Here is a 142,511-nt window from a genome sequence, read left to right on the forward strand (position 1 = left end):
TTTCTGCTCAGGTTATGGCAGGTCACTTGCCCTCACTTTCCACCTTCCAGGTGAAGTTTTCTGACGATGTTCCTAGGAAGTCCTGAAGCACCACGGAGGCTGTACTGGGGCTCAAGGTAGTTGAACGGGGTGGGGTCCTGGCCAAGAGGTGAGGTCCTGACTCCACTTTGGATGGTTTACATATGGCGATTACATGTAAGAGTTCTTATGAAGAAAGATCCACGGCTACACATGAATGAGTGTAGAAGTGAGTAAAAGAATGAATACAAGGGCTTCCCTGGTGGCGCAGTGGTTGAGAATCTGCCTGCCAATGCAGGGGACACGGGTTCGAGCCCTGGTCTGGGAAGATCCCACATGCCGCGGAGCAACTAAGCCCATGAGCCACAACTACTGAGCCTGCGCATCTGGAGCCTGTGCTCCGCAACGGGAGAGGCCGTGACAGTGAGAGGCCCGCGCACCGCGATGAAGAGTGGCCCCCACTCGCCGCAACTGGAGAAAGCCCTCGCACAGAAACGAAGACCCAACACAGCCAAAAATAAATAAATAAATAAATTAAAAAAAAAAAAAAGAATGAATACACACAAAGCCCGACGATTACAAAGTCTCTATGGCCCCATCTCTCTCAAGTTCAACAGCCGGGTGTTTTACTGACCAATGGCAAGCTCTCCGCATGACTGTGGTGTCAAGAGTGGTAATGTCTCCACCCAAAGCCAACACCTCCCACGGATTTGTAGAGCCCAAATGTACCAACGTGCAAGTTACTATTACTCTGCTTAGTCATCTCATTGGTCATCCACAGGGTGCTTCACAGTTTGTAAAGCACATTCATACGCATGGTCGTATTGTGATGTGTTGTCAGTTTTACCAAGACTGTGGTTTCAGGGTTTGGGAAGCTCCATTTTAATGGCCCCACCTTCTCACTGACACCCTCACACCAGCCCCTCTGAGGCTCTGGAGACTTCCATTTGCCCTTAAAGGTCAGCTCCAGTGCCACCATCTCTGGGAAGCCTCACACCCTCCCTTTGCTGTTTGGCCCTTCTTCCTCTGGGGCCCATCTGACTCTGGCCCTGGTGAAGCATGTTCCAAGTTTTGTTGCTATTTAGCTGTTACGCAGCTCCCCTCCGATCACAAAAGCAAATGGTTCAATTAACACCTAAAGAGATAAAGAATGAAGGATGCATGAATGCATGAACGAATGAATGGACCAATGACTAAATGCATGAGAACCCAGTTTCTTATATTAGTCAACTTCCTCTACCTCCCTGATTCCCTAAGTAAAGTCGGTCCCGCCCTCATGCTCACCATACAGCAGGTTTATGAGAGCCTGCTATGTGCCTGGGACCACACCAGGTACAAGGGACACAGTGGTGAACAGGAAAGTCAAGGGCCTCTGCCCTCATGGAGTTTCTACTTTTCGTGTACACGGTCAGAGCACTTCTCACAGGGAATGGTCTGCCCCTGTATTGATGTGTGTCTTTCCAAATCTCCGTGGAGACCAGGACTATGTCTTGTTAATCTTCATACCCCAGCACCCGTCTCAACACCTAGTGAAGGTTAGGTGCTCAGTAAATGTTTGATGGATGAATGTTGACACCCATCACAAGCCAGGTTCTACGCTCTATCCTATTTCTGGGTCATATCCAGGACCTAGGACTAAACTGTAAACACATTTCCTAACATTCCAGGAATCTCAAGCAGCACCCTGAGCAATGAATATTTTTATTTTTCAATACTTACATTGTTTATCCTCAAGACAGGGGCATTAATAAATCCCATTCAGTGTGCCTGCATGAGTGTCTGTGTGTGTGTGAAGCTATAGTTTCTGTCACCTGGGACCGCTGTGGAGCCCTTGCGTCATGACATGTGTGATGTGTCTGGTGTGTGGCAGGGGCTCAGGAAATGCCAGCATCCTCCCCTTGGCCATTCTCAGTTATAACAGCAGCAGACAGCAACCCCTCAGTATCAGCCTCCTGGCTTGGGGCCTAGGGAGTAAGAGGTGATTTGGAGAAATTTAAAGCCAAGCTGGATCAACCTTATGGATTAAAATCACCACCCATGCATTGGAACTGATATTGCTTCTACAAGGCAGAGCAGAAGATGAAAAAAAAAAAAAAACAGGAAAGAAGATAGTCAAGAATATTAGAACCTCAATGTTCACAACAGCACTATTGACAATAGCCAAGACATGGAAGCAACCTAAGTGTCCACTGACAGAGGAATGGATAAAGAAGATGTGGTACATATATATAATGGAATATTACTCAGCCATAAAAAACAATGAAATAATACCATTTTCAGCAACACAGATGGACCTAGAGGTTATCGTCATACTAAGTGAAGTAAGTCAGACAAAGACAAATATCATGATATCACTTATATATGGAATCTTAAAAAAAAATGTTACAGGTGAACTTATTTATAAAACAGAAATAGACTCACAGACATAGAAAACAAACTTAAGGTTACCAAAGGGGAAAGTGGGGGAGGGATAAATTAGGAGTTTGAGATTAACAGATACATGCTGCTATATATAAAATAGATAACCAGCAAGGACCTACTGTATAGCACAGGGATCTCTACTCAATATCTTATAATAACCTACAATGGAAAAGATTCTGAAAAAGAATTTATATATATATATATATAATTCACATTTTATATATATTATATAATTATATAATTTATATTTATATATATAATATATATATATCTGAGTCACTTTGCTGTACACCTGAAACTAACACATTATAAATCAACTATACTTCAATAAACTATAGTTTTTGTTTTCTTCTTGCTTGGGTAGGATCGAGTCTGAATCTCCAGCCACTGCATAACCAACTCCACTTCTTCAGTTTAAAATGCTGATCTGATTCTGGAAAAGACTCTCTGCCATTCATCCTTTCATCCCTATTCCTTTATTTAAGTGAGTGTTGGTTGAACATTTACTATGTACTTGGGTAGGGTTGGCAAACTATTTTCACCAAGGGCCGGATAGTAAATATTTTAGGTTTTGCCGTTTACAGGGTCACTGTCACAATTACTCAGGTCTGCCACGGCAGCAGGGAAGGAGCTACACAGACAATCTGTAAATAAATAAGTGAGGCCGCTGTGTGCAATGAAACTTTACATATAAAAACAGGTGGAGGGCCAGATTTGGCCCACGGGTCACCCCTGCACTGGGACCAGTAGGTACTGGGGAAGCAGAGATGATCAGTTCCCCTGGAGAAGTTCACAGAGAATGAAATAGGCAAATGCAGCACGCTGTGCTCAGGCTTCTAACACAGAAGGTCCTTTGAATAAGATAAAGGAAGCGAGGTAGGCACTTCCTGGGAGGCACAGAGAAGGCCTGACAGAGGAGAGGACTTTGACTGGGTCTTGAGAGGTAAGTAGGAGTTCACCAGGCTAAGGGCAAAGAATATTACAGGTGGAAGGAACAGCATATGCAAAAGCATGGCGGCTGGAGAGAGTGCTGCGAACTCGGCTCGAGGTCACCATCTCAGCACCCTGCTCCTGCCCTGCTTGCCTTCTGGTGTATTCTCTGTACTTTTGGTGTATTCTCTGATCATTTTATTTAACCCACTTGTTTATGGGTGGCCCTACCTCTGGAGTGCGAGTTCTACGAGGGCAGGAATGACCTGCACCATGGGGTGAAGTGTCACCTTTATGTTTTCCCAGCGCCCATGCCTGCTCCCACCACAGCAGTCATCATGTTGGGGACAGTTGTCTGTTCACCACCCCCCCACCCTCCCTATACCACCCCTCTAGGTGGTCACAAAGCACCGAGCTGATCTCCCTGTGCTATGCGGCTGCTTCCCACTAGCTATCTATTTTACATTTGGTAGTGTATATATGTCCATGACACTCTCTCACTTTGTCACAGCTTACCCTTCCCCCTCCCCATATCCTCAAGTCCATTCTCTACTAGGTCTGTGTCTTTATTCCCATCTTGCCCCTAGGTTCTTCATGACCATTTTTTTTTTCTTAGTTTCCCTATATACGTGTTAGCAAGTACTTGTTTTTCTCTTTCTGACTTACTTCACTCTATGATGGTCCCTAGGTCCATCCACCTCACTACAAATAACTCAATTTCATTTCTTTTTATGGCTGAGTAATATTCCATTGTATATATGTTCCACATCTTCTTTATCCATTCATCTGTTGATGGACACTTAGGTTGCTTCCATGTCCTGGCTATTGTAAATAGAGCTGCAATGAACATTTTGGTACATGACTATTTTTGAATTATTTTGCACAGCAAAGAAACCATAAACAAGATCAAAAGACAACCTTCAGAATGGGAGAAAATATTTGCAAATGAAGCAACTGACAAAGGATTAATCTCCAAGATTTACAAGCAGCTCCTGCAGCTCAATATCAAAAAAACAAACAACCCAATCCAAAAATGGGCAGAAGACCTAAATAGACATTTCTCCAAAGAAGATATACAGATTGCCAACAAACACATGAAAGAATGCTCAACATCAAGAACGAGGCTTTAGGAAAACACAGAAGTGACACTTCGTCCCATGTCATAGGTCATTCTTGTCCCCAGAGAACTCGCATCCATGTCCGCCTAAACTACGGAGGCAGGCCTGCCCCTTGGGGACCGAGGACTTACAAGCTGTGACGTGCGGCAAGTCACACCACTACTTAGCCCCTCTGTTTCTCATCTGAAAAACAGAAATAACCATGACACCCCTGTCCTGGCTTGGGCTCCCTGGGAAGCAAACTCTGAGGAAGAGATTTAGGCGCCAGCAGGGCGTTAGGGAGTGGCCCCATCCATCCCGCGGGGAGGAAGAAAGTGGGAGGGGCCACGGGAGGAGCTGGACGGTGATGCGGTCACAGTGAAGGCTTCCGGGCTCTGGGCTGCATGGTCCTGAGGGGATGAGGACCTCATGGGAGTGGGGCCATTTCTCAGAGAGTGAAATGACTCTCTCTGGCTCCACCTTGGGACAAAAAAAAAAAGAAGATCTCCAAGAAAAATCAGGGAAGCTTGAAGTTCTCAGTCTTCAATAACGAGTCTGTCACAGGCACTCATAGCATTACAGCAACCGGAGGACCAATCCAGCCCTCCCATTGAACAGATGGGAAAACTGAGGCCCAGGGAGAAAAATGGCAGAGCTGGGTCAAGGGTACAAGTCTCTCGACTGTCAAATGGGTGTCTTTTCTTGTCAGCCTGCCATGTTAACACGCCTTCTTTTTCTGCCAAGTTTCACTCAAAGGTGGAAACAAGTCAAACTCAATCCAGCAAGGCATCTAAAAGTCCTTAGGATGCGGTCTAGGGACTGAGCTCTCTGGTGTGGATCGGAATAAATCTGCACACAGATTCCAGCTCTTATCACTCACGTTGTGTGATCTTGGAGAAGCCACTCACCTTCTGCACCTGTCCTCTCATCTGTAAAATGGGCATGGTGATACCAACCTACCTCAGAGAATTGTTGCAAGAATTTAATAAATACTCTGCAGATAAAGTGCTTGGCCTAGAACCCCGCTCACTGGAAGCACCCCAAAATAACAGCTGCTACCATTATTATATGTTTTTGGTGCTGGCCTGGCACTGAGAAGCTTGGGGCAGGTGAATGATCTCTCCCTTCATGGGACTTATGATAAAGAACTAAGATTTAGAGTTGGGGATGAATACTTAAAGGCAAAGGTCAGGGAGGGTGTAATTAAGTGACTTTGTATGAGGCAGTGAGTAACACAGAGCTTATAAGAGAGGAGGAAATGCATAGGGTTGACCTCAGACTGACATAAAATGTACATTTGACATCATTTCATTTCTTATTAGAAATATCTCTTGTAATCATCTGATATTAGATGCATTTTCATCAAAATGTCAAAGCAGTTCAGCAAGGCAGGCAGTCATTCCCATTTTACAGAATAGAGGACATGGGCTCGGAGAAACCAAGCGACTTGCCCAAAGTCACACAGTTAGACATACTCAGGACTGTTTTTAATGAAAAAAGAATGTTTATTGGTATTCTTTAGTTCTTCTGATACTTTTTTTCCCTTGAGGTGAAATTAATCATTTTATTTAAAGTGTACAATTCAGTGGCATTTGCTACATTCACTATGTTGTACAAATTCCATATCTAGGTAGTTCCAAAGCATCTTCATCACCTCAAAATAAAACCTCTTACCTATGAAGCATTTATTCCCTATTTCTTCCTCCTCTAGTCCCTGGCAACCACCATTCTGTGTTCTATTGGTCTGATTTACCAATTCGAGATATTTTATATAAATGTAATCATACAATATTTGTCCTTCTGTGACTGGCTCGTTTCAGTTAGCTAATTGTGCCCAGTTTCATCCAACTTGTAGCATGTATCAGAACTTCATCCCTCTTTATGACTGAATAATATATCTCATTGCATGTATAGACCACAATTTGTTGATCCATTCATCCATTGATGGACATTTAGGTTGTTTCCACATTTTGACTATTGTAAATAATACTGCTATAAACATTTGTGTACAAGAATTTGTTCAGTTCTTTTGGGTATGTATCTAGGAGTAGAATTTCTGGGTGACATGCTAATTCCATGTTTAACTTTTTGGGGAACCCCCAAACTGTTTTCCACAGTGGCAGAACCATCTTACATTCTCATCAGCAGTATATGAGGGTTCCAATTTTTCCACATTCATGACAACTCTTGCTATTTTCCTTTTTGACAATTTTTACATTCATCCTAGCAGGTGTAAAGTGGTAGCTCGTTGTGCTTTTGATTTGCATTTCCCTAATGCCTAACGACATGGAGCATCTTTTCCTGTGCTGGTTTGCCATGTGTCTACCTTCTTTGGAGAAATATCTATTCCAATCCCTTGCCCATTTTCTAATTGAGTGGTTTGTCTTTGTGTGTGTTACATCATAAAAGTCTTTTCTATATTTTGGATACTAGACCCTTATCAGATATATGCTTTGCAAATATTTTCCCCCATTCTGGAGGTTGTACTTTCACTCTGGTGATAATGTCCTTTGATGCACAATAGTTTTTCATTGTGATGAAGTCCAAGTTCTCTGTTTTCTTCCGTTGCTCATGCTTGTTGTGTCATCAGGGCTGATATTTAAACCTGGGTCCTCTTGCAAAAAATTGAGGTCCCTTCTGTACAACACAGCAGCCTTTGGAGGGGCGGTGAGAGGAACTCACATTGGACGTGAAATGAGCCTGGTCCTGAGGGAGTAAGGGGCTGCCCGTGGGAAAAGCTGTGTGAACAGAAAGACTGAGGTGAGTGGAGGGCTCCCTGAGCAGCTTCTGCCCTCTCTGTTGGGCTGAGGAGAGGTCCCAGTTGCAGATGCTGGAGGGAGCTGTGCAGCAGGAGGGCCTTGGAAGGGCCCTGCCCAGACAGGAGGGCAAATCTCTAAACAGAACCTTGGGGGCAGGGAACGAGGGGCAGCCATGAAACCACGCAGGGGAGGTGGCGACAGCAGAGGAGAGGGGAGAAAGGACAGGAGAGAGGAAGAAGAAAGGGAACATCCGGGCTGGGGAAGGGACAAGAACAGGTGTGGGAAAAGAAAGTGCTTTGCCAAACTCTCAAGCACCAGGTCCGCATTCCACCTGGGACAATTAGCGAAACAGGGGACCTCGGGCTCCAGCCTGTGGCCGCCAGGGGTGCCCCGAGGGGGCTTGGAGTGAGGGCTTGCCTTTGAGAATAATTTCAGACCCAGATACATGTACAAACGTGTCATGTCTTTACACACGTTAGCTCATTGAATCTTCCCGCTAGCTCTATGGAGTAAGTATTTATCTTCTCTACTTTACAAGTAAGGAAACTAAGATGCTGAGAGCCAAAATAACTTGCCAAACGTCACGTTACCGACAAGGGACAGACCAAGATTTGGAATCTGATATCCTGATCCCTAGCCTCCGGCTCTTTCTGCTATAACCCAGCTACAGTCAAATCCACAGTGATGCTAAGTAAATCCTAGAGGCCATTCGGATGCAGAGCGCTGTGCACACAGGTGTGGGGTGGAGATGCTTGCTATTCAAAGTGTGGTCCGTGGACCACCAGCTTCTGTATCCCCTGAGAGCTCGTTAGAAATGCAGAATCTCAGAACTGCTGAATCCAAATCTGCATTTTTAACAAGAGCCCTGAGAGGTTTGTATAACAGTTTGGGAAACATTTGTCAATGCTGTATCATTTCAGACTTTCAAGAAGAATTTTTACCATTAGAAATAAAGATAATAATAAAAGTAATCATCATATTTAAGCTTAGCATCCTGAGTCAACCGCAGACCTCCCAAACTTGGAAATATCATTTAACCGGAAAAGATCATAATCTATTTTGCTTATCAGCCAACAGCTGACCTCAAAGCCTTTGGCAAGACAAGATGTTCTGCTCTCCCAATGAGATCAATAGTACGCTTCTGGTGGTATATTTATCTAGCTAGCATTTCTGACAGATGTTATGTAAAACTGCCCCTCTTCTTTCAGCTATCTCTGCTTTATCTGAATTTCTGACTTAGCTTGGCCCTAGAGCACATTGATGCTTACGCAACAACCCAGTGTTTCTCTTTGGATGTCCCCTGTGTTCCCACAGTGGCCTTGCCTCCTGCCCTTGCCCTGCAGATAAGACAGCTGTGTCCCACCTGCAATTCTCTGGGCGAATTGGGATCCAACATTGGCTGAGTCCTTACTGCCTTCAATTCTTTGAGAATTTTCTGGACTTGACCGAGGTCCTTTTCAGACCTTCTTTGCCAGCTTTGCTGGGAGTAGAGACTGCTAGGTGAGTAGACCCACCTGTCTCAGCGTAAGTGTAGGTCATGCCAAGCAGACTTTTCCTCCGCTTTCCAGGATGGCAGGGGAGGAGTGTAGCTGGTGGGTTAGGACCCAGGATGGGACCCCAAGGGCCACATGATTTGTTAGCGGCACAATTCAGAGTAAAACTGACCCCTATGTTTGGCAGGTTTCCCTCTAAGCCCTGCAATCTCTGAGAGTGTCTCTCAAAATGCAGGAAAGAGGACAAGGAAAGTAGGGGGTCGGGGGTCTTTCCCCAGCTTCACAAACCGTGATTGGGCTGCAGGATGGTGCCATGTCTTCATGACTCTTGGAAACTCAAATTCCCTGTAGTCAGGAGTCTCTCAAATTCTTCATAAATGGCATCATATCATTGATAACTATAATGAGTACATGCCCAGTGAAAATAATAATAGCAGCAAAAGCAGCAATAAATTGGGGTAATTTTCTAGTCAACTTCTATTTTTCGAATATAGTGCTACATTTCAAAGGTCTTTTTTATAGAAGCCAGGGGTAACGTATACTGGGTGAAGAGGAATCAGAAGAGCGGTATTTCCATCAAGGATCCCTAGAATGGAGTGTGTTGGGATGCTGGGAATGTCATATAGTCTGATGGAGGCGGCATTTCTGTACATAGGTGCATACACATGTAAAATGCATTGAGCTTTACACTGAAGATTCACGCACTCTATATAAAGTGTACCACACAGAAAGGGCAAACGTCCCTTCGACGTGTCTTTCCACCATAGGCAGTTCACATGTCTTGTCTGATTTCATCTTCACTGCACAGCTGCGTAGAATTGTTGATGGGTTTACAGAGGGGGAAGCTCAGCTCTGCCACTCACCACTGCAAGCTCAGACACTCTCCCGGAAATGCCGCTTCTTTATCTGAAAGTGGTTCCTGCTAAATTAGATTATAGGGGGTTGTCTGTAAACCCTTGGTCACCACTCCAGCCCTGCTTTGTCTGCACATCACCCTAATCGAGGCGGATGCCACTGTGCGCTGATGCACTGAACCGCAGGTAGGCTGTTGGGACATTAGGGTGGATCCCATCTGGACAGCGCTCGTGTCCCACAGTTAGCAAGTCAAAGCTCGTACTGCTTGCCCCACAACAGGCCAGTTAGTCGAGAGACCAGGCATTAGGGCAAGGAACAGCGACTTTATTCGGAAGGCCAGCAGACAGAGAAGATGGTGTCCCAAACAACCATCTTACCCGAGGTAGAATGCAGGCTTCTTTCATACTGAAAGAGAAGGGGGTGTGGTTGGTTGTTGCAAACTTCTTGGTGCCAGAATCCTTTGTTCTTGAGGCTGTCCACCTAGGTCAGGTCACAATGTTCCTATAAACCTCCAACAGGACAAATGTTATTCTCTGTTCTGCAACTTTTTATCTCTATATGAATGGAAAAGTGGTATACCCTTAAAGGTCAGAGGCTTGAAAATGGGTGATCCTGTATATTTCAGGCTGTAGGCAACATTCTTAACTTGTAGCCAAGGCAAGAGAATACAAAGGTTAAAGGAAAAGAAACAGATCCCATATGGAGTCGGATTTGTTCTTCCCTATTACACTGTCTTCTCCCTGTGCGGCTGCGTTTCCCCGAAACAACTTGAGCACTTAGAAGGGTAAGCAGGGCATGTCCCTCCTGATTGTGTGAAGTGTTCCATGGCAAACCTCGATTAAGCAGTCATAAAACTATTTAAAAACCCCAGCTGGAAGGACAGGGCAGACCCACTATTTCCATGCTACTTGAAATGAGATTGCTTCCTCTTAATCCTGGAAAATATAGCGCGTATGTAAGTGAGTGTGTGAGGGAGAGAGAACAAGAACACGGTAGGCAAGCACCCCAAATTCCCTTTTATCTTGGAGCCTGTGCGCTTCCTTTTTCCGCTGAGCTGTTAGTCTGGGCAAAGGACATGGACAAACGTGTACTCATTAAAAATGCTTCTCACGTGGCTAATCTGTGCAGGGGTTTGGAAGAGCTGGCATGATGATCCCAGAAATTAGGACAAGGCTGGGCGTTCTCCAAGAGCATCAGGCTCTGCCTCTTCCCACTTCAGGCTCATGGTGGATGTAAATGAATTGTTCGTTGAATTGAACTGAGCAGAGAGAAGCTGAAAAATAATCCCTCTCGACTATGTTTCCCTGGAGATCAATCCAGGCACGCACAGGTACAACCAAGTCAAATCTCAAGTCACCGAGTCATTATTACTCTCCTATGATGGACCAGAAGAGGTTGTATTCAGTTATTCATTTGTTTATTCAACAGACATTTATCTGTTGAGCTCCTGCATGTGTCAGAAACTGTGCTGGGCGCTGGGGTAGTTACAAAGAGGTAAACCCTTCACCCTAAAATAACTCAGGAAGAGGGCACATTCTGTGATAAATGTAACACAGTGTGTTCACTCCCAAGGCTCCTGAAATCTGCAGGAGGGGCATTTTAGCTGGGGGCACGTGCAAGGCATGCAGATAAGTTGCAAACTTATCTCTGTTTAAGTCAGAAGAGCAAAGGGAAGAAAATGGGCATTGGGTAAATTCCATCGTGTTCCTGGCTTTGAACTAGGGGTTTTTACATAGTTTGTCTGGTTGCACTTCCTAAGACCCTTGCAAAGGAAAGGGTTTTCCCCTCATTTTGCAGCTAAGGACACAAGAGTTTTAGAGAGGTGAAGATGACCTGTTCAAGGTCAGAGAACTAGAATGTAGCCCATCAGAGTCTGAAGGGTAATTTTCCTGGCACCATTGAGGGGCGTAGAATGGAAAGGGTTGCTGGGTTGGGAAGCTGGCTGGGTAGCCCATCCCGCAGAGTCTGCACTTTATCCTACAGACAGCTCTGCTGCTTGGCAGCTCAGGGGCCAGATTTGGGTTGTGGTAATTGTCAAATAGCAGCGAGTGGAAGTGTAGAGCATGAAGTCTAGAGCCAGATGCCTGGTGGGTAATGTCAATTCCACCTCACACCAGCTGTGCCATGTGGGGCGGGTGACTCAGCTACTCTGAGCCTCATTTTCCTCATCTGCAAAATAGAGATAGTCACACCACTTCCTCTCTCCCAGGGCTGCTGAGAGGAGTGAATGAGTGTCACATTATCCTGTGAGAAGCAGTGCCCAGAACAGAGAAGTGCATAATGTATGTTAACAATTCTAATGAATATACAGCACCTAGCACAGTCTCTGGTACCTAAGTGGTATTTAATAAATGATCATTTTTCTTATCTTGTGTTTTACCAGAATTATCAAATATCTACAATGCTTAATTGATCTGTAGCACAATAAGGTAAAGAAGGAAGTATTGGTCAGCTACTGATGCCATCTGGAGACAGGGGCATCGTTTATTCATTGAGAATAAACCTTTTTGGGCAACTCAGAAGTTAGGGACCTACGAGAACGCACTTTCTTGACTCGAGATGAGTTTCTGTGTCCTGCTGTGTGGCCGTGATGTGAGGGGTTGCACAGCCATTCACAGATCGCTCATGTTTGTAACAGGGGGGTCTTTTCCGCGGCTGGCTGGCTTGGAGCTGGTTAAAAGTTTCTTATTTTAGAGTGCTGCTTGAGAAGTACCCCAATTTTACTGCAAAATCTAGATACTTTTCCTTTGGCTGTACCACCAACCCACTGTGTCATCCTGGAGGTGTCCCTTTCCTGTTCATTTGCTTATTTGATCTTCATAATATCCCATTTAATAAATGGGAAAGTGAGAGAAATGAAGAGACCTGCCTCAAATTACAGAGACAATTAGACTAAGGATGAAATAGGAATGAGAACCAGAAACTGGGAACTCCTGGCTAGATTTGGCTGTCAGGAGAATCTAACAGCTCCACAAGGCAGGGGTATCAGACGCCCTCCACCCCCAGGACCCAGACCAGCTCCCCATGGACCCCTCTGTGCACCCTGGGCCAATTTCCCACCCCAACTCTGCAGGGTTGCAGCCCCTCCCTTCATGACAACCTTCTCCAGGGGTCTCTGCTGCTGCAGAGGTGAGAGACACCTGGAGCCTGGCCAAGACCGAATCAGTAGCCGGGGAGTGTAGGAGAGTGAATGCCCCAGGGAGCAAACCTTTGACCTATGGGATGTGGGAGCCGGTGGACGCGTTCTTCCCCCTACCCCCTCCCCTCCCCAACTGTCTGTTTCCTGGTGTGGTACTTCATAGGCCTCTTAGAGACAGTCCCTCATGAATAAACAATACCACATGGAGGCCAGCTCAGTGATGCAGGAGGGGTATGCATCCCCCTCCTTCCCTGCCCCCCACCTCCCCTTTTCTCTCTCTCTCCAGCTTCTTTAGAATTCTCTCTAGTCAAGTAGTAACACATAGGCTTTTGCTCAGCCTCTGCTCAGTGGGATTCTCAGAGAAAGTGATTTCACTCTCTTTATTATTAATTAGGATAGATAAAAGGCTGGAGGGAAGGAGGGAGAGAGAGGAGGGGGGAGAGATGGAGAGAAGAGGTGGCACTGACTGTAGATGAATATTGAAGAAGCATGATGAGTATTACAGGAGTTGAGACCAGTACAGTGGTTCAGGTTCAGTGCACAGACTCTACAGCCTACTGCCTGCATTACATCCTTCTTTCGTTAATTACAAGCCTGTAATTGGGCAAGTTACTGACCCTTCTGTTTCCTCATCTGTAAAGTGTAGATGATAATAATTTCTGCCTCATAGGGTTTCTGTAAATATTAAATGTTCTGATATTTGTAAAACACCTAGAACAGTGTCTGAAACAGTATAAGCATTATGTGTTTATTAAACATGCAAATCAACAAAGGCCTCTCCCTTGAGCTGGTATGCAGGACTCTAAGGAAGTTAGTGAGTTTCTCTGGGCCACAGTTTCTTTAGCAATAAAATAAAAGGCTTGAGTTACAGTCGAGTATCTGACCAGTTCTGATCCTGGATATTTTAAAGAGAACCCAGGTACTAATGCAAATCCAGCAGGGGTGGTCTTAATGATCTTGTATAAATGGTCTTAAGTTTTATGTAAATTTTGCCATAATTAATCCTCACAAGAGGTCTATGAGGTTGCAGTGAGTTCCCTGCACTTTACAGATGAGAAAGAGAAGGCTCAGAGAGGTTAAGTAACTTGTGCGTGGTTACACAGTGAGCTGTGGGGGGGAGAATGCAAACTTGGATCTGGTTGACTCAAAAGCCCTACCAAGTGATATCCTGTTCTAGGGCTGACAAACTATGACTGTATAGATCTAAGTTCTGGTGTTAAACATGTGAAGAGTGGGCTGGTTGCATCTTGGCAATTTGTAGATTACTGACTGGGTGCCCTTCTGCATACTTGATGGCTCATGAGAAAAAGGGGGACAGTTGCCCAATGGTCTGGGGTCGGAGCGTGAGACGAGATGGATCGATCTGTGGGCTGGAATATAAGGGTCCAGATAAGGAATGAAGCACACATTTTGAAGGGAAAATACCATTTGGGTTAGAATTCACTTATTTCTCTGTCTGCCAGATCCCATGTTGAATCTGGCCCATGGTGGATGCCCCAGCACAGGTTTCCGTGGGACTACTTCAGCTTTCCCAACAAATTTGGATAGATGAATGGTTTGGGTTTCTTAAAGTTTTTTTTTTTTTTTTGGCAAGATGTCTCTATGTTACTATGAAACACTTCATATTTTATTAAAGGAATGATTGCATAAAATAAATAAGACGTGGTTTCCTTTGTCACCTTCTTAGAAGAATGGCAGTGGCAGAAATTCAGAGCCCCGGACTTTCTCTCTAGATTTGAAGGGGGACAAGGCTGAGGGGTCATTGGAGGATGGAGGGGTCGGGGGAGTGAGGAAGAGAGACATGCACCAGCAATAGCATCTCCCCGCTTTGGGTCTCATTTCTGCAGAAGCCCAAACACTTCCCTTCAGTCCAAGCTAATAGCATTTGCTGTGAGTTTATTTTGATATTGTCACAACTGTCCCCAGAGAGTGGCATTGACAGGCTTTCTTTTCTTTTTGCCTTGGTATCACAGGACCAGATTCATTGCTCACGGGAATCAGAATCATTTCATCTTGACACCAAACCCTGGCATCTACAGATTCCAAGAAACATGCCTCTGCTTCTCGAGGAGGCTCAGACAGGTCCTTGCGTTGGGGCGACCAGGACATGACAGACCATCTGTTTGGCAGAGATTACTTTATTTAAGGGCAGGGTGGGCTTGGACTCAGATATGCAGAATGAGCAGTGGATGGATTTATTATTCTATTTAATGCATGGTTATTTGAGTACCGTTTTAAGCATTGGAGACCCAGCAGGGAAAAAGGATAATAGTCTCTATTCTCAGAGAGCATCATTTAAAAGGAGATTCAGAAACTGAACCACTGCTTCCCCCAACAACCGATTTCCAGCAGGGGTGATGCCCTAACAGCCGGGCACAAGGAAGGAAAGCATATCAGAGAAGCACAGCGTGGTCTGGGGAAGACCCTGCTCAGTAAATATTCAGGACCACCAGCTCTGGGTCAGGGACTAGGCCGCAGTGGGCACAACATGATGGAGAGACACACACACCCTGCCCACAAGGAGGTCACATCTGATGAGTGCAAAATGGGGTTACATATAAGGTGCATAGAGCAGTAGGGACAGAGATTCAGTGGCATGCTTGGGGAAGTCAGGGACTGTTTCAGGGAAGACAGAGTGCGATCTGAGGCTTGAAGATGAGTGGTCCGTGCCAGCTGGACAAGACAGCAAGGAAGGAAGGAAATACACTAAGATGTGGAGGCATGAGAGAGTGTGGAATAAATAAGATGTAGCGGGAGTCTGGTACTTATGAAACACAAAATATGACTGGAAGAGAAGAGAAGGGGCAGAACTGGGAGTGGGCAGGCAGCCAAAGGCAGTCCGCACGCCATGCTGTGGAGTTGTCACCTTTATCCCGTAGATGAGGGGGGCTCATAGAAGAACACGTTGAATGGTTCGGTGGAACATCCAGGAAGTCCTGAGACAGTGGTGGTGGTTTTCTTCTTCCCCTTCTCCATCTCATTCTTCTTTTCCTCCTCCTCCTCTCCTTCTAAAGTTGACTCTTGTTGAATATATTGTACAATTACGAGTTTATTCCTCTGTCTTAACGAGACTCTTGTCATCATAGACCCTCCTCGGATATTTGTCCAGAAGTTGAGGTCACTATTCAGTACATGATCCTTATGTCCAGGGTGACAGGTGGGACCGGAGAAGGGAATCAGAGCACACAAACCAAGGAGGAGCCCTTAACACGACTGGATCCAGTGGGTTTCAGGCCATGTGGCACAGAGGTGATCTTACGCAACTGTAGCAGGTACAGGGGCTCAAAGGGTCATCCCCCTCATCCACTGAGGATATCTGTTTTTACACTGGTGTTTTTCCAGCCAGAAAATGTTGCTTGCAAGGAACAGAAATAGTCCATAGTTAAAAAGTAAGGAGGACAAAAGGAATCCAATGGAAAACCGTGGGTTCATTCATATAATTGAAAGGAAAGCTCAGCAACTAGGTAATAATAATAATAAACATATATTGAGCACCTACTATATGTCAGTCGCCATTCAAGAGCTTTACATGTATTAATTCACTTAATCTTTACAACAATACTCAGTACTAAAGAGGACATTAGTATGATGCTAATTTTATACATTAGGAAACGGAGACTCGGAGAGGTTAAGTAATGAACCCAAAGTCACACAGCGAGGCAGCATCAGAGCCATGATTTGAACACACAATATCTGGTTTCTGAATCAGTGCTTTTCACGCCTGTGCTAAAAAACAGGAAGTAGGAAGGTAAAACTGAGTGTTCTAGGTAGAAGGAAATAAAGAATGATTGATGTCTTCAGAGAAGTGTCACATGTGACGGGCCTAGCTTGGGACGCCTGCCATCTTGTAACTGAGGAAGGAGAGGGTCCCTTATCTGAAAGGCTCCCCAGACTACTTGGAATAAGGGAGAGTCATTTCTCAAAACAAGCCCAACACTGGATTCCACATAAGATTTAATTTGAAGCAACAAACAAAGAAACAAACAAAAAAAGAACTCCACTACTAAAAGAAAAAAGAAATTATCACCAGAGACCTCTTATTTGTATGTGAATAAATAAAAAGTTTTAAAAGTTGAAGCTGTCAGTGTTTATTATTATTATAATTATTATTATCATTATTAGGCAGCTTTTGCACATAGAAAAATATTTAAGGTTGATTTTTTAAATGTATTAATATGAAAAAAATTTAGAAATCCATTTTTTTCCTTAGGCCTTTGAATTCAACTTACAATTCTCTTTTAACATAGACGATATTTTAACAGTTACTATCAGGGAGTTGCCTATTCAATGTTTAAAGAAACCTAAATAACTTTAAACAATGGACCCAGATAAAACAACTCAATTCATTAAATCTCCTCCAATATTTATACCAATATGATAAGCAAAAGCCTTCCTTAAGTATTCAGGGACCTCCCTGGTGGCACAGTGGTTAAGAATCCACCTGCCAATGCAGGGGACACGGGTTCGAGCCCTGGTCCGGGAAGATCCCACATGCTGCAGAGCAACTAAGCCCGTGCACCACAACTTCTGAGCCTGCGCTCTAGAGCCTGCGAGCCACAACTACTGAGCCCGTGCTCCACAACTACTGAAGCCCACGTGCCTAGAGCCCGTGCTCCACAACAAGAGAAGCCACTGCAATGAGAAGCCCGCGCACCACAACGAAGAGTAGCCCCTGCTCGCGGCACCTAAAGAAAGCCCACGCGCAGCAACGAAGACCCAACACAGACAAAAATAAATAAATAAATAAATTAATTAATTAATTAATTTTTAAAAAAGCCTTCCTTAAGTATTCAAAACATCTAGTGAAGCAATAAACTTAAAACCAAGTTTAAAGACTCTTAGATTCTTCTAAACAATCAAACATGGCAAATTTTCTTCCTTTAAATTTTCCAATAAAAATTTACAAGTCTAAATTAAACTGCTGCTTGGTTACATTTTAAAGTGGCGTCATCAAGCTAATCTGTCTCTAATATGTCAAAAATATTTTTTATTACACCACATACTTCAAATACCAAACATGTGCTGATTTTCCCACAAGTATTATTTCTGTGATTTACTTTCCCATCACTCAGTGTATTTCTACACTTTCCCAGGGTGAAAAAATGTTTAGCACTAGGAGAATAAACAAGTTGTTTTAACATCATAAGTAAGTACCATCCTAAACTTAGGAGCTTATCAGCCAGAGTTTTCTGGCCAGAACCCAGGATCAGAGATGCAAGGACAATTTTTTTTCTTCATGACAATTGGCATGTTCAGTCTTTTCTGGTTACTATGGCAACAAGCAACTCCAAGTCCATGCTTTGCACATGGGATTAGGTTCTGCACTCTTGGCCCTGGTCAAAATTGAGTGATCTAACCCCTTTTAACCCTGCAGCACAGACTGCTAATTGTCCCCACATAGCCACTTCTTTCAGCATACATTCCCAGGATAAAGACTACATTACCAGCATCCCTTGTAGCTAGGCAGCTGGGAGTGGCCTGGGGGATGAGATGTAAGCAGATATTGGTGTGGGCAATCTGTTGGAGATGTCCTGAAAGGTAAAGGACATGCTCTTATCTCTTTCTAAATGCCTGGAATAAAGATTTGATGGCTGGAGCTGCAGCAGCCAATTTGAACTAGGAAATAAGCTTATGGATGGATGGTAGGCACTCTTGAGGAACAAGATAGATGAAGCCTGCGTCCCTGAAACAATAGAATGCCATATCAGCCTTCCTACCAGGACTTGTAAAAGAGAGAAATTAACTTCTATCTGATTCAGCCACTGTTATTCCAGGTTTTCTGCAGCCCAACCTCATCCTAACCGCTACAGATACTATCATCTGATTTGCATAGATAAGATTCTGAATCTTTCCTCCATCAACAAGATTTTTCACCAGTCAGCTATTTTACTGCCTGATGGAATTCCACCCTCTCCCATGTCTGGCTATGGACCACAGCCCTAAGGCACCCTAATGACTTAAATAATTTTACCAAATTGGCAGCCCAAATTAGTAGCAGATGTCACGTCTCTTAAAACTGATGTCAGGGCTTCCCTGGTGGCGCAGTGGTTGAGAGTCTGCCTGCCAGTGCAGGGGACACGGGTTCGAGCCCTGGTCTGGGAAGATCCCACATGCCGCGGAGCAACTAGGCCCGTGAGCCACAACTACTGAGCCTGCGCGTCTGGAGCTTGTGCTCCGCAACAAGAGAGGCCGCGACAGTGAGAGGCCTGCGCACCGCGATGAAGAGTGAACCCCGCTCGCCGCAACTAGAGAAAGCCTTCGCACAGAAACGAAGACCCAACACAGCCAAAAATAAATAAATAAATAAATAAATAAATAAATAATTTAAAAAAACTGATGTCATAGCTCCCAACACAATCTCAAGGTAGAAATAGCTGCCTCCAGAATCATTAAATGCAGGTTATTAAGTGCAAGAAGCTAATATTAATTTATATTTTATGAGTTTGCAGTTCAAAATATATGTCAACATCAAAATACTTAGTACATTGATACACATAAAAATAGCAATAGCTAACTTACTATACACTTTCTATGTGCATGGTGTATTTAATAATTATCTTCTTTAACCTTCCCAAAAATCCGAGAGCGTTGATCCTATCATTATCCTTGTTTTAGACACAAGCAAGCTGAAGCTAAATGTTTTGCCCAAGTTCGTGCATGCAGCTCCACCCCATAAACCACTGAGTTATAGAGGTACTCCAGCCCTTGTACATTCTCTGTATTGTTTTAATTACCAAAAGAGGGGGAAAAAAAAGATGTTGGCAGATTTAGTCTCAAGGAAAGTTAACCTATTAAACTACAAAAAATACAGAGAAATAATTTCAGGGCCTCTTTTTTTATTTCTCAATAACACATATTGATGCCATCTTCATTCTTTTAAAACATGGAACACTTATATCCCAAATTTGAATATTTAGGCTTGCTTTCAACTGGGAAAAATAACTCACTCTCCTTTGGGGGCAAAAATAGGCAAACTCAAATTTTGAAGGCCACCACCATGGGCATGTATTTTAAAAAAGGAAGAATTACAAGGCTTTCTTCCCTCAGAGAGATGCTGCTGGCCTGGCAGAGCCCAGATACTGGGCAACTCTTAAACTGTGTGACTTTCTATTCTCATTTATAAAACATCTGCAGGAACGTTGACAAGTATCGCATGCATTAGAAAGATACTTAAATTAATAATGGTCATCATTTACCGAATACTTACTAAGTATCTGGCAGTGAAACAGTAATTTTTTATATATGATCTTTCTCTTTAAAAGGTCTCTGAGAGGCAAGTACCACGTGCCCATTCTGCAGATGGGAACTAGAAGGCTCAGCAAGCGTGAATCATCTGACAAGCAGCTTCAGCACACACATCGGCGGAGTCCAGAGCCCCGCCCTGCACCTCTATGCTCGGCTGCTTCCTTTAGCAAGCAGGGCTACGTTTCACCCTTCTCGGTCTGTTCTTTCACTCAATTTCCCAGGGTAAGGTGCTGGTTTTTAAATGTCATAAAACCATGATACAGAACATTTTTGATCCCTAAAGAGCCCCACAAGTTCTTTTCAAGAATGAACGTGTTAACCTTGGGGTCTTGGACAGCCTTCAAATCCAGGAATTGCATTCTGCCTGCTTTGACTTTACTCCGAAGTTAAATCATTGAAAAGTATCATAGAACAAAGGTTTCTGGCTGCATGGACCCTTAGAGATCGCCTAAGCCAGTGGTTTCAATCCTGGGAAGGGTTTGCCCAAACGGCAACCCCATGGGAAGCACACGTACGACAGTTTAAACCACCTTTGTCGACTCCCTCTCTTACCCCTTCTTGGGCTTCTCTTTTGAAGTACCTTTCATAATGGTAATCAGTCACTGATTGGGTCATATCCCCAGTATCCAGCCCAGGGCCCAGCCTACAGCAAACATTCGCAAAACGGATTAACGCAGACGGAGACCCAGCGTGGAACCCCTTAGGTCCCCTACAGCACAGTTTGAGAACATTGCTTTAAATCAGCCTCCTACTTGTACAGATGAGAAAACTGATATCAGAAGAAGGAAACTGATGGATCTAGAGACTGTCATACAGAGTGAAGTAAGTCAGAAAGAGAAAAACAAATATCGTATATTAACACATGTATGTGGAACCTAGAAAAATGGTACAGATGAACTGGTTTGCAGGGCAGAAATAGAGACACAGATGTAGAGAACAAACTTATGGACACCAAGAGGGGGAAAGCGGCGGGGGGTGGTGGTGTGATGAATTGGGAGATTGGGATTGACATATATACACTGATGTGTATAAAATGGATGACTAATAAGAACCTGCTGTATAAAAAAATAAATAAAATAAAATTCAAAAATTCAAAAAAAAATAATGTTTTGATATTGGTGCATTAATTTTTTCAAGTGTACCATACTAATTATTAACATGAGAGATGTTATTAATAGGAGGAACTGGGCATGAGACATACGGGAAATTTCTTACTATTTTTGAAACTCTTCTGTAAATCGAAAACAATTCCAAAATAAAAAGCTAATTTTCAAAAAATAAAAATAAAGAAAAAATTTTAAAAATTTAAAAAAAAAAAAGAAGAAGGAAACTGTCAGAAGTCAGGTGGCTACAACAGTAGCAGAGCCAGGACTTGGAACGAGGACATCTTATCAAAAAGATTGTCCGTGGATGGACTTAGAGTCTGTCATACAGAGTGAAGTAAGTCAGAAAGAGAAAAACAAATACCATATGGTAACACATATATATGGAATCTAAAGAAAAAAAAAATGGTTCTGAAGAACCTAGGGGCAGGACAGGAATAAAGACGCAGACGTAGAGAATGGACTTGAAGACACGGGGAGGGGGAAGGGTAAACTGGGACGAAGTGAGAAAGTGGCATGGACATATATACACTACCAAACGTAAAATAGATAGCTAGTGGGAAGCAGCCGCACAGCACAGGGAGATCAGCTCGGTGCTTTGTGACCACCTAGAGGGGTGGGATAGGAGGGTGGGAGGGAGAGGCAAGAGGGAGGGGATATAGGGATATATGTATATGTATAGCTGATTCACTTTGTTATACAGCAGAAACTAACACACCATTGTAAAGCAATTATACTCCAGTAAAGATGTAAAAAAAAAAAAAAAGATTGCCCATGGCCCCCCTGGGTTTATGGCTGAGTACTGTAATGCCCTCCCAGGCCTTGTAGCCATATTACAGATGGAAGTTGTTTAAAAAGGCAGATTTCTGGACCCTACTGTAGGTCTGCTGAATTCCAAACCTCTGGGAATGGAATCCCAGAAGCTTTGTTTAGAACAAGCCTCCTGGAGCTATCCTCGTGCCCACTGAAGTCTGAGAAGCAGACTCTAGGAGTTCCTTGTTTGGCTCACGAGATAACTGGATGCTCAGGTAACTGTGGTCCTGCTTGGGGCCAGATTGAAGAACCGCAGACCTGGGGGTTATCTATAGAGAGTCATGCTCTTGAACAAATTATTCATTCCGGAATCATTTACTGACCATCACCATGTTGTTAGGCCTCCGTGCTTATCCCTCTTTTCATTCTCCACAACGGCCCTAAGTGATCTCATCCAGACCTGGTCTCTGCCACCCACTGTCGCCTGTGAAATTGGCAATCCAGTCCTAAAAACGCAGCTGCCTGAGGCTGTGTGCCTTTCTAAAACAGGGCTGCAAGCTCTGTCACTCCTCCCATCAAGGGGCAGGGTCTAGAACCCCTCTCTACCGTCTGGACAGGCTTGCGACCGCTTCAAGACTCAGAGAATAGAGCACGAAGAATGATGCTATGTTATTTCAGAAGCTAGGTCATAAAAGGCATGCAGCTTCTACCTGGTTCTCCTGGGATGATCCCTCTCAGAACCCAGGGGGTAAAAAATTGGACTCTGTGGCAAAGACAACAAAAGAAAAAATACCCGTAGGATTTGGATACCAAAAAATACCCCTTAAATGCTAAAAGGGAACAGAAACCTGATATACCCCCTTAGAGCAACAGCTCCTAATAACATACACAATGCTCCTCCAGAAACAACATGCCATAAGCACTTCCCTTCTTATCAAGGGGTGGGTTGAAGATATGTTCCACTGATCCACCTCTGATGAAGTGGCATCAGTGCATTTACAACAAAGGAACACCCTGCCCAGCGGCACCGCTATCTCTAAATATGCAGGTGCTACTAGGCCCTATAAAATATGTAGATCCTCCAAATGCCCCGTGCCTATTCCCATGGTGGCCCCTACATCCTAAAAGAATTTTTTTTTAATTCCCACTGATGCTAGCATGTATGGTATCCACAACCAGGTCAAGTTCCTAAAGCAGCGCAACCTCCCCCTCCTGAAGACCAGGTGGACACATTCTGTTTTCCACTCGTGCAATCAGTTGGCCTGGCCGCCATCTTTGTTCCCGCCACTGGTCTGGCAAACATTATCACACATACGAAACCTCTTACTAAATTCACCCAAAAGCCTTGAGTTATAGCCAACAAAGCCTGCCCTTACCAAACATTAAAGTCTCTCTAATAAAAAAAGCAGTCCTCCCAAATAAAATGGTCTTAAACATTATTATCGCCTCACAAAGAGACACCTAGGTCATTATCCAAACAAAATAATATATGTTCATACCTGATAAGTCTACTAATATACCATCTTTATTAAATCACAGAGAAACACAAATAAATGCCCTCAATGATCCTATCCCCAGCCTAAAAAAAAAATGGTTCGGATCATGGGGCACTTCATTAAAAAAAAAAAAAACTGTTACTTATTTTAAAAATCATTATCTTAACTGTGCTTTTTTTCACACGTACCTTTATTACTGCTGTAGTATCTGCTTCCAATACAGCCAAACAGCCACCGAACAGTCCACTTTCATGCCAGCAAAGCTCATTGCTGACCGCTCAGGGCACATTCCAAAAAAAAAAAAAGGAAACGTATAAAATTGTAAAAACCGGTCACAGAAAAGAAAATGTTGGAGGAGTTCATCAAGAGGACATGACCTCGGGTTGACCCGTGAGCTGGACCCAGGCAATTGGAGGCTCCTCCCACTCCACTGTCCTTGGGATGAACTCTGCCCGTCACGCCCACAGTGGGAGGTGTTTTCAAGGCCGTAGCCTTGAGAGAGCATGTGTGGTTGAGACCCTCTGGATGGTGTATGTCACTGAGCCCCTTTAAGGCCTCTCTGTAAACTCATAAGATTCTGACCGGCAAGTGCAGAAATCTACCGGTCTTGTTGCCCGAAACAAACTTTGTAAGTTTCCATACCCATTAAACCTGCCGCCTACCAGTCTGGTGTGTCTGCCTCTCTCTTTGGTCTCTTCTTGCCTCCACCTACGGGGCTGGTTTCATATTTCACCCAACAAGCTCCTGAGGTTGCAAACCAACAACCTATTTGTGACCTCACGATACCCACTTGTTAGCTTATCACGGTGCTACCCAAATGTGGTGAAATAACCAGCCACCATCAGTCCCCTGCAAAGTGTGGGCTCCTTGGGGGCTGGAACTATGTCGTGCCCACCTCCTCGTCCCCAGCACTTGGCACAGTATCTGACACTTAGTAGGTGCTCAATAAATTTGTGTTGGGTGAATGAAGGATTGCACCTTTTCTCCAGGACTTTTCCATCTTATTGGAAATGTAGCTTAATACGCAAATTAACTACAAAGCTACAAGGAATAACAGATTCTAAGAAAGACACAGGATTTCATAAAGGGAAGAGACAAAAGCTACACAGGGGATGACAGTAACAGTTTCATGTGGGGACAGTGAGACAGCAGGGGTCAGGCTAATGGAGAGCCTTCAAGGGCACCAACTGTCCATATGCAGAGCCTGGTGGTGGGTTTTCTAGGACTGGTGATGTGTGAGACCACAGGTATGACAGGCATGGCAGGACACTCTATTTACCCATTAGTGGGTTTGGTCCCCTTTGTGTTCCTATTTTCCCCATTTCAAACCAGGCCTTGGATGTTTCTTTGCCTCAAAGACTTTTGCCAAAGGGAAAATTAGAAGTAGGAATTCTTTGAAATCCTGTTTCAATCCATTTACAAAGGAAAAGTAGAGAGGAGCTACTTCTGAGAACACCAGGAGGGAAAGTGACATAAAGGATCTCTGAGGCTGGAGGTCAGCTGGAGGTCTGCAGAGGGGGGCCACCACTCAAGGGCAGCACCCTAAAGAGGGGTGAGCAGGAAGGTCAAGTGTCCCTGGAATTGTGGGGTTGAATAGTGTCCTCTAAAATTCATGTTCCCCTGGGAACCTCGGAATGTGATCTTATTTGGAAATAGGGTCTTTGCCCATGTAATTAATTAAATAAATTAAGATGTGGTTATACTGGATTAGGGTGGGCCCCCTAAATCCTGGTGTCCCTACAAGAGGAGAAGATACATACAGACACACAGACAGACACACACAGACAGACACACACAGACACACACACGTAGCCAAAGGAAGATAGACGCAGAGATCAAAGTGATGCTTCCACAAGCCAAGGAAGGCCAAGGACTGCCAGAAGCCACCAGAAGCTGAGAGAGAGACAGGAGACAGATTCTCTCAGAGCTTCCAAAAGGAACCAATCCTGCTGACACCTTGATTTCAGACTTCTGGCCTCCTGAACCGTGAGAAAATAAATTTCTGCTGTTTTTGGCCACCCGGTTTGCGGCAATTTGTACTGGCAGCCCTAGGAAACTAACACATCCAGGAAGCCTGGACCGCATGGCAGGGTTGTTTAGGAGCCATGGTCCTTTATGGGTCGGGCAGCCTAGGCCAGCAGGAGGCTGTGCCGATACAGTGAATGCTGCTGAGAAGCAGAGTTTCCCTCGTACCAGGCCCTGTGTTAGAACTCTGGACCTTTGCACACCTCAGGGGTTGAAGAGTCCTGTGATGGATATTAGGGAAATCTTTACCAGCCCAGCAACAGGGAGATCTATGTTGATTTCAAGGACACAAAAATGTGTAATTTAACCAGAGCTTCTGGGCTGAGTCATGTTTGCTATACAGGGTTCACAAAGAGGAAGAGTGGAAGGAAACAAGTGAGAAACATACATGGGGACCATATCAAGGAAGGCCTTAATTGTTAGGCTCAGAAGTTTGGATTTACTTCCCAAGGCAATGGGAGCCATTGAAGTTTTAAGGGTTGAAAGCTTGGAAGTGACGTGGGGGAATGACTTTCTTGAAGGGGGACTTCAGGAAAGTCACTCTGGCTGTAGTTGTATACAGGTTATCAAGTGTCTGGCTGCAAGTAACAGAACCATGACCTAAAGTGGCTTAAACAAAATAACTGTATTGACTCATACAAAAGAAAGGCTAGAATGTAGGCTTCAGGTACAGTGTGATCTGGGATCTGGATCTACTTAGCTTCAATTTGGCTTCCCGCAGGGGCATAAGATGTCTTCCAGAGAAACTGAAATAAAAATACTTCTTTGTTCATATCCAGCTGGAAAAAAAGAGTAGCTTCCCAAGGCATACTTTTAAGAACTTCTTTCCTAGAAGACCCAAGTATATTTCTATCTTGTTGATCCAAACAGGGATTAAAGCTACTTATTCCTGAGCCAATTTCTGGCAAAGAGATTAAGGGAGTCATGATTGGACAAGACTAATGAGCTGCCCTAGCTGTTGGATCTAATATACGTGAGCAGTGTAGTGTATGGCTCTGTTTACTACCGCTGACTCAAATGCCTAGAGATTTTCAGGGTTGGAAGGGGACTGAAGAGTCATGGGTCCTACGTTCCCTGTAATGCAAAATCTCCTGTACAGGTCTCCATCCACATATTTACTTTTGAGGTGGGCACATGCTGCCTGAGCAGCGTATTCACAGTTGGATTGTTGACCTATAACGGAATGAGACTGTCAATCAGATTCCTCTCCTGGAAAAACTAAAACTTGGAGTGGATGAACAGTTGCCACGATGTAGAGGGGCTGGGGCCATAAGCATACAGAAAACTTTTAGGGCGACACCAGGACTTAACAGGGAATGCCTATAGGCGAGGAGAGAGCAGACAGGCAGGGAAGGGAGAGGAAGAGACAGAGAGGGCCACAGAGACAGGCTGTCATTCTCCTTCCGGGTCCCCACTTTTAGTCAGTCTGTACATCCCTAGATCACTTTTTTTGTTAATCTAAGGAAAGTTGGCCCAGGTCCTCACAGCCTCAAGAACCCAAAGTAAAACACTGCCCCAAACCAAACACCAAGTACCCAGCAGCTCTGAACTCACCTTTGACAAGCAAGGCAGCTCTTTCCTTTTCTGCATAATCACCCAGATGGCATCAGAACCCATTAGGATCTTTCCACTCTGATGCACCAAGAAAGGGGATGGGGAAAGGATGAAATCAATTTCCTTAACCATCATTACTAAGAGCTTTGCTGTTGCTCTGAAGACATTGTGGGGCTGGGTGGGGTGATGGTGAGCATTAAATCAACGTCAGGGCTCCCAGGGAACTCATTGCGCAGACACTCCAGTCATGACTGTTACTGGCCGGCCACGTTGGGAGACACACTGGGGGGTGAGAAGGAGGAACGTTCACAGACACACAATCCTGACACGTAGCCCCAGATCTGGGCTCCTGGAAACTGGCCAGGGTATCAGAAGTGCTTTCATGAAATGTCACAACTCTAGGAAAGAGGCCTTCTGTGCTACCTGGTAAGAAATACATTGCAAAAATAAAGGAAGTGGGGCTAGAAAAAGCCTTGCCAGGTTAACCCGTCAGAGACTGGGAAAAGGTGTGTCTGATGTACATCTTTTTATATCGATAAGTTGATGATTTATGCATGTTTCACCAGAGTTGCTTAATAAGAAATTTCCACCTCACTGTACAGTCATCTAGGGGAACTGCCAAGAACCCAGAGGTGAAACTGAGAGCCGACTTTGATTCTTGGCTGCAAAGCAGAACAGCTGGATGATCTGGGGCCACTTAGTTGCCCAATCTGATCTCTCTCCTGCCGGGATATAATAGGATAGTCTTAATGACGGAAGCATTTTCTATTTTGCAAAGTGCTTTTCTGTACATTATACTATTTGATCCTTGCAATAAACAACATTTCTTTATTAATTCATCCAGGAAGTCTTTATTGAGCATCTAGCATGTAACTGGGATGAGATGGGCACTGCAGTCAGCAGGGGGCAAAACACAACGCATTCCCTGCCCCCAGCAAGCTGAAATCAAATCAGAAGGCAAACGCCGCCGATCATATAATCAGGAAAATCAACAGGGCACTGCAGGCAGTTGTCCCTGTGAAGACAGCAAGATGACCACTCTTACATTTTGGATACTTGGACCTGGTTGATGTTCCAAGCCAGGCCCTCAGGTGCTGAGTCTGAGAGGTCCATGTCAGAAGGTTCCCATGGCTGGAAGATGCTGCCGCTGCAGAGAACAGGAGTTGACGCTCCTAGGAACCCTCTCTGCTCCCCTCGTCCCATACACTAAAGCATTCTGGGGAATGCCAAGTGCAGTGGATGCCCTGACTCGCATCTCAGAAAGAGCAAAACCAACACGGTGCTTCCAGGCAGGCCAGAAGGCTCACCTCCACCCCCCTCTAGAACTGAAACAAAAACCAATAGGTTCAGGCAAGAGGTCTCAGGTCACGAAATACCCAAAACTTTTCTCGCAAACTCATGGAGGGCAGGAAACTTAGCCAGGCAGCAGGGCCCGGGTGCAGCTTGGCAGGGCTCCTGCTCCTTGAAGAACTCTTGCAGATCCACATGCTTTTTGTTTCGGCTTCCCCCCCATCCCCCTTCTTGCCCTATTCTCTCTATTCCCCTTTTCCTTCCCCTTCTAGTAGGGAATTTTCTCTCTCTCCCCTGCCCCTTTAATCGTTATCTCTTCTACTGCCCTGAATATCTCTCTTTTTCTCCTTCAACTCCCAGAAGTCTTCTGCATACCACCACTCCATTCTCTAGGGCAGGCCTCCCCCAGCTGTGGGCAGGGACCTGGTGCCAGAGAAATCCACCATTCACACAACACACTTTTATTGAGCACTTACTGTATGCTAAGTAGAGTTTTTAGTGTTGGACATATATGAATTCGCTTAGTCATCACAGCAACCTTGTGAGACGGACAGTATTAAGCCCATTTGCACAGATGAAGAAACTGAGGCACAGAGCTAGTAGGCTTAGGGATTCTGAAACTAGCCTAATTTTGTTGCAGGAAGGGGGACCCCTTCCAGGGCCCGAGAGTGGGCTCTTAGTCTAACACTCGGAAATAAACTGTCCGAGGAGACACACGTGCTGACTAAGCAAGAGACTTTATTGGGAAGAGGAACCCGGGTGGAGAGCAGGAGGGTAAGGGATCCCAGGAGGACGGCTCTGCCACGTGGCTCGCAGTCTTGGGTTTTATGGTGACCGGGTTAGTTTCCGGGTTGTCTCTGGCCAATCATTCTGATTCAGGGTCCTTTCTGGTGGAGCGGGCATCGCTCAGCCAAGATGGATTCCAGCGAGGAGGATTCTGGGAGGCTGGTAGGCCGTGTGGACTGGCATCTCCTTTAGACCTTTCCCCGATTCCGGTTGTTGGTGGCTTGTTAGTTCTGTGTTGCTTACCAGGACCTCCTGTGGTAGAATAACTCATGCCAACTGTTACTGTCTTTGCCTGGCCAGGGCTGGTGCTTTCAGTCAGTGTTTCCCCTAACAATTTCACACATCCAGGGAGTGGCAGGTTTGAACCAAGAAGTTGGGTCCAGCTGGTCCTTGTCTGAAGCACACACTACACATCCCTCTGATGAAAAGCAAAGGAGCTCTCTCCGACTCCACTGCAGAAGGCTGACCTCTCCGACTGGGGCAAGGGAAGCTGAAAGAATTAACTGACCCCTAGGCCAAACTGTGCCTTTTTTCCTCTTAGCATTCCTCAGGAAAATTGTGAAACAGGACAAATCCCAATAAGAGGATAAGAACTGTAAAACCAGATTTTTTGGTAACGCCTCTTAAATCGTGTGTCCTGCACGTAGCCCTAGGACTAGCATTCTGCCATTGAGCAAGACGCCTCCAGCGCCCACACTTCCCTGTAAAGAAGGAAGGGCAAAAAACCGCGCAAACCTGACCCCGAAAGGGGGCCCGGTCCTCGAAGCCCCAGCCCCAGGCCGCTTTGGGGCTGGCTCCTGCCTGGGGTCCGGCTGCCGAGAGCTTGACCAGCTCTGGATCACGCTGCAGCCTCCGCATTTGGGAAGAAAAAAACAGCGGCGGGCCCGAGGGCCAGGGCGGGGGCTGGGCCTCGGTGGCGTCTCCGCGGCTCTTATCTGGGCCCCCGCCCGAGCCTCACCGGCTCCCTAGCCCCGCTCCTCCCCTCCCTCTCCCTAAATCCCACCGCGAGTCCCGCGCTCTTAGAGGAAGGGGGTGGCTTTGCCCAGCCGCCAGCAGGGGGGATCGGCCCCTTCTCGCTACCATGCACCCGACTCGGGCTCTTCAGAGCACCGCCACGTCCTCTCGCAGGGCGCCGTCACCTCCTCCGCGGAGCTGATCCCCCGGCCCCCCTGGCCTCTCTTCCCCAGCCTTCCCACCCTGAAGGCGGCGGCCCCGGCGCGAAGTGTCGCCGAGCCGTCCCCGCAGAGCCCCTCTCGGGGCGGCGATCCGGTCCCCGCGCCCGAGCCGACAGCGGTCCACGTGGCTCGGAGCTCTATATTCGTCTCGCAGGCAGCCCAGAGCTAGGGGAAAGCCGACCGAGTCCGGGAGGAGGGAGTGACGCGGGGAGAGCGCCGGGCCGCGAGGGGCGGGCGCTGGGCGGAGGAAGGGGAGGGCCACGCGCAGGAGAGGCGCCCGCCCGGCTCCGGCGCGCGCCCCGGCTCCTGGCCGCGGCCGGCCCCTCCCCGGCCCGCCCGCCTCCCCCTCCCGTTACACCCGGGGGAAGGTGTTCCCGAGACCGCTCCCATCCTCACCCCGCCTCCCCGCTTCCCCGGCTCCAGCCTCCGCCGGCGGAGCTCCACTATGCCAGACAGTTTCGACACTTTGCAAAGACAAAGACCAGAGGGAGGAGGAAGAGGAGGACGAAGAGGAGGAGGAGAGGAGAAAGGGGCGATGTGAACTGGGAAGGGGGCGAGTGTTCGGGACACCCCCTTTTGATCCTCCTCCGAATCCCCTCATCCCCCGAAGCCCAGGAAACTTTCGCGTGTCTCCGGCCGCGGTGAGTGAGCGCGCGGAGCCGGGGGTGCGCGGGGGGCTGCATCCACCGGAGTTGGGGCTCCGGCAGTTTCGCTTGTGTTCTCCGAGTGGAGGGGCGATTGTCCGCGCCTGGGGACAGAAGTGGTGGGGAAGGATCCAGGAGGGTGTGACAGGAGGGTGGAAGTGGGTTGAAGACCTCAGGTGCCAGGAGAGGGGAAGGCAGATGTAGGCAGACCCCTTCCTTAGCAGCGGTGTCGCCGGGGTCTTTGGGAGAGGAAGGAGGTCGCAGAAGAGGGTCGGGCTCAGGGGTTTACAGCCGTTTCAAAAGCAGCTGCTGGGTGCTCAACGGGGAGCCTACACCGGGTCTGGGGCAGCGGTTCCCGGGGTGGCCCCAGTGACATTGCACTCGGCGCCGGGCTGGCATCTCCCCGGTGGGGGCCGCCGGAAGGCGGAATGGCCAACGGGGTCGCCCTCCGGCGCTTTAGAGCGGAACCAGGGGTGCTGGGGCGCGCGGAGGCCGCCCAGTGATCCGGTCGGGCGGCCGAGGGATGGTATCCGGATCGTGCTTCCAAATCCGCTGCGAGCAGGCGCAGATCGAGGAGGTGGCCATCGCCCCCGGGGACACCGCAGGCCCGCATTGCTCCGGATACGGTGGAGAGGTTGGCACCCGGGACAGGACGGCTGGACGTGGCGTGGTGGGCAGGGTGGGCGAAGGGGAGCGTGGCGGGGGTGGTGCCCGTGGCGACTCGAAACTCTGGGTCCGCCCCAGTCCCGGTAGGCGCCGCAGCTGCTGCGAAATAATCTCACAAAAGTTAGCAACTTGTCTGCGTCTCGGGTGTGTGACCCGCGCGGCGCAGGGGCCGCTCCTGGGGAGAGCGCAGGAGCAGGGAGCGGTGCCACCGGGCAGAGCGCCCTGATGGGGGTCCAACCTGATTCAGAATCGGGACAGGGGCGCAACTTCCAGCTCCTCTTTTCACTAAGCGAGAGTGTGTTTGAACTTGACCTTGCGGGAGGAAGCGCGGCTGAACTTGACGTGGGGATTGAGGCTGCTCCCCAGCTGGGCGCCTTCCCTGTATCCCGCGGCCTGGTCTCCTGGGAAGGGTGTTGGGATCATCTGGGCTCTGTTCTTCCGCCGGAGATCTGAGTCTCTCCTCCCTCCCACGCGAGGGTCCCAAACCGCACCTTCCACGCGCGGGGCTTGGTGGGGTCGCTGGGCTGGCGGACACGTGCCCGCTCAGAAGTCTGCGTGTGGTTGGGGGCTGGGCGGGTTCTGCGTGTCCCGCAGAGGGAGACAGCCTTGACCCTGAGGGCAGTGACCTGCTCGCGGCGTCGTCGCTGCATCAGGCATCCGCCGGGCTTTCACGCGCCCACGTCCGGGGACTCCTCGCCTCTTCCGGCTCATCCCCCTCCCGGGTCCCACGCCACGCGGATTTGTGCAGAGGTAGTTCCCCAAGGAGACAGCGAGCACCCGCTCCCGCTCTGCGGCTGTGTGTGTGCCTGTGTGCGCGTGTGTGCGAGTGTGTGTGTGTCTGTGTGTGTGTGTGTGTGCGTGTTGAGGTGGCGGGGGGCGGTACTCGCCAGCGGGGAAAATGAGGTCGGCGGGGAACGAGGTTGTACAGCCGTCGCGCCTGGCACACAGTAGGTACGAAGGCTGTCTGAAAAGGCCTCTTCGAGGGAAGGCGCTGGCAGAGGCCGGGACGTCCCTTGCCTCTTTCACCTCACGTTTACTATTCATTTCGCATCCATCTACCCAGCCCAGCGCTTTTGGCTTCTAGACGTACCTTGCGCACCTACTACGTGCTGGGCTCAAAGATGGGCTCTTCTTAGACGCTGGGGCGAAGCCGCCAGGTTTTCTTTCCCGGGAGCTGCGGGAGAGCGTTCCCGACGTTCGGAAAAGGCAAGGTGCACTGCCCCCTGTCGACTACTCTGGAGATTGCCTCTTGGCTCCGAGGCTGGAAGGGGTGCGGCGGCAGGGTGCCTGGGGTCGCTCCCTGCACCTCCGGTTCCTACCCCCAAAACACCATGGCCCGGCGTTTTTCTGAAATCCTGCGGTTAGCTGAAAAGACCGACCCGAGAGTTCACCATAACATGCCCCGATCTGGGGGCGGAGTGGGGGTAAAATGGGGTCATTGCTCTTACCTTAGCAATATGTTACCCAAGATAAATATTATATGTAATTGAGTGAGTGTGTGTGTATAAGTAGATATACATACGTATGTTCACATATACTACATATGTGTATGTATATATTCACATGCTTTGATTTCAAGTCTGGGGAAAAGGAATTTCATGATAAGAGAAATTTATTTTGCTGAATACATGACCGAATAAGTAGGGGGTCCTTTCCCGACCTTTGAACGATCCCACACGCGTGGGAATATGCTGTCCCTGTGTTGTGCTAGGCCTGCATTTGCTGTCTAGGTCTGCGCTGGGGCAAGGCCAGGGCCTGGGCCCCAGCAGAGTCTTACCTTCACTTCCCTCCGCTGGCTGGGGGTTACCACCCCCCTGGAGCACTGGGGTTAGAGAAGAAAACAGGAAGTGTTGCCAGAAGTGATGGCGGAGGAATTTCTTTAAGGGCTGAAGGTTATGCTCCTGCAAGCTCTATCAGCAGACGGAAGCTGGCTCTTAAGCAGCCTCCTGCTGACTTCAGGACTGTTTCCACTTTGGAGGTACAGGCCGGGCGCTCCCCGGCTGGGCTCACCAGCACCTGAAGTCCTGAAGTCGGGGACCTGCCTAGTACTGGTCGTCGGAGCCTTCAGTGCCCCAGCTTTGGTGGGCTGGATCCATCGGTGGGCTGAGTGGTTAAGGGTTCCTCGGAGGTCCTGGGGCCTCGCGGGTGCGTGGGACTCTGTGCCAGGTGGGTGTCCCTCTCCTCTCTCCACCACCAGCCCCAGGTACATCACCTGGAGACAAGCTCTCCGCAGCCCCATAGGAAGGGGTCCCTTAATCTTCTGGTCAGTTAACTCTGTCTGAATCCGTTGCTGACTCAAAGGCATTATATTTGGACAGGGCTTTTGCTTTGAAGGATCTAAACCTTAATCCTCTCCTAGGTCCCCTCCCATACCACAAAAAGCAGCCAAGAAAGCAAAAAATAAAATCGACCAGTTCCCTTGTCCGTACACGGATTCCCAGCGAGTTCTCCGTATGCATCTGCACACACACGCCACAGGCCAGTGGAAGAGCTGGCCTGGTCACAAAGAATTACTCTAGAATAAGGCTTCTATACACTTTGGTCAGTTATGGAACCCTGTGGAACCTCCAGCACTGCCAACCCCCTTGCAGAGCGGAGGATCTGGGCGCTCTCTCCTGCTCAATTTGGTCCCAGGAGCCCAGCCTTGGGCCCCAGCAAGAGCCTGCGTTCTAGCCCCAGGGCCAGCGCTCAATTATGTGACCACTTGACACCCAGACTGTTTGAGGCTCTGGGTCTGTGTCACGCTGGGCAATGAGAGGTGTGGAGCTCTGCTGACATCACCTCGGGGCCATTAGAGCCTTTCTTTGTGAAGACAGTGCCCCCCTCCCATGTGCTTTTGCCTCCAGCTCCATCCTCAGAATGCTCCAGGCATCCCTGGCATCACAGACAACCCTAGCCCACCCCATGCCAATTGTGTACCCCCTTTCACTCCTGGAGCTTTGAGAAGCCCACCCTCACTTGGCAAAGTTATTCTCCAGCAATTCTCAGCATTGGGTATGGAGACAGGGCCCAGAAGTTTCAGGCTCTGGGGTGACATCTGTACGGACTCTCCAATGATGCATATTGCAAATAGGAACCACAGGGACCTAGGTGGTTCCCACTGTAAGAGCTGAGATGTTCTTAGAAATCATTTTGTTCAACTAACTCTTTCATTTTTTGCAAAAATACTGAGGCCCCGTGGGGAGGTCACAGGGACCTGCAGTGACAGAGCTGATCTAGACCGCTGGCTGGTCTCAAACTTTAAATAGATTAGCTGTCTGGGCTCCCCCTTCTCCAAGCCCACTCATTTCCATACACTTATGTCTCTTTTTCATTGTTGGAGACAAATATATCCTTGGAGATGAAGCTAAATCCGGTCTCTGTACCCTGACACTGAATTAACTCTCGGAGACAGAGCTTTGGGTGAAGTAGAAAAGAATAGCTTTATTGCTTTGCCAGGCAAAGGGGGTCACAGCGGGCTAATGCCCTCAAAACTATGTGTCCCAACCTGGAGGGGGTAGTGAGAAGTTTTATGGTAATGGTTCAAAGAGGGCGTGATCAGCCGGCGGACACTCTTCTGACTGGTTGGTGGGGAGGTACGTGGGAGTCAGCATTATCAACCTTCTGGTTCCACCTGGTTGGACTGTTTCGGTTGAACCAACATTTATTAGGAACTTATTGTGTCCCAGGCACCACCATGCAAGGTGCTAGAACTATAGAGATGGAAGGACATGTGGTCAGTCCTTGTCCCCTCCATCCCCACCCCGCCAGAGGTCACAGTGTCCTGGGGAGGTGCATGGGGACATGAAGAGTTACTCTACAGTGGGGTTTGCACTAGAGCAGAAATATGCACTGGCCGAGGCAGGGTTTCGACAGAGAAGAGAAGGGATTCCTCTACCTGGGGGACCCATGGAAGGATTCATTGAGGAGACAACCCACGGGTACCTTAGGGAATTCTTCCAGGCATAAGTCAGACTGCAGGAGAGCAAGAGTATTTTCTTGAATGCATAGAACTGGTATCGAATCAAAGTGGCGTGTGCCCTGTGTGCGCAAGAAAAATAAAGTAAAATAACAGAATGGCCAGAGGTTTCTTGTGCATGGTTCAGCAGAGGGGAGGGAACTGGGGATTTTAGGGGTTCGGTGCTTTGGCCCCCGGATCCTGCGCTGATCTCCGGTTTGCTTCTGTGGGATTCACCGTTGCTACTCAGCCAGAGTGCAGGTCCCTGGACTCGGCGATCCTCCAAAGGCTCTGGGCTTCAGAGTGATGGCGTGTAAGAATGCCAGTGGCTGCTTTGGCTTTAAAAAATAAAATCCGATGCTTTCTCTCTAATGCTCGTCCTTAGACGGGTATCAGGTTGGAGGAGCTGATTTGGGAGAGTGCAGTGAAATGGCACAGCAGGCAGCGTGGGGGGAAAGCGCCCAGGTTTTCAGGATCACGCCGCCCAGGTCGAGCTGGGTGAGCTCGGGCAAGCCCTGCACCTCCGTTGGCCAAATCTGAGATGCAGGTGGACGATTATCCCCCCAGGAAGTGGGCCACTATGAGGATGAAGCGAGGTCATGCGTGAGAGGTTATTGCCTGTGGGGCTGGGCTCCCAGAGCCTCCCGGGACCCAGTTAACAGTCTGGTTCCAGAGGGTTCTAAGAGGAAGTGCTGCTGGCTGGAGATACTGCCTCGGGACAGAGCATGTGGGAATAGAAGAGGTGACTGGAGGTGGAACGTTTTGGAAAGCTCATGGAAAAACACTTGAAATCCTAGGCTGCCTTTAATGTTCAATGGTGGGTAAAAAAACCTACCCTGGAAGCAGCAAGGCAGAATGGCTGGGTTGGGGTAGTAGCATTCTTTTCTCATTCCTGCAGGTTGCGTAAGCTTTTAAAGTTTTCTTTTTCCCTCGGGCATGACCCGGAGAGTTCCCAGGAGCGGTGGCACCTGGGTTGGGGGAGAGGGATACCCTGCGCCCAGAGCCTATCCTGGCTCAGGTGGCGTGGCTGGTCAGCAGGCCGTGTGGCATGTGTCGAAGTTGAAGGCACCTGGAGTGGACTCTGTAGTGGTCAACCCAGGGACAAGTGTCAGAGAGATGGCCCCGGTGTCAGGATATTTCCTCCCGTTAGGGGGACCCCTGGCCCAGGATTCAGAAGAGCTCCACCCTAGTCCTGAGCCTATTCCACCTCCTGCCCATGACCTTGGGGACATCATTTGTCGATGGAAAAAAAAGGCATAACCTAAAAGTCGAGGTTGATAATTATGGTTTTTTTGGTGGACTTCCTGAGGACTTCAAGCCGGGGAGACAGCTTCTCAGATAGCTCTGAGGGGCTGCTTCAAGTAGGTCAGGGGGGAAGCAGGATATAGAGGGTTTTTTTTTTTTTTAATTATTTAATTATTTAATTATTTATTTATTTATGGCTGTGTTGGGTCTTCGTTTCTGTGCGAGGGCTTTCTCTAGTTGCGGCAAGCGGGGACCACTCTTCATCGCGGTGCGCGGGCCTCTCACTATCGCGGCCTCTCTTGTTGCATGCGGAGCACAGGCTCCAGACGCGCAGGCTCAGTAGTTGTGGCTCACGGGCCCAGTTGTTCCGCGGCATGTGGGATCTTCCCAGACCAGGGCTCGAACCCGCGTCCCCTGCATTGGCAGGCAGCTTCTCAACCACTGCGCCACCAGGGAAGCCCTATAGAGGGGTTTTTGCCACAAAGACCAGGTAGTTCGAACATCAAAAGATTACCATTAATGAAAGAAAGCCAGACATCTCAAGTGAATGAATTTGGCACTTTTCTGTGTATGGGAAGATGCAAGAGTCTGGGCTCATTGAAATCACTCCTTTGATGTGCACCTCAGCTCTCTAGGGCCAGTATCCTGTTCTTTCCCATCCCGAGTCCCCCTCCGGATGTACCTTCAGGGCTGGCTGCAGGGTCTGAGGGTTTGTTGCCCTCCTGAGTTCCCTCAGGGGCGGCTGTGGTGGCTTGATGGTTGCAGCAGCCTTTGTTTGCTGGTACGGCAGGCAGCATTTCTCATTCACACGCTTAAGCTCTGAATCTCCATTTCCTCGACTAGTAGAGGGTAATATAAATCTCCCAAGACAGGATGAGGCTGATGAACAGGCCTTCTTGATTATAAACTAAGTAACATCTACTTCTTATTAAATGTTTAGTGTGTGCCCAGTGCAGTGGCAAGTATTCTAAACTTCAGATCATTTTGTGTTCCGGTAGAAAAGATGTACACTCAGATTGAGTGGAGAGTTTAGTAAAGAGTGTTTACAGAGCTGGGAGCAGCATTTAGGGAAATCAGCAAGGGATGTAGCAGTACCTGGGCCCAGTGACCACGCCCCACCATTCCCATCCCCCCCAGAGGAGGCAAAGGGAGGGATGGGCGAGAGGAACCAGGAGAGCACGGCAGTAGGAGCTGATAGAAGCTTGTGGAAGAGCCTCCCCCTTCCCCCTGGCAGGGAGGGGGCAGGAGGATACACTCTGCCACCTGGCTCTGTCCTGCCTGCCCCCCACAATCCCTGTGTCACCAAGAGGCGAGCGCTCCCAGTAGCCAGACGCCAAGGGCTTCCTTGTTGGAGCCTCTCGAGGACATGACAGGATGAAGACTGGTCACCTCCGCACTCACAGCCGTTGGCATCTGACCCTATTTGGACCTCCGTTCGTCTCTTCTGTGTGCTCCACTGGGATCAGGGCCCTCCCCATTTTGTAGACTTACCCAGGGTCACATGGTGTTGCCCACACCCAGATCTTCTGCGTGCCTGGAATTACCCTCATGGGAAGTAGGTGACTCCTGGGGAAGGAATAAGCCCACACTTCCAGCCGCCTCGAAGCCCCATCACACATCTTCCTCCGCTCACCCTTTGGAGCTCCCACCACCCACCCTTCCCGCCTTGAACTGTACAGGTGAGGAAGCTGAAGGTCAGTCAGGTGAGCAGGTCCACATGGGCTTAGGATATGGCCTCTGACCTTGGTGGAGCCACCTCCCTGCATCCTGGCCCCTCAGGGCCTTGCTATCTCTACCTCACCCCCTTCTCCCTGCATCCACTTGGCTGAGTCTGAGAACAGTGGCAAAAAATCCCATAAACTGAGTCTCAGCATCCCCATTAGATCCTAGAGTCAACTTAGGGAACCAAAACTTTATCATCATAACAACACAATACAACACAGCACAACATAACACAACACGGCAGCACATAACAACCACAACTGCCATTTACAGTTCATGCAAAGTAAGTATGGATGAACCGGACCAGAAACAGACTTGGCCAAGAACCAGCTTTAGCATTGTTAGGAAGCCAGAGAGTACCACCCCCAGGGGAGGCTTAGAGGATCACGGTGGGGTTCTGCTGGTGAGACTCAGGTAGGCAGATAACAGTGGAACCTCCAGAAAGGAACTGTCAACCAATAACTCAGACATTTTGCTAGATAATTTCCCTGCTATTTAATTATTTTGCCTGTAAATGATTTTCTCCCAGGGGAGGGAGTCAGCTAGTACATGGAGTTAAAGTCATAGAACAACTGCATGAATAGAGTTTAGGAGAAAGGAAAGAGGAGAGAAGAAACCTGCAGGCAGTCTGGGAACAGGGAAGCTTGCCGGCACATTTCTGGGGGTGAAGTGATGAACTGTCAGTGAGCAAAGAGGTCACTGTGTGTGTTCTGTCCTTGAGTAGGATTTCAAAGACTACAGTTTCACTTGTTGGATTTTCTAGAAAACCCCGAGAGTTCAACCTTGGAGCCTAGTGATAGGTGGTCTCTGGGTTCCCCTGTGCTCAGGGCCTGCCATCAGCACTTCTACCTCCACTGAGCTAAGATGTACACATTCCCTCCTCAGTTAGAGCTGATCATTTCTTTAATATTAGATCCCTAGTCTTTATAACAGCCCTGTAAATCACTGTTCTGTACTTTTTTCCTAACCCATTTTACTGATGTGGAAACAGGCTCACAGAAGTGAAGCCACTTGCCCAAGGCCACATAGCTAGAAAGAGGCAGAGCCAGAATTCATGATTGTTCCATATCTGCCCGAAGCCCAAGATCTCAGGCAGCATGCTGTGCGATTGCCAGGATCATCCTGTGTCTCTAGATCAGGGGAACCAGGAAGGGGGGCAGCTGCCCCAAGAGGTGCAGCTGTGAAACACATCATACCAGGTATCTGTTCCCAACCGTAGCCCAAGACATGTGCCATCCCACCCGACAGGCATGGCAAATGGACCCAAGTTCTGTAACATCCTTTTTGGAAGGAGGTTCTAATTTTTCTCCACATGCTATTTGCCGAGGCCTGGGGCTCCAAGCCTTTTCCCTGATTCACCATTTGGGGCTGGTTGGATGGGTTTATTTAGCCCTCGATAGTCTGGCTGGATTCTCAGATCTCCGTGTGGATCCCTGCATTGCTGATTGCAAGCACTCATCCTTTGACTTGTCCGCATAAGTTGAATTCAGAGAGCCCCACGGTGCCTGGGGATTGAGGAAGGACTGAGCAGGAAGGCTTGGTATAAAGTTTGTCATCAGGGGATGGAAACCTACCCAGATCCCTAGACAGGTGTCTCTCGGGCAATCTGCTTCAAGAAAAATGAACAGTAAAAGTTGCTGTTGCAACACTGAAAACTTGCCTTTTAATAACATCTTCACAGTGGAGAGAAGTGTTTGTTGTTCCTGTTACTTGAAAACGCTGTTAATCCTACCACCTGGTGGAGAGTTTGATGAATAAAAACTGTTGCTTGGGAAACATGTTAGTTGCCACCAACAAGAATGTCTTAGTGGGGGGTATTCCTGGGTGTTTCTGAAGCATATCCTTAAATTTTAAACTTCAGTCTTTTGGCAAAAAAGGAAATTAAAACGAAAAGGAGAGATTAGAAGGTAGTGCGGCTGTGCACCACCACCTGAGGGAAATTTCAAATGAAAAACACACCTTTCAGAATGGTTTGAAGAATTGGTTCCAACATAAGGGCCTCTTCTATTTTTCTGTCTGTAACCTATGAAAGGGAACAAACTGAGCTAAGTGAAAATCATTCGTGAACTACAGGATTATAGAAATTAAACTGATGTCTCTACAATGCCAAACATCCAAACAAGGAGAAAAAATGTACTGGCCCTGGGGACAGTTTGGAATATCAGAATACCCCTGCATCATTGGGAGGGAACCTGCCCCTGGGATGGAGTAAAGGGGTTTTCCCTTTTTCTCTGAACATAAGCTGTAACTGTTATAGGACAGGTTGGGAGGAAGTTGTGTGTGAGTCGATTAAATGACAGCAAGTTACAAAGGTTGCACATTTAAAGAGCGTGAAATCAGAAGGAATTGTAAAATCCGAGCATTTGCAAAGATCCTTAGCAGCGCCCTTGTTCAACCTTCCTCTCCCAGACTTCAATTATTTATCGACAGAGTCATTCACTGATTCACTCAGTAGAAGTACTGGCTCTGCCACTTCCTTGCTGTGTGACCTTCAGTGTGTTTCGTAACCTCTCTGTGCCTCCATTGCCTCATCTATAAAATATGGATGACAATAGTACCTACCTCCTGGTGGGTACTAAATGAGTTAATACTTGGAAAGTGTTTAGAACAGGGCCCTGCAGCATGCCTACTTTAAAGTGCCTGCTGAGTACATGCTATGATCATCATCATCTTTCGAGTTAGGAAATCACTTGCTCAGCTTCCAACTGAAGTTTCCTCACTTCAACTCTACAGTGTGGTTATTTCTCCTCTGCTTGAATGCTGCCAGTGATAGCCAGCTCTCTGCCCCACACAGTGGCCCTCTGACCTCTGGACACCTCTGTGGATTAGAAAGCTCTTCCTCATACAGAGCTTCCAACCATGAGGACTTCCTGGAGGAGGTGGTAGGGTGGGGGTCTCCGGAGTTGTCTAAATTTAAGGCTGGGAAAGTTGGCTGGGCTTAAGGAGCTATGGTGTGGCCCCTGGACACTAGTGGTAGACGAGGTCCACCTGAGACTTTGGACATGACATTTTAACCATTCCCTGCCCTGTATGTCACTGCTAAGACAGCTCAGACGGAGGCCTGACCCGTGTGATTCCTCAGCCCATTAGCAGGTAGAGCCAGGGCGAGAAGCCAGCCCTTCGTTCAAGGCTGCCATGGCCGACTTTCACCGCTGGCTTTTCCGCCTGACTTGGGCAGCTCAGGGTGTCCTAGAGCTTCTGGTGCCCATCTGCACGCCAGAGCAGGGGACACGGCAGCAGGCACGAACCCGGGTGCCAGGACTCCTAGATGACCCCACTGGGCGGGCCCCCTCCTCTAGGGACCCCCATCGTGTCTACACCTCTGCCTCCCAGACCACCCCCTGACCCCCAGTCTCCCTGAGACCTCCCTCTGAGCAAGTCAGGGTTGGCTTTTGTGAATTCTGCCATCTCTCTGCCCTTTTATCCTCCCCGAGTTTCTGCCCAGGATATAGTGGACATTCTGGACTCGTTTAACCTTCTAAACAGGGCTTTTCGGTCCTTCTTGTTAACAGTATTTCGACAGTTGAGAACACTGAGGCTCATGGAAGTGTCCCTCCGGGTGGGGACCGGTCCCCTCCCAGCCACCCCCGCCCTGCCAGTGTCTGACCTCACGCCATCCACGTTCCTCCCCCCCTCCCTTCACATTGTTCTGAGACTCAGATAAGAGGCTGAAAAGAATGAAGTCCCTCCTTCACTAAACCCTATTTCGGGGGCTATAAACAGGACACAATGGTGGCACTCGGGTCACATCCACCAGGGACAGAATCCGTGTGATGCCAGCATGTCCTGCAGCCCAGGGTTTTCACGGTCAGCACAGGATTCTTCCCTCCCTTCCTTCCTTCCTTCTTTCCCTCCCTCCCTCCCTGCCTTCCTTCCTTCCCTCCCTCTCACTCTCCCTTCTTTCTTTTTCTTCCTTCCTTCTGTCCCCTCATCCACAAAATCTTGTCCCAAAGTACATAGTTAAGCCTCCTTAATTAGGCCGTGGTTGCCTAGAAGACAAACACATGCGTATTTCACGATTCTTCCCAGTTCTGGCAGACACAGAACAGTGCCCATCAGGAGGCCCCGGGGGAGGCTGCCCAGCCTGTCAGCATCTCCCTCCTCTGAAGGCAAAGTCAGTGTAGCCAACAGGAAGGCCACGAGGGCACCTCTCACCCGGAGGCCAAGGGGGCAGAGAGGTCAGCAAGGACCAGGGGGAGGTCAGGTCCACTGTTTGTTAGGTCTGGGGCAAGTGCCTTCTGTGTCCAAGCCATGTCAGTTTCCCCACTAGTGCCCTGGGGACACCACCACCCATCTTTCTGGCTGAGAGTGGAGATAAATCAAGCAGGAGAGGGTTGGGGAAAGCCCTAGAGAACAGATGGTCTTCAAGCTGGAAGATGGGTGGGAGAGCCAGTGCACGGGGGACCCTGGGGAGCAACCCACAGACGGAGCCGGGGCACCTCCCCAGTTGTGTGGTTGATGGAAGGAGGAAGAGAGGAAGACAAGGCGCCCACTTGGGGGGTCCTAACCGTCCTGCCTTCTTCCAGTCGTGAGGAGTGATCAAGGTGTCTTTTCCTGCATGCAGAAGGAGATTTAGCCAGACGAGGCACACAGTGATGCTAGAACGTTCTTGAAATTCATATCTAAGTGATGCTGAAGAGTCACCCTGCCCCCACTGTCAATTCCACCGCCCACCACATTTATTTAACCGTGGATCGGGTCCTATTTCAGACCCTTTCCTTGCCGTTACTGCTCACAAAATGCCACTGGCCCAAGTTCAGAGGAGGAAGCAAGAATCTGAAAAGCTCATTAACTGGTACAAAGTGATGCAGCTACTGAACAGGGCAAGCTTGCAGAGAGTACCTGTCTGCTGGTTGACATTTGATCAGATGGCCGTGGGAGACAGTACTGTCCCAGAACAAAAAAAAGAGCAAAAGGTGGGGGAGCGTTTGTCCCCACGGACCTGGACCTGGGGTCTCTGGCCCTCCAGCAGCAAGAAAGGCAAAATTCGTGGGTGGACGGCTACCTCCTTCACACCCAGGGAGCTGTGCTTACAGTGTGTATCACTGATGGAGTCACGTAGCGTACAACAGGGTGTGCAGAGATGCGTGTGGTGGAAATGTGCATCTGTGTGCGATGGCCGGTGTGTGTGTGTTTCCGTAGGGGGTGGTATGTGGCCGCTGTCCAATGCTTGCAGAGACCTTGATCAGGTTGAGGGTGTGATTATGGAACTGGGGAGAGGGCATTTCCTCTCTTGCAGTGGGGTTTTCCCCGGGCGAGCGACTTACGCACAGAGGCGTTAATGTGAACACATTTGTACCCCCAGCACCCAGCAGAGTATATGCAGAATGTGCGGTGGGTAAATGCTAGTGTCATTTGTGCATCAACAAATATCTCTGAGATCTGTTATGTGCCAGACACTGTTCTAGGCAGACAAAGACCTAGGGAGTTCACATCCTAGCAAACAGTGGGGAAAGGAAGGGATTGGCCGTGAGCAGGAAAAAATAGCAGGATGGGGGGGCCGGCAGGGGGAACCCCAGGGGAGATCACAGTGTAGGTGTGGTGGTCCAGGAAGGTCACTCTGAGGAGATGTTTATGGAACCACGTCCCACTGCTGATAGGAGAGAACAAACGGTGAGGGTGGGGAGAGTAGGGGCTACCGATCAAAGGACAGGCAGGAGACTCATTTACTCTCCTCCAGGGGCTGTGGCCTGCCCCCTGCAGAGCCAGGCCTGTCTTCTCCAGTGCATCCTTTCAGGCCTGAAGAGTCACATGCGTGGGCTCTCTCCCTCAGAACTCAAGCATTTCCTCCCCCAAAATGAATGTTATCAGCTGGACCACAGACAGACTGCAGGCCAAGGCATTCTGCGTAGATAAGAGCACAGCCTGGCAGTCTTTAGATATGAAAATGGACAGCAGTGGAAAGCCTGGTGGAATTTCTGTTGCTGATAACCTTTAAGAAAAGAGCCCTCGTTACAGGAATGAGGGTTGTTTTCCTGAAAGAGAGGAGCCATTTTTGAATATCTGAGAGGCTGTCAGGTGGAAAAGGATTAACTTGTTCTGGGCGATTTTGAGGAGGGAATCCAAGTGGAATGAGTGAAATTAACAGATTTCAGTTCACGGAGTGTTTTCCTTCTCATCCCCTCATTCATTCATTCATTCATTCATTCATTCAGCAAACACACCTAGGTGCCCGGCACTGTGCCGACACTGGAGGTGTGACAGAATAAGATAAGGGCTGTGTCTTCAAGATGTTAATAATTTAGTGGGAGAAACAGACGGATTAACATACCAGTGGTGTGTCAAGATGCACTTCCGAGTTCTGTGACGCCTGAAGCTAATACAATTTGGGAGTTCTCTTTAAGAAGAAGAATACAAGGTTAGGAGTTTAAAATGCAAGCACTAGACTAATGGGGAGCCACTGAGGGCCCCTGGTGCTTACCCTTCCTTGGCCTGGCCCAGGCCTCCTCTGGGAGAGGTGGGAGGGCACGAGGGTTTGTTTCCTGCAGGAGGCTGGATGAACACTTGGCAGAAAGGCTGGCAGTGGGAATTCTGGAATTCTGGTGGTAGGGCAGCCTCATCTTCTCGGTCCCCCGAACCCTTGTTCTTGGGCTAAAGACCCTTTTTCTCTTAGCGCTGCTGAGATTTTCTTTTTTTTCTTTTAGATTTTTTTTTTTTAAGTTTTTTTTATTTATTGATTGATTGCTTGATTGCTATGTTGGGTCTTCGTTTCTGTGCTAGGGCTTTCTCTAGTTGCGGCAAGCGGGGGCCACTCTTCATTGCGGTGCGCGGGCCTCTCACTATCGCGGCCTCTCTTGTTGCGGAGCACAGGCTCCAGACACGCAGGCTCAGTAGTTGTGGCTCATGGGTCTAGTTGCTCCGCGGCATGTGGGATCTTCCCAGAACCAGGGCGCGAACCCGTGTCCCCTGCATTAGCAGGCAGATTCTCAACCACTGCGCCACCAGGGAAGCCGTGCTGAGATTTTCAAAGGTGCTTTCCTTAAAGTTCTGCAGGCCGACCTTGTGATCCCACTTCCGGGACAGTGTTCTGTGGAATCGCCTGGCCTTCAGGAGCATAAGTGCTGGTGGAGTGGCTGTGAGCACTTACGGAGGGCTCACCGGGGCTCATACACTCTCCTGACAGCCCCCAATATTGACACCTTTAACCCTGCAGCCACCCTGCATGCCAGCTGCTGACATTCTCCCTGTTTTACTGATGATGGGACCAAGGCATGGAGTGGTTAGGTACCTCACTCACAGATGCACAGCTAGTAAGTGGAGGAGCCGGGCTTTCAAGCTACATAGCCTGCCTCCAGGGCTCCGTGCCCTTGCTACATTGCCTCTCCAGGGTCCTCGCTGCTTAACTCTTTTCTAGCAACACTCTGGAAACATCCGGAGGGGCCAGCATGGGAGAGTGGCTACAGTACATCCGTAGAATGGGCTAATAAGCGTTTGATCCATACAAAGAGTTCTTACCAGCACGCTGAAATGCTTTGATTAGGTGCGAAGGTGGGATACATAAGAAATAACACTGTCAACAGCGTTAGCAGTGCTTGACCCCCCTCTCAGCCTTTGTACCCTCTCCTGGATGGCGGTTATAACGGCTTGTTTCGTTCACGCATCCATTCAGTAGGTTTTAACTGAGACCCTGTTACGCGCCTGGTACTGGGAACGTGGCGGTGACAAACTCAAGCATGGTTTCTGCTCCCCTGTTGATTACTTATTGCCCGGCTTCTGGTTGCACAGTCTGTCTGTGCTTTCTCCCTCTTTGTTGCCCTACGTGTACCTTCCCGAGGCCCTGATGGGCCCCCGGCCCCAGATCCAGCCCCGCCCAACACCTGTTGCCTCATTTGTAAAATGAACCAGGGACCCACAGACCTCCTGGACTTCAGAGTGGCTCTTCACAGTTGTCAGCGGGCATACCTCACATCATTACCATCTTCTAGAAAAGGTCAGGCTCCCGACAGCTGCAGGGAGTGCCCTCCTCCCTGGATGTTCAAAGATCCAGCCTCGGTGGACAGCCGGGCTGGAAGGGAGGAAGCAAGGGCCCTAGATTCCAAAGAAAAAGCTTCAGGACAGCTCTCCGGTTGCCAGCTGTGCGTCCTTAACCTGCTGAGCTTTGTTCTCTTGATAAAGGGGGCGAGTCCCACCCACCAGGGGAGATGGACCCCACGGGGACATGCAAGCTGTAGCAAGTTCAAGGCCCTGGAGTGGGGTCCGCCTGGCAGGCACCGGCGTCTGTCCCTCTCCAGCTCTTGGGCAGGCATTTTGCTTCTCGGGGGCTCAGATTCCCGGTCTGTAAGAAAGGAGGCAATCACAGTACCCCACCTACGAGGGGTTGTGAGAATTAAATGAGACGATGATTGTAAGAGCTGGGCATGGTGCCTGGCCCATAGCCAATGCTGGATAAGTTATAGCTGTGTTATTATTACTATTACATTAGAGCTGAGCCGCACTGGTGCGACATGTGTGAGCTGTGAGGGTAGGAGGGAAAGCTGTCCAGCTACAGCAAAGACATCTCTTCCGTGAAAGGACAGACATCCCAGGGGTAGCTGCTGCGAACGGGCCCGGAGGCCTTGACAACACCAGTGTCACAGGAAGAGGGCATCCACCCAACGCATGGAAGTTTACTACGTCCTTTTAGGAGCCAAACCCACAGACGGAGTCATCCTCAAAAGATTAATTTATATTCTAATCAGGCCCAGCTGATAAGCATTTGGGCATTTACAATAGCCTTTGTTCCTGAAGGGTATCCAATTGTGCCTTTCCAGCTTGCAGTGACCATTTCCCTTACGGCCTCGGGACCTAGTCCAAATTCCATAGCAGGACGGAAAAGGCCACTACCACCGGAGACCCCGCCCAGGTCCCTGGCCTTCTCACTGCTCTCTGGTTCTTGTGGTTTTTATTATGATTGCAAGATGCACCTCGGCAAAGGCCATCAGGGAACTTCGAAAGAAACCCAAGGTTTATTGGCCGGGGCCGCACAGGGAGGTGGAGGTGTGCGCAGACCTGGGGTTCTGCATTTACTGGGGACAAGGTTGGGGGCCTGGTGTTTTGCAGGGTCACTCTTTACTGGCAGATTTAAAACAGAAGAGCGAGAATTAAAGCGTGGGAAGGGAGAAGCAAGGCCCCTCAAAAGGTCAGTTATCTAGGCTACCCAGGGCTTTCTAGAAAGAGGAACTTCACGGGTAAGGCCACCTGGCTCTTGATGTAGTTGTGTAGCTGTGGCAGTATGTTTATTCGAGATGGGTGCCTTTCAAATATCAGATACCTCGGCAATTAAAAGCTTAATGTCAGGCACTTACATTACAATCAAAAAAGCTAACTGCCAAGCGTTTACACTACAGATGCATAGATAATGGTGTGGCTATAGATGCAGACTTAGATGCAGATGCATCCTATGTTCTCATCACCCTAAATAACGTTCACCCTTAATGAAGTACCTTTCCCGTCTCCAGGACTCGGACTCTGCCGTCTGCATCTGCTCTGCTCCTCCACTGAGAACACCCTTCTTTTACTTTCCTGCTTCAATCTTCTCTCCTTCAAAACTCAATTCCAGCATTGTCTCTTCCAGGAGTCCTTCCCCGCTCTGCCCTCTACGTGCCCCAAAACACCGTGTGTGTGTGTGTGTGGGGGGGGGGCTGGCTTTCATCCCACTGACCCCACTGCTTGTGGTGCATGGCCCGTGTGCGTGTCTGTTTTCCCTGTTGGCCGGGGAGCTCCATGGGGAACAGGAATGTGAGATTCATCCTTCGTGGGGACTTACTGAGAAGCCACCTGGGCCGGGTGCATCTCTGCATCTTGAGGGCCGAGAATGGGCATTTGAAAGCGGGCATGGTCTGTCCACTTGTCTCAGCCACAGAGAGCCAGCCCCGGCTGTTGGTTTGGTCAACACGATGTCCAGCTAGCTGACCTCTCTGCTGAGCTGGACACAGGCCTGCGCCTCCTTGGGGATCATTTCTCTCTCCTTCGGCCCCCCTCGGGCCTCACTCAGCCTGCCACACTTCCTCTGCCTCCAACTTTTGGAGAACTGGAGATGGGGGATCCCACGTCTGGAGGCTCATGGCTCTTTAACGTTGGGACTGGCCACCATCTCTGTGTTGCTCACAGCTCGGCCTGCCTGCTTGCAGAACACCTGCTATTTATAGATCTGCTTGCCTCTGCCTAAGTTAAGCAAGCATGTCCTGCCAGGATAGCCCACTGCCCTTTTGGGTCTGGACCATGAGAAAGAGGAAGAAGGACATGGGAGGGACCCAAAGCCAGCCAGTCTGAAATGCATTTGGCCAGCATGTCCTGTGCACTGCGCAGGGAAGAGAGAGACACGTCACCATGTGGCTCAATGGCCTTCATGTAAACACTTTCTCACAGGCGCTAAAAATATCCTCATTGCTGGGGGATTGGCCATCAGAAAAAGAGAAGGACGGACGGGAAGGCCTTTGGGGGCAGGGGAGATGGATTTCTTCCTTCTAGTGGTTGGATGTTTGGAATTGGCTCCCTGTACCAACCACAGGGAGCCACAGCAGGCGGACAGTCGCTTAACTGGGACCTCCTTGAGGGCAGGGGCCACCTCCTTCCCCACTGAGTCCCCGGTACCCCAGCCAAGGAGGTGGCACTCAGTGAGTGTTTCTGGAGTTGTCCTGAACAACTGTCATATCGTGTGGCTGTGTAGTGATCCATCAAGTGGCAGTACCATATGACTTAGCCGTCTCTGTGACTGCATGTTTCTGTGTGATATGTGTCCGTGTAGATCATCATCATCATCGTTATTGTAAACAACGCTGCACTGAACATCTTCCTGCTTGTAGCGTTTTCCTTCATTTGGACTGTGTCCTTGGGATAAATTCCCAGGAAAGAGGTCCTTGCCACCTATTACCAATTGTGACTTTGTCATGGAACCAAGAGGGGAAGGCAGACGGGGGACAGGAGCTGGAAGAGACTTTCTGCTGGGACTGGGGGAAGAACCAGTGCAAAGGCCAGAGGCAGCAGCAGTGGGATCTTGTGAGGGCGAGCGCATGTGCTCTCAGCTGGGTCCAGCGTCCACCCACCCCGCAATACACGCACACACACACATTCACCCGCACTCACACACATAGGGAGAGGCATGTTGGCTGTCATAGCACCTGTGGAGTCTTCTGGCATTATGTAGATAGCAGTCAGGGATGCTATACATCTTGCAACATGGCCAGTCCTTCCCTGGGCAGGAAGAATAGTCTTCTCCAAATTACCAAGATGCCCTCTTCAAAAACCCCGAGGGAGGACTTCCCTGGCGGTTCAGTGGTTAGGGCTCTGCGCTTCCACTGCAGGGGGCGCAGGTTCAATCCCTGATTGGGGAACTAGGATCATGCCTGCGCGGCACAGCCAAAAAAAAAAAAAAAAAAAACCCAAGGGAGATTTGGTATCGAGTAGCATAGCAGCAGTTCTTAAACTTTTTTGTCTTCAAGGCCTCTTTACACTCTTAAACATTACTGACGGTCCCAAGTAGCTTTTGTGTCTTATATCTTTTAACGTGTATTGTGTTAGTTATTAAAATTGAGAAATTCTTTACATATTTATTACTTTAAAAATAATGATAGGGACTTCCCTGCTGGTGCAGTGGTTAAGAATCCGCCTGCCAGTGCAGGGGACACGGGTTCGAGCCCTGGTCTGGGAAGATCCCACATGCCGCGGAGCAGCTAAGCCCGTGCGCCACAACTACTGAGCCTGCGCTCTAGAGCCCGTGAGCCACAACTACTGAGCCCGCGTGCCACAAATACTGAAGCCCGCGCGCCTAGAGCCCGTGCTCCACAACAAGAGAAGCCACTGCAATGAGAAGCCAGTGCACCGCAACGAAGAGTAGCCCCTGCTTGCTGCAACTAGAGAAAGCCTGCACACAGCAACAAAGACCCAACGCAGCCAAAAAAAAAAAACACAATAGAGAGGGTTGGTACATGATGAAAAAGGTTCAAATTATCCAGAAGTTGTAATAAATCTAAATACATATAAAAAAACAACAAAAAAAAGATAATAAGTCCATCACATGGTAACATAAGTGTGATGAAAACGAGCTACTTTCCCAAACAAAAAAGAAAATTAGTGAGAAAAGTAGTATTGTCTTACAGATCTCCTCCATGTCTGTCTGAAAGGAAGTCAGCTGGGTCCTCAGTCGGCTGTTGCCTCGGCCTGCGCTGAAATCCCACGCCACTTGCCTCTGGGAAACCCCTGAGACTGAAAAAGCAAATGATGTCTTATTATCACTGTGAAAATCGATTTGGTATCATGGACTCCCTGGAAGGGCTTATTGACCCCCTGGGGTCCCTGGAACATAATTTACAAAGCACAAGTAGAAGGTTAAGAATGTGGCTTTGCAAGCAGGCTGCTGTGTGAGGAGGGGAGGTCACGTCTCAGGCAGAGCCATATCCATATCCTAGGAATAGAGTCACGTGTATTCACCCACATCCTGCTAAATAAACTTGGCCATTCTCACACAATGAGTTAATGCAAAATTCCACAAACAATGTGAATATTCATTTACTGGACAGTGGTACCAACATCATTTTTTTAAGATGTCAGTATTGTCCAGTACTGTTACTAAGGCAACAGCTCTAAGCCTTCTAATTTCTCATTATTTTGGGGAAAAACCCACAAAAAGAAGGCAGGTAAACTCAATAATTAACTAGTTTCTAAACAAAATGTTTGCCATTCCAGTGTCAATCTTGTGCTCTGTTCCAATTTAATCATTAATCTCTACCACAGTTTTTCACCCTTTTATTGGTTCGGTGCCCTTGAGCAAAAGCCCAAGAGAGTGAGACTGAAAAAGCTAATGATGTCTTATTATCACTATGAAAATGGTTTTGGTGTCATGGACTCCCTGGAAGGGCTTATTGACCCCCTGGGGTCCCTCGTACATAATTTACAAAGCACAAGTACAAGGTTAAAAGTATGGCTTTGCAAGCAGGCTGCTGTGGGGTGAGGAGAGGTCACATCTCAGGCTCCTCTGCATCCAGTTGGGTGACCTTAGGCAAGATATGTAGCTTTTCTGTGCTTCACTTCCATTCTCTATAAAATGGGATAATAGTACCTATTTCTCCGGGTTATTATGAGAATTAAATGAGCTGATAGGTATGACGCTCTTAGAGAACAGTGTCTGGTACTTATTAAATGCTATGTATCCATACATATGGACATACATGCTATATGTGTATGCATATGTGTATGTGCATGCATATGTTCTATACGTACGCTACATGTATGCATATGTATACATGTTATACTGTATATACACTATATATGTGCATATGTGTATGTATACATATCATACTCTATACATATAGAAGCCAATAAAAAACAATTTTAAGTCTCTACAGCAAAAGTTACCCATTTCACTTCATTTCTAAGAATCTGAATCTTAAACAGAGCCGTATCTTAGGGCAGCATTTCTGTCCCCTCACGCCGGTGGGGCACTGAGGGGACAGTCACATTGTGTTCAGGGTCTGCCTCGTGGAGCACGACCAGCAAGGCGGGACCCGGATGAGAGCTCAGCTGTGGGGCGCGGGGGCCGCGTGTCTGTCCCAGCTCGTGCCCCCTGGAGCCCCCCCCAATGAAGGGCTTGGTGACAGCTCCCAACTGTCCTCCTCATTTTCCCTTCCTCCCTTTGCTGGTGAAGTGACTGTCTTCATTTGGCCACCTGATTGAGGACATCCTGCCACTGGGGCAGAAATCAAAGCAGGAGCCCCCGGTGCCTGGCCCCAGGGGTTCCCCAGAAACCCCAGGCTGCTCCTGAAGGCTCACTGGATGCTGTGTCAGCGGCGCGGTGGCTCACACTGGGAGTGTTTTCCTGAAACGCTTTTTGTCTGGCAGCTCTCAGCGTGAGCTTTACAAGGGCATATGCGTTCCCTTAGGCTTGGAAAATACACATCGGTTCAAAAAAGAAAACAAAGATAAAAGGTCGGCATGGATTATCCAGCCACAGCTTTTGAGCACGTGAAGAAGGAATGGGCAGGACCGGGGGAGGGGGGGGTCTCTTAATAAAGCGCTGGCTCCTTCTCTTCCGCCTGCTTTATTCATTGATTCTACTAACAAATATCGATTGGATGCCCCCTTGTGCCAGGCAGGGTGTAGAAAGCTGAGGCTGCCTCGGTCAGCTGACTGACAGCAATCCCTTGTGAAATGTACATCTCGGTGGGGATGACTTCTGATAAATGACCAAGTTAGCAGATAGATTCAGGGATCTGTAGGAAGATGGGAAGTGCTGTGAGAGAGAGCGAGAAGCTAGGAGAGGACTTGGGAGTGCTGCCGGTGGAGGTGATGGGCTGGCCACACTGAGAGCAGAAAGGTGAGCAGAGACCTAGAGGCAGTGAGGACCTGATCCAGGTGGGCAGCTGGGGGGACAGCCGTGGCCAAGCCCTAGACTGGGAGGAGTGTGCCTGGAGAATCCGACCGGCAGAGTGAGTGAGGGGCCGGTAGATGGTCAGGGGCGAAAGGGGAGGGCCGATTGTAGGGGCCGCCTTGGCCTTTGGGTGACACTTGTCTCCAAGGGTGACCCTGTGTGTCTGGATGGACTTCAGTGACTTCCTGTGGCTAATTCCCTATGCTCCTCCAATTATTCAGGTTCCCCTCCTCTGGGAAACCAGCCCCGAACCCCTGCCTGGGCCTGGAGCCCCTCCTCCGGGCTCCCGTGACAGCCCACGTTGGCCCCTAGCCTCGCGTCCCCAGCCTCAGACGGAAATTAATCTGCTGCCAGGTTAAGACCCATTAGCTGGGTCTTTCAATTTTCTCTCTGCCAAGTGGGCGGCAGCGGGTCCTGGGTTTCATGACCTCTAACCCTTGTTCAGGAGCACCACCCCCAACCTGTAAGAGACCCGAGGGCCTTTCTCAAATTCCAGCTCTCCTGTAGGACCCTTTTCATCTTGTCCCCAAGCGGACTGACCTCTGTCCTTCATCAGAACCCGCTCAAATTCTCTCGTGCCCCTCCCAGGCACTCAGCACGTTCTGCCTGGCATTTGCCGGTCACATTCCCCCACTAGATGCTAAATTCCACAAGGCAAGGAATGGCAGCCTGAACTCTGTGTGTGTCGTCTTCGCTGCGGCTAGAGAGAGCTGGGGATGAGCACCCACCGCTACAGGGTTTGCCCCCGAAGCCTTCAACGCCGGGCTGTGCGGTGCATTTGTGCACCCTTACCCCGCATGCGCCCATCTACCAGCTCAGTACCTACAGTGCCCATGCGTCCTTGCAAGGCCATCCCTCTGCCAGGAGTGCCCTTGCCCTATTTCTCCACCCAGCAGATCACCTGCCGGCCATTACTAACTCAACGAAAGGGCCACCTCCTCGGGAAACTGTCCCCGTTGACCCCTCACCCTTAGCGCCGGCCCCTCCCCATCTTGGTGGCTGTTTTCATCTCCCCACAACGGACGAAGAGACTCTGATGTGCCAGAAGGACTCACGTGGCCCTGCCGTCAGAGCCCTTGCGGTCTAGAACAGGGGCAGTGAACTCTTTCTGTAAACGGCCGGAGATAGTAAATATTTGCGTTTTTGTGGGCCAGATCGTCTGTGTTGTGTCTGCTCAGATCTCCCATGGCAGCGCAAAAGCAGCCACAGGCAATACATAAATGAACAGGCGTCGTTGTGTTCCAAGAAAACTGCATTTGCCCAAACAGGCGGCCGGCCAGATTGGGCCCACGGGTGGTCATTCGCTGAATCCTGGTCTTAGCCTTGGCTGTAGAGGAAAACAGCTTGAGTAGCACACGTATGCATTGTTTGCTAATGCCTTGGGTCCCCCTCGCTGGGCAGGGGCTCTCCCTGAGCAGAGAGTGTTTGCACTCAGCATCGCACCCTCAGGGACTGGCACGTGCCTGACACAGGGCTGGCCGCCGGGACGTGGGACCAGTCAGTGAGTGAGGGAATGACATTCCTGCAGGTCCTGAGACTAGCAATCCGGGCTGGACCCTGCCTCTTCCCTGCCAGCACCAAATGCTGCGGAGGGGCTGGCCGTGGGCTCTGGGGCCCCTGGGCAGGAAAGCAAATCCCCTCCTCCAGGTGCACCGTTTCTGCACTGATTTTAATGGGGTGAGGATGGGTGCCATCTGCTCGAGGTGGCCCTGGGAGGATTCAGCTCAGCCCTCCAGACTCCCGACATCCTAGGAATGCCTCCTTCCTGGCCATAGCCCACAGACTTCTAAGCCACCCGGCCTTAACCACAGAGCTGAGAGCGGGCTGGGGGCACCTGGAACTTCCTGTCTGCTGTTAGTCCCTGAAAAGGAGGCATTGAGGTGCGAGACCCATCTGGAGGCAAGCTGTTCCCTTCCTGCATTGGGATGGTCCCTGGCTCTGCGTGGCCTTGGCTTGAGTCCCGACGTGCACTTAGGCAGCGCCTTGTATGCTCCAAGTACGATTCACACACGTTATTTAATTGTCATAACCGCCTATGCTGGGGATGTTATGATCCTGATGTGTCACAGGGGTTACACCACATGGGGGCGAAGCTGGGATTTGAACCCAGCAATCTGCCACAGAGCCTTAGCTCATAACCTCCATGCCAAGCTGACAGGCAGTAGGAAAGACAGAGAGCTTGAGGGAACCAGAGTGGATCAGACTCACCCACCACCCCAACCCCCTTTCTCCAGCTGGGACACCGTTGCACAGAGAACTGAAGTAATCTGCCCAAGATCACACAGCATTGGTAGTAGAGGCAAGATTTGAAGCAGGGTTTCGGTTTCCAATCCAGTGTTTTTTATCCACAAGCCCAAACCCCTCCTTTGGCCTGGGACCTGCAGAAAAACAGAGGCGAGCTCTCTCCTCCCACTCAGAGTAATATAGCCTCTCACCTTACCCTTTGTTAAAAAGCAGCCCCTTCTCCAGGAGGTGGCAATACAGACGCACACCTTCGTTAACGTGGATGGGTTTCTGGGCCCGGAATCAGCCAGGTCTGGGCTCAAGAATCAGTACTGTGATGGGCTGGGGCAAATCTCTGACCCTCTGGTTTCTCATCTGGCAACTGGGGCTACAGGCCCCACTTGGCTGAGTTGTTCTGAGAACCAAGTACACTGATGTATCTGAGTGTCCAGCCATCACAGAGCCCTCACTTAGCCTGCAGCAAGTATGGCCTCCAGTCCCCCCTTCCTCATTCGCTCCCTGCAGCTCCCTCACCCCCTCTGCACCAGGGAACTGCAAGCACCCCTCCCATTGCACTCAGCTGCAGAACTTCGTCCCATGATTCCTCTTGTGAGTGGACGCCCTGACCTCATCTTGGGCAGTATTGCAAATCCAGGAAACCACGCTGGGCTATTTCTACCCCATGGGCCGTGGCAGCTCACTTTTTTGTTTTTGCCCTGTAATTGCAGGGTTTTACAGTGGTTTCTCTGTTGCCCGAAAGTCCCAATATTCGCTCTGTTTCTCTCTGACATGTAATTGTATCTCAGGAACCCGCAGCAATTAGGCCCCTGGCCCCTCGGTGGATGCCTTTTTTCTATGGAGACAGATGTCTGGATGAAAAGAAAGATATTAGCTGGTTGAAGCAAATGGTGATTAGACAACCCTTTATTGAAGACTCTGCATGGATTTGCTGGCTCTGAATGCTTGGGGAGCCTTGAAGTCTTCATCAACTCTTTCTAGCTTCCTTCCTCTTGATCTAGAACAATCTGTAGGAACCCAGACCCTGGATGCTGGCTGGGAAATGAGTGATGGAAGAGGGAACGGCAGAAGGTGAGGGTCTCTGGTGCCCAGGGCTGGGGAGTTGTCAGGTCTGCAAAGGTGGGAGAATCTTCAGCTTAGGAGCTTGTCAAAATGCAGGCTGCCTAGGGTCCAGGCCTGCCTTCCAATGCAAGGCTACCTTTGGGAGAACTAAAGGAAGTGGCAGGGTCCACTTACCTGCAAAACGGTGACGTCAGCTGGAGGCGGCAGTGTTGCCTGGTGGTTAAAGCTCTGTCCTGGGAACACTGCCTGGGTTTGTGTCCTTACAGGCTGGGTGACCTTGGACAAGTTCTTAACCTCTCTGTGTTTCAGATTTTCATCTGAAAATTTAGGGTGATAATAACTTGCTCAACCTTCATTAAAAACAGATATATATATTTTTTTACTGGTCATAAATATTACCCGGGAAGAGCACTGACCCCAGTGCAGACCTTAGGGAATTCCTGAGAATCCCATGAGAGTTGACTGTGCATTTGACACAGAGCGGGAAACGTGGCTGGTCTCCGTCTATGGCATGACTCTTCTCAGTCTTTACATAAACTCCCGATCCATCCTTGCAGGGCCCCGTTGAGGTAGGTGCTAGTTTTAACATCACAATCCCTGCTTTACAGAGAAAGGAGAAAAAGGCACAGAGAGGTTAAGAGACTTGCCCAGGGGTGCCCAGCAAAGATTTGGCAGAGCCAGATTCAGACTCAGGCCACTTGGCCCCAGAGTCTATGTGCTTAACCGCTAGGCTTTCCTGCCGCTCAGCGTGGAGGGAGCAACAGCTGCGCACAGGCGTGTGACATGCGCCGTGACAGAGGCGCGCACAGGGGCAGGGCGGGCCTGTCTGTCCTTTGGCTTATGTGGGCCTGGACCTCTCAGTCTCCGCCCCTGTGGTGTTCGGAGGACTGAGCAACACCCCCAGGAAGGGCTGCGCCCCACTCCCCCCCCAGGAGGCCGGGCAGCACCCCTCTGGTCTGGTCCGGAGGCGGGAGGCCCGTGGAGGAGGTGGGGAGAGACTGAGCAGGGTGAGGGCGGGGCACAGACCCATCTGTTTGGAATTAGACACGAATTGAGCACAGTTGGCCAGGAAGCAGCCGCATGAAGCCAAAAAGCAGAGTTTGGAAATGCTCCGCAAATGTCTCAGCAGAGCTGACCCTCCTCTTATGATTCTGTCCCGGTCTCTTTACTCCATTGCTCGTTTGCCCAGCACGTTCTCCACGCTGGTCTGTGGATGGAGCTGGGGAGGCCCTTTCCTCGGCCTGGGAGGGTGGAAGGAGGGGGGCAGTGCGCTGGGGCACACCAGGAGGCTGGAGAGGGACCTCACTCCAGGGAGGACAAAAGTGACAAACAACAACAATAATAGTATTGATTATGTGCTTACAGGGTACCAGCAGCTTAGCATTTGACCCCTAGGGTCAGTATTAGGTTTGCCTCCCATTCATGGATGGAACCTGGGCTCCTAGGGGTTAACTAGCAAGACTCCCACAGAGACTGAGCAACTCTGCTGGGATTTGAACCCAGGCTTCCAGATGCCATTGCTGGGCTCCTGGGCCAGCTGTGGTGTGGGGTAAAGTCCTCCGGGGGTCAGAGCAGAAGCCTGAGTCCCATGCCTTGCTTTGTCTCTTACCAGCTGTGTGCCCTCGGGCAAGTCAGTTGACCTCTCTGAGCCTCAGACCTTCTGCTGTGGCGTATAATACATGACACTGTAATACATTCCCACAAGGATAGTGCAAGGAGCTTCGCGCATATTGAGCCAGGGACGGTGCTTTGAAAGGCGAGGAAGGACCTCTCTGTGCTCCTGGGTGAAAGTGACGCAGTCCCCACAGGCTTTTAGCTGGGGTTGAAGAGGGGAATGGGGGCTGGGTGGGGCCCTAGGGAGCCTCAGAATCCAGGGACAGTGTTCCCAAGCCCTCTTTCCTGGGAGCCAGCTCCACCCTGGCTGGGTCTGCATTCTGACACAGCCTTGCTGACATCCTATATTGCTTTCTATTTTTCCTTCTCTTCTTTGCGTCTGAGCTTCTGGAAATGAAATCCCAAATCCTAGGAGGCTTTCTCATTAAATACAGCCTTGGGAGATTGCTAGGTCAAGGTCCTGGAGCCGAGTGTTGGGTGGCTGGAGAACGTTTTGAAGGTGCCACCATTTTTTAGGGTTGGGGAGTGTTGGTAGTTTTATTTCACGGTCATAAAAGTAGCTGTGATCACTGAAGAAAATCCTGAAAAGAGAGAAAAGTGTGAAGATAAAAAAATCCTACAGAACCACTTCTCCCAGAAAGTACCTATCTTAGCATTTTAGAGAATTTCCTTTCAGTGTATGTTTTTCGGTTCCTCTATTGTTAAAACTGTCATTCTGATTCTGATATTGTTTCCTTTGTCTTTTAACAATTTAACAGTATAGCAGATGTTTTCTCCTGTTTAAATTCTTCATGAGCATTATTAAAGATGCAGATTTTTCCATGGTATAACAGATATTCGCTCGTACCATGATGCATTTAGTAATTTCCTTACGGTGGAGCGTGTTAGAGCTCTTTGGCATTTTGCTATTAAAAATAACATGATGATGGATAAAGAAGATGTGGTGTGTATATATATATACAATGGGATATTACTCGGCCATAACAAAAGAATGAAATCTTGCCATTTACAATAATGTGGGTGGACCTAGAGGGTATTATTTAAGTGAAATGAGTCAGACAGAGAAAGACAAATACTGTATGATTTCACTTATATGTGGAATCTAAAAAACAAAACAAACAAACAAATATAGCAAAACAGAAACAGAGTTATAGATACAGAGACTGAACAGGTGGTTGCCAGAGGAGAAGGAGGGGAAGGGAGGAAAGAAATAGGTGAGGGAGAGTAAGAGGTACAAACTTCCAGCTGCAAAATAAATGAGTCACAGGTATGAAATATACAGCGTGGGGAATACAGTCAGTAACGATATAATATCTTTGCGTGGTGACATATCATAACTAGACTTATCGTGGTGATCATTTTGAAATATATGGAAAAAAAATCGCTAGGTTGTGCACCAGGAACTAGCATAGTGCCGTAGGTCAATTACACTTCAAAAATAATCAAACATACAAACAAACCCATAAAAAAGAGATGAGATTTGTGGTTACCAGAGGGGAAGGTGAGGGAGGGAGAATTGGATGTAGGTGGTCAAAAGGTACAAACTTCCGGTTGTAAGATAAATAAGTACTAGCGATGTAACATACAACACGGTAAATATAATTAACACTGCTGTATGTTATATATAAAAATTGTTAAGAGACTAAATCCTGAGTTCTCATCACAAAAGGTTTTCTATTTCTTTACTTTTGTATCTGCATGAGAGGATGTTCACTAAACTTATCATCATTTCATGATGGATGCAAGTCAAACCATGGCTGTGCACCTTACACTTACACAGTGCTATATGTCAATTCCATCTCAGTAAGACTGGAAGAAAAAAACATGATGATAAACCTCTTTGGGCACAAAACTCTGTCCACACGTTGAGCCATTTCCGGGAATAGATCCCTAGAAGGGGACTCCAGGGTGGAAGCTGAGTACTTGTTGAGGCTTTTGATGCCGAACATGAATGTCCTCTTGTTGGAGACTGTGGTGAACACAGCTGGCAGGGGCAGTGCCTCTGCTGCAGGGGGCTCATGCTTCTGCTGAAAAAGGATCTGAAACCATGTGTTCCTGACTCAAAGGAAAGGTACCAGACGGACCAGACTCAGTGTCTCTTCTCGATGACTTCGAAGCAGCTCGAGTCCTCAGGAGCTAAATGAAGTTTCACCTGAAGCTGGTACGACTAGGAGCCCTAGGAGAGCAGACGTGGCAGGACGCAGAAGCTTTGGTGCTGCTGGCATAGGGGGCTGCCTCTAGCCAGACGGGGTTCGCTGCAGATTATCCACAAAACCGTCCAGCTGCGTGTGCCCACTCCCACTCCCTGCACTCTCTGCCCGTGCCCCGTCCTTTATTCTCCATCACTGGTCTCTGGACATCTGACCTGTTACGCATTTACTTCTTTGTCGATTCTCTCTTGCGCCTAGAACTTAAGCTCCCTCCATCTATTTTGTTCCCTCCTGACACATGACCTGACATTTAACAGGTGTTCAGTAAATATGTATTGAACGAATGAATGGGTGAATGAATGAATGGGAGAAGAAAATGTAAAGATCAGATCAAAGCTCCCCAGAACATGATTGTCAGAGGTAACAGGACCTGAGCACATTGATTTATTGAACTGAATATGCCTGGCATGTAATCCTGGACACTTCCCGGGTTACCCTACAAGGTGACTCTGTTCTCAGCGCATGTGTTTCCCGCCTCCTGCCTCCTTGGCCTTACAACAGAAACATTTCCGCATGTTTTTAAAAATTCTTTGTGAACCAGAATTTATCTTCCTTTAACATACATAAGAACATTCCAAAATTTGCTTGATAGATTCCTTAACACTTTGGATAGGTGGGAGTGGAATTGCTGGGGCATAGAGGATGCCTATGGTAACTTGCCCCGGTACTGCCAGGTGGTGTCCTAGGACGGCTGCCGAGTCCACCTTCCCATCAGCAGGGCACGAGTTCCCACGTCTGCGGCCACCCGCCGACAGTTGGCATCGCAGTGCCTGATGATTTTTGCCAAGCTAATAGGTGTCAAGCGATGTCTCATCCTGTTTTTATTGGCATTTCTCTGATTACTAATGAGGCCCCAGACCTCTGCACCGGCCCAGCCCTCAGCCTGGCCCTTCATCCACCTCGGGCTTACTCTGTCTCCTGCGTGTCCGTCAGGATTCAGGACAGACTTTCGTCCCCTCGGCGGGCTCTGCTCGCCAGTCTCTTCTTTCTGCTCCCCAGGCTGCCCTTCAGAATAACAGACTAAGGTTGTGTTTACAAACCCAGTTCTGGAGTCTCAAATCGCTGGGATCAAAGCCTGCTCCAACACCTGTAGGCTGTGCAACCTTGACCAAGGGCCTTAACCTCTCTGAGCCTCGGACTCCTCACCTGCAAACGAGAGGTTAAGGATACCACCTCCTGAATAAATACTTGAAATTCATCACTTTGTCACTGCTTTAGTACATATGAGTGATATCTATACTACTGGGTTACTTAGGTCTGTTTTACTGTCTGTGTAAGCGCTATATAACATTGTCTACTGTATATCTCTTCCCATTTCCCTGTAGCTTGAAATCGGCCATAATGGGAATATTTTCATATGGAAACTGACAAACCTACGCGAATCATAGTTTGATTTTTGTTTTGTTGATTGTCTAGGCTTCAGAACGTGATGGAGAAAATGTTAATGTGTGGTGCATGTTGTAGTTATATTGTGAATAAAACAAAAAGCTGAGGAAATACAAAAAGAATAGCACCTCCTGGGAGAGTTTTCTTGAGAAGTAGCTGAGATTATTTATGCGGAGTGTTTGACAAATAGTACGGCCGAGTTCCTGGTAGCTGTTGGGTGTGAAAGCCCGTGCCATCCTGCATCCTCATCGTCTGTTTGCCAGACTGGCCTCCACAGCCTGGGAGGACTCGCAGTTGAGGCTGCATTTGCTGCTTTTTTATATTTTCAGCTCCTGACAGTGCCGGGCAAATAGTAAGACCTGGAATGAATCTTGTCAGCCTCTCTGGAGGAGATTTAAGCATCAGATGATGGGTCTAGATGCTTTTTTAAAGTCCCTTCCAACCCTGAAATTCTGTGATCAGGAAATTACCCAGGAAACAGTTCTCCTTGTGGGGTCCTTTCTAAGGTTTCTAAACGGGGCTTTATTACACACTGCAGGTAATTATAGGAGGCTGCAGTGGCCGCAGGGAGCTCCACATGGCCTGATGGCTGGTAAGTGCGTTCCGGAGGCTATCATCTTTCCGCTGACCAGGGGATCGGAATCCTGGCAGGGGCAGGGCCTCTCCCTTCAGCCAGGCAGTGGGAGGAAGCCCTGGAGGTCTCAGCCTCAAGCTGGGCGGCCCTCCACTCTCTACCCCAGGGGATGGCAGGGTAGCGCTAGTGTGTATGAATAATATCAGAAAGTCACAGAAAGCAGGAGCAGCGGAGACCTTTAGGACCTCCAGTCCGGGAGTCATAGTCCCCTCGGTTCATAGGGACCAGGTGGGTGATATGAACAGATAAAAGAGACCTAGTAAGACAATAGGGAAGAGTGGGGCCTGTAGCAAACTGGAAAATCGACCAGGTTCTGACCAAAGGAGACGGCTGCTGCTCAGCCGTGGGGATTGGGGAATGTGAGCCCAGGGTTCCTGGATCTTCCCCTTCTTTTTTTTTAAAAAAAACTATTTATTTATTTATGCTGTGTTGGGTCTTCGTTTCTGTGCGAGGGCTTTCTCCAGTTGCGGCAAGTGGGGGCCACTCTTCATCGCGGTGCACGGGCCTCTCACTATCGCGGCCTCTCTTGTTGCGGAGCACAGGCTCCAGATGCGCAGGCTCAGCAATTGTGGCTCACGGGCCTAGTCGCTCCGCGGCATGTGGGATCTTCCCAGATCAGGGCTCGAACCCGTGTCCCCTGCATTGGCAGGCAGATTCTCAACCACTGCGCCACCAGGGAAGCCTTCCCCTTCTTTATCAAAAGAAGCTTGAGGTCCAGATTTTTATGTAAAGCTTTCTGATTTTTGAAAATTATAGCTAATTCAAAGTTTTGTCAGTGGCTGTATGGCACAGACAGAATCGGTTTGTAAAGCAGCAGTTGCCATATCTTCTGATTTAGTACAACATTTGACTGATTGGGAAACTGAGGTTCAGAATTTGGGAACTTGCCAGAGGTTCCTGGGGAGGTAGTGACCCTGAGGGACGTAAAGCATAGTCCAACATCCCAGTGGGCTCCTAACCCCACCTTTTTCCAAGGCAGGAACTGAAGCCCAGGGAAGGAAAGGGACCAGCTCTAAGTCACACAGCTGGTAATGGCAGAGTCTGGGGTAGGGCCGGGCTTCTGGGCCCTCCTCCATGGGGTTGTCCAGCGACCGTGTTGCCAAAAACAACCCTGGAATGGTTTCGGTAAAAGCCTGACCACGAGTGTGGCACAGGGCAAATTCTGACTTGTCATTTGTCAGGAAACGGTTGGCACGCAGTGGGGCAGGAATGCCAGGGCGCTCCTGCTGGCAGGAGAGCTGTTTGTGCATTTGCTGAACTAACACTTTCAGCTGTGAGGGTGCAGAGATCAGCTCTGGCCTCTTTGTAAAGGGTCTCTTCGACTGAATGCCTGGAGTCTGATTGCCCTTGAACTGGCATCCTTAGAGTCTGCCTGTGAAGTCTCAGGCGGAGTGGGGGTGTCTCCTCTCGTTTGTGGTCAGACACATGGCTTAGGGAAATGAACCTGAGCTTGGAGTTGAGAGTGAATAGCAGTCCAGTTGACGATGTCCCAGCTCTGACACTGGGCCGCCTGTGTTCATCATTGTGGCCCTGCCGCTATCACAGAGCTATTATGAGAGTGTAATCAAGTGGATGGATCTAAATTGCCAACGAAAAGGCTAGAGAAATGTGAACTACTTTTGCCCTTCTATTCCTTCTCCCCAGAGGGTGGCGTTTGAGCTGGGAAAGGAAGGAGGAGGAGGAGTCAGTACGGTCAGCAAGTGCAAAGGCCCTGAGGCAGAATGAACCTGGAGCGTTCAAGCACAGATATGAGGTTAGCAGGGTGGGAACAGAGAGGGCAGGGGAGCACATGTGAGGGTGAAGCAGAGAGAGGTGGCCGAGGACGCCAGGAGTGGGTGTGGGTCTCTGGAGGGAGGGCGAGCTGCCTGGCCTTTCATGATAGGTGCTCTCCCCCAAGATGGTGGCAAGGAACTCACCCTCTGAGACAGGCCCTTCTAGCGAGGCCAGGACTGTGGGTGGGGGAACGAGAGGTCCAGAAAATGAAGAGGATGGTGGGGAGGAGGAGGCTGGATCACCCCAAGAAACATCAAGGAAGGGGGAGGGTAGGTCGTCCAGGCTGTGAGGTGTGAGTAGGGTTGGCTGGACAGTGAGGGGGGATGGATTTTGCCAGTAGGGCTTCGGATTGGCGGAGGGGCCAGTGTGGAAATGAGCAGTGTGGCCTCCCTCTCTCTATGAAGCTGTGGGCGAGCCGCAGGATTGAAGAGAAGGCCCTGAGCCCTGGACTAGAAAGGCAGGGTCTTAGCAGGCAAACCCATGTGATGTCTGGACCCCACGTCTCCACCTAGTGCCCCAGGAATTCAGAACCTTGCCTCCCCCAATTCCTTCCAGCCTTGTTCATGTGCTCAGAGGTCAGGGCCCCAGGAGCGAATCTCACTGCCCAAGAATGCAGACGTCTGAGGAGTCTCCAGGGACCCCTGTGCTCATGTTGTGGTATTTACCGTCCCATGGAGGGCACGCGGAGGAGGAGAGGGACTCACCAGAAGGACACTGGGCAGCAGTGAGCGACCAGGTGGCTCTTACTCCTCCTGATCCCGCCCATTCATTCCTCTCCCACAGCACGGAGGGCGCATCCACTCTGTGCATCAAGCTCCCAGGGTGATGCTGGGCCAGTGTGTGCAGCGCGGGTCCACTCTGAGCGTGGCTGTGAGCCCGAAACCACAGTGAGTCAAATGTGGGTTGCCTGGGAGTGTGCTGTGCGGGGCAGGAGGGGTCATGCACAGAGGGAACTAGGGGTCAGGGGTCGGCATCCTTGAGATTCTGATATGTAAGAAATGACGTCTCTTTGCTGTTTGAATGACTTCGGTTAGTAGTGAAGTTGAAATGTTCTTGATAGTTGATGGGTCACCTGCCTTCCTTTTGTGTTGATTTGCCTTTTATGTCCTTTCCCCTTTAAAAAAAAAAAAATTAGTTCAAGGTATTTGGTCCCATAGGTCAGGGATCAAAAAAAAAAAAAAGCCATCTTTTTATATAAAAGGACAGGTAGTAAACATTTTAGGCTTTGAGAGCCATACAGTCTCTGTTACAACTACTCAACTCTCTGCCCTTGGAGCACAAAAGCAGCCACCGACAATACGGAAATGAATGTGCACAATGGTGTTCCAATAAAACTTTATTTATAAAAGCAGGTGGCCAGCCTGCAGGCTGTAGTTTACCAACCCTTGCCTTAGAGAAGTTTACATTTCTTGTGTGTTCAGCCTTTTCCTTGATGTAAATATGGAGTTTCACACTAAGCATGGACCTTCTCCATTCCAAGATAAAATGCAAAAACAAAACAAACAAACAAAAAAACCAAGAAAAAAGTATTCAAAAGTGGTATAAACGGGTGGTTCTGGGTGAGGCATCCTGGACGTGCTGGCATCGACCTGCATCTTGGTCAGTCTTAGGTCCCCAGTAGGAGAAGTGGGCGGGGCACTGAAGCAGGCAGAGGCAAAGCCAGAGCCTGGGGGCCTGGTGGGACCTCCGAGCAGGGGTGGCTGAAGTGGGGACAACGCTGTCCTCGTTCTGTGCTTCTCCCTGACCTTGAAAACTGTTCTCAGGGGTTACTGGGCCTGTCATGTCCTGAGAGACCTGTCCAGTCCACCAGCCAGTCCTTGGCAATAGGACCCCAAGTGAGGACCCCCTACTTCCACAGAAGCCACCAGTCCCTTCCCCCCAGTCTGGACCCTTCCATGGACTGGGTTGTCAGCCTGATCTTAAAGAATCACGTGAGACTTTTATACCAAGTGAAAGGAGCCTCCTCCACCCTTTTCTTCTGGTCCTATTTCGAAGATGTCCTCATACCCAGTGCTGTGCCTAAGATACAGATTTCCTGTTAAGAATCTTAATTATTCATTTGAAAACCCAAACTGGTTTGGCAAAGGGCAAATAGGGAGATGCATTTGGTTCTCTGAATTTGAAGAGGCCAGTGGCTTTGTCTTCCTTTCCTCCCAGCTCACTTCCCACCCACCCCTGTCTTGGTTAGCCTCGGGACACACTGCAGAAATGAGGCTTGGGACCTGGACTGTGCCTGAGTTGACTCATATCTGGCCTGTGACCTGGGAAAAGCCCTTCTCCTTCTGCAACCTGATGGACTTTCCTTAAGAATGGAAATGATATGTCACTGTCAAGGTCTGTAGCTAAGAGGAGGGGAGATACCTTAGGATAGTTTGTCACTGTTGGCGTCAGCTCCAGAGCCCCGCAATCTGGATTCTGGTACTGACTCTACCATCTACTCGCTGTGTGACTTTGGATGAGTGACTTCACCTCTCTGTGCTAGCCTAAATATGGGGTGACAATAAGGTACCTAATACTAGGCTGTTTGGAAGATTGAATGGCTCTATCCACATAAAGTATTTGAAACAGTGCACATCCAAGTAGTTAGTGAATGTTCTATTGTATGTAAAGTGCCGGGCAGATAGTAGGTGCTCATTAAAGACAGTCACCCTTCTGTGTTATTACACGCTCCAGAACAATTCCATATGTTCATCTTGCACAGGGACTGCAGATTTCATGCGTATCTACTTCCCCACACACTGTTAGTGAACGTTCCAAGCCCAGATAACCTTGCTTTTCCGTCCTTAGCAAGCTTCGGCTTGATGAGAATTTTCAAAATGTGTTTGTCGATCTTTTAAAACCCCTGAGATGAGTATTTACTGCCAAAATGTACAAGTATATCAAAAGGATTTAATTCAGGCGTCAGATAATAAGGCTGGAGATGTAAAGAGGGAAATGACAAGGTTTTCCTTTCTTTGCCCTCTATCTGCTGTGGCAACAAGCACTTCCGTTTATCACTTAAAATCCTGTTTGAAAAGGTCAGCGGTTATTTGCGTGAATCACACAGTGTGAGGGCTCAGGTAGGATGCACTGGAGAGAGGCGTCCTCAGATTTCTACTCCGTGCCCTGTCCTTTCCCCATGATGGACTTTGCCCCGTGTCCCCACGCTGCTCCCAGATGAGGTGGGCGCCCTGGGCAGAGGAGGACCTGAGTCCAGTCACGTGACTCTGTCAGTGATGAAGACCGGTCACCTGTCCTCAGCGTGTGCCCAGCATGTGAGCCGCCTTCAGTCCGCTCTCTCACGGTTCCTAGCACTCCCATTTTCCGGAAGAGGACCCTGAGGCCCCAGATGCTTTCAGCACTGGCTGCAGGTTGCCCGGCAAACAAGCAGCAGGACCTGCAGCTGCCCCCCCTCCAAAAGCCCATGCTCTGCCCTGACTCATCCCTCCAGCAGGTCCTCCCCATGCCTTCCGCCGCCCCTTCATTTGATGTGAGATGAAATGAAGGACGATGAAATATTTATCGGTCTCGTGTCTGCCGGGCGCCTTCACATGAAAGCCCAGAGAAACACTTTGGAAAGTGGAGGTGATGTTCCAAAGGCCACTAATTGGTTTACTCATGAGCCTTAATCTCTGGTTTTGAAATATTCGACGTGAGAGACAGGCTTGGCCTGGAAACCCCAGTGGGACTGGTGTGCCGCTGGTTTCCAAGGACAGAGCTCACCCAGTGGGGGTGACTAGGAAGGGGGTCGTGAAGAGTCTCTTGCCTTTGCTAATTTGCTGGGTGCCAAGCCACTGCCCTCCCGGGGCCACATGATCAGGCCCTGCTTCCCTCTCTGACCCCATCCTGTAAAATTATCCCTTAGCTCAGTGTGCTTGCACCGCACTGGCCTTTGGGCTGAATATGCATAGCTCGTTTCCACCTTACGATCTTGCATGGACTCTCCCCTCCGCCTGAACTCTGGTCTCCTCGCCCCTGCCTTTGCACAGCCGACTCATTCAGGAGCTCAGCTTGGAGTTTACCCCAGTGGCACCTTCCTTGTCATCCACTGTCACGCCGCCCCCTCGACTTTGCTGCTTAAGTGTTTCCCGTGATCTCTGTTTGATTTGATGCCTAAGCTTCCAGAGGAGAAGGCTGTTTCCTTGTTCACCGTGGTGTCCCCAGCATCCAGAACAGAGCCCAGCACATTCTGGGCCCCAGTCAGTCTTTGCTAAGTGACCGATGGTTTCTGCTGCTTGGTATAAAGCCAAGAGTTTGGACCAGACGGTTGGCGGGGAGCCTCCCTACTCTGGAAGAAGCTCTCTCAACTTGAGAGCCAGCACTTCACTTTGAGGCTTTCTCTTCCTGACGGTCACTGCTCAGACCAGCCTCAGGCAGGGGGCCCAGTTCCCTCCCAGCAGAGCCCGAGGCAGGGATTTGGTGCCTGTGGATTCTAGAAGGCGGTGAGGGAGGCTGGACAGGGCAGGGGGAAGAGAGAGGCTGGGTAAGGAGGTGTCTCGGCTGGAGCCAACCTTCAGCCTGACCCCACGGGACCCCGGAGCATACAGGGCACCCACCACAGGGCTGGTTCCACGTGGAGGCAAGGGGGGGGGGTCAGCTTCGTGCAGCCCCGATTCCCTCAGTCATAGTCTGGGGGCAGCCCAGGGTGGCAGGGGCCAGAGGTGGTCACCTCCTGGGCGAGGCAGCTCCTGTCTGGCCAGGGCAGTCCTCTGGAGGAAGGGGCAACTGCTAGCAGCCAAGAGACACAACAGCTGAGGAGTGTTAGCGGCTCAGAAAAGGCTCTCTGGACGGGCGCCAAGAGCGGCCCCTCTCCAGGGACCTGGCGGCCCCTTCCACGTAGCCTGAGCTCAGCCGAGGGAATTCAAACCTGAGACCTGCCTTTCCAGGTGAGGTGTCTCCGAGGGTCACTGGGAGTAATCTGCTACCCGAGGAAAGGCCAGCAGCTCCTGGTTACCAACCCCTGCCCCTCCAGGCCACTCAGGTTTCCTGCCTGTCCTTTAGGCCAGCCCAGAGAAGAAAGTAATGGATTTTCCTTTCTGAGTGTACCTACTATGTGCCAGGAACTGTTCTAGAAGCTTTAAGTGTATTATCTCCTTTACCTCTCCCACCAACCCCACGAGGTGGGGCTTATAATGCCAGTGTCTGCAAGGTGAAAGCCACGGCTCTTGAGATAAAATACTTGCCCAGGGCCTCACAGCTCGAGAGGGACAGTGTCAGAATCCCAGCCATGTCTTCTAGACCAAAGCCTGTGATCTTTCCCCTCCCGCACTGCCTCCATGAGCTTGGGTGGGCAGAGAAGAGGCCTCCCTCCGCCTGTCTTCCAAATGGAATGTTTGTTGGAAGGAGACTGGATAATTGCAAAAGGAACCGTGTATGGTGCTGCGTAACAAAGAGTCCCCGAATCTCAGTGACGTACAACACATGCTTATTTCCTGTTCCCATCACAGGCAGACTGTGATCAACGGCAGGGTGACTGCGGCTCAGCCATGTTCCTTGAGTTTTCTCGGTCAGAGGCCCAGGCTGAAGGTAGTCACCATCTAGGACACGCTGTGCTCACACCAGAACTGAGCGAGCCACACAATCAAATTTAAACCTTCTGCTTAGGGTGGCACACAGAGCACGTCTGCTCACACTCTATTGGCCAAAGCAAGGGACATGGCCAGACCCAGCGTCGGTGGAGCAGGGACTTAGAGTCCCGTACGGTGAGGGGTTGGGGGCAAAGAGAGGGGAACAATGTTTGCATAATACAGTGGGCCCGTAAACCATTGGGCTCTGCAGCCGGATGCGTGGGTCTGACTCCTGGCTGTACCTCTTAGTAGTTGTGTGGCCTTCAGTATGGTCCGTCACCTCCTTGTGCCTCAGCTTCCTCATCTGCAAAATGGGGATGACAATTATAGCCCTGTATTAGCCTCCAAGGGCTGCCGTAACAGAGTATCACAAACCGGGTGGCTTAGATGACAGAAATGTATTTTTTTTTCAAGTTTTGGAGGCTCAAAGTCCAAGATCAAGGTGCTGCCAGGGTTGGTTTCTGGTGAGGCCTCTCATCCTGGCCACCTTCTCATGGTGTTCTCACACAGCCTTCCTTCTGTGTGTGCACGTCTTATAAGGACAGCAGTCCTATCAGATTAGGGCCCCACCTTTATGACCTCACTTAACCTTAATTCCCTCTCTAAAGGCCCCATCTCCAAATGCAGTCACATTGGAGGTCAGGGCTTTAGCATATGTATTTGGTGGGGAGATACCACTTAGTGCCTTATTCTGTAGGGCTGTTGTGAATGTGATGGGCCAGGCACTTAGGGCGTCTGGCTTGGGAGCACTGAATAGGTGCAAGGTTGTTGCGAGTACTTGGTGGTAGTTTGTCCTACATTTTGGGTGTTCCCCTGTGTAGATGATCTCTCTTTCCATTTATCTTTATATCCTTGGCCTCTGTCCCAATTCCTGGAACACACTAGGTGCTCAGAAAACATATTTTTGGGATCCTACGGTGAAGCCAGAGGCAGTTGACAGGAGCCACCCAGGGTTAGGAGGCCCTGGGCTGTGCTCCTGGCTGTGTTGTGAGCCTGCTGTTTGGACGAGTGATGGTCTCAGGCTAACCAGGATCCATCACGTTAGACAGAGAGGGTTTGTCAGCAAAATCTCAGCAGATTCCTCGTGGCCTTTGTGCTTATACCAAGGTAGTGAGGCAATGTTCAGAGCCAGGGTAGACTCAGAGAGACCCTTTTTTATGACGATGTTGTTATAAACTCCAAGGTGGCCATAATTCTCTAAACTCCCTCTCACAGATACTGTCCCCCACCAGCAAAGCACCATAATGTGACAGGGCTGGGCATGAATGGGCATCAGGAGAACGTATTCTCGCTGCTTTGGGTCCGGGGAAGTTTCTGACACAGAACCACAAGCTTGGAATGACCTCTTGGGGTTCCATGGCAACACTCAAAAACCCTGTGTTCGTTTCTCTTTCCTCATTCATGTTACCTTTCCCACTTCCGGCCTTGCTTAGGAAGGGCTGTGTCTGAGGATGTTTATTTAGCAGATGGCGCTATTGCCTGGGGATGAAAAGGTTAAAGGACATGGGGACAGCTGGCCTTTCCAAGCCCTCTGCCTGATGTGCTCAGGCCAGCAGTGTCATGGAGAAGAGAGTACCATGTGAAAGTTCTGGGCCTCCTCCCAGCTCATTGCTAATTAATTATTGGCATGATGAATAATTCAGTGTGTGCTACCTATCTCAGTCTCACTTTCCTCATCTGGGAAATGGGAGCAGTGACACTTCTCATGTGATGTGCAGCACCTGGCCAAGAGCAGACGATGATGATGAGATGATGATGATGATGATGATGGTGATGATGATGGTGATGGAATGATGATGATGATGATGGTGATGATGATGATGATGATGGGATGATGATGATGATGATGATGGTGATGATGATGGTGATGATGATGATGATAATGGTGATGGTGGTGATGATGATGGTGATGATGGTGATGATGATGGTGATGATGGTGATGATGATGGTGATGATGGTGATGATGATGGTGATGGGATCATGATGATGATGATATAATCATGATGATGATATGGTGATGACGACATTATGGTGATGATCATGATAGTTTGGTCCTTAGAGAGCACTTTCTCCTTGTCACTTTATATACATTGACCTTCTTAATCTTCTCAGCAACAATAGGAGGTAGGCAGTCTCAATGTTCCTAGTTTACAGATGAGGAAACTGAGGGTCAGTAACTCACTGAAGGAGGCACGGCCAGCAGTGATGGAGCTGGCAGTCTGGCTTCACAGCCCGTGCCCCTTGCCACTGCATATATGGCCTTGAGGCTCACCTGACATTAATTATGGACTGTGTCTCCCATAGCTCCCTGCATGTGGTGGGAGAAGGGGTACAAGCAATATGTGCTGCTTGTTCTGGAAAGTGATTACTTTTAATTAAACTTTTGATGATTTTTAAAAATTCCTCCTTCCTGGATGTATATCCAGAGAAAATTGTAATTTGAAAAGTTACATGCACCCCAAAGTTCATAGCAGCACTACTGACAATAGCCAAGACACGGAAGCAACCTAAATGTCCATCGACAGATGAATGGATAAAGAAGATGTTATTTTTATATGTTATTTTTACACACACACACACACACACACACACACACACACACACACACACACACAGTGGAATATTACTCAGCCATGAAAAAGAATGAAATAATGTCATTTGCAGCAACATGGATGGACTTAGAGATTATCATCATACTAAGTGAAGTAAGTCAGAAAGAGAAAGACAGACATATGATATCACTTACATGTGGAATCTAAGAAAAAAAAGATACAAATGAACTTATTTGCAAAACAGAAATACACCCACAGACCTAGAAAGCAAACTTATGGTTACCAAAAGGGAAGGGGGGAGGGATAAATTAGGAGTTTGGGATTAACATATATACACTAATATATATAAAATAGATATCCAACAAGGACCTACTATATAGCACAGGGGACTATACTCAGTATTTTGTAATAACCTGTAAGGGAAAAGAATCTGAAAAAGAATATGTATATGTAACTGAATCACTGTGCTGTACACCTGAAACTAACACAACATTGTAAATCAGATATACTTCAATAAAAAAACAAAAAAAAAATCCTTCTTTCCTGTTGTTTCCATGGAGAGTCAGAGGCAGGTTGGGCCCATCCTGGGCAGCGACTCCCTCCTGCTGGCCGGGGTGGGTGCTATGTGATACTAATGTCCACAGGTCATCCATTATTGACGGGCAGAAGTCAGCCAGCTCAGGTCCATGGTCGCGGGTGTGCTCAGATGAGGGGGAGAGAAAGGGGACCCGGAGGTCTTGACCATTCAGAAAGTTGTTTTCATCGCCACCCCCGGGAGCAAGGGCATTTTGCACACCTCACAGGGGACAAGCGCTAAGACAGCACGTGGCTGAAGCAGCTGCAAGCCCGCAGGCTTATTAATAGTAATAATACCATAGCATGTCACCCTTGTTGTTTAGGGAGGGCCCTTCCCCTACTCCACATTTAGGAAAAAGTGCTGAAGTAGCAATGACACCTCCTAATTCTCAGATTCAAGTTCTCTCTCCCTTCGCAAATGCAAAACTCTCAGCTGTTTGCTGCCAGTTAGAATATTCCTGAGTCAGACCCCCCACCCCCCACCCCACATGTGATCTGGGACTTGCCACGAATTCAGTTGCAGGTGCCACCTGCTCATGTCTGTCCTCTGTCCTCTGGGTAGAGAAGGGCTTCGACTCGACAGGTTTCCAACCCCGCTCTGACCCCACTGGGCTCCGCCTGATGAGCCTTCAGCTTCCTCCTCTGTCCTATCGGAGGCTGGGAGGTTAAACCACATGTGAAGAATCTTAGCTCAGTGTGGGGCGCACAGCGGTCTCAGGATCAGAATACGCCCTCCTCTGTCTTCTGTCTAGAGCAGGAAGCGGTCATGGTGATCAGGCAGCACGGAGCTTTCATTTACAGTTCGGAACAGAAAGCCTCCACATTCAGGTCTCCTGACTCCCCGCAGGGCTCTGTAGGTGACCGCTGTTCCCTCCCCACACCGCGGCATGCCTCTTCTCATCAGCAGTCAATATTTACTCTGTGTCTGAGCTGAGTAGGAGGCAGGCACTCTCTTTAGATCCTCACTCCCTCTCCTTAAGACTGAGTATTTTCTTCTATTTTTCAGATGCAGAAACTGAGGCTCAGAGAGGTTAAGGAACTCCCCAGAGGTCACACAGCTGGTAAGTTGCAGAGCTGGGATTTGAACCCAGCTCTCTTTGACAGCAGAATCTGTACTCTTAATCGCCTTGTTTTCTGTGCCTTAAACCATGCTGAAATGACCGTCCTCCTCCACCCAAGCGTGGGAGGCCTGTGACTTGGTTATTATCATATTTCTTCCGATGCCTTCTACAGCATCCAGAACACAGTAGGCTCTCCGTACCTACAGGGTGTTTAGAAGGCAGTCCTTTCTAATCTCACGCAGTCGTGAAATGTTCAGGGATAGGGATGTGTGTCTAATCATAAGAAAAGTCTTGGTTAACTGTTTCCCCTTTTTGCCACATTCAAATGCATCAGCAAGTAGCCAACACATGCAAATAAGAAATGCTTTATAACTCCGTTATAAAGAGCAGATACTCTATGCACAGACTGTATCTATAGATTATTTTGAAGGTGAATGGATCTTTCTTTGTGATTCCAAAAGCAGGACCCTTGACTTCGTGGTGGGAAGGAAGGCAGGGCAGGCATGGAGGTGGGTCCAGCCTGGAGGCCCCCAGCACCTCCACCCCACATCCAGATAGGCACCCACTGGGTGCTGACGCTCTCCACCAGCCTCTCTCCTGCATCCTCACTGTGGCTCTGACCATATCCACTTTCTCCTGGTCCTGCTGCTTCTTACATCCCCTTTCTTCCATCTCTTCTTTCTCATCCTTGAAACCTACTCTCTTCCTTTTCAGATTTCCTAGAACTCATTTTTGAAAAACCTTTGAGAATGAACAAACCCCATTTAGTAACATGACCACAAATAAACTACCTGATTTGGTCTCCAAAGTCCTCAAAGAAAACCCTGGAGTTGGGGTGGAAGTGGGTGTGTCATTCACAGGCTACTAGAGTGGACAGTGGGTGTGGTCTAGTAAGGGCTTTGGTTTTAAAACCCCCTTAGGGGTGGTGAGGAGGCCCAGCAGCTGGGCCAGGGGTCCCCGCCCTTGCATCAACCGGAAAAGCTGAGTTTCAGTAGCTACTTTCTGCCTGGGTGAGATTCAGTTTAAAGAAAACATGAAAACCACAATCTAACGGCCATTGTCCTTGTCCAGGAGTCTGGAAAGCTGGTTCTAGGTCTGGTTCCGCCACATCACACTGTGTGGACTCTGCCAAGGCCCTCCTCTTCACGGGGCCTCAGTTTGCCCATCTGTACAGTGGGTTATGGACCAAGTGCAGCCAAGGCTGACCCTCGGCTGTGGTTTCCCAGCTGGGGCATCGGTGAGCCTTGATGATGCTCACGCAGATTCCTGGTTGACAGGGAAGAGCCATGGGGGCAGAGGGCTGAGAAGGGGGTGGCATTTGATAAAAACCAACCCATCCTCCATGCATACCCTGCTCAGGACAAACCCAGAGCCAGATGCACACGTGGGTTCAGGAATGAGCCTCCCATGGCCGACAGAGGCCATCCTACTGTTCCAGGGAGGTCAGACGGAGGCTCCAGGATCTCGGGAACTAGACCCGTGGACCCCACAGGGGGGCCAGATGCCTGCTTACGAGCTATGTGCTCTGCGTCCTGTTCCTGCCGCAGAGGAGCCCAGCAGGCAGGACTCACACCTGTGGCCACAGCTCTGAGCCCTGTGCAGATACACAGTGGGGTTTTGTAGTATTTTTGGTTTCGCTGTTTTTGCAAAAGCCAAAGGAAATCTGTAGGCTGGGCCCTGACTTCCTGTCCCAGAGGACGGCTGATCTGCTCGGGCGGGGACCAGCAGAGCTCAGCTAGGAGAGGAAACCTCAAGACGCAAGGTCCAGAGTTCGGAGGGCACCTGCTCTGAGCAGGGTACTGTGGCCGGCCGTTCATGGTCCAGGCTGGTTGAGGTTGTCATTGGAATCATCGCATTCACCATATGAGGACACTGAGGCCCGGAAATGACCAAGTTCCCTCATCTTCACTGTGCCCACACCAGAATGAACCTCTGCTCCCTGAGCTTGGAGCACTTTTCACTCTGCCGTCAGTCCATACATATTTGTTGAGACCCTAACGCTGTTCTCAGCAGGGGGGAACACAGCAGTGAGGGATGGACACAGGTGAAGTTCCTGCCCTCCTGGTGGGGAGGAGACAGACAAAGAAGGAATTCAGCATACAATGGAGTGTCATTTTTCTGATTAAGGCTATGAAGGAAAATGCAGCTGAGCAAAGGGATAGTGACAGCGAGACTGTCTTGGGGTGATCAGGGAAGGCCTCTCCTAGGAGGGCAGCTGGGCAGAAGAATGAATGCAGTGAAGGAGCAAGCCCTGTGGGTTCCACCTTAAGAACACGTTCTAGGTAGAGGGAGGGGCACGTGCAAAGGCCCTGGGGCAGGGCATGTGCTTATTGTACCTTTGCACCCTTGGATTCTGATTCTCTATGTGCTTGCCTCCCCACCTTCCAGCAACACAGTTCCTAACCATCTCCATTGTTCCCTCCGTCTGTCACCTCCAAGTGTCTAGGGATGTGGCAGGGAGTAGCAGTTGTGTAGCAAGAAAAATCAAACAGAACTGAACGGGGCAGAGAGAAGGTGTATCTCTAACAGGAAACCGCTTGTCTCATTCCTTCATCCTCTTTGCACAGTTCACTCTTGGGTGACATTTGAAATAGTTTCACATTCTTGCTTTGCATTTATTCTCAAAATGTGTGTTTAAACCAAGACTGGGGGTTTTCCGTGCACTGTAATGTACTATTTCAGGCCCATGCTTCCAAGCAGGGCAGGAATCTGGATTCCAAAATCACAGAAACAGAGCAAGAAAGTAGGTTGGAGCTGTATTGCTGACCTCAAGCTGAGCGCAGGAGAGGGGGCTGCAGCCCACAGAGCCTGGGGTGGGGACAGGGGCATGGCCATTAGCAGGCTGTGATCTCAGGCAGGCCCGTCCCATCTGGGGCTCCGTTTGCTCTGCATCTGTGTTGGTACTGATGCTTGTCTAGCTCTTGCTGGAGCAGCTCATGGGCCAGGTGTGCCAGAAGGGACGTGCTTTGGGAGTGAGGGACCCCAGCTTCTAATCTTGCTGCCACCACATTCTCGTTTACAACCTTGGACAAGTCACGTCTTCTCCCCTCCCCGCCCCGGAGCCTTAGTTTCTGCACCTGGAAAAAAAAAAAAAGCAGAAATGTGTGATGCTCCCTATGACCCTCTGCGATCCTGAAATGCCACAAGCCTCTGCCTGAAAGCAGGCAGCAGTCAGGCCCAGGGACAGAGAGTTTCAGCAGCTTCCCTTTGATTCTGTAGACATGGGGCTCTCAGCAGGGAGGGGCCCAATGAAGGGGGCACGACCTTGGCCGTCCTGCCTCAGGCATTCATGTAAGGGCTTCAAATAGTCCTCACCTCCCCCTGATCTGAGACCTGGGTCTGCAGAGCCAGAAACTCATTTCCGGGAGCAAAGGAATATGTATCTTTCCTCAGGGCCCAAAAGGACTTATTAAGTCTTCCGTGAACTTAATCTCATTCAACTGGAAAAAGAATAATCAGAAAGCAGTTCTGCCTGGTTACCGTGAGTTCCTTGAAAGTTTCCCATGAGAAAGGGTCAGAAAGCTCATGTACCATGAGGCTCAGCCCTCCCTGCTTCCTCCCCAAGGAGCAGGGAGCCTGGTGGTCGACCAGCAAGCCCATCGGCATCATTGGGCTATCCACCTGTCCATCTGCCCATTAACAGGCCCCCATGAGGGGCCAGGGCCAAGGACACAGCACCAGAGACACAGAACTAAATAAGACACAGTCTGTGCTCTCAAGGGCAGTTCAGGCTCAACCTGACCGTTTTCTACATTTGGTCAAACTCTAGAGACTCCATGACTGAGCTCGCTCTCAAAGTCACAAAAATATAAATGTTCAGAAACTTTCACTTCTCTACGTTTTCTGTTTTCCACAATGTCTGCTCCAAATTCATTGGCGAAACACGTTCTATGATTACTAACTAAAGCTAATGTCTCTCTTTGCTTTAATCAAATCAGATTTTCTTCTGGTCCGTTCCATCCAATACATCCCAGTCTCGTATGAATTCTGGGGAAAAGGGGAAGAGAGGGAACCAGGGAAATTCGGGGGAAGGTGGTGCTGGAGACGTGAAATTCACCAGCTGGGAGGGGACAGGAGACAGAAAGCCACTCCATCAACAAGGTCGTTTGGTTGATAACAAAATACTTTAAGATATGGAAAGTAGAAAAGCATGGGTGTAAGGTCTGGGGTTTGATTTTATTCCACTAACAAGCTAATAAGCTAGCTTATTAGTGTTTCAGGGATGCTGGCAGAAGACAGGAGAGCCCTGGGTCAGAGATGAGAGACTGGTGTAAGGTGGGAGAGACCCCACTCCTTTCATGCCTGGAGCCTGAGCTCAGGGTGAATTCTTCTAAATTTTAGGGATGAGTTTAGCTCAGTCAGTGCTTTCACAGGCTGAGCTCAGGAAACAAAAGGGAGTAAAGGTTCTTGGGACCAATTCCAGGTCATGGCTTATCAGAAGGCACTTATTCCCTAAGCCTGCTTATCTGCCCATAAAATAGGAAGGAAATTAGCATCTGGGTGTATTGTGGAGGCCTCATGAACATAAGTTGAATCTGAAGACCATGTACTTATTATTTGCATTAATATGAGGACGCAAACTCATTCTAATAATTCAGCCTTCTAGGTTTCAGATTATTCGTTTTCTTTACTGAGATGGAAACTGTTTGATGTGCAGCTCTAGTTCACAGCACACACGCAGACACCCATGTAGAATTCACCTGCCAGTATGTTCCTTGATAAAGATGTTGGTCATACACTGGGAGAGGGAAGGATGTGAAGGTGAAAAGGGTCAGGTTCCCAGAGGGCAAAAGAATAGAGCCAGAGAAAACAGCTGGGGCAGCCCCTCTTCAGATCTTGTTCCTATGGATGAAAAAAACTAATCAATAGTCCATCTAAGAAAGAAATGGAAAATCTTATTCGAGCTAACCTGAGGATTATAACCCAGGAGACAGTCTTTCAGAAAGCTCTGAGGACTATTCCTCCCGTTAAAGGTCAGAGCACAGTTATACAAGTTTTTGAGACAAAGGGTTGGACATCAAATGACGTATTATGGGCAGTTTACACAATCCAGATCTACACGTCCAAAGCAAGTAATGGGTCATGGGTCATCGTGACCCCTTACCAGATTAAGAGGAAAGGTTATCTCCTAAGGAATTGTGACCCTCTGTGAGATTAAGGAGGAATGTTATCTTCTAAGGAGATCTGGATGCAGATGCACAGCACACACTAAAGGGAAGGAGGAGGTCCAAATGGGCAAAGAAAACTTGTGTTTAAATTTTTCTTGAGTTGCCATAAAATATGAATTTGATTTCATCGTCCCTCACTCCCACCCCGTGCTGTACATCTGGAGAGAGCTGTAGTTACCCCCACCCATGTCCCTCCCACAAACTCCAGCGGTCCCTGTGTCAACCCAGGATACCGCCCCGTGGCTGGGCGAGGTCACCTAGCTGGCAAAATAGAAGCGCTGGGACTCTCAGGTGGAGACCCTGACTGGTGTCAGGTGTGCTCCGCCAGACTCTGAGACACGCCTGGACTTGCCACCCTGACCAGCCTCTGAGACCCCAAGAAAGCAGCCAGCCTCTTCAAAGCCCGCCGCTCACCACGGCATTTTTAGGAGAAGATGAAAGGACGCCTGTGTGTTTTAAAGCAAATTAGGCAGAATGAGAGGTTTTGAAAGTGCTGTGTTCCCCAAGTGGGAGGCCCTTTGATGGGCAGCAGGGGACAAACCCTGCAGTCTCTCGCCCACAGCCCTCGGGAACTGGGGCAAAACGGCTCCTTCCCCGGGGCACACCTGACCACAAGGGGGGCATTCGCCATCTGGGGGTCAGCGTAGCTTGCTCTTTCCCTCTCTCCTGCTTGACTTGCCTCTTCCATTGCATAGAGGATAAGTAGCGGCTGTGAGCACTTTGCGGGGAGGGGTGGGGGTGGGAATAGTCCTGAGTGGGGTCCAGTTGGCATGGATGCGCCCGCAGGGGAGGCGTTGGGCTCCAGCCAGGACTCCAGCTGTGACAGCAGGTCAGGCTGCAGGGCACTTTGGTGCAGAGCCCAGGCACTTGGGTCCAGATGGCTTGGATCACCTTTTAGTGTCGCTCTTACAAAGTGTACAGCCCTGGGCCAAATGGCTTAACCTCCCTGAGCCTCCATTTTTTCATCTGTAAAATGGGTGTATTAATAGATTCAACAAGTTCGCAGGAATAAAGCTCTTAGGCCAGCTCTAAGAGCTGCACTCAGCCCACAGTCAGGGCACAGGATACGTCTGCTCTTAATCAGATTAATATAGAGGAGGGATCAGATAGGCTACCGGCCTGTACGGAGGCCGAAGCTTGTCCTTGTCTCATTCCGTTCCTTTAGGACTCCTAAGGCATGGATTTTTACTGTTCCAGTTTTGCACACAAGGGCTGGGCATGGTTCAGTGTGATCAGGTGGCTCGTCCAAGGTCACACAGCTAATCAGGCTTTGGAACTGCAGCCCCCCGTCCTCTTTCCACTTCCCCCACAGGAAACGGATGCTGGCCTGAGTTGTCTGTCTCCATCCCCTGCTTGCCCCGATGGGTGACCGTGAGCAGGGCCTTTAACCTGCCTGAGCCCCTTTGGTCAAATAAGTGCTTGGATGATGAGCACTTATGAGCACTTATGAGATGATATTCCTTAGTTACAGATGTGAGAAGGGAGACCGAGGGGCCGAAGCTCCAGCAGCGGGAGAGGGTCAGCTGGGTGTTGCCCAGTCCCTAACATCTCCCAACTGGGAATAAGATACAAATACCTGCAGGGCAGGGCCTCCCAGTAGGCACAGAGGCTGCAGTGCAGCTTTGACTCTGGGTTGAATCTCAGGTCCATCCCTGGCCGCGTGCCCTTGCACAAGTGCCCTCAGCCTTGGCTATGACAGAGGCAGCCTTACCCCCTTATGCCCTGGGAGAAGCGCCCAGCTCTGTGCCCGGCGCACGGTCGTAGATGTTAGGGACAGATCCCCGACACACATTAGCACAGATTTCTCCAAGACTCTCCAGCTTTGGGTGCAAACGGAGAGACAGCAACCCGGGGATCTCCCTCTCTTCTGTGGCTCCGAGACCTCCTGCCCCCCTCAGCTACGCCGGGCTCTGGGGACATCTGCCACATCCTCCCACTGTGTGCCAGGTCATCCCTGGCCTCTGCTCTTGCCCTGCTCGCTGGGATTCTGCTGCCCCAGGCTGGCCCGTGTTCTCTCAAACTTCCTGCCCCAGGCTTTCCGGGGCTTCCTGGTCTCAGCTGCCCTGGAAGCTCCCTGGCCCCCATGACACCATCCTGGTACATCTGTTCCAGGCACCCTTCTTCTCGGTCCTCCCACTGGACTGCTGCATCATCCCTTGTCAAGGGGGCAAGGTCTCCCTCCTTTGGTCTCCCAAGTTCCGGGCTCGGGAGGGGGCCGCACGCAGGTGGCTTGGACCCCGAGTGCTGTGGGGTTGAATGGGCTGAGCTGCCCTTCCTTTCCTCCCGAGTGGGGCTTGGCTGGGGGGATGGGGAGGGAAGCTGGGCCCGGGCAGTTTTTGATTTTTTTTAAGATTTTTTTTTTTTGATGTGGACCATTTTAAAAGTCTTTATTGAATTTGTTACAATATTGCTTCTGTTTTATGTGGTTTTTGCCCACGGGGCATGTGGGATCTTAGCTCCCCGACCAGGGATCGAACCCGCACCCCCTGCACTGGAGGCAAAGTCGTAACCACCGGACCGCCAGGGAGGTCCCCTGGGCCAGGGCAGTTTTACCCCGGCGGCCCCACTGGATACCATGATACCCCTCTCACCCTTGTTTTCCAGGGATGGTTTGTGCCAGACACGTGCTTGTCTGGGGTCCCCGCCCATCCCAGAACACGGGGGGCGGGGGATGCCGGGCTCCTCACCACTTTGGCTGCTGGGTTTATCGGGCAGTCCGAATCCCCGTTCTGGGCATCACCAGAGATCGACCCCCAACCCCTTCAGGAGCCTTCTGGAAGCCCCTTGTTAATCATTAGAGTGTAAATCTCCCCCTGAAGTTAGGGGACCTGGGAGGAAGTTATCTCTTTAAGACCAGTCAGGACTCCAGCCACTTACTTCTGCAAAGCTCTTTGGAGTCAGGGGCCAACCCCCGAGGTGGGGCCTGGGGTGGGGATTCAGAGTTCCGAACTGTCTTTCCTTTGTCGTGACTTCTGTGCCACCCAAATCAGGGAAATCCCTCTTTCTTCTGGGGACCAATGTCCTCCAGGATGTGCTGCCTACACGGGGCAACTCCTCAAATTCCTGACCACGTTACACGCTTCGGATGTTGTGCGGGTGTCTTTGGACTCCGAATTGAGCACCCTTCAGTCTACACACATAAGAAGATTTGTGGATTTAAATTCCTTTTGTGCAGCTCACAATATGAAAATTTATCCAGCTCCTTCTCATATGACCCTAATCCTGGTTAATCATGTTTCTCGGGGGCGCTTCTCCAAAGCACCTGCTCTGAAGCACTGCTTGTGCTTCCGGGAACCTCTGCTTTCTCCTCCAGCTCTCCAGCAAAGGAGCAGGCAAGAGGTACTAGGGTGAGGAGAGGAGGATTTGCAAGCCCTGGAGAGGGTTCTCCCAACCTGCCGCACTTCTTGGGTGTGGGGGAAATGGGCAAACGGTCAAGTTAGTGCAGGAGTGGGGAAACAGCTCCAAACAGGCTTCCCAAGGCGCCAAGACGGAGGCAGCGCTGCTCTCCAGGCTCTAGGGGGCGCTGTGTGCACCCTCTCCAGTCCAGACTCCATATGCTAATTGTGTCACTACTGTCTGCTGCTCACAAACCATCATTGGCTCCCCATTGCCTTCATCCCAAAGTTCATATTTCTTAAGACTTCCATGACCAGGCCCCTGCCCACCAAAGTCATTCCTAAAGGCACCCTGTTTTCCATAACTGTGCCCAGTGCCCCCATCACTGCTGCCTCCACCGTGCACTTTTTGGGAGCTGCCTGATTTACCCCACCCTCTCCGTTCTCCTCCATCAGTGCCAGAGGCCCCCTGTGTTCAAAGCCCGGCTCCATGGCCACCTCCTCCACAGAGGTTGTCTCCCTTCTCCCTTCGGTTATCACCAACATGCCACTTCCGCATCCCTGGGGCCCTTGGCATTCCCTCCTTGGAAACGCTGGTCCCTCACGAGCAGAGAGTTACATGTACGAACTGCCATGCGCACGATCCTGGAGCGGCCCAGGCTGGCTTCACCATCTAGCGGTGACGAGAGGCACGGCCGGTGTGCTCAGTGAGGTGTTACAGGGGTTCTCGCGTGCCCAGGTGAGAAGCCAGGCAGGCTGGCACTGAAGAGCAGGCCTGGGAATCCACCCCAGCCCTCGGTAGTCGTGTGACCCCAGCTCCCTCTCTGTAAGGTAACACTACCTTCCCCACACGACCTGCAACTGTCTCGTTCCCATCCTGGCTGGTCCCTAAGAAGCTACATAGCTTTGAAGGGTACCTGCCCCGGAGATCCTCGGGGTGACTTGCCAGGTGTCTGGCACATAAAGAGTCAGATACTGACACTGCCAGATGGGCAGATTGCATGGATAAATGGGGAGACGGTGGCAGCTGCCTAATCAATCCAGAGACAGGACGAAGGAGACACTACCAGTGGCCACCAGACCTGGTTAGAGATGTTCTAGGGGCCTTAGTCCGCAGGGAAAACAATGAGGATTCTCTCTGATATCTGGATATTTAAGTCCAGCAGAAGTCAGAGAGTTGACAAGTGAGAGAGAGCAGGTGAAACGGTCACAGAGCGGGGCTCAGGAGTGGGTGGGGTTCAAGCTCCAGTCACTGCCCAGAGTGGCCAAGGGCTAAAGGGGCCTTGCCCTGTGATTCCCCTGTGATCCAGTGGGAGGCAGTGTTGGGAGGTGGCTGGTGGGTGTGCCCAGGGAGCCTGGAGGTGGGGCTTGTTAGCACACCCACTAGTGGGAACTGGAATGTGGTGAGCCTGGAACTTGAGTGGTGCCCACAGGGAGCCTCCCCGCCCCCAGTTCTGTCCCTGCCCTGGGCTGTCTCAATGGCATGAGGAGGACAAGGAGGCCTCCCGATGGGTGAGTCCCGGGCAGCGTTGGGAGCAGCAGGGTTGGGAGGATTCCAGAAAGCGCAGGAGGAGGGAGGGGAGCCGGGGCACAGGGGGATCCAGCTGGCCTGTGCCAGCTCTTCCTGCACATCCTCTGAGCTGCCAGGGCTGTTCTTAGAGCAGCTTGTTTCTCTGGGGAGAGGAGTGGTGGGGAGGCAGGGCTTCCTGTGGGCCAAACCTCCAGGCGGTACTGCTTGCAGGATGCAGATGGGGCACTCAGAGTGGGCCCCCGAGGGCAGGTTAATGCCAGGGTTGATTCTCAAGGGCGTGGTCTGGGATAGGGAAAACACCAGGACAGTGGTGGTCCCTGGGAGTGAAAACATTGGGGTGTTTCTAACCTTGGGGCTAAAGAGGCAAGAGGACAAGGACAAAGACCCCCCAAACAGAGCCATTGCGTGGAGAGGGCCGCTTGACAGGAGTCAGAGGCCACTAGGTCCTGGCTGCCCCCCAGGGAGGGGGCCAGGGCCCTAAGCGCCTGACCTCAGCCCCCTTTCTTCCTCCAGTCTCCTTTCTGTGTCCCTATGGCCCAAAGCCCACAGGGAGCCAGCCAGTGTGGGAACCCGTGCGTGCAGCCCCTGGGCACAGAGCAGGGTGCGAGAGGTGGAGGGACCATCTGCAAGGGAAGCCAAGGTGCCCGGCTCACCTCCTGAGACCCCGGAAGGCCTGGCTGCACACATTCGGCCCTCCCTGGCAGGCAGGGCAGGGACAGGGGTGGCACTGTGGGAGGTGCTGTGCTGTCACTCCTGGTTTTCCTCCAACTGGTGTGACTTAGGCAAGTCTGCACCTCCCTGAGCCTGATCAGGAGACCCCACGGCTTCAAACCCTGCAGGGGCTTCCCGTGGTGCCAGGGATGTGGCTCCAGCCCCTAGGGGGCTGCCCGACCTTGCCTGCCCGCCCCCAGCCCCATCCTGCATCTTCCTCTCTGGGTTTCTGCTTGACTTGACCTTCTCTCTTTCAGTTCCTTCGGACTCACCTGCTCTCTGACAGGCCTTTCCACCTGCAGGTTCCTTTGCCTGGGGGCCCTTGCCCTCTCTGCCTAGTTGCCGGCCCATCCTGCAGTCCTCCGGCCACTACCACTTTCTCGGGATGCTCTCCGGCTCATCCCATGCTCGATCCTCTGTCGCACTGAAGGAGGCCGTATCATTTGGTTCTCCAGGGGAAACAGAACCAGTACAATAGCTGTATGTGTATATGCAGAGTTGAATTTTTAGGAATCGGCTCAGGCACTGGTGGGGCTTGCAAAGTCAAAATCTGGATGGCAGACCTGCAGGCCGGAGACTAGGCAAGAGCTGACGTCTCGGCCTTCAGTGTGTGAAATCTGTAGGGCAAGCCGGTGGGCTGGAAAGTCAGGCAGGATTTCTGTGTTACTTTCTGTCATGGCCTGTTTGCCTCTCCCTGGCTGGGGCCGTGTCTCAGACCTCACCGCACCAGGCCGGGCTTCTCTTGGATCCTGTTTTCTGGAGGGACCTGGGTCTGGCTGCAGCCAAGACTGGTCCTTCCTGAGCGGGGGCAGGAGGCGGCACAGGAGCTGGTCCAGGACGGGCCAGGGGAGCCTGGCTGCCAATTTCATGTGTGACTCAGAGGGTGGGGATGGGCCGGAGGAGCTGACCAGGGAGAAAACAAAACCGGGAAGGGAGGGTTCGCGTCCGCCGCCTGCCAGGCCCTGAACTGGCCGCACGCAAACCCTGTTCAGTGCTCCGGCTGCCACCATGGAGGGGAGATTGTCGCTGTCCGTGTCTCTCAGCTCAGACGTCGCAGGGCTCAGGGCTGGGCCACCATGCACTGGGCTTTCCCTTGCCCAGAATCCCAGCTCCCTGGGCAAGTCGATTGACAGCTGTGGGCCTCTGTTCCCACCTCTGAAAGATGGAGCTGGTACCAGTGCCGTGTGACTGTCCAGTACCGTGGTTGAAACAGGGTCTGCAAGGAGAGACCCTCTATGAATGGAAGGTGACCCCTGATAATAGATTAATTCGTGCCCCGTGCGGCCCCCTCAGAGGCAGGGATGGTTTTTAACCCCATTTTATACAATAGGCACTTGAAGCTCAGGCAGCGCCTGTAATGCCCCTGGGTTACACCGCAAAGGGCTCCGTGCTTTTAGGATTTTCCTGCAGGGTCCCACCCCTGGCTACAGCAGCCAGACTAACTCCTGACCTCTGACCTCTCCACCTCAACCCCTGATGGCTCCATCTGGGCCCATGACGCCCTCTGAGCTCCTGCCCTGGGAGGTGTAGAAACAGCCACGCTAGGGCAGCTGCGTGAAAACAGCCGGTTCCTTATAAAGGGCCAAGCCCGTCTTGCTGTTGGGAGCCTGGTTCCCCTCTGAGCTCTGGACTTTGCTGTGTGTCACTGGATGAGTCACTTCCCCTTTCTGAGCTCAGCCTCCACATCTGTTAAATGAAGTGGGGCAGAAATGAGAGGGGGCAGGTGGGAGTGTTAGTTGACGTTCCCTGCAGGAAACCACAGGAGGAATGCCAGTAATCAAACCTAACATTCAGGGAGCACTCGCTGTGTGCCAGGCACAGACCTATGAGCTTTACCTGCACTGACTCGAGTCTTTTCTCGGCCCAACCCTGTGAGGTGGACACTACCTTATCCCCACGTGATGGATGACGCTTCACTGAGGCAGAGGCTTCATGCAAAAGGATTTGGTTCAGGGGATCTGGTGCTTACAAAGTTGTTGGAAAGGTGATGGGGGTGCATATTGGTCCTGATGCTGCAGGCTGGGGCCCAGAGGCCAGGAAGCCAGCACAGAATCTGAGGCTGCCCTGCAGACTAGGGGGTAGAGGGAGGCAGAGGGCCTGGGTCCAATGCTCAGGCCACACAGCTGCCTCCGCCCCTGTGGGAGGGAAGACAACCCGCAGTGGTTATCCTTCTCTTACTGGCCGATTCTCAACTGCATCCAGAGCCCTCCGGTCAGCGGAAGCTGGGAAATGTAGTTTCTAGACATCCAGCCCCTGCGGCACAGGGCCGAGAGAGCACAGAGGGAGGAAAGAATCCCCAGTCCCATAGACGCTAACCAGCAGGGGGGCCCTGCAAGCGAAGGAATCAGGATGCCCCAAAAGCCCTCACAGGCACACGGGTTGATGCACTGAGAATTAACCCTTTGAAGAGAGAATCTGGGCCATGTGAATTACAGATACCCCTTATGCCTCTAGCCCATTGACTGCTTTGGGACCCCCTTCCCTGCAGGTTCTCAGAGGTAGAGCAGAGAGCAATGAAGCGCTGGTTGTCCCATCCCTTGAGGAATGGAAGCAACTAATGAAGCGAGTCGGAATCATAATTTTCATAATTCCCCCGGTTTGTTCTTTCATGCCTGATTTTGTTTGGTCTTTTATGTAACCCTGTCAGTAGGGCAAGCCAGGGACTCTGTTGGGCTTTTTACAAATGAGGAGCCTGAAACTTAGGGAGGGAAGAGGACTGACATTTATAATGTACCCTCTCTGTGTCCCGAAACCAAGCTGGTCAATTTTGTGCAAATAATTTTTATCCTACAGCAACCCTCCACTTGGGCATTATTAGTCCCACTTTGTGGATTCAGAAACCGAGTATTAGAGAGATGCAGTGCCTTGCCCATGAGGACAAAACTGGGAATGGGAAGAGTTGGGATTTGAACCCAGGTATGTCTGGGCCATCTTTTATTCCAACAACCATTGGCCATGATCCACTGGCACAGAACCAGAATAGATGGATTCCTAGTGTCCAGTGACCAGGGGCTGCAGAACAGTGCAGGAAAGATTGTTCTTCTTTTTTTAATTTATGTTTTATTGGTCATTTGGAGCTCTTTGGAGTTTTTTTCTTCCAGTTTTTTATTGAGATATAATTGACATACAGCACTGTTTAAGGTGTACAGCATAATGATTAGACTTAACATACATCATGAAATGATGACCACAGTAGGTTTAGTGAACATCCAACATCTCATATAGATACAAAATAAAAGAAGTAGAAAAAAAAGTTTCTTGTGGTGAAAACGCTTAGGGTTTGCTCTCTTCACAACTTTCCTATGTAACACACAACAGTGTTCATTATCTTTATCGTGTGGTACATCACATCCCTAGCACTTCTTTATCTTATAACAGGAAGTTTGTACCTTTTGACTGCCTTCATCCAGTTCCCACTTCTCCTACCAGAGAGGGTGGGAGGAGTGGGAACTGGTAACCACAAATCTGATCTCTTTTTCTGTGAGTTGGTTTGTTTGTTTGTCTGTGAACTATAATTGACCTACAACACTATGTTAGTTCCTATTACACAACATAGTGATTCCATATTTCTATACATTTCAAAGGGATCACCATAATAATTCTAGTTATGATATGTCACCGTACAAAGATATTACAGAGTTATTGACTGTATTCCCCACACTGTATATTTTCTTTCCCCTGACTCATTTATTTTGCAACTGGAAGTTTGTACCTCTTAATCTGCTTTCCCTATTTCTTTCTTCCCTCGCTCCCCTACCCTCTGGCAACCACCTGTTTGCTCTCTGTGTCTGTGACTATTTCTGTTTTATGTTTGTTCATTTCTTGTTTTTTAGATTCCACATGTAATCGATACCATACAGTATTTGTCTTTCTCTGTCTAACTTCACAAAACATGATACCCTCTATGTCCATCCATGCTATTGCAAAGCTGCTTTATGGCAGAGTTATTTATACACATCTTCTTTATCCACTCATCTATTGATGGGCACTCAGATTGCTTCCGTATCTTGGCTGTTGTAAATAATGCTGCAGTGAACATAGGGGTGCGTATATATTTTGTAATTAATGTTTTTGTTTTCTTTGGATAAATACCCAGAAGTGGAATTGCTGGATGGTACGGTAGTTCTATTTTAAGTTTTTTTAGGAATCTCCATATTATTTTCGATAGTGATTGCACCGATTTACATTCTCACTGACAATGCACAATGGTTCCCTTTCCTCCACACCCTTACCAACACTTGTTATTTGTGATACTTTTTTAAAGAAATTTATTTATTTTAGTTATTTATTTTTGGATGCATTGGGTTTTCGTTGCTGCGTGGGCTTCCTCTAGTTGCGGTGAGCGGGGGCTACTCTTCGTTGTGGTGCGCGGGCTTCTTACTGCAGTGGCTTCTCTTGTTGCGGAGCACGGGCTCTAGGTGCGCAGGCTTCAGTAGTTGCGGCGTGTGGGCTCAGTAGTTGTGGCGCACGGGCTCTAGAGCGCAGGCTCAGTAGTTGTGGCACACGGGCTTAGTTGCTCCGTGGCATGTGAGATCCTCCCGGACCAGGGCTCGAACCCGTGTCCCCTGCATTGGCAGGCGGATTCCCAACCACTGTGCCACCAAGGAAGCCCTGTGATACTTTTTTGATAATAGCTTTTCTGACAAGCATGAGGTGATAACATTGTGGTTTTGATTTGCATTTCCCTGATGACTAGTGATGTTAGGCATTTTTTCATGTGCTTGTCAGCCATTTGTATGTCTTTGTTGGAAGAACGTATATTCAGGTTTCTGCCCATTTTTTAATTGGGTTATATGTTTTTGATGTTGAGTTGTATGAGTTCTTTGTATGTTTTGGATATTAATCCCTTATCAGCTGTATCATTTGTAAATACCTTCTCTCATTCAGTAGGCAGTCTTTTTGTTTCGTTGATAATTTCAAGTATAGGTCTTTTACCTCCTTAGTTAGATTTATACGTAGGTATTTTATTCTTTTTGAAGTAATTGTAAGTGAGATTGTTTTCTTAATTTCTATTTCGGATAGTGTGCTGTTAGTGTATAGAAATGGAACAGATTTCTGTATATTAATTTTGTATCCTGCAACTTTACTGAATTCATTGATGAATTGATTTAGGTTTTTGGAGGTGTCTTTAGAATTTTCTATGTATAGTATCATGTCCTCTGCAAACAGTGGCAGTTTTACTTCTTCCTTCCTAATAAAGGAATTTTTATTCCTTTTATTATTATTTTTTCTTTTTCTTGTCTGAGTGCTGTGGCTAAGACTTCCAGTACTATGTTGAATAAAAGTGGTGAGAGTGGGCACCCTTGTATTTTTCCTGATCTTAGAGGAAATGCTTTTATCTTTTCACCATTGAGTATGGTGTTAGCTGTGGGCTTGTCATATATGGTGTTTATTATATTGAGATATGTTCTCTCTATACCCACTTTGTTGAGAGTTTTTATCATAAATGGATGTTCAATTTTGTCAAAAGCTTTTTCTGCATCTATTGAGATGATCATGTGATTTGTATTCTTCAATTTGCTAATGTCATGTATTATATTGATTGATTTGTGGATATTGAACTATCCTTCCATTTTTGGGAGAAATCTCACTTGATCATGGTATATGTTTTTAATGTATTGTTGAATTGTTTACTAATATTTTGTTGAGTTTTAAAATTAATTTGTTTATTTATTTATTTTCGGCTGTGTTGGGTCTTTGTTGCTGTGTGTGGGCTTTCTCTAGTTGCAGTGAGCGGGGGCTACTCTTCATTGCGGTGCGTGGGCTTCTCATTGCGGTGGCTTCTCTTGCTGTGGAGCTTGGGCTCTAGGTGCATGGGCTTCAGTAGTTGTGGCGCACGGGCTTCAGTACTTGTGGCTCACGGGCTCTAGAGCGCAGGCTCAGTAGTTGTGGAGCACGGGCTTAGTTGCTCCGTGGCATGTGGGATCTTCCCGGACCAGGGCTTGAACCCGTGTCCCCTGCATTGGAGGTGGATTCTTAACCACTGGGCCACCAGGGAAGTCCCGAGGATTTTTACATCTATGTTCATCAGTGATATTTGGCCTGTAATATTTTTGTGTGTGATATCTTTGTCTGGTTTTGGTATCGTGCTGGCCTCATAGAATGAGCTCAGAAGTGTTCCTTCCTGTGCAATATTTTGGTATAGTTTGAGAAGGAAGGGTGTTAACTCTTTTCAAAATGTTTGGTAGAGTTTATCTGTGAAGCAATCTGATCCTGGACTTTTGATTGTTGGGAGGTTTTTTTTTGTTTGTTTGTTTTATTACTGATTCAACTTCATTACTGGTAATTGGTCTCTTCATATTTTATATTTATTCCTGATTTAGTCTTGGGAGATGGAACATTTCTAAGAATTTATCCATTTCTTCTAGGTTGTCTGTTTTATTGGTGTATAATTATACATGGTAATCTCTTACGATCCCTTGTATTTTTGTTGTGTTGGTTGTAACTTCTTTTTCATTTCTGATTTTATTGATTAGATTTCTATTACTATTACAATTTCTTCCTTTATTTTTGTTAATATTTGTTTTGTGTATTTAGGTATGCCATTTTGGCGCATATATATTTACAATTGATATATCTTCTTCTTGGATTGATTGATTGATCATTATGTAATGTCCTTCTTTGTCTCATTACATTCTTTATTTTAAAGATTAGTTTGTCTGATGTAAGTATTGCAAACCTGGCTTTCTTTTCATTTCCACTTGCATGGAATACCTTCTTTCATCCCCTCACTTTCAGTGTGTGTGCCTTTAGATCTGAAGTGAGTCCCTTGTAGGCAGCATATATATTTGTTATTATTCCTGTTCGGCTTCAGTGATCTCCACAACTCCGTCTTCCAGCGTGCTGATCCTTTCCTCTGTATAATCTAATCTACAGTTGATTCCTTCTAGTGTTCTTTTTTTTTAATCAGTTATTGTATCTTCATCTCTGTTTGGTTCTTCTTTATGTTTTCTTTCTCTTTGTTAAAAACTTCTGGGGGCTTCCCTGGTGGCGCAGTGGTTGAGAATCTGCCTGCTAATGCAGGGGACACAGGTTCGAGCCCTGGTCTGGGAGGATCCCACAGGCCGTGGAGCAACTGGGCCCGTGAACCACAACTGCTAAGCCTGCGCGTCTGGAGCCTGTGCTCCGCAACAAGGGAGGCCGCGATAGTGAGAGGCCCGCGCACCGCGATGAAGAGTGGCCCCCACTTGCTGCAGCTAGAGAAAGCCCTAGCACAGAAACGAAGACCCAACATAGCAATCAATCAATCAATCAATAAATCTTTAAAAAAAAAAAAAAAAAACTTCTAAAGGCTCACTTTGTACATCCAATCTTCTCTCAAGTTCTTTGACCATCTTTATGATCATTACCCAGAACTTTTTATCAGGTAGATTGTTTATCTCTGCTTCACTTAGTTCTTCTTCTGGGGTTTTGTCTTGTTCCTTTGTTTGGAATATATTCCTCTGCTGCCTCATTTTGCCTAATGTGCTAATTTTATTTCTATCGATTTGGTAGGTTGGTTGTTCTTCCTGACCTTGGAAAAGTGGCCATTTGTAGGAGACATCCTGTGGGTCCCAGCAGCACACTCCCCTCTCATCACCAGAGCTGTGTGTTCTAGGAGTGCCCCCTATGTGGGCCGTGTGGGTCTTTCTACTGCGGCAGGCTGACTACCGTGGGTGGCCTGGCAGGTGTGGCCGGCCCCCAGTCTGGGGGATTGCCAGGCCCTGCATTGTATGGAGTGTGGCAGCCTCTGGTGGGGGTGGTTGGGTAACGAGGCACCTAGCCGTGGGTCCCTAGGGGACCCCAGGGCTAGTGCTGGCCCACTGGTAGATGGAGCTGGGTTCCAGGGTGAGTGGTTGCAGGTCCGAGGTTCCTGGATCTAGTGTTATCCTGCTGTGGCCAGGGTCAGATCCTGACATGGCTAGCTGCAGGGGCCAGGGTGTCCCAAAGCTGGTGTCAGCCAGCTGGTAAGTGGGGCTGGATCCCAGGGCAGCTAGCTGAGGTGTCTAAAGTGTCTTGGAGCTGGCGTTGGCCTGCCTACTGGTGGGCAGGGCTGGGGCCCGGTGGTGGGTGGGAGGAAGGTTCCTGGGTCTGGTGTTGGCCTGCTGGTGGGCTGGGCTGGGGCCCAAGGCCTCCTGGGGCTAGTGTCAGTCTGCTGATGGGCAGAGCTGAGTTCCAGGGTCTCTGGCTGCAGGGCCCTGGGGGTCTCAGAGTTAGTGTGTTGGCCTGCTGGTGGGTGGGGCTGTGACCTTGCCCTGTTAGTTGTTTGGCCGGAGGCATCCCAGTACTGGTGCCCAAAGACTGTTGAGCAGGGCTGGGTCCTGGTGCTGATAAGCTATAGAGAGGATTCCAGAATGGCACTGCCAGCACCAGCGTCCTCGTGGTAGAACGAGCTTCCCAAAAAGGCTGTCTCTAGTGTCTGTGTCCCTAGGGTGAGCTCCAGTTGCCTCCTGCCTCTCCGGGAGCCTCTCCAAGCTCAGCATTAGGGTCTGACCCAGGCTCCTTTCAAGTTACTGCTTCTGCCCTGGGTCCCGGAGCGTATGAGGTTTTGTATGTGCCCTTCGAGAGCGGAGGCTCTATTTTCCACAGTCCTCTGGCTCTCCCCAAAGCAAGCCCTGCTGGCCTTCAAAGCCAGACATTTTGAGGGCTTGTCTTCCTGGTTCAGGATCCCCAGTCTGGGGAGGCCAGTGTGGGCTCAGACCCCTCGCTCCTTGGGGAGGATCTCTGCAGCTGTAATAACCCTCCCGTTTGTGGGTTGCCCACCTGAAGTCCTGAATATAACATAAGTCTGCTCCACCTACCCATCTCATTGTGGCTCCTTCTTTATGTCTTTAGTTGTAGAAGATCTTTTCTGCTAGATTCTGGTCTTTCTCATCAACAGTTATTCTGTAAATAGTTGTAATTTTATGCAGCCCACGGGAGGAGGTGAACTTAAGGTCTTCCTACTCCACCATCTTGGCCACTTCTCCAGAGTTGTTCTTCTCTGATGGAAGGTTTGGGGGCCCTTCACCAGTCAGTTCTGATTTCACGCCCCCCTGTGCCTCCACGTAAAGCCAGCCAGGACCCCAAAGGCCAGGACGTGGTGGGATCCATTTTTCAGTGATCAACAGGTTCACAGACGCTAATTCCCCACAGCCACTCCTCGTATTCTCAGGACGGTTGAGCCGGCAGGTCACCCTCGCTGTGTGTCCCAAAGCTGGTGTATGAGGAAGCAAAGTGAAAGCAGATGGGGCTGGGCCTCTTCGGGGACAGGGACGTGGTGGCAGATGAGAGGCTGCAGCTGCAAGCCTCTGCTTGTTGGTTTGTTTCCTTCCCTCCCACCGTGTGCTCACTCAGCTGGTGCGAGGAGCTTTGCCCTGGCACCTCTGGGGACTCTGCCCCTCCGCCTTCTCCAGGTTCACCAAGCCCTCATCATGGGCAGGACGCCACGCCAAGCACACAGAGTGGCAGAGAAAAGATTCCATGCCTTCCACTTCTGGCTGTGGCTGAAGCTTGTGTCAGACCACCTATCCCACCAAGGACTGTAAGAGCTGGATAAGATAGAAATTCAGCTCTTCGAAGGTTTTAGAGAGCAACCAGGCAGCCAGGACTTGAGGGACGAAGACCCCTGGAAGGAGAGAAATTGTCGGGGGTGAGCCTGATGCTTCCTGCCGCCTGCCTGCCCAAGGGATGCACTGGCTCGTGGGAAGCTCCAGAGGACAGACGGAGAGAAGCAACTCAGTGTTGAGCAGTCTCACGAGGCTGGAAATAAAAAATAATAGTAAAGAAATGAAATAAAAATGTAGTGCAGGACTACCAAGTCAGCTAAAATTAAGGGGCCAAGAACCTAGAGCAACAGAAACCACAGGCAGAGAGTCATTACTCCACACCTCTTTTTCCTTTCAAGGCATTTGCCGGAATTTAAGTTGCGTGGGACCAGAGCCTAAGGAAACAAGCTGGAAACAGCAGCTGAGAGGTTGAAAAGCTAGACTGAGCTTTTGACAATCTCACAGTGTAGGGGAGACAGAAATTGGAAGTGAGAACGAGCAAGGAAGCGGTCTCTTGGTAGGCATCCTAGCTTTCCTTTAAGAAGGGCTATGCCCTGTAAGTAAGGGCAAGCCAGAAGTAACTAGTCATCGTGAAGACAAAGTGCGGCCCCAATCATCCTGGTCACCAATTGGAACAAGGTAATGTGCCCGTGCTCTACCTAGCTCCAGGAGAAAACAAATTCCTCCCTGAATAAGGACAGCCTTATCCTTAACTGCTACACTTCCAGCACATGCAGTATCTCCACCATTGCCAGGCATGCCAGGAGACAGAGCCAAATGACCAAAAAGACATAAAGAGAAAAAATAGACAACAGAAATAGACCCACATCTCCTCCAAATGTCATGAGGGTTAGACGGTCTTTAAATAACTGTGATGGATCATTGGAGGAAGATAGATGACAAGGTGCAGATTTTCACCTGAAAACTAGAACTTATTTAAAAAAATTACTCAGATGGAAATTCGAGAACTGAAAAATACACCTGAAATGAGTATAGTATATAATTTAAACAGATCAGACACAGCAGAAGAGAGGATGGACAAGGTAGTATCCATCTCAGGAAGCTGAAAAGATGACAGGTTACAAACCCAAAGAAATGACAAGAAAGGAAATGAAAATGAGAGCAAGTCCTGATGAAGTAGAACACTTAGCTGTGTCTACAGAGGACAGCCCAGGAGGAGGCAGGAGCCTGGAGCAAAGTGCTGGCTTTGCCACCATCTCGCTGTGTGACCTTGGACAAGTCACTTGCCTTCTCTGAACCTCAGTTTCTCCTTTCAGGGAAATAAGCATGATGGCTCATTTCACCCAGATGATGTGAGGATCCCATGGAGGACGGTCACGGCAGCTCTTTATTAGAAGTGCTGATATTACCGACAACCTAGCGTTCACTCCGTCATTTCACCAACAGTCATAGGGCAGGAGACTATGCAGAGAGCTAGGAGGGCATCCCAGCCTTGTGAGAACTACTGTGCAGTTCAGCAGGCATTAAATAAATATTCACAAACCCATACTGTCCGTTCATTTGGTTTTCCAAGTATTGGAAACAACTCTTCTCTCAGTGGCTGGTAATTGCTGCCCTCTCCTTATTGACGGGGTAGGGGGGCGGGTATCTTCATTAGGGAGCCTCCTTCGGGGGATCCTTACTTTCTGAGTTCTTGAAAGGGCGCACCAACTCGTGTCAGCTTTTTTCAGGGACCCCGTTAGACCGTCACATCCACGTCCTCTGTGCCTCTCCCAGAACTCCCGTCTGTGGCCGTGAGATGACTGTCTCCCTGCAGACAGGACAGGCAGCTGTGTCCTCCTCCCCCCTCCCTCTCCTCGTCCTCTATGTTTTGGGAGGCTTGGCCAGCCTCCGTCCCTGGCCGCACTCTTGGCACGTGGAGACCTGTGGCCCGTGGTGTACTGGCCTCAGTTCCATCTCCGGGAGCCAGGGCTGGCGCTCCCCGTGTTTAGCAAGCTGCCGCACATCACAGCGTACAGAAAGTCACGCAGTCCTCCTTTCTTCCCTGGGGCTGGGGGGAAGGTGGAGGGCTGTTCTTGCTTTTCCACTGCAGTTTTTTTCCAGGGCTTTCAAAGGTGCTAATTGATACCAGCCTGGAAGTGTCTGCTGGTCGGTGGGTTCAGAACAAGCACCCTGGCCTCAGAGATGCAGCTACCAGGACGTCCCGGCTGGATGGGAGGAGGGGGTCATGGTCTGTACCTTGGCAGCTCAGCCTTGCCCTCTGTCCCAACTCTCACCACACCTTCCCCCGGCCTCCGCCAGCGTCAGTGTAGAGCACTAATATCTCTCGTGGAGCTGGGACGTTGTAGGGAACCTAACCTCTCCTTCAGAATTTTATTCGATCAACATGGTTCAGTAATCATCTATTTCAGTGAACTTGTCTCTGCCCTTGGCATCAGGATACAGTGTCAATAAGAGCATCATGGGCCCTGCTCATGACAAAGACAAATGTAATGAGACCATGTGAGTCCTCCGCTTAGACCCTCCAGTGGGTCTCCATGTCCCTCAGAGAAACTTAGTCTTGATCATGGCTTCTGAGTCCCACACACCCTCGAACCCACCCACATACATGCTCCTCTCCGATCCAAGGACACCAGCCTCCTTTCTCCCAAAGGCACTGGGGCCTTGCAGATGCCTGGGAAGCTCCCACCTTAGAGTCTTTCTTGATGGGTCCCCCACCACCCAGCCCAGAGCCTGGCACAGCTCAGGGCCCCAGCAAATATGCAGCGAGTGAATCACGTGAATGGACAGATCTTGCTTGCTTAGTAGCCTCGAGAAGTGGGCAGAATCTGTGTTGTCAGCCCCATGTTCCTGTTGAAGGGATGGTTCAGAGAGGGTAGGTAACTTGTTCACAGTCACACAGCAAATGGGTTGTGCAACCTGATGAGAATCAGAATCTTCCGACTCTTAGTCTGTGCTTTCTTGCTCAGATCTCCACTCTGAGTTGGTGGCTCTTTCCCTTCATTCACCTCTGTATTCCTTCGTGCCATGTGTGTTCCCGGTTTCAGGGCCACGACAATGAGTGGGACTGAGTTTCTATCCTCCTGGAGCTCCCAGCTCAGGGAGGAGACAGATTAAGTACGCAGCACAGGCAGAGTGGAGCCAGGATGCTATGGATGCCAGGAGAGGCCCCTACTCAGGCCAGCAGTGGGCAGGCGTCCCTCCAGGATCAGTGCCAGCTGAGCCCTGAAGAATGAATCAGAGCCAGGTGGGGTGGGGTGGATTTTCCGGACGGTGGGGACAGTCCGGGTAGGTGCCCAGAGGCAGGAGCAACTGTGACCTGTGGGTCAGTCATGTTGCTTCAGGTTACAATCTGCTTTGCACAATAAAGGGGATTTATTCTCTCATGCCCCTGAAAAGTCACAGGGTGGGCTGCAGGGCTGGATTGACTGGGGATTCAACACTGTTCGCCTCTTCCAGTGAGCTAGCAAAATGTCCAGTACGACCCTGACCTCACATCCAAACAGCAAACTGGCCAGAGCAAAAGAACGTTTCTTTCCCCACCAGTGCAAAAAGTCAGGAGTTTCACTCCAGATGAATTAGGCTACATATCCATCCCTGGACCAATTACTGCGGTAGGAGGGGTGGGAACCCTCTGCCTGCCAAGTTAAATCAGAGCCCGCCCTTGAGGATAAGCAGGTTAATCTAACTCAGATGACAGAGCTGGTGCTTGATGGAGAAGCAGGGGACAGCTGGAAGGGACAGCTCTGGACACCGTTAGGCTCTACATACGAGTCACGTTGTCACGACAAGTAGAAAGTGGAGCGGTAGGCAAGTGGAGAGACGTTGCCACCCGGGCTGAGGTGTTGAGGAAGCAGTGGAAGCAGCACCTCTTGAGCCCTGGCTGTCTCCAGGAAGGCACTGTGGATTTAATCTGATTTTTGAGCTGCCCCTCTTTCTACCAAAAAGGTGATCAATCTCCCTTCCACTGTTGCTTTCCTGGAAAAAGTATATCCTGCTTGTTGACAGTCTACACGTTGAGGATGGGGAAGGAATTGATCAGACAAACAGAGATAAGAGCACATTCCAGGCAAGTACCAAAGGGAATCATGTTCAAGTGCAGAGGTGTGACCACAGCTGCACTCTGCAGAAGCCCGGAAAGTCAGTGAGGTGTGGGAACTTGCGTTACAAGCATTTGAGGAGTCCTGGTTGGCTTTCTTTGATGAAAGAACTCCCAGCTTTCTCTGCATCCCTCCAACTGTGGTCATCTGGAGCCCAGTTAACAGACAGGGTGTCCCGTCCAGGGCAGAGCTCCTGCTCCTGTTTCTGGTACCCTGGCCCCTCCAGGCGCATGGAGTCAGAGGGTTGTGGATCTGGATTCAGATCCTGCTTCTTACTTTCCCCATGACCTTGGGAAAGTCATTTAATCTCTTTGAATCTCCGTTTCTTCTTAGGACAACCTGGGAAACCCCTATCTAGCTGACGGTATACTTTGTCAATCATCTGAGGAAATAGATATGTATGAATGCACCATCCTGTTGGGCTCTTAGTGGCTCATCCAAGAATATTCATTCGTACATTGAAAATGGAAAATGAAAGTTTAGCAGTTACTTAATGAATACCAGAAACTCAGCATATAGCATTGTAAAAAATTAATTAATTAATTAATTAATTTTTGGCTGCATTGGGTCTTCATTGCTGCACGCGGGCTTTCTCTAGTTGCGGCGAGCAGGGGCTACTCTTCGTTGTGGTGCACATGATTCTCATTGCGGTGGCTTCTCTTGCTGTGGAGCACGGGCTCTAGGCGTGCGAGCTTCAGTAGTTGTAGCATGTGGGCTCAGTAGTTGTGGCATGTGGGCTCTAGAGCGCAGGCTCAGTAGTTGTGGCGCACGGGCTTAGTTGCTCTGCGGCATGTGGGATCTTCCTGGACCAGGGCTCGAACCTGTGTCCCCTGCACTGGCAGGCAGATTCTCATCCACTGCGCCACCAGGGAAGTCCCAGCATATAGCGTTTTGTCTTATCTTCATAACCATTCTGTAAGTGGAGCTATTATTATCCCACTTTACAGAAGGGAAAACTGAGGGCCACGAAGGTTGAATAACTTTCCCAAAGCCATACAACTGGTAAACCAGTACTTGAACCTGGGACAGGTGGAAGCCAGGGCCACCCCCTAAGCATACCATTTTGGTTGTGGTTCAACTTTAGGATCTGAGAGAGAGAGAGTGAAGGAGAGAGAAAATAGCATGTACTTGGCAATCTCTATGTACCTGGCACTGTACGTGCATTATTAACTCATTTCACAAACTTAGGTCTGATTCTTAAATGTACTAGGTTCTGGATGCAGGAAAGATGGGTGGGCCACCTTCCGTGTCTCTTAGCAACCTTGAAGAATAGGCGTTAACATCCCACCCCACTGTACACATGCACACGCTGAGGCTCAAAAGGGTAAAAAATTGTCCGTAGCCACCTGCCACATTGGCTTGACAACAGAACGGAAGATGATGGGAGGAAGTGGAGAGAGGGAAATGGTTTTTATAAAAAAGTAATAGAAGTTCATCCTGTTTTCTTCCTCCTTTTCTGTGCAGATGACAGACAACCCTCAGTGCCTTTGTCAAGCCGGCTGCTTCATCGCCCCATCTCTGGTGACAGCATGGGCAAGACCACGTTCTAATTAAGGATTGTCACACACCATCTTCTCTGGAGGGCGGTGACAAAGACAGCTTGCCCCTGTCCTGTACCACGACCCTTCCTTCGAGGCCCTCACCTCCGAGGGACCCTGGACTGTCAACAAGGATTAATTACCCCTCAACCCCCTTGGATGGGAAAGGAAATCACTGTTATCAAGCTTCGATTAAAGCTTCATCAGGAGACATTATCGGCTGTTTAAGGATTGCTGACGAAGCAGGCCGCTTTATTTCCTGAAAAGACAAATTATATGCCAGCAGAGGCACCCCGCCACAAGTGGTCCACTTAGCCTTTGAGTATCACAGGTGATGTCGGGCACAGCCAGGTGGCCGTTGCCCAGCAGCAGTGGCCATAGGAGGCTTTGAGGCTCCCTGGGGGTCCCCGCCTTGCCTTGCAGTCGATCCTCTGTCTCTGGGATCTTTCTTGGAAGTTCCTCCTCAATTAGGCGTGATTTCTTCCACCCCATCCCTGGGAGGCCCCCCATCAGGCAAGCAGACATGGCGACCATGAGGAAAAGGACTCTCAAAGCGCTCACGTTCCTCATCCTCTTCATCTTCCTCACCTCCTTCTTCCTGAACTACTCCCACACCATGGTGGCCACCACGTGGTTCCCCAAGCAGATGGTCCTCGAGCTCTCGGAGAACTTCAGGAGGCTCGTGAATTACCCCCACAGGCCCTGCACCTGTGCCCGCTGCATCGGACAGCGCGGGGTGTCCGCCTGGTTCGATGAGAGGTTCAACCGGTCCCTGCAGCCGCTGCTGACGGCCAAGAACGCGCTCCTGGAGGAAGACACCTACAACTGGTGGCTGGTGAGAGCCGGGGCTGAGTGTGGGTCTGGGGGTGAGATGTGGGCGGCCCCCGGCTGCCAAACGCTCAGGCCCAAGTGTGCACCAGGGGCCCTGCCAGGCGCTTGGCAGGATTCAGAATACTGGTCATCCGTACGTTCGTTCGTTCATGCATTCAGCCTCTGTTATTGAGGACCTACTGTGTATATTATAAATCAGAGCAGAGGGTTCTGTAGCAGTTCCCTGTGTCCGCCGTAGCAGGTGACCGCACTCTTGGTGGCTTATGGCAACGGAAACGCATTCTCTCGCGATTCCAGAGGCAGAAGCCTCAGCTCAGGGTGTCAGCGGGGTCGGTTTCTCCAGGTGCCTCATCTTGAATTCCTTAATTACATCTGCAAAGACCCCTTTTCCAAATAAAGTCTCATTCACAGGTTCCAGGGATTAGGACTTGGACATATCTGTTTAGAGGCCACTATTTAACCCACTCTGGGTATTGAGAAGCAAAGAAAAAACCAGATCCTTATTCTCATGGAATTATATTCTGGCAGAGAGAGACAGATAAGAAACAAATAAACAAGATAGGCTCAGATAGATGTGCTCGGAGGAGGAGCAAAGGGGTTTGGGATAGGGAGAAACTTGGGGCAGGGGCCTCTGTAAATGGGGTCATCGGGAAGGTCTCTGAGGAGCCAGGAATTGAGCTGAGACCCAAAGGCAGAGAGGGCACCGGCTGTGGGAGGATCTGGGGAAAGTGCTGCCGGTCACAGCGACAGCGAGTGCAAGAGCCCTGGGGCAGCATCAGCTTGGTGTCTTGGAGGAGGAGGAGCTCTGTGTGGCCATGAGCGGGGGAGGTCTGGGAGTGGGCAAGACACACAGTGAGGAGTCTGGGCTTTGTTCTAAGTGCAACAGGAAACCACTGTAGAATTTTGATTAGGGGAGGTCCATGATCTGATCTAGTTGTTGAACGCAAAGTGGATTGAAGGGGAGTGAGAAATATCCATTCATTCAAGACTTATTGAGCATCTATTAGATGCCAATATATTGAGATGGAAAAAAACAGCCTTCCCTTTTTAGCTTGCAGGGATGGTTGGGAGAGAAGGGAAAACAGACAATCACAAGGCAGGGTGATAGGTGATAGGCACTCAGGGTCCCTGGGTTTTGCTCCTGACTTTCTATATTTTAACAAGAGTGATTTTGAGGAAGCCTGTTCATCTCAGATTCTCAGATTGAGGTAATAATAGTCACCTCACCAGGTTTCTCTATAGCACCACAAACATTAGGTTTTAACATTTTTATTTATTTTTGCTGGTTTAACGGGCAAGGAAAAATGAATCTGCATTCTTTCAGCACTTACGAAGGCTGAATGTTTTCCCATGTGGCTCTTACCGTTTCATCAAATTGTCCTCTCACGTCCCCACCCCAGCCCTTATGTGCAGTCCTTCTTTGCTGGAGTTTAGCCTCTTGGAAGGGATTTTGCAGGGGAGGAAGGAAGGGGACAAGGTTCCTCACGAATAGAAATCAACAGAAAGGAGCAGGGCTTTAGAGCTTCTGGGTTCCTTGACAACACACAGACCACATGTTTTGAATAAAGAATCAGGACACCACATCTGACAAGCGCTCCTGTCCCTCCAAACGGAGATAGAGAATATTGAAATAAAAACCACCCTGGGAATTCCAGGAGGCACCGTAGCTCTGCATAAAGGCCCCCAGACAGCCAGGACAATCTCTGACAGATCCGGATTTAGGACCCCGAACACAGAGCCCCTGCCTTTAAAGTATGACGAGCCTGGTGGGAAATGCCCTGCAGGATGCTTGGCTGGAAGGGAGCCCGCAGAAGGTGATTGATGCCAGGTGTCAGAGGGACTGGCCCTAGACACGCTCTTCCCCAGACCTACTCGGAGCCCTGGTTTGGAGCAGACCCCTCGTGTCTGCTCCCTCTTCTTCTACTGTGTCTCCGGGACGAGGGGAAGGACTTGACTGAGGTCACTCAGCCATCCATACAGAGCCAGGCCTGGGACCCGGCCGCCCGCCCCAAGGCACCCTTGTTTTCCCGTCCTCTTGCCCACCGCTGCTCCTCCAGACCCACATGGGAGGGAGGGCAGGCGTGGGGGAATCAGGAAGAAGCCTTCAGGAGCTGGAGGCTGACAGGTCAGGTGCCTTGGGTATCGCAAGGTCCCCCGTGTCCTGCAGCAGTGGGGTGATGCTGGCTGTCTCAGCCTCTGTCTCCAGGCTCTGCCTTAAGACGTGATGCTTCCTCAGGGAGCCTCTGACAACCAGCAGCAGCGGCTGCTTGAGCGCTGATCGTAGACAAAGAAATACACTGCTTGGAAACTAGTCAGGAAGAGTGAGAGGGGAGAGGGTGTCTTTGAACTTCTGCCCTTTCTCTCCTGCGTGCATGTCAGCAGCCCTCTGGGACTTCCGTTGTCATTTACAAAAGGTAGAGAAGTCAGAAAGTTCCTTCCCAAGGAAGACAGGGACATAGCGGTACTTGACCTGCCTCATCTACCCCAGCTGGTGAGTGGATGCTTTAGGGCTCTAATCCCCAGAAACACAGCTCGATTCCAGCCCGCTGCCCCCGAGTTCTACTCAGCTCTGTACTCACCCCGTGGCCTAGATCTTTCCCTCTCTGGGCCTCAATCTCTGCTTCTGCCAATGAGGGTCTGAAACAGAGCCAAGGTTCCTGAAGTGTGAGCCGGTGGGGCAGCGTGATTCCTGGTGATACAGGGGCAGGGCCTTAAAGAGCATCGCATCACGCTCAGGGCGAGGAAGTCATTCGACTTTAATTCTCTTTCCATCTTTGAAGTTGCAAGGATTAAATGTCGCTCCTTGATTCATGATGTGCCTCTTTAACACCTGCCCATCTTGGTTCTAGCAAAGGAGGGCAGCTTGCCTGGGCAAGCAACAGGATGGAGCTGGAATCGAATAAAGTGGTTCTGTTTTCATTGTATTGGACACTTTCCTTTTTTTTTGGACAGATTTTTTTACTTCTGCCAAGTATCTCTTGCTTTCCGCTTGTGGCAGAGATATGAGATTTCCTTTTAAAATAAACTTACTTTTTAAAGTGAATCGTTAAAGAGGGGTAAGTCAGTAGTAGGTGGACGGGACGACGTGATGCTGCACTCCCAGCATGGGTACCCTGCCGGCTGTGAGCCTTCAAACCCCGGGGCCCCCAAGGCAAAGCAGGCACATGTGTCACATAGTAGGTGCTCAATAAATATTGCTGAGCACTGGATTCAAGAATGCCGTGTTGCTCCCTTAACCCAGCATACAGTGTCATGCTCCCCGAGGTAATGACATGGATGGAGGACACTCTCTGGTTCTGAGCGCATCTTCACGTTGTCAGGGCTCTTCCTGGGTGGGGGCCTCCGAGGAGGTCCCTGCGGGCAGCTTGGCTGTGGTCCTCGATCCCAGGGGTTCTCAGAGTGTGGTCCCTACATAGCAGCATCACCTGGGAGCCTGTGAGAAATGGCTGTGTTGCCCAGATGTCACACATTAGCCCAGGTGATCGTGTATTCAAGAGCCCGGAGCTGCCCCAGGAGATCCTATCAGAGCAGGTGTTTAATCTGGATATAGTTTTTGTCTTATTGTGGTAAAATATACATAACATAATGTTTATCAACTGTTTATAAGTGTGCAATTCCATGGCATTAAATGCATTCACGATGTTGGCTTACCATCACCACTACCCATACCTGGCACTTTCGTCACCTCCAACAAAAGCCCCTTGTACCCACTAATAACCACCCCCCTCACCACCCCTCTCATCCCTCAGGCAACCATCATTCTACATGCTAGAGTTTGGCGATTCTAGTATCTCCTGTAAGTGGAATCGTACAATGTGTGTCCTTCTGTGTCCGGCAAATAAGCCAGTGAAATAACACTTAGCATAAGTGTTTTCAAGATTCATCCATTGGGAGCATATATCAGAATGTCCCTTTTTTATAACTGAATGATATTCCATTGTCTGGATGTTCCACACTTTGTTTATTCACATTCATCCGTCGATGGACACTTGGGTTGTTTCCACCTTTTGGCTATTTTGAGTAATGCTGCAATGAACACGAGTGAACAAGTATGTGCTCATGACCCTGGTTTCAGTTCTTTTGTTTGTTTGTTTTTGCTTTTGTTTTGGCCTCACCTTGCAGTTTGTGGGACCTTAGTTCCCCGATCAGGGATTAAACCTGGGCCCTCAGCGCGGAGTCCAAACCACTGGACTGCCAGGGAATTCCCTGATTTCAGTTCTTTTTAATACTTAGGAATGGAATTGCTGAGAAACCACCAAACAGTTTTCCACAGTGGCTGCACTAGTTTACATTCCCACCAGCAAAGCACGAGTGTTCCAGATCCTCCACGTCCTCACCAACGCTTGCTATTTTCCCTTTTTCTTTTACTGTAACCAGTGATGTTTCTAAGTAGAAGTGTGTCTGTGGTCCTGATGTCGTTGCCTGCGGCTTCCGCAGCATGTGAGTGTCTTAGGCTAGAGGAGATGCTAGGTGGTTTTATCTAGAGGACCATCCAGGTCTCCCAGTGTGCCTCTCCTTGGGGATGCTGATTCCTCCAATGCCAGGTGGGGACCAGATGCCTGGAGATCTCCCTACACAATCCCCCCGTCACTGATCTCCTAGACAGTGGCCAAAGCAGCTGCTAGCCTCACCTTCCTCTCCCAGCCCCTCCCCTGTCCCTGGGGTTGGGAGTGACGGGTGGGACTCACCCCACAGCCACCTCCCCCTCCCCAAGCTCAGGGACTGGGCTTTCCAAAGGTCAAGGTTCCAGGGCTCTGAGGCAGGGGTGATGTTGTGGGAGAGACTTCAAGGTGGGTTTATAAAAGCCTGGCTTCAAATCCTGCTTTGGATTCGGGACACGTGCTCAACCGACCTGGGCCCTAGAGCATCCTTTCTCGTCTGCCTTTGAAGTGACACAGCCCTGCGGCTTGGTGACGCGGGCAGATGCGATGCTTCTTAGGAAATCTCTCCAGGTTTCACTCTGAGTGGGGGAGTAACGTGCATCAGCGAGTGGTCACCATGCAGCGTGGCCGAGCTCCCCCTGAGGCAGTGGACGGACGTGGTGTACAGAGAGGGGCTTAATAGGGCGAGCCACTCGTCCCACTTGTAGCACTAAGAGTCCTGCTTCTAGGGAAACCCCTGGGCCAACCAGGTGGCTGATCACCCTCAGGATAAACCCAGTGTTTGCCTCCGCCTGCGGGTCACAGAGGTCCCAGGGCAGCTGACCTTGGGTGTGGGTGTGAAAACAATTTGTTAAGCAGACAGTGGACTCCTTGATGCATCCGGTAAAGCGCTGATTCTTGATGCATCCGGCAAAGGGCTGATTCTTGGGTCTCGCTGGAGCTTGGTGGTCCTGGGGCTGCGGGAGCTGAGAGGCGGGAGGGTGAGGGGAGCAGAGGGAGGGGAGGCGGGCGTGGAGGGTCACCCGACCCCTCTCTCATGTGCTTTACTCATACCAGCCAGTCTCATTGCGTCGAGGCCAGAGCTGTACCTCGCACATAGTAGGTGCTCAATAAACCTTTGTAGAATGAGTGAATGATCTCTTGCCTTCCCATCTCCCTGAGTGGCCCTTGGGCTCCTGGCAGGGGAGGTGGCTGTCTGAGCCGCCTGCATCTCCAGGTGCCCAGCAGAGAGAAGGGTACTCGGGAGGGGCTGGGTGACCAACCACAGGGGGCTCGGGGCCCAGCAGCGGGGGGCCAGAGGTAACACATCCCGGCTGACTGTGTCCTGCGTCCTCCACCCACAGAGGCTCCAGCGGGAGAAGCAGCCCAGTAACTTGAACGACACCATCAAGGAGCTGTTCCAGGTGGTGCCCGGGAACGTGGACCCCCTGCTGGAGAAGAGTTTGGTGGGCTGCCGGCGCTGTGCCGTCGTGGGCAACTCTGGCAACCTGAGGGAGTCCTGGTACGGGCCTCAGATAGACAGTCACGACTTCGTGCTCAGGTGAGCACCAGCCCCTCGCCCCCCAGGCCACCCCGCTGCCCCCCCCGGGCCCCTGGAGCTGCAGGGGGCGTCATGGCTCAGCGTCAGGAGGTCAAGACCCCAGTCCAGATGTGCCCAGGCTTACCTGGGGACCCCGGGCCCCTCACTGCCCCCTCTGGGCCTCAGTTTCCCCATCTGCATTGCAGATGGATCAACAGGGCCTCTCTGGACGGAGAGAAAAACCATACACAGAGGTACCCAGGGGGCTGGGAGCTTGGCCTTGAGAGGCCTGGCCAGAGGGCAAGACTAACTTGAGGACTCTTGTTTAATCTTTAAAATCCATCCCTGTCTGGGAATTCCCTGGTGGTCCAGTGGTTAGGACTTGGCACTCTCACTGCCAGGGGCCAGGGTTCGATCCCTGGTCTGGGAACTAAGATCCCGCAAGCCACACAGCCAAAAAAATAAATAAAATAAAAGCCATCTCTGTTTTGCCATCTAGGCCATAACATAACTATATACTTTTAATGTAAAATATGTTTCCCTGTCACCAAGTAAAATGGATATTCCAGGAAGATGCCCCACGTCTCTCCCGTGTTTCTTGTCATCCCCACGCCAGTCACCCGACCCAGGGGCACCAGTGACTCAGACGAGAAGCACAGGCACCTTCTAGAACCATCCCCTGTTTCTGTGGTCTCTGACTTTATGTCTTTAGACCACTCACCTGGCCTCGGGCAGCCTCAGTGTACCTGGTGTCCAGTGGGAATGTCCATGGTGAGGGGGAGAGAGTCAGGTTCAGGGTCAGACAGGCCCTGAGTTCAAGGCTGCCTCTGGGTTACTCTGTGTCCTGGGATAAATTCTTTGCGCTCAGATTTCTTTGGCCGTAAAAACAGGACCATAAAGTACGTACTGGACACCGTCATCGTTAAGGGTTAACGATGTGTGTCACTGGACCAGGACAGAGTAGGCCATTGATGGTGGCGATGGTCAGGCTCACTCGAGATCATAAATGAGAAAAAAGTAGCAAACGCCTCTGAGCTGTGCCGCAGTTGCCCCCACTTTACAGATGAGGAAGTTGGGGCCCAGCGAAAGGGGCACAGCGCAGCCTCGCGGAGCTGAAGCTGACCCTCAGAATCGGTGCCCCAGGGTGATGCCTGTCCTTTCTCCCTCCCCCTCCCAGGATGAACAAGGCCCCCACGGCAGGGTTTGAGGCCGACGTGGGCAGCAAGACCACCCACCACCTCGTGTACCCCGAGAGCTTCCGGGAGCTGGCGGAGAACGTCAGCATGGTCCTGGTCCCCTTCAAGACCACCGACCTGCAGTGGGTGATCAGCGCTACCACCACGGGCACCATCTCCCAGTGAGTCCCCTCGGGGCGTCCGGATGAGGGTCACTGCTTGTCCCGCTACTGCCCCTTGCTGTGTGAGGGCCTCTGAGCCCCCCGCCATGCTGTTCCACCCCCTACAGCCATGCTCCTGCTGTTCCTCCCCCGGAACACCTCCCCTCCCCAGGCCTCCTCCTGGAGGGCAGAGCCCCAGTCCCCCGGCCGCCTCCAGACCCTCCGGCTCTTCTTGGTACCCCTCCTCCCATCACCCCGATGCACCCGGAGCTCCGGCCTTCCTGTTCCTCGCGACTTCCCGCTCCCCCGAATAGACCTCCCAGGTTTGCTTCCCCAGACACCCTGGAAACCCCTCGGGAGAGGGAGCCCCGCTGGAAAGGACACAGCACGTGTTAGTTCTGACCCCGTCCTCATCTCTGGGCTGCTCCCCGTTGATGACAGCCTCCGCCCACCCCCGCTTCGCAAACCGTCAGAATGGCGCCGGCTGGGCTGGGGGGCGCAGGCAGGGAGACCGGGCGGGGAGCACGTCGGCTCCGGCGGCCTTGGGCACCGAGGCGCTCACATCTTCTGATTTGTTCCGGGCACTTGGCACGGGGGGCGGGGGCTCAGTGAATTCCCGCTAGTCCTTCTCATGACCCCCGTCCTCCAGGGAGACCCGGAGGCTTGGCCCCTACGCAGAGCCAGGCTCGCACCTGCCTGAAGAGAAGCGGCTTAGTGCCCAGATGGCCAAAAGCCTCCTTGTCTGAGGCCTGGTTAGGAAACCCGAGGGATTTGGGTGCGGGAAACCGGGGGGCTGTGCTCGGAGGAGGAGGGCAGTGAGGGAAGCGGGCTCAGGCAGGGGAGGAGCTGGACCAGCCAGGGCTCAGCTGCCGGCTCCTTCCTCCTGGTCCCACAGGCTGGAACGTGACTTGTACCCGAGGTAGATGCAACGTGAGGCCAGGTGGCCAGGCACTTAAATACCGTCATCTTGGGGGCATGTGAAATCTTGCAGATGAAAAGGGGGCCATCGTGGGCCTATCAGCCAGCGTCCCAGCAGCGGGGGATGGGTGTTGTGGGCCCCTCCCCTCTCTGCGTCTTTGCTGTGTGCACGGCTTGGAGCAAATTCCCTTCTTAACCTTTCTTGGAGAAGGCGGCATAACGCAGCAGAAGGTCCTCAAATTAGCCACAATCGCCCTCTGGTGTCCATAATGGGCCACTGCGAGGAGGTGGGGTCCCTTGGGGAATGAGTGTGCTTTCCCGCTTGCCCCACCTGCCTCTCCAGCCCTGCCCCTACCAGCTGATGCCCAGGCCGCCAGCCCCCTCCCACATTAACCACCTGCCTTGTCCTCCCGCAGCACCTACGTTCCTGTCCCCACGAAGATCAAGGTGAAAAAGAATAAGGTGAGTCAAGGCTCAGGTGCCTTGTCCTCTGAGCTCAGCCTCGCTTTCAAGGCTCTGCGTGAGGACAGAGAGCACCGTCTCCCCGCTCTGCCAGCATCTGGCGGCAGAGAGCCGCTGGGACCCCGGGCTGGTGGGGGTGGTGGCCCCCCCACTTAGAGAGTGGAGAGACGAACCCTGGAGAGGTTCCCTAAGCCTGGACCCTGGACCTGCAGCACCACCCGGGAACTTGTCACCAATGCAGAGCCTCAGGCCACCCCAGATCTGCTGAATCAGAAACGCTGGGTTTTTTCAAACCCCCCAGGGATGCTGGTGCTGTTCGAGAACCACTGCCCTACAGCATGAGCATCTCAAAGCCAGACCTCATCACCTGTCTCCATATCTGCATCTTCCCCAGTGGGCCCTGGAATGGGGTTGGCTAAGACGTGGGCAAAGGGCAGAGGGATGAAGGAAATGAAGTGTCCACCACACCAGACCTTTGCATACACTGTCATGTGTAGATGGAGAGATCAGGTTCAGAGAGGTCAGGTAACTTGCCCAGAGACACACAGCTAGTTCACTGTATGGCTGGAGCTGATGTCTTCCCGATGGTGGCTGTGTGACATTGAGCATGTCACTTAGCCTCTCTGAGCCTCGGTTTCCTCATCTGTAACGTGAGGAGAGGGAGAGCTGGCATGTGGGGTCATTTTAGGGACTGGAGATCATTCAGGCCCATGTTAGGCAGAACGGGTGGCTCGGTGCCTTCCTGCAGCATGACAGGAGTGTCCTTGTCCCCAGCTCATGCTCTTCCCTGGAACCTTCTCCTGCAGCCTCATGTCCCACTCCTTGGCCTCATTTGATTGTACTTCAGATGTCACCTCGTCTGCAAGCCTTCACACCCCAGTGCCTTATCACCTTCTCTGCTTTGTTTTCTCTCCATGGTCTCATCATTCTTTTCTAGCATCCTCTGTGTCTCCGTGATTTAGGTCACGGTCCGTCTTTTCCACTAGAACGTAACACCCCCACCCCGGTGCAGGGTTATGAGTTCCAGTCACAGCAGGGTCCCCTGAGGTTACAATAGCATGTGGCACCTAACACATGCCTGGTATCCTTCTCCAGACGCCTCACTGTGTCCTCCCCTCCCGCAGATCCTGATTTACCACCCAGCCTTCATCAAGTACGTCTTCGACAGCTGGCTGCAGGGCCACGGGCGGTACCCATCCACTGGCATCCTCTCGGTCATCTTCTCACTGCACATCTGTGATGAGGTAGGACCCCCTCTCCCATGCCTGCCTGCGCCCCCCAGGGGGTCGGGGACTGAGGGCTCCTCATTCCGTGTTCTCAAGAGGGGCGGCGAGAGCGCCTGCAGTCAGGCAGACCTCCATCCCCCGTCCCAGCCCCGGCATAGCCTGTCTCTTCTAGAAGCTCCGATCCTGTCTCTACGGTGAGCCTTGCACTGTCTCCCGCACAGGATGTTTTGGGGAGTGGCCGTGTTCTCTTGGTGTGTGAGGTCCCCAGGCAGAGCCTGGCCCAGTAGGTGGAAGCTCAGATCTGATCTGGGGGCGAAATAAGCATATCTTGCCCCCAGGAGCATATTATATTCGGGGGAGCTGTCTGGGGTTGTGGTTTCGATCTCAGTTGCTCAACCAGAATCATCTGTGGAGCTAAATTCCAGCCCCCAGGCCACAGCCCAGCCCACTTCCACCAGAATTCCTGAGATTGGGAACCCGGCACCCAGGGGTTCCACTGTTCACCGAGGTTGAGAATCAGTGATTTTGCCAACCGTGCGTTTCCCATCGTGGACTCGCCTCTCCGTCCACCAGCCTGGGCCTGGGTTTCCATCAACGATCTGGGGTGCTCGCTGCCCCTGGACAGTGAAGCAGGACGGGGACCACAGTGCCCCCCGCTTCTTCCCTGGCCCTGGGTTCAGGCAGGGCACTCCGCTGTCCCTTCTTTTCACATACGGCCCATCCCCGCCCTCGTCCCGTCAGGCTCATCATTGGACACCGCAGGGAGGAGGGGTCGAGGGGGTAGCAAGGCCCACCCACCGTCTCTGCCTCGGTTGTTCTGCCACCATCTTCACCCGCCCTTCACCCCAGAAACCATACCTGCCTCTCATCTCCCCACCAAGCCCCTACCTCCAGCTGGCTGGTCACAGAGCCTGTGGGCCTCTGCCTCAGAAATGCTCCTCCCATCCCTTACCGCGTGCTCTGGGGCGGGCCCGTGTCCCTGCTGGCATTTTCGGAAAAGGCTGCACTTGCCACGGAGCTGTCTCCTGCCCCTGGTGGGTCCCCGCCCCTGAAAGCTGTCTGCCACTCTGCGGCCCACATAGCTTTCCCTCTCCCTGGAAGCCCCTCCTCCCGTCCCTTCCTGGTCACCTTCTACTCATTTTTCAAGACCCAGTTCAAGTGTCACTTGGTTGAAAGAGCTCTCTCTGCTCTCTCCGGCTTCCTTCCCCTCTGTCCTCAGTGCTGAGGGAGCCCCGGCGTTAGCCCCTGTCCCCCACGGGGGCTCGGTTGGTGCTTGTTATAATTCAGGAGCACCAAGGGCTGAGACCTGACTCCTGCCTCCCTGATTGCGCCAGCATCCGCCTGAACTCTGATGGATTTAATGCAACACCTGGCACAGAATAAGTGCTCAGTAAAAGTTTGTCATGCATAAGAAGCACCCCCCCGTGCCCCACCCACCGAACAGTGAGGACCCCTGGACCAGATGGGTGTTAGCCCAAAGGAAGACAAGGATCAGCTCCTACCGCCCACCTCACTGTGGTCATCACTCTTGGCCCCATTTTCCCTATGAGGAAAGTGAGGCTGAGAGAAGTGATTTGGCACTTGCAGGGTGTATCAGCAAGAGGTAGAGCTGGGATTTGGGGCAGGCCGCTGGGCTTCGAAGCCCTGCTCCTCAAGCCTTGGAGAAGAGGTTGTGCCTCCCCAGAGGTGGACCCAGCACCCTCAGGGCCACCCACAAGCAGTAGCCTCCCACTGTGCCTTCTGGCATTGGACTTGACTTTTACTCAACTTGCCTTTGCTTCACCAAGCCTCTGGGAGTTCCAGGCTCCTGGAGAGGGGTTTATGTGAATCCTTGGAAGTGGTGTTTACAGAGTCTGAGGGTGCCTGCAGGCTGTCTCTGTTAGAGGGTCCACCTGCAGCCCTGCTGTCCGGTTCTCACCTTTGCTTTGCCCCGGCAGGTGGACTTGTACGGCTTCGGGGCGGACGGCAAAGGTAACTGGCATCACTACTGGGAGAACAACCCGTCGGCGGGGGCTTTTCGCAAGACGGGGGTGCACGACGGGGACTTCGAGTCCAACGTGACGGCCACCTTGGCCTCCATCCACAAAATCCGGATCTTTAAGGGAAGATGACGCTGTGAAGGGCTAAGGACAGATGCACCAGAGCGCACCTCTCCACATCCAGCCCCAGCTTCTCGCCGGAGCCATTGCGCTCTGGGAACTTGGAGGGCCAGCCTCAGGGGTGTGCCCAGGTGCCCCTCGCAGCCTCTTGCACCCCAACATTTGGCAGCATCTACTCAGCAAGGTTGCCGAGCCCTGCCGGGGCTGCAGAGCAAGTCTCAGAACCAGTCTGGGGTGGGGAGACCCCTCTCGCTGCTGTTCCGGGCTGGGGAAGGTGGGGAGAGGTCCAATCCGAAGATTCCCACATTCTAAAGAAGAGGATGGTCTCCTGGGGAGGACTCACAGAGACTCTCCTCTGCTGAGGGCTCCGGGGCCAACTCTCTGATTCTCGCTGGGAAGTTCCTGGGTGAGGATGACCCCCAGGACAGCCATGTGGGGCCTCCCTCACATGGTAGGACCACCCCGCCTCCCCTTTCTGCCCAAAGCTCATTTACGATGGCCAGGAAGGGCTCCTCACCCCAAAGGTCTTCAGAGACTCTAAATATCCAGATGTCTCTTTCCCAAGCTGCTGTTCCCTTGAGTAATCAATCTTTGTGGTTATCATGATGGCTGAGAGCAGATCTGACTCCTTCCGTGTGCCTTTGTATTGGGGAGAGAGATGCATGCACTTGGCTGGAATGAGGCAAAAGCCCCGACTTGGGAAAGGGGACCGCAGCAGTGCACTCCCCTTACTCGGTAGCTGGGGACAGTTTTCTGGTTTCCTGAGCCAGCGTCGGAGTTGGAGCAAAGCTCGGATGATACTCGGCTCCATCCAGAGGCCCATCAGCCGTGGACCGTCCGTTCTTACTTTCACGGACTGCTGGATTTGGTGCCTGTAACCCTCCAGAGCTGTGCAGGAGGCCGTCACCAACCAGCAGTTTCCCCCAGGGGTCTACGCTCGGGGCCAGATCCCTCCTGGCCACCTGTGTGGTGTCCTGGGGGTTGCAGGGTCATCCTAGGCACGTGACCATCAGAGGGGAGAAGTCATACCTCATCCTTCACGTCCCAGCTGCTCTTTCTTCCTTGTCAGCCTTCCTGATTATTTATTGTTCTGTTTTTAAAATTCAGCTGACATCTGCACTTTGTGACTCAATTGCTCTCCCTTCAGCTGGCAGCTGTGGTGTGGGCGCTCAAAGCCAGTTTTGTAGGAATCCTCAGACTTGGGGTACCGTAGTGTTTAGGGCTTGAGGGCTTGCTGGTGGGCGTATCCTGGGGTGTCAGGTTGGTAGGTTTGTAGAATGCTCTGTACCTCCTCTCCCAGTCCTACCTTTCTTCTTTCTCATTATGGGCTTAGATTCAGTCTCAGGCTAGGAATCGCCAAACCCAGCAGCACTGTCTTGGGGCCGGGTGGGGAGTAGAGTCACAGGCGTAAAAGGACAGTGATTTTTGGCTCCAGTTGCTGACATTTAATCAAAACAAAACCAAAAAAAAGCCTGTTTTTTTCTGTCAAGAGCATTTCCTAAAAAGCCACGATTACTTTGAGGAGTTGTGACCATGTCATGGTCTGGGAAGCCAGGGGGCCACCTCCGCTGCTCCCTGCAGCCCTCTGGATAAGCCCTGCCCTCCCCAGCCTCACTTTCTCCCTCTGCAAATGGGGAGGGCGGAATTATGAAAATCACAGACCACAGATGGCAACGGGCATTCACAAGCATCCCTAGAAGTGACACACCACGTTTTATTTTCCCCCTGAGTCTCCGTATATGAGTATTTTCCTGGGGAGAGGTTCCAGTTTTTATTCGGTTCTCCAAGATTCAGGATCCAGAAAGTGTTTTTTAAAAGCTAACAAACAAAAACCTGTTCCAGCTTTAAAATTCTGCAAAATTGAAGACCCTCTTGACTGATAAAAGGTTTGTAAATTGCTGTGAGGTCATTATTCAGAACATAAATCCTCAGAGGCTAGAGCTCATGGGAGTACTTGACGTGAAGAATTCAGCAAATGTGTTGGTCGGCTGATTAATCCCAGGGACAAACCTTGCAGAAATGGACACTGGCACAGGGAGCGGTGTGGGCTGACCCCTGAGCTCTCTCTTCCCTTCTCCTGAAAGCCAAGTCTGTTCAGGGTGATGGGGTCAGAGGGAGTGCTCAGCTTTCCTGGATGTGCTGAGTCAGGTTTCCAGAGCAGACAGGTGTCCACAGCTGAGCTGCACGCCACCTGGGTCGGCCGCCTGGTCCCCACTCCACCTCTCCTTCCCACCAGGCTGTTCACTGTGAGATGCCTTTCAGCCCTTGGATCCCATTTTACAGATGAGAAGAGCAACGCCAGAGAAGGAAAGCGATTGCAAAAGTGAACCAATTGTGAAACAGATTTTGAGCCGAAATAGGGTGTTCTTGGCTCCACGCTCTAACATCTAGAGGTGGGCTTTCCCAGCCAGGCTCATCCAGCCCCTCAAAGAACTGTAGTCGCTGTAGGTTTCGGACTACAAGCCTCTCACCACCGGGCTTCGTTGTCAGGCTGCCCGCGGTGGCCCAAGGCAAGCGGTAACCTCGGCCTTCTCACACCGTCCTTCCGGTGGAGGAGGTAGCCTCATGCTCTCCCAGAGCTGGGGCAGATGTCATCTTATGGCTTCACAACGGCCACCTAACCGAATGCAGCCAGCCATTGTGGCCGGGATCAACGCACCATTGCCTTAAACCAGCGGGGCCCACGCCGGGGTGAAGGTGGCCGAGAACTGGACAAGGGTGTCTCCCACGGGGATTTGGCCATCAGTGGAGGACGAGAAGCACCCACACGGGGAGGCTCCTGCGTGAACGGTGTACGCAGTCGGGCTCCCCGGGGCTCCAGGACCCCAGCCCAGGGCTCTGTCCACTCCGCGGACAGAGAGCTCCTTGGAGACCAGCCCCGGGCACGAAGCAGAGGTGTCTCTGCCTGCAACCATCCATGCTGAGCCTGAAGCCGAAAGGCTGAACTGATGAGGGAGAGAGATGTCACCAACATCCCAGACATCTGACTCCCCCAGGGAGTAAGTCGGCTGCTTTCTCAGCTGGAGCAAAGCAGTGCCTGCAGCCACAGGACCCCTGGAGCCCCTGCTCTCACCCACCTGTAGGGGAACAAAGGAGGGTGGGTTTGTAGTAATCTGGGGAAGAGAAGAAAGTTCTTGAATTGATGCCTTTTGAAACCCTGGCTTTATCAGGCATCGTCCAGCAAACCACGTGGGCTGGGCTTAGTGGGAGAAGCGAGATCCAAGGAAATAGGACCTAAAAGAGAGAAGCCAGGTAAGAAGGGGGGGGGGGCAGGCGATTTTTGTCGCGCGGAGTGGGGGTGGGTTCAGGGACCTGATGGCATCCCAGGCTCTGCCGTGGCCAGAACGGCCAGTGAGAGGCCAATCCCACCTCGACGCAACATGGGCCTCTGGATCAAAGGTGGAACAGAATCACAGAGAATATTTAGAACTGTGATGTTTGCTTAAACTGTCCTCTTCAAGGCAGCCTGAACCCAAATGAAAAATGGAAAACTGAAAAGAGCTCACTCTCTCTCTCATGGTTGTGGTCGGAAATGCTTTCTCCAGGGAAGCCAAAGATGGCTGGACTCCAGCCACGTGCCATCAGGGACTGGCAACTGTCCTCGCTCTTCCAAAGAGTTCGGAGATGTCACTGTGTCCATCATGGACATCTGGTTTGCAGCAGACGTGGCCTCAGGCCACTGGCTGGTCATCCTCTCCTGGGGTCTGAGCTAACAAGTTTTGAGCCCTCCTCGGGGGCAGTCCACGACACCTCTGCAAAAAAAAGAAGAGGGTGTAGGAGGAACAGCGGGCCAGGCAAAACAGCATCACATAGTCTGTCCTTACCCAAAGCGCTGCATTTCCTACAAGCAGCCAGCCTCTGGCCTCCTGTTTCCCTCCCAGACCATCAGAGGTCCGTACTTGTGTTGAACTTGACCCCGTTGCTCAGCTTCTGAGCTGCCATTGTCGCCCTCCTGCCCAACATCCTGGTCCAGACATCAGCTTTAACCTGGGAGCCCTCAGTGGGCCCCGGTAGGATGGACATGGGTGCACCATCACGTTAGCACTTAACTGAATTCATGTCAAAGCCAAAGTTTCCTGAGCACTTTTTCCTCTTTGCAATCTTGTTGGGTTGGTTAGTGGTGTTTTAGAATCTGCTTTCTTTGCCCCCCTTTGCCTCACTCCCATGTTTTGCAGCTAAGTGTTTGTTCATCTGGATGCTTTTTGAATGAAGTTGGCAAGACTCTGCCTTCCTCAGCCTCTGCTCTGTTTCTTATTTTTAATTTATTGTTGAACATTTCCAATGATCCGAATCAAAGTGAATAAAAAAGAGCTATTTTATTGTTTGGGTGTGTCTGTCGTTTTTCTGTGAGGGCTGTACCTTGGTGCTGTCTCTTGAGGTTTCCACTCAGGAGATGTTTTCAGTCCTAAAAAGACGCCTCCTGTGTTAGTGTCTGCCCTGAACCAAGTGCCCAGATGTTCAGGACATGGAGAGATGGCCTCTCCTCAGATGCAGCCGTGCCTTCTCCCTGCTGTGTGACTGTGGTAAAGTCGCCCAACCTCTCTGAACCTCAGGTGCCTCATCTGTCCAGTGGGGACCACTCTACGGGCCAGCAGAGGGAGTGTGAAATGAAGAATAGATGCATCGTAGGAGGCTGGAGGAGACACAAGCCCGCTGCTCCAAGCGTTTGCTGAATGAAATAGCCCAATGTGGGCAGAGTTTGTGTCCATCCTTCCCAAAGAAGGCTCGTCCATGAATGGATGCAAGTCTGATCCAGAGTTGGCACAAACTGCCCAATTTTTAAAATAGATCCAACCATCCACTACCAGGACTCTGTAAAGTTGGTGTAAATAACACTACTTCCCAATTTGCGTGGCACATTACAGTTTGCACAACACCTCCCTAGGCACGATCTTGAACTCTTAGCAGCTCTGCAGAGCTGGTGAATGGGTGCAGGCAGTTGAGGCCAGAGGTAAAGTTCAAGCCAAGCCTTCCCTCTCCAGATCTGGGGCTCCCTGTTCTCTGCGGTGACACCTCCCGAGTCACTTGAGAAGTTTGTCTGTGGTGACTTTCTGAAGGCAGCCCCCGGAGGCAGGACGGTGTAGAGATTAACACAGGCGCCCAGGAGTCAGGCTGCCTGGGCTCCTACTTATTAGCTGTGTGAGTGTGAGCGAGTTACTTAACCTCTCTGCATGTTTCCTTATGGATAAAGTTGGGGTGATGAAGTACCTCCCATACAAAGAGGCGTTGAGGGTTAAGTGAGTTATACCATACCTGGGACCTGCTCTCATCAATTGTTAACAGGCTTCCTGACCCTTCACTCCATCAGAGACCCATCTTACCCCAAATTTATTCCTAGTTGGTATCACATTAGAGCTGCAATGTGGACAAGTGGCCACGAGGTGCCGACACCTGGACCCCAGCCCCACTGGATGAGCTCGGCCAGGCAGGAACTCATCACTCCACGGAGCCCCCAGCAGGGAAAGGAATCAGCCAGGGCCCTCCACAGGGAGCCCCGAGGATCTAAAGGCACTTCTTTGCGACCCTTCAGGCACCCGCCAGAGACAAGCCAAAGCCAGCCTGCTCTGCACCACCCGACACTTCCCACAAACGCAGGTCCCCCAGGATTGGTTGTGGGAACCCTGGGGAAATCCACCCAGCAACACCCCTCAGGCTGCTGCAAACACTCACTTGATTGTTCAACAAAGAGCTAATGGAATTAAAAAAAAAAAAAAAAAGAACCAAATTTTGTCATTTACTACAACATGGATGGATTTGGAGGGCATGACTCTAAGTGAAATAAGTCAGACAGAAAAACAAATACTGCATGATATCACTTATACGTGGAATCTAAAATATACAAAAACTAGTAATAACAAAAAAGAAACAGACTCACAGATACAGAGAACAAACCAGTGGTTACAGGCTGGGATGGGGGGCAGCAATGTGGAGGACACGGGGTGGGAGGAGGGAGGTACAAACTACTGGATGTAAGATAGACTCAAGGGTGTACTGTACAACACACGGAATATAGACAATATTTTGTAATAACTGTAAATGGAAAGTAACCTTTAAAAATTGTATAAAAATTATTTTAAAATTAAAAAAATAAGTTAGTTAAATTTAAAAAAATAGATAAAAAACCAACCAAAAAAATTTCTAATTTCTTTTTACTTTCTACCATAAGGATCTTTACACGTACACAAAGATTGAAAGGAGAGAGCATATGATCCCAGGTGTCAGAGTCAACGATCCTCAGTGTTTTCCACATACGCCCCCTCATTTTTTCTTTTCCTTTCTTTTTCATCATCATTTTTTGTATCCAGCTGTGTTTAGGGAGCTGCCTCAGATGCCATTTGGCCCCTGTGCGTGAGTGAGTAGGTCTCTCGGAGCGTGCCTGTCCCATCCACCTGAGTGTCACCCACCAAGTGGAGGTGTCCCCAGGCCCTCTGACGCCCCGTCCTCCAAATGCCTTTGGAAGGTGGTTTATTTACACCAGGATTCACTAAAGTCATGTCACCAAAGGTCTGTCCCTTCCTAAGCAAGGAGGTCATGTGAGGTCCAGGATGCTGTGCTTCTAAGGGCCTGAGAAGAAACACCGCCACTGATTCGTGGGTCCCTCTGCACCCACTGGGGAAGGGCCAGCTTCTCCTTCGCTTCTTCTTTGTTCACTGAGTCAACACCCACCAAACACCTCTGGGGCTCAGGTACTAACCAGCCCTACTTCATCAATATCCATCTGTGGGATGATGATAATGATGCATTTTTCCCTTCTCCCCCCCTGCCCCGCCCCCAATGCCCACCGCTGGGTCTGTCCAAACCCTGGAGCCCTGAAGAGCAAGACGATGCCCCTTCCATATGTCAGAGTCACAGCTCTTTGGTCATCTTCAGCTGAAGCATCAGGTCCTCATGGAATCAGCAAATTCCAGGTAACCTGCTTCTCAGAGATGCTAGGCACCTCGCCACACCTTTTATCTGTGGTCACGTGGAAGGATTCAGAGACTGGTTACACTCAACTCCCGTCCCACTGCTATGGAGTGAATTGTGTCCCCAAAATCCATATGTTGAAGCCTTCACCCCCAGTGTGATGGTATTTAGAAATGAAGCCTTTGGGAGATGATTAGGTTTAGATGAGGCCCCATAATGGGATTAGTGCCCTTATAAGAAGATACATAGTGAGAAGGCAGCTCAGCAAAACCAGATCCCAGCTGGGCTCTGGGAAGCACATCCCTCCCCCAATCTCTCCCCCATCTCCGGATCTCCACGTGGCTCACTGCTCAGGCTGTCCTGGCTGCTGCAATCTGGGATAGAAAAGTCAGTTCAATTGGATGAGATAAGCAAAAGGGAATTGAATATTTTGCTCCAGTTCTAAGCCGCACTCTCCAATTCAGCTTGACCCGAAGTACAATTAGCATTTGATTTTGACTGGCTCCTGAAGCAATCTCGCCATGAGCCCAGAGCTCAGGACAGTAAGGTGGGCTTGAGGCCCTAAGGCCCCAGCCATTTGGAATCAGAGACCTGGACCTTGTCAGGCTATGAACCTTGGAGGCCGTGGATCTGGCTGGAAGCCTGCAGGCCAAGGGCACAAGTTGGTAGAAACTCACATCACCAATTTGCAGTCTGCCGCGACTGAGGGAAAGTAGGCAGCAAGACGGTGGGTACCAGTGATAGGGAAAGGGAAAGTGTTGCGCCCAGATGGCACACGCTGCAAAGGAAGGTTTGGGGAGTGCGTGTGTGTGATGTCCAGAAACATCAGTGCGGCCAGCGGAGACATGCTCCTCACCCTGGACACTGCTGCTGAGAGCTGGACGTGAGTGGCCATAGGCTGGGGTGGCAGTCGTGTCCACAGGACCCTCCAGGCACGTCTCACAAGACAGGGCAACGAGCTACCAGCCTCTTTTCAGGGCCAGGGATCCCCTGGATGCCACATGCCCAGCACACTTCCTGGCTTGTGCAAGACCTCTGCAAAGGGTCCTGATTGCTATCAATTCAGAACATCCTTTCTCCAGCCCTGGGGAAGGGGTGCTTACAGATAACCTATTACTGTGGTAAGTTGAGTGCCCTGAGGGCACCTTCAGATCCACGTACGTCCAGGCTCAGCTTCCTATGGGGACCGACCAGTTCTGAGAACTCCTTCCCCTCCGTGTTTTAAAACATTTGGTCTGGCTTTCCTGAAACTTTATCCAAAACAGGGAGCTAGAGGTGGTGTAGATTTGCGGATCGCTGGACGATCCCTTTCCTTTGTAAGTCCCCCGAGAAGGACGCTTGTCGGGATCACGGGCACACACAGGTCCTGGGAGTCAAAGACCCGGATTCAGACACGGACCTTTTCTGTAAAGTAGGAACGAGGATTCCTGATTTGCCTGTCTCACGCGAGTGTATGAGAAACTAACATACGTTATGTGCACATACACTTCATTTGATAAATATGTACCGAGAGCCACTGGGGGCTGGGCAAGACAGGTTCTGTGCCATCAGAAGGTCACGGTCTTATGGGGGGACAACAGTAACACCAGGAAAAGTGGGAGATTATTAATAATGATCATAGTTCCCTTTCACACGCTGTCTAAGTGCTTTGCCTATGTTAGTCTCATTTAATCCTGCAGCAATCCTGCCAAGAGGCACTGTTCCTTCTAGAGGAGAATTTAACAAGGAAACTGAGATTCCAGGAGATGAAGTAACTTGCCAGGGTGGGAGGGGTAGAGCCAGGGCTTCAACAGCAAGGTGCTGAGTTCCCCCACAAGAGTGTGAGGACAGGGGACTGTCTGCTTTGCTCCAAACTGAAGCACTTTGGAGATGAACCCTCACGGAGTGGTTGCCCTGCCCTGGGAGCTGCCAAACTTTCACTGTGATCTTGGCCAAGAGCCTGACCAGAACACCGAGAGACAGTGGCCACCAGAGGGTGCAATGGAATCGCCTTCAGCCGGATTTTCAACACAGAAAGGGTTTGAAAAGCACATGAAAAAACTCACACACCCAGGTCAGAACTTAAAAAGACTTGGCTATTATCAAGTCCACAACCTCCAGATAAGGAGATTGAGATCTTTGTCACTCAGCCAAGAGAACTGGGTCAAGAGGAATAGTCTGGACGCAGTTGGAAAAGGTCAGAACCCCAAGCAAATGAGGACTGGCTAAAAAGCTTTACATGGTGTCGCACTGTCACACAGCGTAGCTGGGCCCAGGCCCCTGCTGTACCTGCAGACCTCAGAATTTCACTAGCTTCAAACTCCCACCCTTTCTCTGCGACTCATTCTAATCTATGGGGTAAACCTGATTTCTTGGACTTAGTCTCCTAATCTGTAGAATGAGTATTAAATGAAAAAGTATATGGAAAGCGAAGATGGCAGCATCGCATTTTCTGAGTTCTTTCTCTGTATCAGGCATTCATCAGGCATTTTCTCGTTCAGTTCTCACAAGAGCCCCTTGGATGCGATAGTGCTACCGCCTTCACGGACGATCTGAGGCTCAGAGACTGTTGGCTACTTGCCTGTGGCCACATACTCCATCAGTCAGGATACAACAGCCTGGTGCTGCAGCAACAAATAAGCCCGAGAATCCCAGTGACTTAGAACAGACGACAGAGGTGTATTTCTTGCTGTGTCAGAGTCTGATGGGTTTGGCAATTTCCCTACATGGGCCCTCCATGTGGTGACTCGGGCTCCCCTGTTGTTTTCATCTTGTGACAGTACCAGCTTCAACTTCAATCCGTGGCCTTCAAGGTCACTGGCAAGGGGACAAGGGGATGGAGATGACTCACTAAATCTTAACTTGGAGTCCACACCCACCACTTCCACTTCCACTCAAGGTCTAGTGGCCAGAGCTACCCACGTGGTCCAAACAAAACTGCAAGGGAGGCTGGGAAAGCGGTGGAGTGTCTGGGATAGTAGAGGAGCAGTATCTCCACCCATGTCTTTCCTTGACGTCACAGACATCAGAGAGCTGCTGGTGAGAGGCGCCCTGGCTCTGCCCTGTGAGTCCTGAGTGTACCTGGGCAGAGCCCTCCATTCTGCACACTCAGCAAAATGCAGACAGGCCAGCCCAGACCCTAGGGAAGGACCCCAGAGACAGGGGTAGTGGAATCAAGGCTGTTCAGCCTAGTCTTCATCAATGCCTTCTATTATCCGAAGGGCTGTTGTGCAGATGAGAAGCTTGGTGTGTCCAGGCGGCTGTTAGCATTACCTTTGTCCGGCTCCTTCTGCGCAAGATGGTTCTTCCCAATGTAGACGCCCTCAGCGATGGCATGAGCTGCTGTCTCAGGAAGGAAGTGAGCTCTCTTTTGGTAGCTGTCTGAGCAAAGGCCAGAGAACCACTTTTGGTAGATGCTAAGAGCAATTGGGACATCAGGAAAGACACACTGGGAAGAGAGGGTGGATTTTGCCAGTGACTCCAAGCCATTCCCATTCTTGCAGACAGCATGGCAGCTGGACCACACACTGGCTCCGGGGTCTCCATTTCCAGATCTGTACGCTGGAGGATCTGGACAAAATCTATGTGTTTCAAGCTTTTATATGGAAGGACATCTAATCTCCTACTTGCCCAAAGTCACAAACAGAAGTTCCCTGAGGCCAGGAACGGTGTCTATTTCTTCCCTTCTGAATTCCCTGCTCCTAGCACAGTAGCAGGCGTGTGGTAGGCATTCAAAAATTGTGTTGCTTGACTAAGTGGGCCTTTGGGAATTTATTCAATTTAAATAGAATGAATGCTAACATTTATTAAGTATCTCCCATGTTCCAGTCTGTTTGTAGTGTTTGCAGGATGTCACTTACCTGCTACGCAATTCCGGGGGCAAGTCTTCTTCCTGGCATGCACATTTTACAGATAGAAAAGAAAGAGAAACACAAACACAACACTGAAGATGGTCATCAAACCACAAGAGAGGAAGGGAAGAAAAAAACCTGCTAAAACAAACCCAAAACAGCCTCTGTGCAGAACAGTATGGAGGTTCCCTAAACAACTAAAAATAGAACTACCATATGATTCTGCAATCGTACTCCTGGGCATATGTCCGGAGAAGAACATGGTCCGAAAGGACACATGCACCCCAGTGTTCATTGCAGCACTATTTACAATATCCAAGACATGGAAGCAACCTAAATGCCCATCAACAGAGGAATGGATAAAGAAGATGTGGTACATGTATACAGTGGAATATTATTCAGCCATTAAAAAGAATGAAATAATGCCATTTGCAGCAACATAGATGGACCTAGAGATTGTCACACTGAGTGAAGTAAGTCAGACAAAGAAAGACAAATATCATATGATTTACCTTATATGCAGAATCTTAAAAAAAAATGATACAGATGAACTTATTTACAAGGCAGAAGCAGACTCTCAGAGAACTTGTTGCTGGGGAGAAGGGTAGGGGGGAGGGATAGTGAGGGAGTGTGGGATGGACATGTGCACACACTGCTATATTTAAAATGAATAACCAACAAGGACCTACTGTATAGCACAGGGAACTCTGCTCAATATTATGTAACAACCTAAATGGGAAAAGAATTTGAAAAAGAGTAGATACATATATATGTATAACTGAATCACTTTGCTGTACACCTGAAACTAACACAACATTGTTAATCAACTATACACGGATATAAAATAAAAAGTTAAAAAACCCCACCAGAACTCTGAGAGGTAAACCGCCTTGCCCAGGGGCACACAGATCATCAGCAGTGGACCCTGAATGCAAACCAGGCAGTCAGGCTCTGAGCCTGCGCTCGGAACCCCTAAGCTCCTTGCAGTGTCTCCCAAAATAGCTGTCAGACACCTTTGAGGCACCTAAGGCCGTGGGACATACAGAGGACAAGCTCCTGGAGATAAAATATGCTAGGAATGAAATGAGTCATGACTAAGGATTCTGTGTGCTCCACCCGCCACCAAGGCCATGGGGACAGGGAACTCAGCTTTGCTCTAAACTGAGGCATTTTGGAGGTGAGCCCCGTGGGCTGATTCATCACAGAAGAGCCAGCCCAGTCCGGGGAATGCCCAGGGATGCCAAAAGGTTAATTTTCACCTTGGCCAAGAGTGTTGACCAGACTGGGGTGGAGGGTGCAGCCGTACTGGTGCAGCCCCAAAAAGAGAAGATGGTCACACTCAGCTGGGTGCTGAGGGTAAAATAGGAGTTTACCAAAAAGAGATAATAAGGGAAAGGGCCTCCCCAGCTGAAGGGCCAGCTTCTGTGGCATGCCTCCTTCCTCTCTGATTCCTTCTTGGCCCTTTGCAGGTTCCCCATCTCCCACTTCATCTTCATATATCTGGGCTTCCTTAGACGCCACCTTTGGTCCTCTTCTTACAAACTACAGTCACACTGTTCCTCACTGCTGGTGCCACGACTCTCTATTTTTTCCTCCCTCAGACCCATATATCCATCTGTCTTTTGCATATCCTCCTTTCTATGTCCCAAAGCCCTTCACCTTCCATAAATCCAAACCAAATCCATCATCTTCCTCCTTTGCTCTTGCTCCTGGGGTCTCCACTGGCCTCCCTGGTCTGCAAAACAGATGTGCAAGGTACCATCCCTGGGGCTCCCTCTCTCTCACCCACCACAGCTATCCCATCCCCAAACCCTGTCCATTCTGCTTCTATAACATGTATTGCTCACAGCTACTCTTCTCCCCAGCTCCGTTCCCTCAGCCCCCATTAAGTCTTCCTTATTACCTTCCAATTAGATAACATCAAGGACCTACTAGCTATAAAGCCCTCTCTCTGCTACTCATCTTGTCACTCTCCAATTCATTATCCACATGCATGTAGAGCAATCTACTAAAACCCAAACTTGATTGTATCAGTCAGCTATTGTCATACTAATGTTTGTAGCAGTGCTATTCAAATAGCCCAAAGGTGGAAACAACCCAAGTGTCTGTCAACAGAAGAGTGGGTAGATTGTGATGTACACACACAATGGAATATTATTCAGCCATAAAAAGGAATGAAGTACTGATACACGCTGCAATGTGGATGAACCCCGAAAATATGCTAAGCAAATGAAGCCAGACACAAAAGGTCACATATGATATGATTCCATTCTTGTGAACTACCCATACTTTGTCAATCCAGAGACAGGAAGGGCCGGAGGTGGGGTCAGGGGGAGGGCTGGGAGTAACTGCTCAGCAGGTACAGAGGTATATTCTGGGTTGATGCAAATGTCATGGAACTAGATAGAAGCGGTAATTGCACACCACTGTGAAAGTACCACATGCCACTAGATAGTATACTTTAAAATGCTTACTTATATATTATCTAGATTTCACATAAGTTAAAAGATTAGAAAAGTAATCAATAATTGTTTTCCTATATTCTCCCATTTGATGAGCCTTATGAGGGGGGCAGAATATGGATTAATAATCCCTTTTTATGGACGTGGAAACCAGGGCCCAGGGTGTTAAAGGCTTGCTCAGAGTCTAACAGGGTCTTAGCAGCAGGAGAAAGACTGGACCAGATTCCCTGACTGTCCAGCTTTGGGGAAGAATCTAGGGGCAAGTGTTTGCATCACTGGGCCCATGGCCAGAGGTTAGGGAGACAGGAGCCCCCTCTGGGCGGAGTCTCTGGGCAGCTGTCCAGCCTTGTGTCCGATGGGTAGGGGATTCTTTTCGAAGCCCCGAAGGAAGGTGTCCAGGTTACACGTTCCCCACAGCCGGGTCTCTGCGAAGGGAGAGGAGGGACGGGGAGAAGGCAGAGAGGACGTGTCAGGACCAGAGACAACGAGAGAGAAAAGCTGGCCTTGCAGGGTTTCATTTAAGTTTTCTAAAGAAATTGGAGCCCGAGAATTGTTCCAGAAATAGAGCTGTGACTGCAGGCACGTCCTGGAAATCCGACTTCCTGTTACAAACACGTGTCTTCCCTTTACCAGTTGAACTTTCCGAATAAAGGTAGAAAATGAACAGCGCAGCCTCTCCAGGTCATAGTTGCATAAACAGTGGAAGTTTCTCCGTCCTGACGCACGTAGGCACGGCTGAGAATGGAAGGTTAGAAAGAGCAGAGCCGATCAGGTGATGTCTCTGGTCAGATTCTTCCCCGGGAGCTCCGAGTCCCTGGGAAACCAGGTCCCAGCCCAGGTGACCAAAGCCCTGTCCCAGCCCCGTCCCCGACCTGCAGCTCTGCCAGCCGTCTCCTTGCTGGCCTGCCGTGGACCACCTCCCTTCCTGCTTTGGTGCCAACTGGCCGGATGGGGACAGGAGCAGCCTTCTGGGCCACGGGAAAGTCATCCACTGCCCTCTCAGCTCTGTCTGGAGGATGCATGACCCCTTCCCTCCTGACACCCACGTCTCATGTCTCATCGTGCTTCCAGAGCTCCCAGGACAGCCATCCATCCTCAGGAGAACATGCTTATTCCACACCAAAATCGTTTCTTTGCGGACTTCCCTGGTGGTCCAGGGGTTAAGACTCCACGCTTCCACTGCAGGGGGCACGGATTCGATCCCTGGTCAGGGTAGTCCCACGTACCGTGTGGTGCAGCCAAAAACTTAAAAAAAATAATAAATAAAATGGTTATTTTTTTAAAAAAAATTGTTCCTTTGCCTTCCTGTCTACCTTGTCCCATGGGCAGCTCTTAGTCAGGGTTGGGGGAGTCTTCCTTGTGTTCTCACAGTGCCTGGCAGCTGGCAGGTGCTCGGGCAGTGCTGGCTGAATGGGAAAAGGCATCCCTTTAAAAATGCTGGCTGCATAGGTGGACAGGTAAACGGAAGAGATGAAGCTGAACGTGAAGGATGGGGGGCGAGAAGTGTGAAGATCGGAGAGTCCTCCCTGAGTCATTCCAGACCCACTGGAAAGCCATAGGATTGCCCTGTCCCTTCTCTGACCCTGGTTCTCTCGGCCATAAAGTAAGGGCTTTGGGCGACCCGATCCCAGAAGGCCTCTCCTGATCTGATCCTCTATGAGACTCGGAGCCTGGGGCCTTAGGTGGCATGGAGGGGGTTTTCCCAAGGCCGAAGTCTCAGGTCAGCAGTTTTGGACCAAGATACATCACCTGGAAGGATCCACCTGGGGTAGGGACGGGGGTTGGACAGATGGGGGGTACTTTGTGCTAGGAGTCAGGGGTCCCCAGGAATATCACGCAGTATTCCAAATTCTGACTTTCCCCTTATACATTCGTGTCCACAATCATATTTGCTGCTTGCACCCGTGCTTACAGCCGGGAGCAGAGGCCACCAGACCCACGTTTAGGGAGGAGTGGTGGCTCATCCAAGACCTCACAACGCATAGCGCTGCCATCCTTCATTAGGCTTTGGAGGTCTCTGTTCACATGCAAAACTGACCCAAGAGAAAGCGCTCAGTAAGTCCGGATGCCCGGGACCCTTTGTGTAAATTACTTGGCATGCCAGCCTCAGTGCAACAAAGTGATGGCCGATCGGTGCTGGCGGGGCGAGGAAAACAGTGACAGGCTTGACACCAAGCATGCTCCTTCCTGCCCTCCTGTTGAGATTTTTCAACTTCTCAACTTGAAAAGCTTCCCTGTCACTGAAGACAGCCAGAGTTCCTTGTGAGGGCCCTGCCTCTTGCCAACCTCTCCAGCCTTCTGCATCTTGCACGCCCCTTCTCCCCTCCTCCTCTCGGACACCTGCCCTCCTATGCCCCACATCTCATCACGCCCCACCTCCATGCCTACACCCTGTCTACTGCCGCCTCTGATGTCCTTTTCTATAAGACCAACTCCTTCCCAGTCCTGATGTTTATTTCCAGCCAGAACTGGTCCCTTCTGTCCTCTGTGCCCCTGGGCTAACGACAGTGCCCTAATTAGCACGAAGTAAAACTTGCTAAAACGGTGTGGTTCCCCGCCCCCCTCTCCCCTCCCCCATCACATGGTTCACGGGGGCTTTTGGCTTTGTACCCTCAGTGCTTCCCATATTGCCCCGCACTTAGTCAATTCTGCAGTATATCTATAATAACAGCCGACATTTATCGGGTGCAGATTATGGGCCAGGCGCTGTACTGGTTCCCCCCATAGATGAACCCATTGAAGGTGCACGGCTATGGGCAGGGTTGCTCCTGGCCTGTTGCTTGTAGAGACAGCCTTGAGCAGCGATCGATATGCAGCCTGCAGCAGTGACTGTGCGTGGTGACCCTACCTGTAATGTAGACACCATCATTATCATTGTCACCATCGTCACCATCATCATCAGCCCCATTTTATAAATGAAGAGTGAGAGGCACAGAGAGCTTCAGGAATTTGCCCAAAGTCACAGAGCTAGTAAACGACAGAGCCAGGATTTGAACCGGCCCTTTGACTCCATAGTTCAAGCTCTTAACTATTATACTCTGCTGTTTTCTACCACACCGGGCTGCCAACAGGTGAGTCTGGGGTGTTGGAATGGAAGAACTAATGGATTGAATGCCTTTAGGAAGACCAAGAATGCGAAGGCATTTCAGGTACCGTGTTAGCCAAAGCCTATGGACACGGATCAAGATGGCGTCCCTTCCAGACCCAACAGTCTATGATGAATTGATGTTGCTGTGGTTCTCTGACTCCCATCCTTTCCCCAACCTGCCCACAGGGCTGAAGTACCTGCTGCTGGTGTAGCAAAGACCTGACCCTGCCATGTACTTTATGTGGGATTTGGGGCAAATTTCTTAATCTCACTGAGCCTCAATGTCTTCCTCTGTAAAATGTGCAAAAGAATCATGTCTTCCTCGTAGTTTGGTTAAGGATTGAAGGACATGATGCTTATGAATTGCTTAATATGATGCCACAAACATTGTGAGGGCTCAAGAAATGGTTAAAGAAGTCTTATATATATATATATATATATTTTTTTTTTTTTTTTTTTTCAGGCAAGGCTGTATTGGGGCCCCTGCTGCAGCAGCGGGGAGTGAGAACAAACAACAGGTTCCCTTGCTTGCTGGCTCCCGGGTTGGGGGGTGAGATGGTTCCTTATGTGGGGTGAGGGGAGGGGTGTGTCCAGGGGTCGGGCTGGAGGGGTGACTTAGATGCTTTGCCCACCCCTTAGGTGGTGCTGAGTGCAGGGGGCATGTTCGGTTCCCCGCTTTTGCTCCCAACGCCCTGTTTTTGCTCCCAGCTCTTCAGAAGTGGCAGTTGAGTTTTTTGGTCTTTTGTACCTTTTGTCCAGAATTTACCCCAACTGCGCATGCACGCAGCTATTTGTAGTCCCTTATAGTTTCTTTGTATTTTGTTGCTGGAGGAGAGGTTTGTCCAGGTGTGAGCACTGCAGCATTGCAGCAAAGGGTCCCAGGTCCCAGCCGGTCTCATTTCCCCCTGAGAGACTCTACACTCTTATTCTTAAGGGGTAAGGGGCCAGAGGTCTCTTCTTCTGAAAATTCTTCCTGCTGGACAGGGGCCGCAGACCCTAGCCTCCCCTAGAGGTGTAGAAGTCCCGCGCTGACTGTTCCAAGGACCTGTAGGGACCTGGGCCACCCTCCGCTGGAATGGGTTGAATTCTTGAGTCATCATGAGCCTTACTTCAAACTGTTGGAGCCTGGAAGACACAAACTCAATCAAAAGGTTAAATAAACAAGGGCCAAAAAGGAGAAGAACAACAACAGCCGTTAAAGGGCCTGGAAAGGGAAGGAACCAGGGTAACTTTGGGAGGGCTTCCTTAACCGTTGCCCAGACAGGGGAGGTGATGTCACCCCTGCCAAGAAGCCATTCTGCTTGGGTATATATTTTTGTTAATCTCAGGATTAAAGTTTAATGTGTTTCTCTATTTTTAGAATGGAAGGTCTGGACCTGTTGGCCCCAGGTCTCCTTCTTGGACAGAAAAGTCTTAGTCACAGGTTTACAACAGTAGGGAAGACAATGGAGCGCTAGACGAAACACAGCATAAATCAGTATGACTGAAAAGAAAAGAGTTATAAGAAAATAAAAGCCTCCTGCCAGAAAGTTTATTTTTTAAATTTATTTTTATTTTATTTTTGGCTGCATTGGGTCTTTGTTGCTGCACGCGGGCTTTCTCTAGTTGTGGTGAGCGGGGGCTACTCTTCGTTGCGGTGCGCGGGCTTCTCATTGCGGTGGCTTCTCTTGTTGCGGAGCACGGGCTCTAGGCATGCGAGCTTCAGTAGTTGTGGCTCACAGTCTCTAGAGCGCAGGCTTAGTAGTCATAGCACACGCCTTAGTTGCTCCATGGCATGAGGGATCTTCCCGGACCAGGGCTCGAACTCGTTTCCCCTGCATTGGCAGGCAGATTCTTAACCATTGTGTCACCAGGGAAGTCCCCGGAAAGTTTTTTTTATACCTTGTGGGATCCAAGAGAACAAACTAGAGAACCAGTTTTCAATTTCCTCACCCATATCAAATAGCAAGGATTGGTGGTTAATTGTCTGCTGAAGCCAAGTGACTTGTTGTTGAATTTTCTCAGTGTTGGTTTCTACCCGATGTGGGCATCAGGGCTGCTTTCTCTGCTTCCCGATCTGCCCTGTTGTTCCCTCGGGTAACTTGAGAATTTCCTTTTGGTACCCGCGGCAGTGAATGGCTGCTACTAGTTTTGGTTTTTGAGCGGCCTCTAGAAGATATAAAATCTCAGGCCCGTAATTTACAGGGGAATTTTTTGCATTTAAAAGTCCCCTTTCCTTCCAGATAGCTGCGTGGGCATGTAACACAAGGAAGACATATTTTGAGTCTGTATATATATTTATAATTTACTTCCCCTAAGGTTAAGGCTCCAGTTAGGGCTCTTAGCTCAGCCCTCTGGGCTGAAGTGTTAGGTGGCAAAGGTTTTGCTTCTATATAACACTGTAAGCTCTCACAGTAGCATACCCTGCCCTCCTGACTCCATCTTTAACGAAACTACTGCCATCAGTAAACCATTCTTCCTCAGGGTTTTCTATGGCTTGATCTGTTAGATCAGGCCTACAGGTATAAACCTGGTCAAGGGTTTCAGGGCAGGAATGTGTTAGTTCTGGGCCTCAGCAGGCATTAGTGTAGCCGGGTTGAGGGTGCGTCAAGTTTTAAGGGTTAGTTCTGGGGAGTCAAGGAGTAAAGCCTGGCACTTAGTAGAGCGGCCTCCAGTTAGGCAATGGTGGCCTTTAATTTCCAGAATCCCTTGTACTTGCTGAGGGGTCTGGACTTCCGGTGGCTGTCCGAAGGTAAGCTTGTTAGCTTCTTCCACTAATAAAGCCGTGGCAGCTACTGCCCAGAAGCAGCCAGGCCAACCTCGGGCCACAGAATCTAGTTGTTTGGGAAAATAGCCTAGAGGCTGAGGAACTTCTCCTAGCTTTGGGCCCCAGCCCCAACGAGGCATTCCCTGCCACGGCACCAGCTCCAGGGAGCAGCCTCAGCCCCTGGACCCTGGTAATAGCCCCTCCTTTTTTGTCCCCCAGCCCCAGGAAGAGATGCTTCCTGCTATTGCTAAACTCTAGGTTGCCTCAAAGTTTCCCATGAGTAGAGTTTACCAGAATTAAGAAATAAAAATACAGGAAGCCCAGTGAAATTTGCATTTCAGATAAACAGGACATCGTTTTTTTAGTATAAGTAAGTATTCCCAAATATTCCATGGGACATACGTGAAAAAAAAATTCTTGCTTACCTGAAATGCGAATTTAACTGGCCGTCCTGTATTTTATCTGGCGGCCCTACACGTAAGGCCTCTCAATTCTTCCTACACTACTGTACCTAACTTTCTGTATTAAATGTTCTCTATTAAAATTCCTAGTAAGGACTCTTTCGTTGCTGGATCCTGCTTGATATAAATGCCGAGTCCAGCAGGATCCGATGGCTTATTTCTGGAATTCTAAAGTTGCTCCCTTACCCCAGCCGTCTATTCATCTTCCAGCTCCCCAGGAGTTCAAAGAAGAAGACGGAATTCAAAACTAACATGAATTCAGCATCTCTAGATGCCAAGCACTCAAAAAATTGGCAGAAATAAAACACTTTGCTATCTTAATTGCTGGCATCAGGACACATCCCAGAGAGAAGTTCTGTTCAGGAAAATACCTTAATAAGCTACTTGGGATGGAATCTGAGACCCTGAGGGCAGAGACTAGGACAACAAAAGAAGTGGCTAATGGGATGCTTAAGAAAATGAGGAAAGTCTTTTTTTTGCCTCTGGGAGAGCTGGGAAGGGATGTTTCAATTGCTCTGTTACTGGAGAACAAAGCACCCCCAAACCTGCTGTTGGAAAACCACAATTTTATTACGCTCATGAATCCTGTGGGTTGGAAATTGGGGTGGGGCACAGACAGGTGTCTCGGCTGGGAAGGTTCAGCCGAATGGGGTGTCTCGACAGCAGGTAGCATCCAAAGGCATCTGCACTCGCCAGTTTGGTGGCTGGTGCAGCCTCAGCTGGGGCCTGGTGACCACAGCCAACATCATGGCACCTCCACGTGGTCCGGGCTTCTTTACACTATGGTGGCCTCAGGGGAGCTGGACCTCTTACGTGTCAGCCAAGGTTACCGAAAGCAAGCACCCCAGTGGGCGAGGCAGAAGCTGCATTGTCTGTCATGACCTGGGCTCGGAAATCACGTGACGTGACTTCCCCCTTGTTGTATCGGGATGAAGCAGTCACAGACCTGCTCAGAGTCAAGAGGAGGACGGAGACTCCACCTCTCAACGGGAGGGTGGAGAGGTCCCATAGTTGAAGAGCATGCAAGATGGGAGAAGGTGTTGCAATCTTGGTGCAATCTGCCATGAGGAGAGAGAGGGGAGGAAGAGGAGGAAAAAGAGAACCAGAAAAAGGCCATGTGGTGAGAACAACATAGAGAGGGAAACGGCTGGGGGGAGTGCCTGGGCGGGGCCGTGGGTGGCCCCAGAAAGTAAAAATGACTTGTTGACTTCATTTGGATGTTGCATGCCATGTCACCCTCTTCCCCCCACTAACTTCAGTCAGCCTTGGGCTGGTGTGCGCGTGTGCACGGTTCTATGTGAGCGTGTGCACACAGAAAGAGAAAGGTTTCCACGCTCGACTTATCAAACTGTGAATATGATGAAATGAAGACGTTTAGACTTAAATAATCCAGCAGAAAGGGGAGCAAAACGCCAGAACTCTGAACCCTTGAGCCCAAGTCCATGGGAATTTGCAAAAACGAGAGGTGGGCTTCGGATTTCTATAGAACGTAGAGAGGGGAGTCAGGCCAACTTTATTTATTCGCTCATGTATTTATTAATTCAAAAAGCTTAGGTTGTGCACCTCCCTTGTGTCAGAGACACTGTGCTCGGAGCGGAGACAACAACAGGGACCAAGACCTCCAGCGCCCCTGCACTCCTGGAGTTGACATTTTAGTGAGACAGACGATAAACAAGGAAGCAGATACAAACAAAAATGTCAGTGTTGGCCAACAACCCCCAAATCTCAGCCGCTTAAAACAATAGAACTTGATTTCTTATGGAGAAATCCAATATAGGTGTTTATCAGGTCTTCTCGGATTAGGGGGTGCAGGCTTTACTCGAATGCGACCTCCTCCCCATCTGCTAGGACCTCCTAGTCCTCACCAGATCCTCTGTACTTGGCCTTATAGATGGGAGCAGAGAGAGCAGGGAGGACCGTGCAGGAGGTCTGTATAACAGACTGATGTAACAGTGGGCACCTCTCCTGCCCACGTGCCACTGGCGGTGAGGGCACAGTCATGTGACCACATCTCACTGCAAGGAAGGCGGGATGTGTGGTCCAGCTGGATGTTCAGGAGGAGGAGGAAAGTGACACGTGTGATGAGGGAAAGAGACACGGTGTGCAGATGGGGAGTAAGTGGAGGAACCAACTCAGACTGAGTGCTCCTAAGAGATGGGATTTGAGATAAGAGCCGAAGGACGAGAGGGAGACTGGTTCACATAGCTGGGAGAGAATGTTCTGGACAGAAGGGGAAGGACAAATCCCAGAAGCAGGTTTGATGTATTTAAGGAAAGGAAGTGAGCCGGTGGGAATGATTTGGGGTGAGAGGAGAGAGGTGGGCAGGGGCCTGACTCTGCTGTGCCAGGAAGCCTCAGGAGGGAGCCTGATATTAACCCAGGCACTACCGGAAGCCGCTGAAGCATTTCAGGCGGGGAGTGCCAGAATCCGAGCTGTGTTTTTCAGAGATCTTATCCTTGCTCCAAAGGGCAAAGAGAACTTTATGGGTGTCTGAGTTATCTAAATTACAGTTTGCCATGTCCAATCCTCACAACAGCTTTGGGGAGGAGATGGCATTGACTCTTCTGTGTGCATGAGGAAATGGAGGGTCAGAGGCGGGAGTAATCTGTCCAGTGTCACTCATGACCTTGGCGTGGCCAAGTCTGGTTCCAAAGCCAAGGCTGAGAGAGGAGCCCTGGTTGAGAATAGAAGGTAGATCTCCATCAGGATCCAAGGGTGAGGATGTGCCCGGAGGGGCTGATTCCTGGCAGCATGAGTGCCACCCGCCCCCCCCACCAGAGCACAGCTGCACCTTGTCAGTCTCAGGGAAGGCTCCTCCCGGCCCTGGGGAGCGGGCCATAAGGAAGGAAATTCTGGGATTCCTGTGTCTATGGGTCAGTGGGAAGCTTGGTGACCTTAGGACAACGGGGCTGTCAGTGCTCATTGCAGAGAGAGCGCAAACCCACTGTGCCCCCCTGAATAATGGCCCCCTCCCCAAAGATGTCCACATCCTGACCCCAGACCCTGGCAACATGTTACCTTACGTGGTAGCAAGAGGGATTTTGCAGATGTGATTAAGTTAAGGGTCTTGAGATGGAAAGATCATCCTGCATTATCTGGCTGGGCTTAATGTGGTCGCAAGGGTCCTTATAAGAAGGAGGCAGGGGCTTCCCTGGTGGCGCAGTGGTTGAGAATCCGCCAGCCAATGCAGGGGACACGGGTTCGAGCCCTGGTCCGGGAAGATCCCACGTGCCACGGAGCAACTAGGCCCGTGAGCCACAACTACTGAGCCTGCGCGTCTGGAGCCTGTGCTCCGCAACAAGAGAGGCCGCGCTAGTGAGAGGCCCGCGCACCGCGATGAAGAGTGGCCCCCGCTTGCTGCAACTAGAGAAAGCCCTTGCACAGAAACGAAGACCCAACACAGCCAAAAATAAATACATAATAATAATAAAAAAAAAAAAAAAGAAGGAGGCAGGAGAGGCAGAGTTCCAGAGGGAGATGTGACGGCAGAATGAAGTGGGGCCCTGAGCCGAGGAACGGTGGGCAGCCTCTGGAAGCTGGAAAGACAAGCAAATGATTCTCCTCTCAAGCCTCCAGAAGGAACACAGTCTCATTTTGGACTCCTGACCCCCAGAACTATAAGATAACCAATTCCTTTCGCTTTAAGTCCCCAAGTTGGTGGCAATTTGTTACAGCAACCATTGGAAGCTCATACACCCATCAGCTAAGACAGTGCCGTGGGGACTTTGAAAGATTCCAGCACTTCTTTGAAGTTGTTGTTTGCTTCTCTTGGTGGTCATTTTTCTTCCCCTTTTTCTGTCTCTCTACAAATATTATTCATGAAACTCTGAAGCCAGCAAAAACTGTGGGCTCATGGTGGGAGTGCCAGAGAATGTTTGCCAGTGTCCCCAACCTGGAGCCAGCGTGAGACCCAGGACAGAGATGGCAGCTGAGGCCCTGGGTCCAGTAGGAAGGGAGGCCGCCAAGTCCCCAAGCTGCCTGGGGCCAGGGTGGGGGACAGCCAGCTTCCCTAGAGTGGGCCTCGTGGTGTCAGAGGAAGCAGGACTCAAGGAGCACCTCCCCTGAAAAGTACCCCACAACAGGGCTTTTGGGAGACTCCAGGGGCCCTTTCCACTCCTGGTTTTCAAGATTCCTGACAGCGGCCCCCAAACAAGCCCAGCCTTTGATCCTTGGCTACCTTGGCAGAGATGGCGGTGTTGGCCTCCCCAAGGCTGCGGAGCAGCTGGCAGGCCTGGAAAGCAGGGCTTGGTTAATCAGTAAGGCTCTTGTTTGTCTGGCTTGGCCTTTTGATGACTTAGCACCCCTTGGCCTATTTAGGAGGGTTGGTGATATCAGCATTTAATAAAATGTAATGAGTAACCTGCGTCCAGAGGCTTCCATACCTGCCTTTTATAAACACCGTTCACTGGGCCCAGTCTCCCTGGGGACTTTGGGCTGGGGGCAAATCCGACATAGTTGAGAACATGCAGCTTCCTGTGGAGATGGGGGCCTGAGCCCTGAGCCAGCCGGTCTTGGGTTCTGGACCCAGCTCTCCTTACCTGCTCTGGGTCACCCCACCTCTCAAGGCCCCCGTGTCTGCCTCTGCAAGGGACATGCCTTTGTCCTTTTGACAAATGCTTATTAACCATGAACTCTACTGCCTGTGCTCAGGAGTATGTGATAGGATGGAATGAAAGTAGATGAAGGAATTTGGGGTGCCTAATAAGTACCCAGTAAGTGAAGATCCCCTTCCCCTCAGTCCCCAGATGTCACCCAAGTTGGTGTGAGTTTGCCCTCAGGGGGTCCCAGTGACCCAGGGTTTCTAAGAGAGGCATGTCCCGCTGGTGAGGGGCATCGTTCAGGTGGACACGGGACAGGACTGGCCATCCCAGTGGTGTCAGGCTCAGGCCCCGTGCACCAGGCAGCATGTGGCATGAGGCAAAGAGCCAGGTTCAGGCATCCCGGCTGTGTGTCCTCAAGCGAGTGACCCAGTGTCTCAGAGCCTCAGTTTCCTCAGGTCTGAAGTGAGGAGAGTGAGTCGTGCCTCCCAGATTAGAAGGACTCAGTAAGGTGATTGACAGAATGCTGTGCCCTGCGTGGCTGGTGCATAGTAGGTGCTTGGTGGAGGTGGGATCCTTTCTCTCCTATCAGCTCCCTCGGAGACCCCCAACAGTGGAAAGCCTCATTCCGTACGGTAGGGGGCTCCCCATGGCTGGAAGCTTTTGAGGAGAGATTGGACTTCCACACGTGGGGTATTAAGAAAAGTTTGAGGGAATTCCCTGGCAGTCCAATGGTTAGGACCCTGCGCTTTCACTGCTATGGCCTGGGTTCCACCCCTGCTCGGAGAACTAAGATCCCGCAAGCCGCTCAGCATAGCCCAAAAAATAAAAATAAATTTTAAAATTAAAATTTATTAAAAGAGGGCTTCCCTGGTGGCGCAGTGGTTGAGGGTCTGCCTGACGGTGCGGGGGACACGGGTTCGAGCCCTGGTCTGGGAAGATCCCACATGCCGCGGAGCAGCTGGGCCCGTGAGCCACAACTACTGAGCCTGCGCGTCTGGAGCCTGTGCTCCACAGCAGGAGAGGCCGCGATAGTGAGAGGCCCGTGCACAGCGATGAAGAGTGGCCCCCGCTCGCCGCAACTAGAGAAAGCCCTCGCACAGAAACGAAGACCCAACACAGCCAAAAATAAATAAATAAATAAATAAATAAATATTAAAAAAAAATTTATTAAAAGAAAAGAAAAGAAAAGATTGACGTATGTGGGCCTCCTCAGTGGCCCAAGACTCTGTGGAGCCACATGTTGCTGGTGGGGGCTCCAGAGATGCTGACCACTGGGGAGATGGGAAGAAATTCTGGGGGAGAAGAGCAGAGGTGATGGAGTCAAGAGGACACCTCCATTCATCAGACCTGCCTTCTACCAGGACATGGGGTCCAGGCTGTGTGTGCTTGCCAGAGGCTATCTGATGGCCGTGTTTAAGGCACAGCTTGTTCTTTTGGCCATGCCGCGCACGGCATGCGGGATCTCAGTTCCCCGGCCAGGGATTGAACCCGTGCCCCTTGCAGTGGAAGCACGGGCCCCCTAACCGCTGGACCTCCAGGGAATTCCCAGGCACAGCTTGTTCTTGAGGCCCAGAGAGTTTGAAGGACATTTCGGAGAGTGTCAACTGATATGAACGTAACATATTAGAACTTGAAGGAGGCGCAGACACATTTGGGTCCAAACCCTCATTCTATACATTAGGAAGCTGAAACGCCAAAGCATGGGGAAGTGCCCAAGGTGACAGTCAGGTAACTGGCCAGGTCTTCCTAACCAGGGCTATGCCCTGGGTAGACCTGTGACCTTACGCAGGCCAGTTCTACCCTTGCACTCTTCCTCCCAGCAGCTCAGGCTCCCAGGCCACCCCTGTTGGAGAGAAGACCCAACGCTCTCGGCTGGGCAACAAGAGCCAGAACATTCCAGAGCGTGGGTATGAGAATGTGCAGATGCCTCTGTTCAGCCACCAGAGCCATGGGCGAGAGAAGATGCAGACCCCTCCAGGAGGCTAGGGCAGGGCCGCCATGGGGGTCTCCACAGAGGGTCATGGTAGGGGGCAGAAAGTCAGAGGAAACTGTGACAGGAAGTGACGTACCATTTGGACGGGGGTAGTGATGAGATTTGGCCTCAAAGAACAAAGAAAGGGAACGTTAGGTATCATGTAGTGAGTTATTGAATAGTTTCTATATAACGGACAACTGTGCCACATCCTTTAAAAATATTGTTTTGTTTAATTCTTAAATATATTTTCCTCCGAGAGGCCACCTACTGAAAAGACTTTCTCCTTCTTACTCTGCATCTCAGCATGTAACTCAGTGTTCCATCATTTTGGTTTTTTATTGAAGACATTTATTCATTCATTCAACATGTTATTAGGTGTTATTAGGCACCTTCCTATCTGCCAGGACTAAAGATAACACAGCAAGGGACTTCCCTGGCAGTCCAGCGGTTAAGACTCTGTGCTTTCACTGCAGGGGGCGCAGGTTCGATCCCTGGTCGGGGAGCTAAGGTCCGTGCCGTGGGGCACTCCCCTCCCCCCAAAAAATAAAGATAACATGATGAGAAAAAAGTTTTTTAAAAATAAAAATAGTCTTCACCATCACAAAGCCTAGAGGTGGGACAGATATATATTAAATTACCATACAAAGAGTTCTTGATTTTCTCCCATTAAACCGCGAGCCCATGAAGGTCAGGATTAAGTTCGTCCTCGTGGGACAGATTGAGTGGAGAAGCTCATGAGATCCTGATTGTTAAAGATGCAGGAATCTTGCCAACCAGTTGAACTGTTGGTAGCTTGAAATGGACGATAGTGGGTGTGTTTACACCACAGCATCTGGCAAAGGCCACACACCAGGGCTTTTTTCTTTTTTTGCAGACTGTGGTTTACCAGCACGGCCTCTTGCCCTCTGTACCAGGGGCCCACACACAGTAAGAACTCAGTAATTGATGAACACTCACATATCCATTTCTTTGAAAGAGGAAGCGTTTTTCAGATGAGGAAACTGAGCTTGAAGAGGTTTAGTAATTTGCTCAAGATTATGCAGCTTGTAAGTGGTGAAGCTGGACTTCAGACTCAGGCCTCTGGCTCCCGCTCTGCTCTCAGCCTCCCGTCTGCACGGCCAGGTCTTCTGGGGAAAGAGCACCGTCTACACAGCAGGAAGGAGAAGGGAAGGAGCCTGGACACCTGGGGCTGCCCGATGAGGGGAAGAAAGGGTCTGAGACACCACATTGTGAGATCAGGGCTGGGTTTCTGAAAGTGAAGGCAAAGAATGCTTTTGCCTGTTGTTGATCAGTTTTGTTTCCAAAAATATAAATGTCCACCTGAGGGGCCTGGAGACCTTCCCAGACAGGCACATGTGAAGCCAGGGTGAGGTCAGCTGACGCACCCCGGGGCCGATTGTTTCAACGTGCAGTTGTTGGTGGAGCTCACAGACAGACCTGCCTCTTTTTGTAAGAAGAGGTGGCTCAGGAGGGCTCCGTGTCCCTGGGCTGGCCGCAGCTCTTGCCGCCTCCGTGAACTTGAGGGCTCCTTGAAGGCTTGCCTGACGTGGCCTGAGTAACACCTGGGTTTATTAGTGCTGACAGCAGCGGCGGCACTTGGTAAACATGATGCATGAAGGAGACAGTGTATCTCTGATGTGGGTTAAACAAATAACACCTATTTTTATTCTGACTTAAAAGTAACCAAGGTACTTCCCTGGTGGCGCAGTGGATAAGACTCTGCCCTCCCCACGCAGGGGGTTCGATCCCTGATCATGGAACTACATCCCATGTGCATGCCGCAACTAAGAGTTCGCATGCCACAACTAAGGAACTGGCAAGCCGCAACTAAGGAGCCCACCTGCAGCAACCAAAAAAAAAAGTAACCAAAACTTAATATAATGTCATTCGGGATGACACAAAGAATTATAAGAAAGAAAATAAAAGCTATACCTAGTAGTCGCAGAGATAACCATGCTTAGCATTCTGGTGTATTCTTTTAAGTGTGTGTGTGTGTGTGTGTGTGTGTGTGTGTGTGTGTCCGCATCCTTATTGAATCACACAGTATGTATAGGTTTGTATTTTCTCATTTTCACATAATCCTTTATCAGAAAAAGTTTCTCATGCTATTAAAGTCCTATAAAATATTCATTTTATAGTCTGTGTAGCCTACCATCATACAGAATTACCCCTAATTTGACTTCTGTATTGTTCCTTGTTTTATTCTTATACCTAACATGGCATCGATGATGTCTCTACGTAAATCATTGCTCAGATGTCTGCCTTGTCTTCTTTCCCTTTTGAATATGAGTCCCTAGGAGTGGAATTAGTGGGTCAGAGAGTATGAAGTTTCCCAAATAATACATAAACCTAAATTGATTTCAAGCACATTTATTTCAAGACCTTTGAGAGTGTGAGTATTAGCATGTTTAACTTCACCAATGTGACAGGTAACGGGTGCACGTTTCTTCGATTGCTGGCAAGGGGAGCTGTGTCTCCCACCTATTCGCTGCCCACATTTCCTCTTGCTCTGCTCTGTGCTCACAGGAGCCGTGGGTGTAGACCTCTAGCAGAGCTCTGGAGAAGGACCTGGAAGCCTGTCCTGCCCCAGGGTCCCAGTTGGTGCCCACTCCCACGCAGGCCGACCAGAGCAGCGGAACCAGACCTCCGCCTTGCAGAGCGAGCAGCGTGGATTCCAGGAGACGTTTGGCACAGAGTGACGATTTCTGGGAAAAGCCACAGCCCACCTGGCCAGCGCCCGAGGCCGCCTTGGCACCCTAAAGCCTCAGTGGGAAGCCAGGCGTGGAGGCCCCAGGGCAGAGGCAGGGGTGCAGCGTGGCTGGCTCCCCGACCCGCCTCTCGGCTCACTTGGCTCCCAGCGAGGACAAACCTCCGCTCCAGCTGTTTTCCTGCCGGCTTCCTCCTCAGGGAAGGAGGGAGAAAGAAGGTAAAAAAGGAAAGGGAAAGAGGAAAGAGAGGTGCCTACCTCTGGGGTCTGGATTAGGAAGGAACTGAGATCCTTTTCAATTCTTCCTCAGAATCAACACTAACACAGTCGAGTACAACTACAGTGTCTTGAGATCACAGAGGTGAAGATGCCCAAACCCTTTAATTCAGGGGGGCAGCTAAGAGCTGGGGCTCTGGAGCCAGAGTTCCAATCCCCACCTGCCACTTAGTACGCATGTGACAGTCACGTCACTTCTCAGCCTGAATGACACAACAAATGCGGCCGGCTGAGCACAGGGGAAGGTACAGGGAGCTTTCCTCACATATTAGCTCTTCCTTTTGCGATATTTTCCTATTGCTGCTGTAACAAGTAGTCAGTGCCTTAAAACAACACAAACTTAGGATCTTACAGTTCTGGGGGTCGGAAGTCCTAAGTGGGACTCCTTGAGCTGAAATCAAGGTGTCAGCAGGGCCGTGTTCCTTCTGGAGGTCCTGGGGAAATTTTGTTTCTTCGTCTCTTCCAGCTTCTAGAGTCAGCCTGCATTCCTTGGCTCGTGGCCCCTCCCTTCATTTTCTCTTTTTTTAATTTAATTTAATTTTTATTTTATATTGAGGTAGAGTTGATTTACAATGTTGTGTTAGTTTCAGGTGCACAGCAAAGTGATTCAGTTATAAAATACATATATCCATTCTTTTTATTTTTTAATTTTTAAAAATTTTTGGCCGTGCCATACGACATGTGGGGTCTTCCCTGACCAGTGATCGAACCCGTGCCACCTGCATTGGGAGCATGGAGTCTTAACCACTGGACCACCAGGGAACTCTCCATGTATCCATTCTTTTTCAGATTCTTTTCCCATATAGGTCATTACAGAGTACTGAGGAGAGTCCCCTGTGCTCTACAGCAGGTCCTTGTTGATTATCTATCTTATCTACAGTAGTGTGTGTATCTGTTAATCCCAAACTCCTAATTCACCTCTCCCCCCACCTCCTCCTCCACTTTCAAAGTCAGCAATCACTTCACTGGGACAGCTGCTTCTATCATATCTCCTTTTCTGACTCTTGCGCCCTCCTCTTCCATCTCTGAAGGCCCCTTGTGGTTACTGTGGTCCCACCCAGATCATCCAGGACAATCTCCCTGTCTAAAACTCCTTAACTTTATCACATTTGCAACGTTCCTTTTGCCACGTAAAGTGAGATGTTCACAGGTTCTGGGGATTAGGACGTGGACATTTTTAGGGGCCATTAGTCTGCCTATCACACAATTATATTTTCACACATATTTACTGAGTACCTATTCTTTGCCAGGTGTAGTATCTTATTCTAAAGTGAACAATATTTAGGGCTGTTTTCTCAAGGAATTCACAGGCTAGTACAGATGACAAACAAGTAAACAAATAAGCAAATTAGAGAATTTGGGTTGTAAAGATGTAATTCTATACAGGGAGTGGCAGGGCAACCAAGGAGAAAAAGAAACCTGAGAAATTCCAAGAAGAGGGAGGAGGAAAAGCAAAAGCATAAAGGGGAGAAGAGGCCAGTTAGAGGTCGTGTCAAGGAGTTGACTGTAATTCCAGATTGCAGCATGTGGCTGCTTATATGTAA

General features: G+C 50.2%; 1 protein-coding gene, 1 long non-coding RNA gene and 1 other non-coding gene across 7 annotated transcripts; all 3 read left to right on the forward strand.

Annotated features, from left to right (window-relative positions):
• Nucleotides 1–8,561: 8,561 nt before the first annotated feature.
• Nucleotides 8,562–16,786, forward strand: LOC118883849. 2 transcript variants are annotated; one of them, XR_005017102.1, is made up of 2 exons: nt 8,562–9,758; nt 10,702–16,786. It is a non-coding gene; the product is annotated as an uncharacterized LOC118883849 (long non-coding RNA). The 2 variants fall into 2 exon arrangements; XR_005017103.1 differs by having other exon boundaries at nt 8,562–8,725.
• A 13,737-nt stretch (nt 16,787–30,523) lies between these two features.
• ST3GAL1 (ST3 beta-galactoside alpha-2,3-sialyltransferase 1) lies at nt 30,524–116,299 on the forward strand. 4 transcript variants are annotated; one of them, XM_036830287.1, is made up of 8 exons: nt 30,524–30,780; nt 73,298–73,352; nt 99,129–100,037; nt 105,759–105,955; nt 107,112–107,291; nt 108,605–108,650; nt 109,775–109,894; nt 111,814–116,299. In XM_036830287.1, the coding sequence occupies exons 3-8, from the start codon at nt 99,726–99,728 to the stop codon at nt 111,985–111,987; spliced, it is 1,029 nt and encodes a 342-aa protein (XP_036686182.1). In that variant the 5' UTR covers nt 30,524–30,780; nt 73,298–73,352; nt 99,129–99,725; the 3' UTR covers nt 111,988–116,299. The 4 variants fall into 4 exon arrangements, with proteins under 4 accessions (XP_036686182.1, XP_036686183.1, XP_036686185.1 ...); XM_036830288.1 differs by lacking the exon at nt 73,298–73,352; XM_036830290.1 differs by lacking the exons at nt 30,524–30,780; nt 73,298–73,352 and adding an exon at nt 93,405–93,415.
• Nucleotides 106,292–106,364, forward strand: TRNAE-CUC. Its single transcript has one exon. It is a non-coding gene; the product is annotated as a tRNA-Glu (tRNA).
• Nucleotides 116,300–142,511: the final 26,212 nt, after the last annotated feature.

This window comes from Balaenoptera musculus, chromosome 17 (genome assembly GCF_009873245.2).
Source record: "Balaenoptera musculus isolate JJ_BM4_2016_0621 chromosome 17, mBalMus1.pri.v3, whole genome shotgun sequence".
Classification (NCBI taxonomy): Eukaryota; Metazoa; Chordata; class Mammalia; order Artiodactyla; family Balaenopteridae; genus Balaenoptera; species Balaenoptera musculus.

What these genes read in the sequence shown, in the direction of transcription:
- ST3GAL1 (XM_036830287.1), top strand. Translation starts at nt 99,726, where the DNA reads ATGGCGACCATGAGGAAAAGGACTCTCAAAGCGCTCACGTTCCTCATC. An exon ending in AGTCACGACTTCGTGCTCAG is followed by an intron (nt 105,956 to 107,111) that starts GTGAGCACCAGC and finishes TCCCCCTCCCAG; the next exon opens with GATGAACAAGGCCCCCACGG. An exon ending in CACTGCACATCTGTGATGAG is followed by an intron (nt 109,895 to 111,813) that starts GTAGGACCCCCT and finishes TTGCCCCGGCAG; the next exon opens with GTGGACTTGTACGGCTTCGG.